Source organism: Archocentrus centrarchus, chromosome 8, assembly GCF_007364275.1.
Source record: "Archocentrus centrarchus isolate MPI-CPG fArcCen1 chromosome 8, fArcCen1, whole genome shotgun sequence".
Lineage (NCBI taxonomy): Eukaryota > Metazoa > Chordata > Actinopteri > Cichliformes > Cichlidae > Archocentrus > Archocentrus centrarchus.
Genome location: NC_044353.1, coordinates 10,576,250 through 10,717,975, shown reverse-complemented (window position 1 = coordinate 10,717,975; position 141,726 = coordinate 10,576,250). Strand labels below are relative to the sequence as shown.

Here is a 141,726-nt window from a genome sequence, read left to right as displayed (position 1 = left end):
TTAGACTGGTCGGGGGAAATGCTCCAGTTTTCATATGGTGGACCAGCAGTTTTGTACTTTTTATAAGGAATGGGTTTATCTGGATCTTGATAAGGGTAAAAACTTATATCACTTGCAACATTTGTTGTGCAGAATCCAATACCAATTTCCACACTGTTTTTGTAATGCACACCATTCACTGCTGAAGATCGATGAAAGGGGACGCTGTGGTCGTCAGGAAGGTGATCTTTGATAGTGTTGGTACAAACAGCTGAACAGAACGGGCAGGTTTCCCAGCAGCAGTTACACAGCTGATCGATGAGGATTTGATCAGGACTCAGTCTGAATTCCTTCATCTTATCCAGAGAAAGCTGCTTCATCTCCTCTTTGATGGATTCAAGGCCTCTCTCAATCTCTTCTTTAAGAAAGTCAAAATTGTTTATGTCCCTGAAGTTTTGACAAGAGATGGTATCAAGAGTCAGTATATCTTTAAGAAAACTGGGAAACTTCTCTGTCCACATGTCTATGTCTCCACTCTGGGCTTTGACTTCATTTGTTGCATCAAATAAAGCTTGATTGATAAGTTGACTGATGTCATCCACTTTTTTCCTGAGTATGTTCTGTGCTTTATCTTGTCGTTCTTTGAATATGTGTTCATTTACTTTCTCCACTATAAAAGCCTCTACTTGCTCCCTTGGATTGTTGATGTACTTGATGAAAGCATCAAAGTCCTCTTTCTCTGCGAGTGACTTCAACAAATATTTCTCTAAGTTCAATCTGTTCCCACAGAATGCTGGGAAAGTGCACCTCATCTCTCCAGCGAGATCTATGGCAGTCTTATTACAGACAGCCTCAGCAGTGGAAGCCTTCAGTTTTCTACAGATCATTTCTCCAAACACAACAGCAGATGAGCTTCCTTTGCAGAAGCTTCTGAAAATGTCATAGTATTGTGTTCTCTTGCTTTCTAAGTAAGTGTGTGCATCATTGTTAATTTTGTATGTCTTGTGAGACTGTACCAGCCAACTGCCTACCCTATCGAATACATACAGCAATAGATCAACTGTGAACTCCTTCTTGAAAACATATTTCCTTTTTGATTCAAACTCTGTTACTGTCTCTTGAATGTTTTTGGACACTTCTTGCAAGTAAGTTGAACTGTAGCCTCTTGTTGCTACAGGTTTGCTCTTAACTGCATCAAGAGACTGTTTTTCAACATTTCGTAAGAGGGATCTGATCAATTCCTGGTTCTCACACTGAAAACGATTTGTAGCAACAGATCCAACTACTTTGTTACTTGTGTCTTGTTCTGTTGTGTCTTGCTGGTTGCTGAGAAATATATAATCCGTGAAATCACCAACCTGTGATATTCTTTTGTATCTGTCACTGCTTTTATGGTCATTTATAAAGGCCCATTCAAAACCGAGGTCATGAAGAATATTTATTTGATCATCTTCCAGCTTAATGTCTTCAATAGGTTTTGTGCCCGCAGTTAATTCTTTAACCCAGTCATTCCAAACACAATCAAACTGTTTTTTAAGTTCATCTTCATCTTTTGCTTTGTCTTTTAACTGATGAGCGAGTTCTTTGCTCTTTTGCAGCAGCTTGTTCTCAAACTCTGGCTTCTTTTCATCCAGCTTTTTACAAGCTTTCTTCTGCTGGATAACTTCATCCAGTTTTCTTTCCACTCCTTTCACCAATTCTTCTTGGAACTCCTTTATTTTGTTTTCAAATCGGTCTTTCCACTCAACCAATATTTCTTTGTCTTTGTCATCCTCAAAGTACTTTGTCATATCCTTTCTAATTTCTTCATATTTTTCACTCAATTCTTTGAAAAGATCGCTGCGCTCAACCTTGTCAAGTTTTCCATTTTCAATTCTGGTATGAAGCTGGTTTTCAATGGTCAGCATGTTGCTCCTCAGGGCCCAGGTCCAGTTCCCATATTGGACCTCAAGTCTTCTGTAAACTGCAATTTCCAGTGTGTTTTTGAAGCTGAAAACAAATTGTTCATTCATCAGGGCTTTCCACAGGTCATGAATTTTACTTTTGAAATGTGAGAGGCTGGTCCCAGTGGATTGTTTAGCCTTAGACAGGATGATGTTCTTCAGCTCTTGGATGCTCTTACTGTAGCCTGGATTTGGAGGAGCCATTGGTGGACTTCCCTCCCATAACTGGGCAAAGTATTTCACATCTTTTTGTACGTCAAAGGCAATGACATCACTGAAGTGCTCAGCATCACATGACTCTTCTTTGGCAGCTAGCTGAGCCATCTGGTCCAGTCTTTCTTGTAGGCGTCTTTTCTCATCCACGTTTTTCTCAGCAGCACCAATATCTGTAACATTCTGGTGAACAAACACACAACTCGGAGAAAGTTTAACTTTCTTCATCCTCATGAAAGCCTGAACAACAATCTGCAGGACATCTTGCATATCAGCTGGATTCTCACCAAAGATGTTGATCAATGTCAAGTTTCCCAGGCCAACAATAAATGTTGCCAGTTCATTGTCGTGATGAAGAGTGGCATCACCTGCTTTTAATCCTTCAGTGTCCACCACTAGAAGATAGTCAGACTGGAAGTCTTTCTTGATTTCTTCTGACACTTTGACCAGCTGCATGAACGCACCTTTGGTGCACCTGCCAGCACTCACTGCAAACCGCAATCCAAACATGGCATTCAGCATTGTTGATTTTCCACTGCTTTGTACGCCCAAAACAGACAACACAAAAACTCTCTGGTCACCTAGTTTCTTGATAACTTCATCTAAAATACCAGAGATCCATGTTAAAGGAACCTGACCTGCATCACCGTCCATCAGCTCCACTGGGTGTCCTGATATCATCAGATCTGCAGCCAGTTCAGGGTATTTAGCCCAGTCAGTCTGTCTGCTCTCTGCTTTTATTGCTCTATGGGCTTCATAGATCTGTCCCATTTCTCTGAAGATGTGCTCCAAGCCAAAGGATGCTGACTGCAGTTTTCTGGATATTTGTTCAAGCTCATTTTGTTTGCTTGTCAGCAGATCAGTTTTGTCACTGCTCTTCAGAGTCAAGACCTCAGTCCACTTTTTATTATAGCTTTGGAGAATTTTTGAAAACTCATATGTGCATAGGGCATCTATTAAGACCTGAGTCCATTTCAAGAAATACTCCTTCTCTTTTGATAGCAGAGACAAGAGGCTTTCTCTGAATGATCTAATTAATTCACTGCATGGAGCTTTGCATTGATCTTGTCGTATTTTCATCAGTTGTTGTTCTTTCTGACTTTTGTCCTTCTCAATGTTTCCTTTAAGGTGATACAGTTCTTTATTTATTCTGCACCACTCATGCCACAGATCACCTTGATAAGGGAGAAATTTATCTTTGATTTTAGAAATTTCCATCCCTTGAAGCATATTAACTGTTTGCACTGCAGCAGATTTCCCTCTTAGGCAAACTGCATCATCTTCATCCACTCTGATTCCAGAGACCTTGGCCATGGATTCAAGCTGGAAGGATGCATGAGGTCCAGATAAAACCTTTCTAATGATTCCTTTAAGTTCTTCAGAAACATCTGACTGGTTTCTGTCTTTCAGACCCATTTTGTATTTTCCATCTTTCACCTGAACTGCACCATGATCACTATCAGCAATGAGAATAATGAGAGGCTTTGGTGAGTTGTAAAGAGCTTGGATGACTGTGGTACTTTTCTGGCCTTTTTCCAGAGTTGGCACAAGAACAACATTCACTGAAGATTTTTCAGTCAGTATCTCATACTGTTTTTCAATCAACAGAGCATCACCATGAAGATTACAGAAGGCAATGCAGTCAGTGAAGGAGTCATTGGGTTCTCCAGCTGGGCAGTACCAGGCAATCTCTGCCACACCATCCATCAGATGGCGAGATTTGGTGCTACCTGGGCAGTTCCTGTGGAAGAAGGTGCTGTGACGGTCGTTGATCAAACTGTTCATGAGCTGAGATTTAGACACTGACAGTGAACCCAGGCGGAAGAATGACACCATGGATGTCTCAGCTTTGCAGATTGGCATACTCTTCATGGTGACAACATTTGAATTATCCTTGATTTGAGTTTTCTTCCATGTTTTTGTTATCTGCCTGAATGTCCACAGAGGACATTCAATATCCATTGTGACTAGGTCAGGAACAAGCAAAGGTAAGGCGTACTGACACTGTGACAGCTTTGTAACCATGTTCTGCTTCAGGAAACTGTCTGAGCAGTGAAATACTGCCATCTGAACATCCATTGGATGCACATGAGACTCTTTTGATTTATCAGAGTCTGCACTGTCACTAAATAGATCATCAAAGTCATCACTGTCAGACACTGGAACAGACTGTGAACAGCTCACACCAGGATTGTCTTGTCTTACAGTAATATATCTGGCTCTGTAGTCTAACATCATTAATTTCTGAAGAAATGTATCTACTAGATCTTTCTCTGATGTGTCATGGCTCTGCTTCATAGGAGGACCTATTTTAAGGAAGTCTGTTGTTGACATCTTCTGTTGATATTTGTCATGAAGATGAAGTCTTCTGAGTAGTGTTTCAGTTTCTGTTTGACATTGTTTCTTTTCGATGCTCTGTTCTGGAATATTCATTGACTGCTGTAAAATAATCGTTATAATAGTTGAAGCACCATTTACGGTATGTAAAATGTATGACACTGAGTACTTATGAAATATGTTGTGAAATAAATTAGGGTTTCTGACCTTATTCGTTGTTGCTGTCATACTCATAATGGAGAAACCTGTAAAACAACAATGATCTAACAGATTAGCAGAGGGACTAATAAAAAAAATGAAAAGTTTACTGGTTAAAATTTGGAGCTACTGACTCATTCGAAGGTTTTTCATCATTTTGTACTATTATGTATTTTACGCTATTTTATTTAAGTGTTAATATGTTTATTAATGCAATACATTAACAAAATGTAATATAATATGGTGTTAATGTGTGTCTGCTTAGATAATTTTCTCATTTTTATAAGAATTTTTTAAATTAAATATTATGTTATTATTTGCATTGTTATGAGGTGTTGTCACAGAGATTATGAAGCACTGGATAAAACTGGAGAAGCTATTGTAGTTTGAATAGATAACACAATGGTTTATTATTCCCATTCACAGTAGGGAAATTTTGTGTATTAAAGCAGCAAAGAGATAGGAGCATAGCAGCATAAAAAGTCACAAATAAAGAGAAAAAAACACAAGCAGTTAAAAAAAACTGAAAGAGACCTATACTGAAATGATACTAAATCACCCATGTTGAGCTGCATGCTATTGGTTTTTCAGAGGACTGTATTCAGGGCCTTTGTGTAGGACATGTACACTGTTGTGTATGCTAAGCACAAGCAAATACCTGCAGAAGAGGACGCAATTGCCTTACCATAAATTAGGCTTCAGTTCTTCTCAGCTCTCACACACTTGCTACATATGTTGTGAGGGACAGACAGGAGAAGGTTGTCTGTGGGTTGCAGGTTGTTGGATGGGGAAGGGCAGAAGGAGTAGACTGGAGAAATCCTAATTGTGAATGCGAGAGGCTGTGAGCTGGAACAACGCTGCATTTCTGTCTAAGTCAGAAGTCTGGATTTCTTAATTTCCACTCTGAAGTTTTTCTGGAATTCTCCTCAACTCAGATTTCCTACTCAGAAAGTTGGAGCATCCCCACCAACCTCAAGTTTGCAATCCAAGATGGTGGCAGTGAATGTAAACAGTATGTCACGGTTGGGTGGTGTGGCGAGCAGGGTGGACCCAAAAGCAGAACTCCAAAACGAGACTGAATGTAGGTGAAGATTTATTTACAAAAAAGATCCAAAAATACACACAAACTAGGTAACTTAATATAACTGAAGAAATGGTCAGATGGCAGACTGGAACAAAATCACACCTCCATGAGGGAGGACGCGACAAGGAACAGAGGGAAACGCAGACAATAAATACACCGGGAATGACGAGGGAGAACAGGAAACAGCTGGGGAGAACAGGTGGACAAACTCATACTAATGAAACACGGGAAGCAAAACGCCACACAACACACAGGGAACGTAAGACTGTCAAAACAAAACAGGAAACACCAAACAAGGTACACGCAGACTTAACACAGGGGGCTGGCACAGAGGAAAACTAAACATGGACCAAGGAACAGGGAAAAATACAGAAAAACAGACACAAGGAAGACAGGAACAAAGGGAACTAGAAAACCACAACTGATAAGGCCAGAACTAAGATGAATAAGGAAGATCAAAAGAAAACTAGAAAATAACAAAACCCAGTGAAAACAGAACTAAACACAAAATGCTGGGCATACGGCCCAGCACCATGACACAGTAGTTAACCCCCCCCCCCCAGTAAGTATGTGAGGGTAACTTAGGTACTACTGATAAGCCATTGTTGTGAGATTCAGCTATTCCACTTTTAACAGCTAATAAAAATTTGCCATTTAAGAGACAATCATACTGGCATATCCTCCATCCCCGAGGCTAATTGCATACATTAAAGAGGCAAAACCATATAATTAATGTATCATTTATAGCGCTATAATCAGGGATTACAGTGGACCGGACTGAGGGCAGATGTCCCTAAGTTGTGCTCTTGGTACTTCGAGCATCTTAGCTAGCGCTAGTGAAGTGAAGCAAAAATAAAGGGGATAACATGTGTCAGGTAATTTTAAATGCAACTTTTCTATCAGCTCAACAAATATCAGCAAGCACACAAAGTGTCTGCAGTTTGTCACACAGTGTGTCTGCTAGCTAAAAGAACAGCTGCTGTATTTCCAGGGAGAGAAAAGAATGATCGATAACTTCACTCAGAGATTAGAAGATTAGATGTCAGTACATCAGAAGGACAGCTGAGTCTGAGCAGTTTGGAGACAAAGTTAGAGAGGCAAGGCTGAGATGGTTTAGACATGTGCAGAGGAAGGATAGTAGATATATTATACAAATGATGCTGAATGTGGAGCTGGTAGGCAGGAAAAGATGAAGACCATAGAGAAGATTCATGGATGTAGTGAATAAGGACATGGGGTTGGTGTGACAGAGGAGAATGACAGGGACAGGGTGAGATGGAGGCAGATGATCAGATGCTGTTTCTGCTGTGGGGATCAATTTGCTATCATGGTTTAAGACCCTATAGAGGGAAGGGTCACTGTAAACAAAAATACACTCCATACTTATATATACGTATATAGTTGCTTGCAGGTTTACATAATTAGTAATTTCCTAATTGTTACTGGGAATCGAATTTAATGGCCTCTGCTGTGTAAAATATTTTTACACCCAAAAGCAATGAAACACAAACATTTTTCTTTTAAAAAAAAAAATCATTGGGCCCCCGGGTGGCTTAGTAGTGAAGCCGGCGACCACATACACACGCCGCGTTGCGGCGCGGGTTCGCATCCCAGCCCGGCGCGGTGCCGATTTGCCTGTGTGTCTTCCCCTGTATCTTTCCCCCATTTCCTGTCTCTCTCCACTGTCACAAAAAGCTGCTGTGGCCAAAAATGAAAAAAAAAAAATCATAATCCACAGTAAACTCACCTTTTTCATTTTGCTGAGAGGCTGAAGAATCACTCTTGTCTGCTGCTTCTTGGTAGGAGTTTTGGTCCAGATGTTCTTGTCCCTCTTTGTCTTCATCATGCATCAGTCTACTGTAGCAGGGGGGACTGTTTTCAGAGACCATGACATCTATTTTTTCTAACAGAGCTACTATCTCGTGTTCATCCCTCATGCTTTTGATACATGTGTGGAATCTTTTTTCAGCAAACCTGCTGTTAGCTTTCAGGTCTGCCAGTGCACTTTCACATTTTTCACCTGGATCATGAGTCACAACTGTCATCACATAAGGAAAAAACCCTTCCCCAAAGGCTTTTTCCAGCCACAGCATTCCTGAACTGTAGTAACGGTTGTGTGGACCATATGGTAACAGTAAGAGAAAGGCATGAATTCCCTGGCTTAATGGGATTTTGTGAACGCTTTGATGATCGAGCATATTAATGACGGTGATGTGCCGACCGCACATATCATACAGTTTGGATGAAAACTGCTCCAGATTGGTTTTCTCATCATGGTCGAGTAAGAGGTTTTTCGGTCCAATCTCAATGGAATTTGTGTCACCAATTAACACAAGTGTGAGCTCAGGCAGCTCTGAAACAAACAGGACAACATCAGAAGGTTAAACTAGTTCAAATTGAATCATCAAAGCTGTGCAGAGTTTGCTGAGATTAAAATAAAATGAATGTAAAAGTCAGTGTTCCTAATTAAAATATTACCTTTGTGATGAGTTGCAGCAGATTCAGACATAGTTTTTGTCTTCTCTCTGCGTGTTGAGCTTCATGAGGATCTTTCACTTGATCACACTAAAAAAAGCAAAACATTTTTTCAACAATAAGTTCTTTGGGATTGAGACTTGTTGAGATTAACGTGTGTTTTTACAGGGGAAAACAAACACTTTAATCTCAAAATAAAATGGAAGATTTATGTACATTTGTCATTTTGATGAATTCTCACTTGAATAAGAAAAAGTTATTAAAGGTGCAGTTAATGAATTTCAGAACATGTGAATGTCACACTGGAGCACCAGCATTTCAAACCACAACTATAAGGCTGTCATGGTGCTGCGTCGTTGATCCAGTGTTTTGAGTTTGATGTTTTAGTTCAGTTTATTATTGTATGTTTTCTACAGTGTTTCCATCGTTCATGTCATTGAGTTTGTTTTCTACTTTATGTCTCCTGTTTGGTTTTCCATCATTCTATTCTCAGGTTTTCTTTGTGTCTCCTTTTTTAAATCTGTAATTATTGTTATTGTTTATAGTTTATTCCCTGAGTTTCAGTTTTTCTGCCCTCCTGCATTCTGGGTGTCTGTTGTTTAGTCTCCATTTCTGTATTAGGTGTGTACTCATTTTGTTACTTCCTGTTTTATTTTGGAAGCTTTAGTGTTTGTATTTTGTTTTGAGTTTTGCTTCCCATCTCATATTCTTGGATTAATTTCAGCCATGTCTCATTACCCCGGTGTTTCACATATTCCTGATTACCTCTTGTGTCAGTTTGCTTTAGTTCCTTGTTGTGTTGTACTGTTGTCTCCCCCTCGCTTAGCTTGTATTTATGGACTTTGTTTTTGGCTGCCACTTGGACTTTCTGCCACACTTGGAGAAAAGATGATTTTTTTGTTAAGTCTGTCTCATGAGTCTGCATTTGGGTCCAGGAATCATTCACAACATGACATAAACATGCTTCCCCTTTCCTTCAGGGTTTTATTTACAGCCAGCCAGCCAAACACACAGACACAATTAAATCTGACAGATTACTGACTGTTACTATACACTGGGCTAATTTTTCATGACCATTTTTCTCATTTCTGTGATGCATTTATGATGTAATATTTATGATCCTGCTAGCTTTGAAGATGTGTGAGCATAAAGAGAGTAATGTTTTTTCAAGTGTCACCATATGTTTCACCATTTTGCCTGTGGATGGTAGTGTTATTACAGTGTAACTCAGACAAGAGTCAAACAAGTTGGTAATCAAATAAACAAGTCCCAACACTTTTTCAAAGGATGGTAGACCTCAGCTAGCTAACAGGGATCTCTGTGGTAAAACACACACCTCTATAAAAATAATCTTAATGTCAGTTTGAAATCCCCCAAATGACAGTGTCATATGGTTTAAGATGATAGAATGAACAGAGTAATGTCTCCATTTGAAACATGCATTTGATGGAATTTAAACCTGAAAGCTTTGCAGCACGAACTCACCTTTCGTTGTGTTTCCTCAGCTGCCTAACCCAAGATCTGAGGCCCTGCTCAGCTCTCAGCTCCAGCAACCCTCTTCCACAGGCCTTTAACAGCTATGATATAATGTGAAGGGTACAGCAGGCTGTAAAACTCTGCATGCACACACTACTGAATGACAAAAGTGAAAGAGAAAGAAAATTCATTTTACCCCAGACTTTTACATATATTATAGTTTGGTAATTTGAACTGCAGGGCCGGTCAGACCTGTCAGACTGCAAACAATTACCCCGTGGGACTTGATGGTTTTGTTCTCAACCGTTTCAAAGTGTGCATAGACAGAACAAAGACTGTCAGTGACAATGACATGAAGACAAGAAAACACATTTATCTAACAGGGAATCATCTGTTAAGGTTGTTGGGAGATCAATTTAATAAAAATAAAAAGTTCATATTCTTCTTCCTAGGGTTAGATTAGGGTTGAGCATATTTGGAAAGTCACCAGATCTCAATTCAACTATTAACTTTGGGATGTGGTGGAATGAAAGATTCATGAAAGTGCTATTCATACATTTTTAGCAACTGTGTGATGCTATCATGTTAATATGTACCAAAACTGGAGAAATGTCTCCATTTTGCTGAATCTTTGCTACACATAACTAAGGAAATCATGAAGGCAAAAAGTCATTGTTTCTTCGTGGCTCTCTGCCCAAGTGACAGATTGAAGGCTCCAAGCCACTCCTCTGTGAAAAAGATCACAAAAGGCATTCTTTGCATCACTTTAGTTGGCAGAGGTGCACACATAATGCACCTTTGCAAAATCATTAAACTACTTTTATGTTTGTGTTGAGTTTTGCTTCATTCACTTTAGTCTATAATTTCACTGCAATTACAGAGTGAAATGTTTACTTAAAAAAAAAAATGCTACAGTGTTATGATAAAAGTCTTTGCTGTTACAATTGTTTTAATGAGAGTGATCCAGAGACCCTTTTCTCCGTGTCTTACCAGCTGGTGGAGGCTTGTTGCTGGTCTGAGTCAAACCGTGCTCTGTTACTGCAGCATGTTTTTACCGGCAAAGTACAGCAGGCATGTTTGTTCAACAGCACAGATTGTTTCAAGTACTTAGTGGTGAAATCTGCTGTTAACATGAAAGCGCTTTTGCCTGAAAATTATGGTCAGCATTTCAGGAACTGGAAATATTTTGATTGTTAGTGCTCTGCAGCTTAAGCAAAGCCTCTGTGAATTGATTATTTTGGATCAGTTTAAGAGCTTTAAGAAACTTGAGTGCGTCTAAACTTATGTAACAAAGAAAGATTGCTGCAGTAGGTGGATGATGATGTTTAACAACACTGACATGATTATTGAGATTCTGGTCCCCAAGGTGGTGAGCATGTGGCTGATTTTCAGGTAAGGTGGACTGGGATGGAGCAACATTTTAAAGGATCGAGAGAAGAGCTGTTTTAGTCAGTGTGAATGCTTTTAGTGTCACTCTTGTAATGATCTGTCATTTCATATGATCTGCATGTTTGTGTTCACTTGCATGTTTAGAAAATCAGTTGTATTTGTTTCTTTATTTGTTATATTCTTATGCAACCAATATTTTTAAATTAGCACCAATAAAACAACCCATATATATATATATAAGAACAAAAAAATTATTTCTTGGATCCTAAGCTAAAACATTTAGTGCCAGACAAGAATACAGGCCAAAACTAAACAATGAAAATAGGCAGGAGTATTAAAAAAAAAAAGAAAAAAACATAAACACACACACACACACACACACACACACATACACCACGAGTCCAGTTTGCACTGTAGACTACATTACAGTGCAAACTGGAACTAAATAAAGTGCAAAAAAGTGCTGGAGACTACAACGAAATTAAAAATATTTTTTATACATTTTTCATACAGAAATGTCATAGTTGCATCCTTCAAAATTATAAATTAAAAAAGTCGGACAAAATCCTTTCAAACCACAGAAAATGTATTTTGAGTGTGTTCATGACTTCATTTATATGAGCTATAGCAAAAATGAAAATAAAATACAGTACCAGTCAAAAGTTTGGACCCACTGTTGTCACAGTTTGTGGCAAACATGAAAACAAGATGATTTATGAAGTTTATGCTGACAATGTGATGATGTATATTTAAATACTGGAAGTACTATGAACAGCTGATCAGATTGCTAAATAAGGCTCCTGTGTCTGGACTCTAATGTTTTTTATATGCAAAATTAATTATTACTCTCTTATTCTGCCAGCATTTAAAAATAGATATGCAAATGGGAACACTTGTACTCCTGTCAGTCATAAAGCGTTAAAACTAAAAATATGTATTGTTATTAATTGGGCAAATAATTCATCCATCCATCCATTCTCTTCCACTTATCCTGTTCAGGGTCGCAGGGGGGGCTGGAGCCTATCCCAGCTGACACTGGGCGAGAGGCAGGGTACACCCTGTACAGGTCGCCAGCCTGTCGCAGGGCCAACACAGAGAGACAGACAACCATTCACACTCACACCTATGGGCAATTTAGAGTGACCATTTAACCTAACCCCAGAAACTGCATGTCATTGGACTGTGGGAGGAAACCCACACAGATACAGGGAGAACATGCAAACTCCACACAGCGAGAGTCCCGGGCCAAGGTGGAATCAAACCCAGACCTTCTAGATATTATTCCAGCTGTGAGGCAGCAGTGCTAACTGCTGCACCACCGTGCTGCCTGGCGAAATAATTGAAACAACTAAATAATCCTTATTCACACGTAATTGCAACAGCTTGAATTCTTGCTGGCAATGACTTCTTAATGTACTTTTTCAACAGTCTCTTATTGAGTACAGTCAGTTTAGTTTTTAGCTACTCCCAGAGACTTGCTTTGGATGAAACTTTTCTGTGACCTGTCTTTCAATCCACTAAATCCTAAATCTGCTCAGTAGGATTTAAGTCTGGACTTTAATTTGACCAATTTCAGCACTCCAGATTCCTTTTTCATGGTCAAATAGTCTCATGCACAACTTTAAGCATTGGCTTGGGCCATTGTCTTCCTGTTCCAGTTCCAGTCAAAAAGGGATTCCATGATGCATCGAGATGTTGTATAAGATGTTGTTTAAAATGTAACAAATCTTACCTCCTTGATGCCTGTGTTGTCCATCTCTTCTTTTACAGGATCAGTAAGAAAAAGCTGAGATAAAAAGATTATGGTTTTAAGTATAAAATAATTAACATCTGAACTAGCACATACCAACACTATAGTATTGTTCAGTCTGTGCTACTGGCAAACTGATATACTTAATCACATTGATTAAAAGCTCATCTCCCTTCATATGAACTTGAGTGACATTCCATTCTTTCTCCATAGGGTTTAATATGTCAGCCCACCCTTTGCAGCTATAACAGCCTTGGCTCTTCTGGGAAGGCTTTCCACAAGTTTTAGGAGTGTTTATAGAGATTTTTGGCAATGCTTGGTGATGTGAGGCTTGGATGCAGCTGCTCTGCCATGGAAACCCATTCCATGAAGCTCTCTACAGACTGTTTTTGAGCTAATCTGAAGTCCACATTAAGTTTGGAAGTCTGTAGTAATTGACGTTGCAGAAAGTTGGCAAAAGTTGAATTTATGTGTAGTTCTTTTCCTTCCCAATCACTTCCACTTTGTTACAATACCATTAATAGTTGACTGTGGACTATTTAGTAGTGAGGAAATTTCACGACTGGACTTGTTGCACAGCTGGCATCCTATCACGGTACCACACTGGAATTCACTGAGCTCCTGAGAGCGACCCATTCTTTCACAAATGTTTGCAGAAGCAGTCTGCATGCCTACTGTGTAGGTGCTTGGTTTATACAGTTGTGGCCATTAAGTGAAAACTGTGAGTGAATACTTTTGAGAGTATAATTTATAAGTAAATACACAAATATCAAACTCATTTTATATAGACCTTGCCCAAAGTACTGTTTGTTATGTTTATGTTTGTTTGTTAAAAATATTACAGCAAAACTACCAGTTTGATTCATACTAAATCTGCACGAAGATTTTTGCCATGATTGGGTGAAGGTCAGACATTAGAGGGCAAGTTTTTCTTTAAATCTTGTGAACATGTTAACGCAAGAACAATGTGAGGCAGAATGTTCAAATTCACACCATAGATGCAGCCACTTAAAATTTTGGATGAATTTGAACCTCGGCGACCCTGACCTCAAGGTTAAAGGTCAAAGGAAAATTATGGGCACGGAAAATAGGACTGCCTCAAGACAGCATGGTGGCGCAGCGTTTAGCACTATTGCTTCACAGCAAGCAGGTCCTAGGCTTGAATGCACCTTGGCCAGGGCCTTTCTGTTTAGAGTTTACATGTTCTCCCCATGCCTGCGTAGGTTTACTTCGGTTCTATGGAATTATATTCGTGTCAAAAGCCACGCGTAAGAAAAAACATAATCTGAGCAAATAATTTAATTTCGCAAGCGCAGGTATTCATTCCTCATGTGTAAATTCAACAGCAGAACTCAGCAGCCAGCAAACATTATTTTCCAAATTGTAAACTAATAAGGTTTAAAACAGCCAACCATGTTAGGCTCCGCCCAAACAGTCAAGCCAGTTGCATTCAGTGAGCAGGATTCAGTGCAGTGAGTTTCCCATGAGAGTATGAAACTGCAGCAGCACGTGTACAGCAGACACTTGCATGCACAATGGCTTCTTTGTGTGTGTGACTGTTGAGTTCTACATGCACGGGTTGTTGAATTTACGTGTAAGGAATGAATACCTGCACTTGTTAATTAAATTATTTGCTCAAATGATGTTTATTCTCACGCGTGACTTGGTATAAATATAATTCCATACAGTTTCCTCCCAGAGTACAAAGACATGCAGTTAGTGTGGTTAGTTTAACTGGTGATTCTAAATTGCCCATAGATGTGAATGTGAGTGAATGTGAGTGTGAATGGCTGTCTGTCTCTCTTTGTTAGCCCTGCTAGAGGGTGGTGGCCTGTACAGGGTGCACCCTGCCATTCACCCTATGGACACTGGGATAGGCTCCACAGATCATCTCAAATGATGAAGCATACCAATTCAACTAGATTTTTTTTTTAAACACAGGTTTTTGCATAATATACTGGTAAAAATGCATGTGTATATTACACCATTGTAGATATTTCTGATCTAGATTAATCAACAATATATCAAAGACCCTTTCCATTGTATAGATCTTCCAACTACTTACCATCAACCAGTATGGTATGGTAATCTTAATTTTGTGCATGTCATACTATGTGAGCAAATAAGCTACATCTCCTTTAATCTATTATTTGCTAAACTAAAAAAATGCATTGTTTATTTGCTCTGAAGTCTTCTTCTAATTTAATTCTAACCACATGTTTCTCAGCAACTTGAGCTGAAGAATGTGGATCTGAGAGCTGGAGATAAAGTGAAGATAAAGGGGCTAATTCTGCATGATGCAGAGAGGTAAGCTAACAAAACACATAACATTTATTTTACAGTATAATAACAATATACATTCAAATTATGATACCTGCGCTTTTACTCCTGCAGTAGGAAAAACAAATCTAGTACAAGTATTTTAAAGCTGTACATTCTTCTAAGCTCTGTAATTTATATTAAAACTATATTTGTATAATCACTGATCAACTCAGATTCCAGATCAATATCAGCTGCGATGAAGATGACCTGGCACTGCCCTTTAATCCTTGTTTCCATGTCAACACTGATGGTGTTGTTCTTGTGTGCAACTTAAAAAGTGGTGGTTGTTGGGGCGATGGGAAATGGGAAATTCACAATCCCCTACAGAGGGGTGCCGATGTTGAGGTGAGAGACTGTGATTAACAGGGATAATGAGTGCTTTGTGAAAATGTTTATGTAAAAAACCTTGACTAAAAAAAAACAGAAAAAAAACCCCTGCAGATATTAAGCCTGGCATAAGGTTTTGGTTGTATTTAATTTTCTATTGAAAAATTAAAATATTTTTACTTATAAGCATTTCTTTTATTGGGTTGAAACTGGCTGGAGACAGATTTGAGGCAGACAGATTTTGAAACAGGACTTCCTGATGAGCAGGAAGTCCTGTTTCAAAGTTTTTTTCAAACTTAAAAAAAAAGTTTCAAAATATCCAGTTTTCTAAAGTGTTTAAATCAGAATATTCTCATTTTGTTGTCTTTGAAAAGTTTAATTCCAAAGTCCAATTAAAATACCAAATCAAAATGTGTTTACTGAGTGTTTCTGTAATCTAGCACAAGAATTCCACAGGATTACCCTCTGTGACCCTAAACATGTATTTGCAGACAGAAGTGAATTGGAAAAAAAAAAAAACAGAAGAGCAGTGATTTGAATAAACATTTCTGTTTATAAACTTTAGCCCCACCGCAGCCTTGAATTAGACAAGCAGTTAAAAAGATGGATGGATCACTGGCTGTGGGGTCAGTCTGATAGATGCTTTCTTTGAGTGCACAATATTAATTTTATTATTGGATGTGTTGTCACCCACTTTAAGCTTTGTATTTCATCTTAATTTTTTCATTTTCTACCACTAATGGTGTAATGAAACAAAATTATCCTTGAAAACTAAGCATTAGATTTGTTACCTCCAATAAACAATCTGAAATTCAGTGTTATGTTAAATGACAAGAGAAAATATTTTCTATAGTGTAGTGGTTTATATGTTTCCATAACAAGCACAAGGTCATTGGTTCAGCTCCAGCTGGAGGAACAAATTCTTTTAGGTTTTGTGTCTGGTTAAAACTGCCAAAATCATACATGTGGAGCTAGCTGCTATGGTGACTTCTTATGATAACGGAGCCACAGAAAGTAGCTTTTAAAACATGAGAAATAAAGACATAAAATATCCCTCATGCATGTTCTTCTTTATGTTTTGTTAATATGCAGATAATAAAACATACAAGTATACAGACAACATTTGATTTGCTGAAACACAAGAATCAGATAATATTTGTTTGATTGAAAAGTAGTTAAACAGGTTAAACTAATGACTTCTACACCTTATCCAGAATATGCTATTTTTGACGACATATACCCCCCCGACCCCCACCCCCGTCAACTCACAAAACAGCTCTTTCTATATGAGCTCAGTTTCATATATTTCACATTATAAATTAATAAAATATATCATCATCCTTACATGCAACAATTTAATCATTTCTAACACTGAAAAGCATCCTTCTTGTCTTTTCCTTAAATGCAAAACATTGTTTCCTAATCATAAACTTTGTTGATGATACCATAATATTAACATTAACATGTTTGCTTTTATTTCTCACTGCATTCTCAAAATGATTATTGTTCCCATGAGCTCTCCTGTGTGAGTGTTCATTAAAGCAGCTTTCTGTTTACCAGTGTATTCACCTATTGATTCTCCACATTCAAATGTTTAAATGAGTAATAAATGTGACTGTTATTTGATTTGCGAATGATTACATGAAAACAGCTGTTGTCATTTTCAGCAGAGTTGAAACTATGTTGGCTCACTCACAGTTTGTACATTTCATCTAGACTTTGAATAGCCTCGTCCTGATCTGCTTTCCAACCTTCAAGAATCTCACGATCCATTGTGAATTTTAACTTATAGTAGTTTTCCAGGTCCTTTTGAAATCGATAAACAAACCATGTCCAATACTTTGACCTATACTTATCAGGTGTAATACTCCAGTCAGCAAACCTTGGCCCAGCTTTTCTGTACTCTTTATAAAAAAAGAGCTCTGTTGAAACTCCATCTGGGTAAAATAGGCCGTCACTTGCAACTTTTGTTGTGCAGAACTCAACACACATTTCCTCAGTGTATTTGTAGTGCCAACCATTGACTGCTTGAGAACGATGAAAGGGACAGCTGTGATCTATCTTGTGCTTATTCACGTGATCTTTGATAGTGTTGGTACAAACAGCTGCACAGAACGGACACTTTTCCCAGCAGCAGTCACACAGCTGATCGATGAGGATTTGATCAGGTCTCAGTCTGAATTCATTCATCTTATCCAGAGAAAGCTGCTTCATCTCCTTTGTAATGGATTCAAGGCCTTTCTCAATCTCTTCTTTAAGAAAGTCAAAATTGTTTATGTCCTTGAAGTTTTGACAGGAGATGGCATCAAGAGTCAGTTTATTATTGAGGAAACTGGAAAACCTCCCTGCCCACATGTCTATGTCTCCACTCTGGCTTTTGACTTCTTCGACTGCATTAAATAAAGCTTGATGGACAACCTCCTTAATTTTGGCCACATTTTTCCAAAGTATATTCATTGCTTTAACTTTGTGTTCTCCAGACATGAAAGCATTCACATTCTCTTTTATAAAAGCCTCTACTTGCTTCCTTGGATTTTGGATGTAGGTGATGAAAGCATCAAAGTCCTCTTTCTCGGCAAGCGACTTCAACAAGTGTTTCTCTAAATTCAGTCTGTTCTCATTGAACACAGGGTAACTGCACTTCATCTCTCCAGCAAGATCAATGGCAGTCTGGTTACAGACAGCCTCAACAGTGGAAACCTTCAGTTTTCCACAGATCATTTCTCCAAACACAACAGCAGACGAGCTTCCTTTGCAGAAGCTTCTGAAAATGTTGAAATATTGTGTTCTCTTGGTTTCCAAGTAAGTGCGTGCATCGTTTTTCACTGCAAACGTTTTATGAGACTGTGAAAGCCAACTGCTTGCCCACTCAAACACATATAGTAACAGATTAACTGTGAACTCCTTCTTGAAAGCATATTTCTTGTATTTTTCAAACTCTGTCACTGTCACCTGAACTTTTTGGGCCACTTCTTGTAAGTAAGCTGAACTGTAGCCTCTTGTTGCTACAGGTTTCTTCCTAATTTCATCAAGAGACTGTTTCTCAACATCATTTATTAGTGATCTGATCAGTTCCTGGTCCTCATACTCCAAAGGTCCCCTAAATTGATTTACTACTTTTTTGCCAGCATCTACAATCAATGTAACCACTTGGTTGACTATGTTCTGCCCTGCTGTGTTTTGCTGCTTGCGGAGGACTACATAGTTAGAGTAATCACCATCCTGACATATCATTTTGTACCTTCCATTGTTTTTGGATTCAATAATAAGACCCCATTCAAAACCAAGGTCATGAAGAATATTTGCCTGATCATCATCCAGATTGATATCTTTGATGGGTTGTGTATCTGCAGTTAAGTCTTTAACCCAGTGACTCCAAACACTGTTGAACTGTGTTTTAAGTTCATCTTCATCTTTTGCTTTGTCTTTTAATTGATGAGCGAGTTCTTTGCTCTTTTGCAGCAGCTTGTTCTCAAACTCTGGCTTCTTCTCATCCAGCTTTTTACAAGTTTTCTTCTGCTGGATAACTTCATCCAGTTTTCTTTCCACTCCTCTCACCAGTTCCTCTTGAAACTCCTTTATTTTGTTTTCAAATCGGCCTTTCCATTGAACTAACATTTCTTTGTCATCCTCAAAGTACTTTGTCATATTTTTTTGTACTTCCTTATATTTTTTGCTTATTCTTTTGAAAAGATCACTATGCCCAACCCTGTCAAGGTTTCCATTTTCAATTCTGGTATGAAGATGATTTTCAATGGTCAGCATGTTGCTCCTCAGGGCCCAGGTCCAGTTCCCATATTGAACCTCAAGTCTTCTGTAAACTGCAATTTCCAGTGTGTTTTTAAAGCTGAAAACAAATTGTTCGTTCATCAGGGCATTCCACAGGTTGTGAATTTTGATTTTGAAATGTGAGAGTTTGATCCCAGCAGACTGTTTAGCCTTAGACAGGATGATGTTCTTCAGCTCTTGGATGCTCTTACTGTAGCCTGGATTTGGAGGAGCCATTGGTGGACTTCCCTCCCATAACTGGGCAAAGTATTTCACATCTTTCTGTACGTCAAAGGCAATGACATCACTGAAGCACTCAGCATCACATGACTCTTCTTTGGCAGCTAGCTGAGCCATCTGGTCCAGCTTTTCTTGCAGGCGTCTTTTCCCGTCCATGTTTTGCTCAGTTGCTGCAATATCTGTAACATTCTGGTGAACAAACACACAACTCGGAGAAAGTTTAACTTTCTTCATCCTCATGAAAGCCTGAACAACAATCTGCAGGACATCTTGCATATCAGCTGGATTCTCACCAAAGATGTTAATCAGTGTCAAGTTTCCCAGGCCAACAACAAATGTTGCCAGTTCGTTGTCGTGATGAAGAGTAGCATTTCCTGCCAGCTCAAGAGCACGTAGTCCTTCAGTGTCCACCACTAGAACATATTCAAACTGGAAGACTTTTCTGAGTTCTTCTGACACTTTGACCAGCTGCATGAACGCACCTTTGGTGCACCTGCCAGCACTCACTGCAAACTGCAATCCAAACATGGCATTCAGCATTGTTGATTTTCCGCTGCTTTGTAGGCCCAAAACAGACAACACAAAAACTCTCTGGTCACCTAGTTTCTTGATAACTTCATCTAAAATACCAGAGATCCATGTTAAAGGAACCTGACCTGCATCACCGTCCATCAGCTCCACTGGGTGTCCTGATATCATCAGATCTGCAGCCAATTCAGGGTATTTAGCCCAGTCAGTAAATCTGCTCTTTGGTTTTACTGCTTTATGGGCTTCATAGATCTGTCCCATTTCTCTGAAGATGTGCTCCAAGCCAAAGGTTGCTGACTGCAGTTTTTTGGATATTTCCTCAAGCTCAGTTTGTTTGCTTGTTAACAGAGCAGATTTGTCATGTTTCTTCTTCAGAGTCAAGACCTCAGTCCACTTTTTATCATAGCTTTGGAGAATTGAAGAGAGATCATCTGTAGATAGGGCATCTATTAAGATCTGAGTCCATTTCAGGAAGTACTCTTTCTCTTTTGGTGGCAAAGACAAGAGCCTTTTAGTGAATGACTTCATCAGCTCACTATTTGAATCTTTGCATTGATCTTGTCGTATTTTCATCAGTTGTTGTTCTTTCTGACTTTTGTCCTTCTCAATGTTTCCTTTAAGGTGATACAGTTCTTTATTTATTTTGCACCACTCAAGCCACAGATCACCTTGGCAAGGGAGAAATTTATCTTTGATCTTTGAAACTCCCATCCATTGAAGCATATTAACTGTTTGCACTGCAGCAGATTTCCCTCTTAGGCAAACTGCATCATCTTCATCCACTCTGATTCCAGAGACCTTGGCCATGGATTCAAGCTGGAAGGATGCATGAGGTCCAGATAAAACCTTTCTAATGATTCCTTTAAGTTCTTCAGAAACATCTGACTGGTTTCTGTCTTTCAGACCCATTTTGTATTTTCCATCTTTCACCTGAACTACACCACGATCACTATCAGCAGTGAGAATAATGAGAGGCTTTGGTGACTTGTAAAGAGCTTGGATGACTGTAGTATTTTTCTGGCCTTTTTCCAGAGTTGGCACAAGAACAATATTGATTGAAGATTTTTCAGTCAGTATCTCACGCTGTTTTTCAATCAACAGAGCATCACCATGAAGATTACAGAAGGCAATGCAGTCAGTGAAGGAGTCATTGGGTTCTCCAGCTGGGCAGTACCAGGCAATCTCTGCCACACCATCCATCAGATGGCGAGATTTGGTGCTACCTTTGCAGTTCCTGTGGAAGAAGGTGCTGTGACGGTCGTTGATCAAACTGTTCATGAGCTGAGATTTAGACACTGACAGTGAACCCAGGCGGAAGAATGACACCATGGATGTCTCAGCTTTGCAGATTGGCATACTCTTCATGGTGACAACATTTGAATTATCCTTGATTTGAGTTTTCTTCCATGTTTTTGTTATCTGCCTGAATGTCCACAGAGGACATTCAATATCCATTGTGACTAGGTCAGGAACAAGCAAAGGTAAGGCGTACTGACACTGTGACAGCTTTGTAACCATGTTCTGCTTCAGGAAACTGTCTGAGCAGTGAAATACTGCCATCTGAACATCCATTGGATGCACATGAGACTCTTTTGATTTATCAGAGTCTGCACTGTCCCTAAATAGATCATCAAAGTCATCACTGTCAGACACTGGAACAGACTGTGAACAGCTCACATCAGGATTGTCTTGTCTCACAGGAATATCTCTGGCTCTGTAGTCTAACATCATCAACCTCTGAAGAAAAGTATAAGCTAGATCTTTCTCTGATGTGTCATGGCTTTGTTTCACAGGAGGACCTATTTTAAGAAAGTCTGCAGTTGACATCTTCTGTTGATAATTGTCATGAAGATGAAGTCTTCTGAGTAGTTTTTCAGCTTCTCTTTGAAATTGCTGACTGTTGCTGTCCTCAGAAATATTCAAAGTCTGTTGTAAAAAAAACAAAAAAAAATTTAATAATTGTAAATCATTGTGACATTGTATTCTTTAGACTATGTGAAATAAGCTTAAGTTTCTGACCTTTTCATTGCTTCCAATCACATCCTCACTGAAGGTACCTGTGCAACGAAATTGATTTGATTATGAGATGGGAAGCCATAGATTAATTCACCACAGAAGTATTACAAAGTGCAAATATACCTACTCATTTAAGATTTTGTTTCATTTTTTCTTCTTAATGTAATAGACCATTAGTTGTGCCTTAGTTCTTCTGAGCAGACTGCATGAATCATGCTCCATGACAGAACTGCTAAACAGAAACTCTGAGAGAGACTAGGAAATAAACTTACTGGACCAGGAAACACAAGGAAATAAGATTTGATCAGTGTAACCAACTCTGGTCTATTTAAAGAAGATGACTGGATGGTATTCATAGTTGATAGTCAGATTGTGATGTTGTGTGATTGGTTTGTATACCATCCCCATCTGTTTTGCACTGAATAAAACTCAAGCAGATCCCAAGGTACAATGGTGAGAAATAAGCATTTGAGTGACTGCTAGCAGTCAAGTCAAGTCACTGCTCAGGTTAAAGAAAGAATAAAACTGCTACAGCCTGCTTATGTGTTATTCTAGGTCTTGCTAATATTTAATGTTTTGTGGGCTACATACGACAGGCCTTCAAGGCATCCATTACTGTCTTAGCTAATCATAGGCCAATCTCCAACCATGCTTTCAACTCAAAAAGTTCTGAAAGAGTAGATGTAAAACAGCTAACTGATTATCTGCAGAGGAATGGTTTACTTGAAGAATTTTACTCAGATTTCAGAATTCATCACAGTGCAGAAACATCATTAGTGAAGGTGATGTTGAGGTGGTTTACAAAACAGAACCAGCTTTACCTCAGATCAGATTTGTACACTGTTGGACCTCTGCCTTACCACAACATGTGTCAAGTACAACAACAGTTTCTACAGACAAAAGCATGGATGTGCCATGGGCTCCCCAGTGTCACCCATTGTAGCCAACTTTTCCTTGGAGGAAGTGGAAATTAAAGCTCTTGGTTCTTTCAAAGGGATGGCACCTAGCCACTGGTCCAGATATGTGGAGGACACCTGGGTCAAAATCAAAACAAAGTAGAAGCCTTCACTCGCCACATCAGCTCAGTGGATAAATACATAAGGTTTAGCAGGGAGGATACCAGGAATAATAGGTTACCGTTCCTGGACTGTGCGGTGCTTATTGAGGAAGATGGAAACCTCAACATTGAAGTTTACCAGAAGCCCACACACACAGACCAGTACCTACTCTCTGACCCCTACCACCCACTGGAGCACAAACTTGGGGTGATCAGGACCCTGCAACACCAGGCAGAAAACATTAACCCTAAGGCAAAAGGGAAACAAAAGGAACACACGCATGTAAAGAAAGCCCCAAGATGCACAGGAAAGAAGGTCAAACACAAACTAGTGAGAATAAGAATGACAAGAGGAACAACATTGTCATCCATGTGGCAGGCTTGTCAGAGAAACTCAAAAGAATTTTCTCCAAGCATGACATCCAGTATACTTCAAACCAAGTCACACCCTAAGGCAAAAACTGGTCCATCCCAAGGACAAAACACCGAAACACAAGATAAGCGTGTATGCTGTCCAGTGCAGTGAAGAGTGACATCAATTCGCGGACCACAAGGGGGCATGGCCGGAAGCGGCCTGGGTCTCTCCACCTTCTGGTTTGAAAACTGAAGAAGCTATATGGATGAGAGGTGAAACGTCTTCAAGAAACTTAAGAAGTTCAGTCATATTTTTTCTAGCTCCAGAGACAAGTATTTTTTTTGTGTGTTTATCACAGCTCTTTGTACCCAAATGAGGATTGTTCCATGACAAATAAATTTGTGCCTTCCACCTGACTGTCTCAGATCAGCTTACTATTTGTATACTCTATTATACTTAATAATTTCATATTTTGAATATTTTACAAGTTGCAGGCTATAGTACAGGAGACAGACACATGATTTTTTTATGCTGAAAATCACAGTAAAGATATTTAAAGACAGTAAATGCTTCTTGTGGCAATCAAGTGGAGAAGAAAGTTTCTCAAAATTCTTGCACTGTGACTACCAAGAGCCTGGATCACAGAGGGTCTCAGGATCAATGGATACTTTGTCACAATTTTTGTTTTAAAGTAAAAAGCTTATAACTATTTTCTTTGGGTACTTTTAATAAAAGTTAGAGGGAACACCCAGTTGCTGAGACAAATGTGTTCAGTGTATCTACTTGCCCATACTCAGAATTAAAGAATGCAATATTTTGACCCACCTGTACTTTGAGGGTCTATAGCGCTGAAAAATGTCATAGTATGAAAGTAACATTTTTAAATGAGAACTGCTCTTTAAGCTGCCAGCTCCATAATGGGAAGTCAATGTGTCATCAGTTTGAGGCCATGTGAGAATGGCACAGGCACACAGATGCATAAGTTTGAAACATTTTGTAACTTTGCCTTTGTAAACCAGTATATAACATTTTTATATAGAGTCCCCCATTTTCAAAGGCTACCAGTAAATCTACCTAAGGTTCTTATGGAAGATCATGAGAGATATCTAGACCAAAAGCATTTGCTGAAAGTTCACAGTATGCTGGAGTTTTGGGGGGGGGCTGTCTGATACACACTAGGGTTTAATCCCGGGATTCCCGGGAAATGCGATCAGAACCATTTCCCGTTTCCCGGGAAACATTAAGATGGGAATACGGGAAAAAGTTGCGCGAAAGAAAAGAAAAGAAAAGAAAAGAAAAGAAAAGAAAAGAAAAGAAAAGAAAGCTTCAGAATGTAAAATTTAAGGAAATATTGAGAGAAGGGTTCGTTTAATGCGAAAAGCATTACTCTTCATTTCAGGCACGTTCAGCCTCGGTTTAAGGCTGGCTTTAGCCTTTATCTCAAGCGTTATAATAGAGGTATTACACAGTTGTACTTTTTTCCTCTTTAATTTGTTGAAATCGTAGGCAATGTGTTTAGCCTAAGATATTTTGTATTATATAATTTTATATTATTATATATTGTTATATTGCATTATATAGCCTATAAAATATGCCTGCCCTGAACAATAAAGAAATATCTGTTTAACTTTGTGTTTCTTTTCCTCGTTTGCAGCCACTTACTAACAATCATGAATTAGGATGCGGGCCTAATGTGTGATGGAAGTATCATGAAATAGATTACTTTAACATATTTCGCTTTTAAAATGGAGTTGAGTAAAATGTATATTTTTTTAGGCTATAAGGATTGGCCAGTTTTTCAAAAGACGATTCACAACGAACCTACTTTAACCTTTAGACACAGCGTTATAAATTTGCTGTTGCCAGAATGGCAATGACCAAGTCGTAGTGCATTAATCAAGGCCCTGTGTTATGTCATATTATAGTGTAGTACGGTAGTTAACTTTTCAATGACTATTACAGTGTTCCACTGGTGGAACGGTGTGCATTGTGGAGATATAGTGCAACAGATGTCGCCACGACAGCGTGGCTGAGCCTTTATCAATGCTGTGTGGAGATGAACCGTATTGTTTTGCACCAGCAATTGTAAAATAGCTTGGTATAATTCCATGTACAATGCAGGAATATTCGAATTATATGTATTAAGGGAGTGTTGAGGAACGATACAACACCGCATAGCTCGAGCACTCGAATGCCGAGATGTAGGTTTTATTGCATTAATCAAGCCAATGTTTCCTCCTACTGGGCATAACAGGACATAGCTGGAAAGCTACCTCTACAATATCAAAATAGGTTAAGCCCGACACAGGCTACAGAAAGCCTAATTAAAATTTAAAAAAAAACAAAAAAAAAAACGTTTTCCCGGGATTCCCGGGAAATGGCTCGTGTTTTCCCGGGATTTGATTCATGTCATTTTCGGGAAAAGTATTAAACCCTAATACACACCTTAATGATCAGCCATATGATCTGAGAGGTCAAGCATAAGAGAAGAGAGCTAACGTCTCTGGTTAGTTGTTGAGAGTACTTATGGGTCAAACCCACATGACCTCATCTTAGAAGAACTTGACCAACAGTTTATTTTAGTGGCTATTCAAGATACTGTAGTGATTCAAACTTAGATTTCTATTATCTCCTTTTAAAACCAGCTGACAGCACCATCAGTTGCAATTTGGAAATCCAGTAGAGTGCACCAGCTTTCTTCTGTCATGTTTATGAGAGGTACAAACCTATTAATATCAACAGCACACAAACCATAGACAGTTGGCTGTAGCTACTGTGATGTCACCCACTGGTTTCAGAAGTATATCTCGGTTGCAGTAAAACCTGTAAGTAATAAGAAGTGCCGGGTCTGACTGCGAGACCACATGCTCACTAGATACTGATTTGTGATTGACAAGTTGTTAGCCAATGAAAGTATTTACAGAGGTCATGATGGAAAGCTCCTCCGTGAATCGCCACCTTATCGTGGTGGAGGGGTTTGTGTGCCCCAGTGATCCCAGGAGCTATGTTGTCCGGGGGCTTGTCCCCCTGGTAGGGTCTCCCATGGCAAACTGGTCCTGGGTGAGGGTCCAGACAAAGAGCGGTTCAGAAGACCCCTATGTTTGCAACAACGAGGGAACAGTTTACCCTGCCCGGGATAGGGTTACCGGGGCCCCACCATGGAGCCATGCCTGGGGCGGGAGCTCGAGGGAGAGCGTCTGGTGGCCGGGCATTAGCCCGTGGTGCTCGGCCGGGCGCAGCCCGAAGAGGTTACATGGGCCCGCCCTCCTGTAGGCCCACCACCCGCAGTAGGTGTTGTAGGGGTCGGGTGCAGTGTGTGTCGGGCGGTGGCCGAGGGCGGAGGCCCTGGCGGACCGATCCCCGGCTATCGAAACTGGCTATTGGGACATGGAATGTCACCTCTCTGGTGGGGAAGGAGCCTGAGCTAGTGCGTGAGGTTGAGAGATACCAGCTAGATATAGTTGGGCTCACCTCAACGCATGGCCTGGGCTCTGGAACCAGTCTCCTGGAGAAGGGCTGGACTCTGTTCCAGTCTGGAGTTGCCCTCGGTGAGAGGCGGCGAGCTGGGGTGGGTATTCTTGTATCCCCCTGGCTTGCTGCCTGTACGTCGGAGTTTACACCGGTGGACAAGAGGGTAGTTTCCCTGTGCCTTCGAGCTGGGGAACGGGTCCTGACTGTTGTTTGCGCTTATGCGCCGAATGACAGTTCAGAGTACCCACCCTTTTTGGAGTCGCTGGGTGGGGTGCTGGAGGGTGCTCCATCTGGGGACTCCATAGTCTTGCTGGGAGACTTCAACGCTCACGTGGGCAATGACAGTGAGACCTGGAGGGGCGTGATGGGAGGAACGGCCTGCCCGATCTGAACCCGAATGGTGTTTTGTTATTGGACTTCTGTGCAAACCACAGTTTGTCCATAACGAACACCATGTTCGAACATAAGGATCTCCATAAGTGCACATGGCACCAGGACACCCTAGGTCGCAGGTCGATGATCAATTTTGTAATCGTATCATCAGATCTGCGGCCGTATGTTCTGGACACTCGGGTGAAGAGAGGAGCTGAGCTGTCAACTGATCACCACCTGGTGGTGAGTTGGATCAGGTGGCGGGGGAAGATGCTGGACAGACCTGGCACACCTAAACGTATTGTGAGGGTGTGCTGGGAACGCCTGGCAGAAGCCCAAGTCCGGGAGATCTTCAACTCCCACCTCCGGCAGAACTTCGACAGCATTCCGAGGGAGGCTGAGGACATTGAGTCCGAATGGACCATGTTCCGCACCTCCATTGTTGAGGCTGCTGCTCAGAGCTGTGGCTGCAAGGTGGTTGGTGCCTGTCATGGTGGTAACCCCCGAACCAGATGGTGGTCACCGGAGGTGAAGGGAGCCATCAAGCTGAAGAAAGAGTCCTATCGGGCTTGGTTAGCCTGTGGGACTTTGGAGGCAGCTGACAGGTATCGGCAGGCCAAGCGGAATGCAGCTCGGGCAGTGGCCGAAGCAAAAACTCGGGTGTGGGAGGAGTTGGTGAGGCTATGGAAAAAGACTTTCGGACGGCATCGAAGCGATTCTGGCAAACCATCAGGCGACTCAGGAGGGGAAAGCAGTGCTCCACTCACACGGTTTATAGTGCAGGTTGGGTGCTGCTGACTTCAACTGAGGCTATAGTCGGACGGTGGAAGGAATACTTCGAGGACCTCCTGAATCCCACTGACACGCCTTCTGTAGTGGAAGCAGAGTCTGGGGACGAGGGAGATGACTTGACCATCACTGGGGGTGAGGTCACTGAGGTAGTTAAACAACTCCTTGGTGGCAGGGCCCCTGGGGTGGACGAGATTCGCCCTGAGTTCCTGAAGGCTCTGGATGTTGTAGGGTTGTAGGGTCTTGGTTGACACGCCTCTGCAACATCGCGTGGAGATCTGGGGCAGTGCCAATGGATTGGCAGACCGGGGTGGTGGTCCCCATCTTTAAGAAGGGAGACCGGAGGGTGTGCTCCAACTTTCGGGGGATCACACTCCTCAGCCTCCCCGGTAAGGTCTATGCCAGGGTGCTGGAAAGGAGGGTCCGTCCGTTAGTCGAACCTCGGATCCAGGAGGAACAATGCGGTTTTCGACCTGGTCGCGGAACGCTAGACCAGCTCTTTATCCTCTCAAGGATATTCGAGTGTGCGTGGGAGTTTGCCCAACCAGTCTACATGTGCTTTGTGGACTTGGAGAAGGCATTCGACAGCGTCCCTCGGGGTGTCCTTTGGGAGGTCCTGCGGGAGTATGGGGTGTCTGGCCCGTTGTTGCGGGCCATTCAGTCTTTGTACAACCGCAGTGAGACCTTGGTCCGTATAGCCGGTAATAAGTCGGATTCGTTTCCTGTGGGTGTTGGACTCCATCAGGGCTGCCCTTTGTCACCAATTCTGTTCATAATTTTTATGGACAGAATTTCTAGGCGTAGCCAGGTGGCGGAAGGCTTCTTCCTCGGTGGCCTCAGAGTCTCATCTCTGCTTTTTGCGGATGATGCGGTTCTGTTGGCTTCATCAGGGGGTGGCCTCCAGCTCGCAGTGGAACGGTTCGCAGCCGAGTGTGAAGCGGCCGGTATGAGAATCAGCACCTCTAAGTCTGAGGCCATGGTCCTCAGCCGGAAAAAGGTGGAGTACTCTCGCCGGCTCAGGAACGAGTTCTTACCCCATGTGGAGGAGTTCAAGTATCTCGGGGTCTTGTTCACGACTGATGGGAGAAGGGAGCGGGAGATCGACAGACGGATCGGGGCTGCCTCTGCAGTAATACGGACGCTGCACCGGTCTGTCGTGGTGAAGAGAGAGCTTAGTGTAAAAGCGAACTCTTGATTTACTGGTCGATCTACGTTCCTACCCTCACCTATGGCCACGAGCTTTGGGTAGTGACCGAAAGAATAAGATCGCGAATACAAGCGGCAGAAATGAGTTTCCTTCGAAAGGTGGCTGGCCTCTCCCTTAGAGATAAGGCGAGGAGTGCGGCCATCCGGGAGGGGCTCAGAGTAGAGCCGCTGCTCCTCCACATCGAAAGGAGCCAGTTGAGGTGGCTTGGGCATCTGATTAGGATGCCTCCTGGCCGCCTCTTAGGTGAGGTGTTCCGGGCATGTCCCACCAGGAAGAGGCCCCGTGGTAGACCCAGGACACGCTGGAGGGATTATATCTCTCGGCTGGCCTGGGAACGCCTTGGGGTCCCTCCGGATGAGCTGGAGGAGGTTGCTGGGGAGAGGGAAGCCTGGGCTTCTTTGCTTAAGCTCCTGCCCCCGCGACCTGGCCCCGGATAAGCGGAAGAGAATGGATGGATGGATGGATGATGGAAAGTTTTCCCAGACATTTATAGGACAGGAAGTCTTTGCAACACCAGCAGTCGCCATTAGAGGCTAAAAAATGGTTTAAGGCACTTGCACAATGGCTTCATTCTTCCAATCTGGAAGGTATGCCCATCTTTTATACTGGTTATGATACAAACTGGCATCAAAAGAGGGCAAAAGCTAGAATGACATCCAAGACCATGTTGCTGCCTCATTACGTTACACAAAGAGATGTATGCTACAAGTTCTACAACGTGGAAAGCAGTTCACAGAAAAAAAAACAAGCCTGTTATTTAATTCTTCACTGAGGTGTAGCACTTGTGTCACAATCAGACAGATGTATGAGCTACTGGACCAGTTCTAGGTTCGCTGGAGCAGTGGAGCAAAGCACAGTGAAGAGACCAGAACCAGGGACCCTTAAATGGAAAGCCGGCACTTTTAATAAAACAAAAAGCATTAAACAGGAACACTTACAATTAATGTCAAATAGATTGCACTTAACTCAGAATACCAATTGAGTATGAGTAGAACCCACTTAACACAACAACAGCATGAAATATAACAGTATTCAATACAATAACTTGGATTCAGTTCAACAGTTTCAGATTAATTCAGTTCAGTTCAATAGTTCGATTCAGATTGATCCAGTTCAGTTCAATAGTTCGATTCAGATTGATCCAGTTCAGTTCAATAGTTCAATTCAGATTGATCCAGTTCAGTTCAATAGTTCAATTCAGATCAGAAAAGGGGAGATCCGGAATCCTGCTGCCATAAAGCAGCAAGCAGAAGCACACAAAATTGTCTCACTATATGAGCAATATCAAACCGTATTCTGTCGATCCGGTTGCTGTCAGTCTTTAAGCTCGAGTCTCATGGGTCAGGCTCGCCATCCAATATCCTGTGTGTGTGTGTGCGGGTCGTCTGCAGCCACCGCACGAAGAAAAGGGAGAGAGAGATCCAGGCCTCGTCCGACACCCAGAAAGCTCTTCCCGACAACTGAAGCACACACTAAAAACCTGGCCTGCATAACAGGCCATGCAGAAAACTTAATTTACTATATAGGAATCATTACAAGAACAGAATACACTCTTTCTGCCTCCTTGTGAGAAGAGAAAGGAAAGGAAAATGGCGGCAGCTTTTTTCCTCTCGCGGCTAACATCGTTTGCAATGAAACGCACACTTAAATCTTAACATAAGCTATACACATATTCACGTTTGGTTATGCACATTAACTCAAAACACAACGTTATCATTAAAGCGATCAGTTTTCCACTTTTACCGATTAACTTCGGGGTCTCGTTTACTCCATTTGCTCGTCTAAAACACACTTTTCTCAAATACAAAAGAAACATCATGAAACTCACCAAAACTTCTCTGGTTATTGTTCTTAGGCTCTCAATAGTCACTGATTTCCCTTTGGATCAGAAAACCTCCGTATTTCCAGGGAAAATATTCTCGATCCACACAGCTACATCACCTCTCTGGTATCGCTAACTGTTTTTTCCTCCAACACTACGCTCACAGGAAGAGGGGGGAAGGGCACGTTAAAGGGGCATACCCACAACTCACTTTTTGTTTGGTGAGCTTAATACTAATGTTTCAACCTTCTTTTACAAGTTATCTGCAACATAAATTATATAATTAAAACTTAATATTTAATGTAATTTAGTGTGACGATTTTCTATTGCATTACTGCAATATTTGTAACCTGGGTTACATCCTCCCCTCCTTTTCCCATGCACGTCCCTGTGCATGACATAATTACACTGTCAACACTCTAGATTGTGTAGGCTCATTCAAAGAGTCTGTAATCACTGCACTTAAACTGTGGAATAATGATTGGACTACTGTGACCAATGGGTTCCCCAGCTCGGGATAAGTCAGTCTCTGTGCAGGTACTCTGCGTCTGGTAGATCTCCTTAAATAGTCATTGTCACAGTCTCCAGTATGATCAGTTTGTCTAGTTTCATCATGGTTTGTGTCTGGAGGAGTGCTAACTCGATCTTCCTCAGATTGGCTGTGTGTTTCAGCATCTTGGCCTGGGAAAGTCCTCTCGTCAGAGTCTGTTCCAAGTGTGTCGTTCTCGACTGGGTTGGTTTCTGGTGGATTTACCTCCAAAGAACTCAGTTTGTGCAAGGTGCTATCCTCTAGGCTCACATTGGGTAGGTTAGTCACAGCAGTTGCTCTTGGAGTGGTGCAATGAGGAACTATGTCTGAGGCCTGTTCAACTACAGGCACATGAGGTGGTTCAGGTGTGCTGCCAACCATAAGTGATGGACCAACCACAGGGGTATGACGGGGGTCTGCAGTTTCCACCATTATATCCCTGTAACCATAGAGGAAAGGGTAGCTATCTCCTGAATCAGATTCTCGCTCCTCTGAGTGATCTGAATTGTCAGTCCTTGAGTACTGACGAGTCTTTGGTCGCCTGGGTTTTTCCTTTACAGGGTTCTCAATTTCAGCTGAGGTAGCAGAAAGGAATCCACAAGGTAATAACAAATCACGGTGGAGAGTTCTTAATGGGCCATCTTTAGTCTCAGGCCTCACAACATAGACTGGAATGTCACCTGACTGTCTCACTACAATATACACATCTGACTCCCACTTGTCAGCCAGCTTGTTCTTGCCTCTGAGCCGAACATTTCTAACCAAAACTCTGTCACCTGCTTCCAAAGTGGATTCGACAACCTGTTTGTCAAATCTTGCTTTATTGCGATCTGCCGTTTTCCTTGCCATTTCTGTTGCTACTCTGTAGCTCTCTTCGAGGTGTGATTTCAGACTGCGAACATATTGTGAGTGTGACACAGACTGATGAGTGACTGGTAGGCCGAAGGCCAAATCAACCGGCAATCTTGGTTGCCGCCCGAACATAAGTTCATAGGGGGTGAAGCCAGTGACCTCATTCTTAGTACAGTTATAAGCATGTACTAAAGGCTTGACATATTCCCGCCAATGGCTCTTTTTCTTGTTATCAAGCGTACCCAACATATTCAACAGGGTCCTGTTGAAACGCTCAACTGGATTCCCCCTTGGATGGTATGGTGTAGTACGTATCTTTTGAATACCAGCCAACTCACAAAGTTCCTTAATCATATGCGACTCGAAGTCTGGGCCTTGATCACTATGGAGTCTTTCTGGAATACCATAATGAACAACAAAGTGCTCCCACAAACACTTGGCAACAGTCTTTGCCTTTTGGTTCGGGGTAGGTATGGCCACTGCATATTTTGTAAAGTGGTCTGTGATGACCAGAATATCTTTGGTGTTACTTGAGTCTGGCTCTAAGGTGAGAAAGTCCATGCATACAAGCTCAAGGGGGCGTGTAGCTATGATGTTCAGAAGTGGGGCAGCCTTTTCTGGTGAAACCTTGCGCCGTATGCAGCGGTCGCAAGTTTTGATTTTGCTCTCTACTTCAATGGCCATCTTAGGCCAGTAAAACCGTTTGCGAACTAGGTCTATGGTTCGCTCTACACCCATGTGTCCCATGTCATCATGCAGACTCTTTAGGACTAAGGATCTCAACTCTTCAGGCAACACTAACTGATATTGTGTTGATGCGCCCTCTTGTCGCTTTCGGTACAGTACACCATCTCTGACTATAAGTCGATTCCACTCTCTCAATAGAAGACCCAGCTCAGGGGCTTCTGTTCTGAGGGATGGTGGAGGTCTCTCCCCCGACTCCATCTGGTTGAGCACTGTTCGGATGCACACGTCATCCTGCTGTTTGCTCCTCAATTCAGATGCTGTAAAGTGAGGGATGACAGGCAAGCCACCAAGCTGCTCTTCATCCTGAAAGCTTTCTGGAATGGCTTTCGGATGGTGAGCGAGTGATAAGACTAAAGAGGTGCTAGGCACTGGCTCTTCAGGCCTATCAGCCGAGAGATGATGGACTAGATGCTTCTCACATATGGCTTTGACTGCACTTTCACTAAGATGTCTCTTTGTGAACTGCTGTATTCTTTCTAGCTCTTTCTTTGACAGCATATCATCAGGTTGGATTTCATGGGGTCGTCTGGACAGCCCATCTGCATCCTGGTTTTGCTTTCCTGCTCTGTACTGCAACTGGAAATCGAACGTTGACAGAGCTGCTAACCATCTGTAGCTTGTAGCATCAAGCTTGGCAGAGGTGAGAATATATGTTAGCGGGTTGCTATCAGTGACAACCAGGAATGGACTGCCATAAAGGTAGTCTTGGAATTTTTCAGTTACTGCCCATTTAAGGGCAAGAAACTCCAACTTGTGGGCAGGGTACCTTGTTTCACATCTAGACAAACCCCGGCTTGCGTAGGCTATAACCCGCTTCTGGCCCTGTTGCTCCTGGTAAAGAGCGGCACCAAGACCTGAAACGCTAGCGTCTGTGTGCAGAACATAAGGCAGTTTAGGGTCAGCAAACCCTAGAACAGGAGCAGTAGTTAACTTCACAATAATGGAGTCAAATGCTTCTTGGCAAGCCAGAGTCCATCTATTCCCAAAAGAGTCTTTAGGATTGTGGTATTTCCCAGCTGCTGCATGGGCACCAGAGTGTTTTCGTGAGGGTGGGTAACCTGCAGTGAGTTCATTGAGGGGTTTCACGACCTTTGAATAGTCCTTGATGAATCTGCGGTAATAACCACAGAAGCCCAAGAATGTTCTCAACTCCTTCAGATTGTTTGGTTTTGGCCAGGTTTTTAAAGCTGCAATCTTTTCAGGATCTGTCTCAATGCCTTCTTCGGAGATAATGTGGCCTAAGTATTTCACTGAGCTCTGGAAAAACTTGCATTTTTCTGGAGACAGTTTCAGGCCATACTCCTTCAGACGGGAGAGAACCCGCAGCAGTCTTTCCTCATGCTCCTCCAATGTTGAGGAGAAGACAATGAGATCATCCAGAAAAACCAATGCTTGTTTCAAGTTCAGCTCCCCCATGCAACGCTCCATGAGCCTCTGGAAAGTGCTTGGGGCATTCGTGATCCCTTGAGGCATCCTATTGAATTCAAAGAATCCTAGGGGGCAGACAAACGCAGTTTTGTGCTTGTCTGATTCTTCCATTTCTATCTGGTAAAAACCAGATTTGAGGTCCAAAACAGAGAACCATTTGGACCCAGTCAATGCTGAAAAAGATTCCTCCAAGTTAGGCAGGGCATAAGAGTCCTTTACCGTTTGGAGATTCAGCTTTCGGTAGTCTATACAGAGTCTGACATCACCATTCTTTTTCTTGACCACCACAATTGGAGAAGAGAAGGGTGATTCAGATTCTCTGATGACTTCTGCATCAAGAAGTTGCTGTAGGTGGTTACGTACAGCCTCTATATCTTGAGGGTGGATTGGCCTTGCTCTGTGTTTAAAAGGTGTCTCATCGCAAAGATTTATGTGATGTTTTATTTTATTGGTGCGGCCAAAATCGAGATCGTGGTGTGAAAACACCTCTGGCATGGAATTCAATTTGTCAGTTATTCTCTCCTTCCACTCACTGGGTATGGGAGAGTTTCCAAAGTCAAAGTTCAACTTTGATTCGTGCTCAGGATTGGCAGAAAGGACTTTGCCTTGGTCAATAGACCGAACACTCTGAATGGCATGTATTTCTGCTATCACAGTCTTTGGTGAAAGAGTAATAGCATGGTCTGACTCATTTTTGAGGACCACTGGTATGCAGCATGGCAGTTTGGATGGCAGGGTTGCTAGCCCGTCGGTGACTAGTAAGCCGCCAGGTAGGGAGGTTGACCTTGGAGATTCGACCATCACCCACTTCCCAACATTTCGGATTCGGCAGCTTATTGACCCCTCCAAAACTGTTGTCTGACCAGCCTCAATGGTTTGAGGGTCCGTGCTACGCAGTTTCACTTCTGCCAGGCTACAGTCAGCCTGATGCCTTTTCCTGGCTTCCAAGGTCTTTAAGACCACTTTGTAGCCATAGGGAAGTAAATGATGGGTTTGGGAAGCAATGTTTGTGTACTGCTCATAAAAGACATCTAAGGCATTGGTGCCGATCAATGGTGATGAAAAACCTGGACGTACATCGGGTACGATCAGGGCTAGGGTTGGCACGTCAATGTCTGCACCCAATAAGCTCTTAGGAAACCGGACTGTTGTTTCAACGTACCCAAGATAAGGCACATTCTGACCATTTGCTCCCTCTACTTCTAGCAAGTCATTTAAGGGATGAATTGGTAATTTGGACAAGTTCTCCTGGTAGAACGATTTAGGGACGGTTGTGACTTGAGAACCTGTATCCAGTAGACAGCTAGATTCTTGATCTCCTATGATCACCTGTGCTGTACATTTTGCGCCAACCAATCCTTTTGGCAAAGTTACCAAATGTCTGTTGCTCTTAGAGCGCACACTAGATGAGCGTCGTCCTTTTTTGGGACATTTTACCTGTGCTTCAGTCTCCATTTGTCCCTCAATGGAAACTGCTTCTAGTTTAAAGTGTCACAATCTGTGATCCCTTTCCTAGTGTCCCATGCTAGTTGTCTTTCCTTCAGTTGCCTCCTTTTTAAAGCCACTAAAGAGGGATTTGGTTCACTTTCACATTGTGGTTTGATATGCCCATCTTCACCACACCTAAAGCAATACCAGGCTTTAGGTCGGTTTCTTGAGTTGTTTGTGACTTGGTCAGGGGCTTGGATCTTATGCAACCTTGAGCTGTCAAGCGGGGGTTTGACTGTTGTTGAGTTGGGAGCTTTTAGCTTGAGAGGTTGTGTCTTTTCAGCTCTTTCACTACTTTTCTGAGTGAACCGTGTGAGCTGAGACTGCAGATCAGCAATCTGCTTCTTTATGTGCTGGATTTCAGGTGTAGAGTGGTCTACTGAAAGTGACGGAGGGTATGTTTCTAGGCTACATGGAGCAACGCCTTGGTAGTGCGAAAGCACTCTTGGCCTTGAAGCACTTAAGTGCTGTTTCATGCGGGATGCTTTGGAAGCACGCTTATCTTCTGCAGTGCGAAGCAGGAGAAGCAGTCCTGCAAAGGTGGGTGGATTTTGCTTCTTTTGCTCCAGCTGTAGTTCAGCTATTAAATGATTGTCCCAACATCCTCTTATAAACTGCTTGAGAAGTTGTCTGTCAAGGTCTCCTGCACCTATACCTCCCCTCCTGAAGGTGGTATTCAACATCACCTGTAATCGCTGGAGGTAGGTTGAGGGCTCCTCACCATGATTTTGCATGGTATTGAGGTACTTTGCAAAGAGATCATCACCATCCTCAACTGTACCATAGGCAGAGTCGAGGATTTCTAAGTACACACTGGGAGGTGATTCGAATGTCAGATGTTTCACTATGTCAATAGCAGGGGACGACAGACTTTCCAAAAGTCGCCGTGCCTTCTGAAGATCTGGTTGTCTGGTATCTTTTAAAAGAAGTTCAACATTAGACCGCCAAGTCTCGTAATCTACTTCATTGCTGGGACGAGGGCACCGCCCAGAAAAAGGCCTGAGTCTTGGGGAGTTGTGCATCATCTGTGTAGCAGCATCTTCTGTCCGCACTATATGCTCCACTATTACCTTCTGTAGTTCAGGCGGACTGACATCAGCAAAGCTTAGAGCAGTTGCCCTTTTCTCGCTAGGCACTGGTGGTGGGGACCAACTCCACCCCGGTGGCTGAATCTGCTGTTCTGGAGCACCACAAGGTTGAGAACTAACTTGCACAGCAGCCACTGGGACATGTGAGTCTGGAGTGTCAGGTAGGTCTGGTTCCATGTGCTCTGCTTGGGTGTCTGTGTTGTCAGAGTCAACAGCTTTACCGATGGAAGTGAGTTCTTCTCTTAAAACAGTGGCAAAATCTTTACCAGTCTGTTTGGCTATGTCTCTTAGCTCTGCAAGGTAAGTCTGTGTAGCTGTCTTACTGACTACTGGTGTGTATACAGCAGGTAGGGCCTCAATAAGATACAGAACGTCTGTCAGTGTCTTAGATAACACCTTGTGTGGCAACAAAGATGATAATGACTGAACAGCTGTGCCATGTACATATTCCACGATGACCTGCTTACCTCGATCTGTACCTGGGGTGTTTACTGGTATTATTCTTTGTATGGAACCATACTGCTTGAGGAAATCAAACAGTTCTTCATCAGCTTCTGTACCAGACAACCCACTGACTATCACTGAATTGGGAATTTTCACATTACTCTGCTGCACGACTTCCATGTTTTACTCACTTTGAAGGTCTCTGATCTCTAGCACTGTACTCGCTGAACCGCTCCTGGCTGGCTCGCCACTTTATATGTAGCACTTGTGTCACAATCAGACAGATGTATGAGCTACTGGACCAGTTCTAGGTTCGCTGGAGCAGTGGAGCAAAGCACAGTGAAGAGACCAGAACCAGGGACCCTTAAATGGAAAGCCGGCACTTTTAATAAAACAAAAAGCATTAAACAGGAACACTTACAATTAATGTCAAATAGATTGCACTTAACTCAGAATACCAATTGAGTATGAGTAGAACCCACTTAACACAACAACAGCATGAAATATAACAGTATTCAATACAATAACTTGGATTCAGTTCAACAGTTTCAGATTAATTCAGTTCAGTTCAATAGTTCGATTCAGATTGATCCAGTTCAGTTCAATAGTTCGATTCAGATTGATCCAGTTCAGTTCAATAGTTCAATTCAGATTGATCCAGTTCAGTTCAATAGTTCAATTCAGATCAGAAAAGGGGAGATCCGGAATCCTGCTGCCATAAAGCAGCAAGCAGAAGCACACAAAATTGTCTCACTATATGAGCAATATCAAACCGTATTCTGTCGATCCGGTTGCTGTCAGTCTTTAAGCTCGAGTCTCATGGGTCAGGCTCGCCATCCAATATCCTGTGTGTGTGTGTGCGGGTCGTCTGCAGCCACCGCACGAAGAAAAGGGAGAGAGAGATCCAGGCCTCGTCCGACACCCAGAAAGCTCTTCCCGACAACTGAAGCACACACTAAAAACCTGGCCTGCATAACAGGCCATGCAGAAAACTTAATTTACTATATAGGAATCATTACAAGAACAGAATACACTCTTTCTGCCTCCTTGTGAGAAGAGAAAGGAAAGGAAAATGGCGGCAGCTTTTTTCCTCTCGCGGCTAACATCGTTTGCAATGAAACGCACACTTAAATCTTAACATAAGCTATACACATATTCACGTTTGGTTATGCACATTAACTCAAAACACAACGTTATCATTAAAGCGATCAGTTTTCCACTTTTACCGATTAACTTCGGGGTCTCGTTTACTCCATTTGCTCGTCTAAAACACACTTTTCTCAAATACAAAAGAAACATCATGAAACTCACCAAAACTTCTCTGGTTATTGTTCTTAGGCTCTCAATAGTCACTGATTTCCCTTTGGATCAGAAAACCTCCGTATTTCCAGGGAAAATATTCTCGATCCACACAGCTACATCACCTCTCTGGTATCGCTAACTGTTTTTTCCTCCAACACTACGCTCACAGGAAGAGGGGGGAAGGGCACGTTAAAGGGGCATACCCACAACTCACTTTTTGTTTGGTGAGCTTAATACTAATGTTTCAACCTTCTTTTACAAGTTATCTGCAACATAAATTATATAATTAAAACTTAATATTTAATGTAATTTAGTGTGACGATTTTCTATTGCATTACTGCAATATTTGTAACCTGGGTTACAGAGGTGTTACCTCTCTCCTCAGTTTCAGCTGTTGCAGGCTTGTGTCCACCCTCTCCTCCTGTGCTGCCATTGTTCTTCTGTGAGTGTTCAGCAACACCAGGCCCATTTAATGGCTTGCCCTATGAAAAACATCATCAAGGTCAGCTTTAGTTCATCTATGATAAGATAAAGCTACCATAGCCTTTATTAGCTACTGAAAATAGATAGTTATAAAAAATAAAGTGCTTATTACTATAATGATGAGTAAAGCATATAAAAAAAAAGTCTTACCTTCACTCTGTCAGTTGTATTCTCCATCTCTTCTAATGCAGTATCATGTAAGAAGAAGAATAGATTGCATCAGGTCACAGTTTTATCAGATAGGAGTCACCCAAGCATCCAACTACATATTCATTATATGCATAAATTTTATTTCTTCATCTTCTTGCCTAAAAGGAAAATAACATTGCACAATTTTTTTGCTAAATGAACATTTTTTTCCCTTTTGGATCACTGGTTCATTGACAAAAACAAGTTTTCAAAAAATAACAAAATACTGTAATCATTAGGTGTAAAACAAAAAAGTCGTCTGTCTTGGACCCAGATTTTTCAGTTTTGGGATTTAAAATTCTTGTTTATTAAGGATTCAGTTAGATTTTTGTTGTTGTTGTTGCTGCCATTTACATTTATCTTCATGTATTTCCTCTTTTACTTTTCTAATCATATTCTCACATATAGTTTTACTTCCTGTCCATTTATCTCAATCGTGTTCAGCTGTGTTTAGTTTCCCTCCTGTTTACGCTTCCCTCATTACCTCGTGTATTTGTGTTCTATCTTCTTGCAGTATATAGCAGAGTTGCACTTACTGTTGTCACCAGTGATCCCTCACTTATCGCGGGTGTTACGTTCCAGGACCACCCGCGATAAGTGAAAATCCGTGAAGTAGGGATGCTATATTTATTTTAATACTTATACATTATTTTAGTAGTTATACACTATTTTAAGTTTTTATAAACCCTCCCCACACACTTATACACCAAATATATACATTACTGTACAACACGTACTATGCATGTGAAGAACGAGTACCGCAAAAACCCGCGAAACAGCGAAAATACCTCAATAAATATTTTACACTAATATTGACTGAAAACCCGCGAAAAGCGAACTGCGACGTATCGAGGGATTACTGTACTCTAATCCGACTACTTTTTCTCGGTAACGAGTAATCTAACGCGTTACTATTTGCATTCCAGTAATCAGATTAAAGTTACTTATCCAAGTCACTGTGCGTTACTATTTTTGCCATTTTCCTCAGTACAAAGATAAATTTTTGCTTTCTTCTTGCGTCTCGGGGAGTGATATCTGGCAGATGCGACAGTTAAGTCCCATTTTCAGCATGAACAGCACAGCTACACAAATATAAACAGTGGAGGGAGGAGAGAGATGCGCGTTTTCTAGCTGAAATACAGGCACTATTGTGAGTTTGTGTCAGGTAAAGATGACAATATCAAGGTCAGTTGTGCACTCTGTGCTGGCGACAAAGTGCTATGTAGCTTCAAAAACACTACGTCAAACATGAGGAAACATCTGGAGTCACGGCGCAGTCAAACTTACAGAGCGAGTCGCAACAGGTGGAGCGAAGCAGAGCTGTGGCTAATGCAGGAGGCCCCCAGCACCCAAACAACAAAAGCTGGACTTCAGTAAAAACCACTAAGTGGGGGAGAGCTGAAAAAGTTGAAAAGCCCTCTAATACACTATGTAGTAGAGGCTGGTATTGTGCCAAAAAGTGATCGTCTGCCAATCAGCAATTTTCGGTAGTTGCCAAAAAATCATTCCCTGTATTTAACTTGTTGACCTATAATCTGTGAAGCATATATCAAACATATCTCTCATGAATGATATCAGGTCATTTTGAGTGAGAAACAGCATTTCTATCACAAGGTAGAAGCTGCACTCAGTTTTTGGCAAAGTGACTTTTATATATTTGTTTTTTTTTAAGGTAAAAACTGTCTGACATTAAAAATGTATTTTTAAACAGAAATCTGGTTCAAAAGGCTGCAGAAATCACAAATATAACATCACAGTTCTATAAAGATATTTGAAGTGGCCAAAAAGCTCTGGATTGATTATAATGTCGGTACAATAACACAGACTTCTAAAGATTGTTGAAAAACAGGTTATTTCTGCATTTTATATATAAGCCCTTCATAAATCATGTTGACTGTACTCTATTTACCAATATAAGCAAAGACATTACACACAAAAACGCACAGAAACATCTGAATCACTTTATTACAGACGATCACTTTTTGGCACAAGACCGGCCGCTGTTGAAAGTAACTAATAAAGTAACTTGTAATCTAACTTAGTTACTTCTAAAATTAAGTAATCAGTTAACTAAGTTACTTTTTAAAGGAGTAATCAGTAGTTGGACTACTTTTTCAAGGTAACTATACCATCACTCGTTGTCACAATGTAGACAAAAACAAAGAGAGATGTTTGTCATGTAATTCTTCACTGAGATGTTACCTCTCTCCTCAGTTTCAGCTGATACAGGCTTGTGTCCACCTTTTCCTCCTGTGCTGTCATCTTTCTTCTGTGAGTGTTCAGCAACACCAGGCCCATTCAGTGACTCACACTATGAAAAACATCATCAGCTTTAGTTCATTTAAGATAAGATAAAGATACCATAGCCTGTAGCAGTCACACAGATGGGAAATTCACATTATCATAGAAGCAGAGTGGATCAAGCAGGAATAAACAGATGCAGCAAAACCTAAGACCAATGCCAAATAACAGACATGTACAGATCCTAGTGTGTACATGTGTGTATTCATGTGAGTGTATCTAGTTAAACTGTTTAGGATCAACAGTATGGTATGAAGTAATGGGGACAAAAGAAAAATACAGCAGTCAAGAACAGTTATTCACAGTGATAAACTTCTTTGAAAAGGACAAAAAAACAAAAAAAGTAAAAAAAAATATGCAGTTCCACTTTTTATCTTTTAAAACCTGAACTTTTCAGGTTTTAAAAAATACAAAAAATAAAAATGGAAGAAAAATACAGACTACAATGTAGAAAAATCCTATATTATATACTGCTGAAAATAATTGAAGGAACATTGAAAATATGTCAGATTTCAACGGGAAAAAAAAATCTTACTGGATATCTATACTGATGTAACGTGAAAGTACATTATATGACACTAATTCTCTCTCAGCTAAAATAAACAGCACAATGGAGACAGAGAATTTTCTCAACAGCTTCTTTGTTTACTCCTCCACACTTGTGTATATTATAACTTCCTTGTTTGAACGTCCTGGGTGACTTATACAACCAATCAGAAGCCAGAAACTTCTAGCCTTATGCAAATGTGGGAAAACCACAGAGGTAGGTTCATCATGGTATTAAAACTGCACTGAAAGGTGCATAAATAAACATCCAAACATGTACGTACCAAAAACATATTAACACCAAATATAAATGCAAATATGTATATAGTTAGCTCTGTAACCACATCCCCATAAATTAAGTGAAATACAAGTTTGCCTCCAAACTTTACACTGATATGACTGGGTAATGTTTTAAGGAATGAAAAGTTGCTACACTGTTAGATGGAAATGAAAACTGAATTCGAAGATACAAACTGAGAAAATGATGGAATATATACACAATACCAGTCAAAAGTTTGGACACACTCACCAATTCATATAAATGTGTGTGTGTGTGTGTGTGTGTGTGTGTGTGTGTGTGTGTGTGTGTGTGTGTGTGTGTGTGTGTGTGTGTGTGTGTGTGTGTGTGTGTGTGTGTGTTGGACGTATGTTAGTAGGTACTGAGTATTACATATTAAGATACAGTGCAAGCAGTATATTTAGAATAAATGGGCACAAAAAATAAAGAAAGCACTCAAGGCCAGTTATTCACAGTGACAATACTTTCTTTAAAGATGCATTTTGGGGTCAACTTGAAGGAAAAGCAGATGTGAAATGTAAAAGTGAGGTCAGAGGTCAAATGTGACAGAATGTATGGATGCAAACTATAATGTGATGCTTAGAATCACCATATACTAGTATCATTTCTTAAATGTTGCTAATACAAAAAAAAAAAGAAACAGAGTTTAAAGATAAAAGACATTTTATGAAAGTTTTACCTTGTTTGACCTTGAAGGTCAATGATCCAAAGTGACCTGATATTTAGAATCCCCACATATCATTCCCTTTATGCCTATATGATGTCTGAATAAACAATGGCAGTAAGAAACCTAGTTTTAAATAGCTCTATATACCGTTACTATCACTTTGACCTTGAGATCCGTCTATTGACCTTGATGGAGAGGTCAGAGGTCAAATATGACATGATATTTTAAGTCTTTATACAGTATTTTCTGTATGTTGACAATACATACTTTTAAGAATCATAGTTTCAAAGTTATAAGGTTTTCTGTCCATTTATGACAATTAATCACTAAGTTGACCTTGAAGACCTTGGTGGGTGTAAGACAAATGTTAATGGATTGTTAACATGATCCCACTCTACAGTCCTATAAAGTTTTATCAGAATTCATTCAAAACTTTTAGCTATCATGTTTACAGACAGAAAAAATGACACACACACAAACACTACCAAAAACATAACCTTCTTGGCAGAGACAATAAATAATTCACATTAAATGGAAACAGAGACCATGTGCCCAATGCAAAGGTTGTGCATTTTGAACATAGTAGAAGAACATAATATAAAACATAGAGGAAAGACAAAAAGTTTGCCAATGACCTTCCTCCTTTTTTTAAAAAATATTTTTAAAAATCTCCTTTTAAGAATAGCTTTGTAAACAAACTTGAATGAAAGCTGTTGCACTGCAAATATGTACGTGAACAGTGCTGACAGCAATATGCATTTGGAAGTTTCAGGGTAATGTATCCAGTAACCCCAGCTGCTTTCCTGTGAACCACCTGGTTTGGGGGAATCACAGCTCTCTTACTTTCACTTTTACTTTCATAAGAGGGGTGTAAGGGTGATTGTTGAAGCGTGTGTGTGTGTGTGTGTGTGTGTGTTGGACGCATGTTAGTAGGTATTGAGTACAGTAATCCCTCGCTACTTCGCGGTTCGCTTTTCATGGACTCGTTGTTTCGCGGGTTTTCCATCAATATTAGTGTAAAAATATTTATTTCGGTATTTTCGCTGTTTCGCGGGTTTTTGCGGTACTCGTTCTTCATATGCGTAGTGCGTGTTGTACAGTAATGTATATATTTGGTGTATAAGTGTGTGGGGAGGGTTTATAAAAACTTAAAATAGTGTATAACTACTAAAATAATGTATAAGTATTAAAATAAATATAGCATCCCTACTTCACGGATTTTCACTTATCGCGGGTGGTCCTGGAACGTAACACCCGCGATAAGTGAGGGATTACTGTATTACATATTAAGATATATACAGATGCCTGTTTGTCCATCTGTGTATTCACATGTGTACATCTGGTTACAGTGCAAGCAGTATAGTTAGGATAAATGGGCACAAAAGAAAAAGACAGCAGTCAAGCCCAATTATTCACAGTGTTAGACTGATTTGAAAAAAAAATACAAAAAAACTTTTATCTTTCAAAACCAGAACTTTTCAGTGAGAATACATTTCAAATGAAAACATAAAGTTTTAAAAAATAAAGTGCTTATTGCTGCACTGATGATCAAGTACATCAAAAAAGAGAATCTTACCTTTTCCCTGTCAGCCATATTCTCCATCACTTCTAATGCAGGATCATGTAAGAAGAACAAAATTGTACTGTCATGGTTTTATGAGGCAATAGTCACCTAAGCGTCCTACATATAATTCATTATATGTGTAAATTTTATTTCTTCATCTGCTTGTCTAAAAGGAAAATGCATATTTTAAAGGACTTATTGTTGTTGTTATTATTATTTTTTTTAACTATAGTATTTTTTTCTTGGTTTATTTTGTAACTTATACTGTATGATGTAATTTCAGATTCAATGTGTATTGTAGAAGGATAAATGGAAAATGAAGTCCTCATAAAATATTTTAAAAAACAAAATATTGTAGCTCATTAGTGTAAAACAAGGTCAAGTTTGTTTTTTTTACCAGTATTAAAATATTAAATATTCATATATATATATATATATATAAGTCTTGCAAAATACTGTAGGTTGTTAGTGCAAAATATCTTAGAAGAAACTGAGATTACCTGTATTTTAAGTATCAGACAATTTAATAGTACCTACACTTATAAAGCTGATGAAATACCTTGCAGATATATGGAATTTCCTTTCTTTTCTTTTCTTTCCTTTTTTTTTTTTTGAACTGTTTTCTTACAAAAAACAAAATTCTACAGATATAATTACTAGGGGTGGGACTTTAACGCATTAATTTCGATTAATTAATTACGGGGAAAATAACCAACTAAAAATTTTAATGTATTTTAATCGCAGTTTACACCGTGGAACGTTTCTCAGTGCACGAGTTCCAGGCATACAGATTATATTGATGCACAATGTGATAAGAATGATGAGGAGCTGTGTCCAAATTAAGGGGCCACATCCTTCACAGCCCACGAAGACCGCAAAGGGAGGAAGTGAGCAGCTAGCCTTCATATCAGAGTCGCCTGCCCTCACCTCTGCGTAGCTCATGTTACCTAGTAACCGTGACAGTGCGAAGCACAGCTGTGTAAAAACAGCTGGTTAAACGGAGAACGAACTTTTGCTCCTTTTTGTGGTTTGATTTTAAATCTTTAATTCAAAATAAGCTGTTAAAACAAGCATACCACATTTCAGCATCAAGGAATACAGCTGAGCTAATGATTAATTTCCAACTATATTAATTGAGACATTAATGTTGAATAAAACTATCTAGTTATGATGCTTAACTTTAATTTCAGGAGTTTATCACAGGAGCACTAATGCCCTTCGTTGGTCTGTGTAGTAGACTGGTGGGAAAATAAACAAAATTTTGAAGTTTAAGGTTATATAGACTGATTCATTCATCAACCAAACTTGAATTCATATTTCTCATGTTAAATATTGAAATGTGATTAAAATGCGATTAATTTCGATTAATTAATTACAAAGCTTATAATTAATTAGATTATTTTTTTTAATCGAGTCCCACCCGTAAAAATTACCAATATTTTCTCAAAAATGATCAAATTAAGGCTTTAACCTATTTTTCCAGTTATTGACATAAAATCTCACCATTTCCGATCCCTTTTTCCTTGTCACATCTGTGGTCCAGGTATTCTCTCTGCTCTTCGTGTCTACTGTGGAGACTGTTTTCAGAGACCATGGCATCTATTTTTTCTAACAGATCTATAATCTCGTTTGCGTCCGTCATGCTTCTGGTACATGTGTGGAACCTTTTTTCAGCAAAACTGCTGTTAGTTTTCAGGTCTGTCAGTGCACTTTCACATTTATCACCTGGCTCATGAGTCACAACTGTCATTACATAAGAGAGAATTCCTTCCCCAAAAGCTTTTTCTAGCTGCTGCACTGCTGAGCTGTACTGGCTGTTATGCTGGCCATATGGTAACAGTAAGAGAAAGACATGATTTCCCTCATTTAATAAGATTTTGTCAGTATTTTGGAGCCCAAGCAGGTTAATGACAGCAATGTGCCGACCACAGAAATCATACAGTTTGGATGAAAACTGTTCCACATTTGTTTGGTCTTCATGGTCAAGTAAGATGTTTTTTGGTACGATCTCGATGGAGTTTGTGTCACCAAGTAACACAAGTGTGAGCTCAGGCAGCTCTGAAACAAACACAAGAACATCACTAGGTTATACTACAGAGTTGGCGATGTCAAAGCTGTATAAAGATAAAAAAGAAAACTGTAGGATAAATTATAAAATCAGTGGCATCATCAATATTCTTAACAAATGTTATTTTTAGAATTTCAGATTACCCTTGGTCTTAGTCACAGATTCGGTTTCAGGTTCCCCCGCCCCTCCAGCTGCTGTGTCATCACTGTTTTCTTCCATCTTATCTTCTGTTCATTTTTACAGTCACAGAAAAATGCCCAAAAATGTAACTTCACATTTCAAAGCTATTTGAAATAATCAAAGCACAACATGTAACAGTCCATGGAAAAAGTATAATGTATGAGAAATGCTAGTTTAGGGGGTGTTTCCTACTTTCTTTATCCTACTTGTGTCATGTCCTGGGCCGGTGGCCCAGTGTTTTATGTTTTCTTGGTATTGTTTCTGTTTCTCGAGTCATGTTTTGTTGTCTTTTGTATTTTTGCCCTCAGTTATTCCTGGTTTCCTTGTGTCTCCTAGTGTTGTGACTAGTCTGCGTCTCTGTCCTGAGTCTGTGTGCCTGTTCCCCGTGTTAAGTCAGCATGTTCCTTGGTTAGTCACTTCCTGTTTATTTTGACAGTCTGGTTTCCCTGTGCTTTGTGTTTAGTTTTGCTTCCTCTGTGTTGTTAGTTTCATTTGCCTCACCTGCTGTGCCCTGCTGTTTCCTCTTCCCCTGATTACCCATTGTGTATTTAAGCCCTCAGTTTCCATGTGTTCTTTGTCACGTTGTCGTCATTATTCTCCCCAGTGTTCCACTTAAGCTGTGTGTGTTTTGTTTTTCGTTTTCTCCCAGGCTTCCAGTTGATTTTTGGCCTTGGTTGAGATTTCGTATTTTGTATTATTCGAGTTTGATAATAAACCAGTTTTTAGTTTAAGTCTGTCTGTGTCAGTCCTGCATTTGGGTCCTCTCCCCCTCACAGCCCCTCATCGTGACAACTTGAATATGAAATGAAATTACAGTATATAGTAATGTGAGTTCATTCTTCAGCAGCTGAGGCTGCCTGAATGGTGCAAAAACACTGCCTTGTTGTCAGTCTGGATATAGACATGCACACAATTCAGCACACAAAAGCACCATCTTGTTCGTCCCTTACCATTTACTCGTAATTTATTACTACCAGTGTTTCCTCTATGAACCTGAGCATAATAGAAAATGGAAAGTTGTAATTTAATTTTTAAAAGTTAGTAAAAAAAAACAAACGTCTTACACAACTACACACCTTTAAACTACAACAGTCACATAAATAATTGCACTGAATTAAACTCTAAATGCAAGTGTGTGTGCATAAATAACAAAACAAAAAACTTCTTACAAAAGTCAGTTCAACCTGCAGAGGAAATGTCCTGGTTACAGGTTTAAGCTGCTGAATGTCTGTGTCATCTACATCGTCTCTTCTATCTGTACCTTTGATACATGCACAAGATAGCCTCACATCACCCTTAATTAGCCTTCAGAGTCACCAGAGAGCAAAATTTGCTCTAAGTGAACTCAAAACACTTTATCATGTTATTTAAACCCACCTTTTGTTGTGTTTTCCTCAGCTCAGCCTGGTCTGTGTAGATGCTGCTGTCTTGTCAGAAATTATCACAGTCTTATATATACTGAGATCAGAGAACGGTCACATGATCCTTACACCCCCACACCCCCACACCCCTGCCACAGAAGTGAAAGTAAGAGAGCATTGTGCTGCATTTGCAGTTGGACTGGTGCTAGTGAGTTTTTGAGCTTTATATCAAAGGTAGCAGGGATCAATATAGATTTAGTCTGATGATGCTGATTAAATCCAGTGCTCTCTCTCACTCTCTCTCTCTCTCACACACACACACACACACACACACACACACACACACACACACGCTCACACACACACACACACACACACACACACACACACACACACACACACACACGCTTCAACAATCACCCTTACACCCGTCTTATGAAAGTAAAAGTGAAAGTAAGAGAGCTGTGATTCCCCCAAACCAGGTGGTTCACAGGAAAGCAGCTGGGGTTACTGGATACATTACCCTGAAACTTCCAAGTGCATATTGCTGTCAGCACTGTTCACATACATATTTGCAGTGCAACAGCTTTCATTCAAGTTTGTTTACAAAGCTATTCTTAAAAGGAGATTTTTAAAAATATTTTTTAAAAAAAGGAGGAAGGTCATTGGCAAACTTTTTGTCTTTCCTCTATGTTTTATATTTTTCTTATACTATGTTCAAAATGCACAACCTTTGCATTGGGCACATGGTCTCTGTTTCCATTTAATGTGAATTATTTATTGTCTCTGCCAAGAAGGTTATGTTTTTGGTAGTGTTTGTGTGTGTGTCATTTTTTCTGTCTGTAAACATGATAGCTAAAAGTTTTGAATGAATTCTGATAAAACTTTATGGGACTGTAGAGTGGGATCATGTTAACAATCCATTAACATTTGTCTTACACCCACCAAGGTCTTCAAGGTCAACTTAGTGATTTATTGGTCAAAAATGGACAGAAAACCTTATAACTTTGAAACTATGATTCTTAAAAGTGTGGTGTGTATTGTCAACATACAGAAAATACTGTATAAAGACTTAAAATATCATGTCATATTTGACCTCTGACCTCTCCATCCAGGTCAATAGACGGATCTGAAGGTCAAAGTGATAGTAACGCTATATAGAGCTATTTAAAACTAGGTTTCTTACTGCCATTGTTTATTCAGACATCATATAGGCATAAAGGGAATGATATATGGGGATTCTAAATATCAGGTCACTTTGGATCATTGACCTTCAAGGTCAAACAAGGTAAAACTTTCATAAAATGTCTTTTATCTTTAAACTCTGTTTCTTTTTTTTTTGTATTAGCAACATTTAAGAAAGGATACTAGTATATGGTGATTCTAAACATCACATTATAGTTTGCATCCATACATTCTGTCACATTTGACCTCTGACCTCACTTTTACATTTCACAGCTGCTTTTCCTTCAAGTTGACCCCAAAATGCATCTTTAAAGAAAGTATTGTCTAAAGAAAGAGAATTAGGTGCCTGGTTACTCAGAACTATACTGTAGTATAATATTATGCAGTAAGCTCAAGTTATTCATGTCTAATTATTTACAATTTAATACCTATTAAGCATTCCCTACTCCTACATCATATTTGTATAATCAAAATAAACATCTGTTATGTTATCAAATTTTTACTGCACTGCAAACTTTTAAAAGAACAAAGAAAACAAGATCAATTTATACACAACACAATACTATTCCCTTAAAAGTAAATACTGCCCACAGGGAGAGCTGCCTCAATGGAGGTTTGCACTCTGGGAGTGCTTCTTGTTTGATGTACTACTTTGTCTGTTATTTGAGGTGAACATGATCTGTGATTAATCTGAATAGTAGAAACAGTTAATTTATCTTCAATATGGACTTTATTACAACACTGGCTCTGGTGACATAGCAGTAATGCCAAGCTAGCTATATAAAACTAGTATACATAAATGCAACAATGTAGACTAAAGATAATACAGTAATTATTGTACAATAATGTTACTATGGAATGGATTTCTTTCTGACCATTATATTAGCACTTGTTTCTGACATGTAAATAGCTGCGGCTCAGGAGGTAGTGCAGGTCATCTACTAATCAGAAGGTTGGTGGTTTGGCTGCTCCAGTCTACTGTATCTTTGGGCATCTCCGATGGAACTGTTGGAGTTTGAATGTGTATGAATGTTAAATAGTAAGTGCTTATCTGTAGAAGGAAGTGCTTGTGTGAATGGGTAAATGTATAAAACGCTTTGAGTGCTCAGCTAGAGTAGAAAAACACTATATAATAACTAGTCCATTTACCATAAACTGAGATCAGAATTATATGACCTGCAGACTGAGTTAATTCTTCATGTGTTGTAACATGCCATTGCTTCCAGTTTATGGCATGGAGATACTGCTTTATAAAAAGAAAAAAATCCATCCCATGGTTGAACCCTGAACATATGCTTTTTTCCTTCTCATGCTGCAGATGTTGATAAAACTGGTTGCTGTGCTCAGCATCCAGCTAAAGAGGACTGAAAATGAATGGAATCACTCTTTTAAGTGCCAGGTCATTTCTGATGCAACTCTTCAAACAGCTCAACAAATATCACCAAAATGATTTTGTGGTGGTGGGACCACAGTGTGTCTGCTAGCTATATGTACAATTGCTGTATTTTCCGGGGGGAAAAAAAGTTAATATGTGACATGAACAGAGATGGAGAAGGAGGTAAGAAAGAGATGAAAGCAGATTAAAATGAAAGTATTTTCAAAGGCAAGAACTGCTCAGCAAGTGGCATTCAATAAACTGGAAATTGTTACTTAAAATATCTTCAATTATTTATTTATTTTTTTAATCAAATGGTTATGGTTACTGGGCACATTAGCCAGAAACTTCCAAACACGCACAGCTATCAGAACTGATCACATACTCATTTAAAATGTCTGTTTCAAGAGTGACCTGAAGAAGAAGGCAGCAGATATTATTATAAACGAATGTAAGCACACAAATTTAGCATTACAGCCGAGTGAACACAATAACACGATCATGTGTAATAAAAGACTAAGGTCAAATTCAAGCCATATGTATAAATATATATATATATATATATATATATATATATATATATATATATATATATATATATATATATATATATATATATATATATATATATATATATATATATATATATATATATATATATATATATTCAAATTGCTTCACATTGGGCATATTGATAACGATCACTAGATTACATTAATAATGACGAAATCTCAAAAACGAGCGGATTTTCAGGCAGCTTCTGTTGCTTCAGTACACATACAGTCAGTCAGGATTTTATGATTTCTTCAGTATCAAAGTAATTCACTGATATTTACCACTGCACCCAATGGCACAAAACAAACAGAAGTATACTGATAACTTATTCGGTGATCTTTGTTTCCTAAAGTAAACACAATCATACTTTATATACTGACCCAGAGTTACTAAAACAGAGATCTGAGAAAATCCATATTAACGTATTTCTTCAGGATTTTCCTGTTCGTGTTATTCACACACCCTTTAACTGCCTGCACAAACGACCTATGAGATTGTTTTTCAAAGGAGGGCAGTCTGCTTTGTGCGTGCCCTCCCCCCAGAGGTAACTGGGTGACAGTTGAGGTTGTTGTTGTGTAACAGATCCAGACTTGCTCGGCTTCTGCAGTCACCACATAATGTAAGTAAGCTGATAAACCGTCTAAAACTGTACAGTAAACTGTATGATAATGATATTTTAGATTTTTTAACGGTTGGTTGTTGTGACTGTGGTGGATTCCCGTGTTGTGTGTTAAGATGTGTGCTTTGACTCAACAAGAAGGGACAAACTGAAACTGGTTTTGCTACATTTCGCATTAGCTTTTCACACATTTCAGTGAATTTATAGTCTTTCTGAGCACTGTGTTATTTACTTTATCATATGGATATGAGTGCAGTCTGTCCCATTTCATGTTGCAGTGGTGCATGAATAGTTTAGTATAAAATGAAATAATTTATACTGTTTAGCATGGAGTCCTTTTGACGGTGGTATTTTGTGTTTCTGTCAACAAAACACAGAAAACACAAATGATTTAAATTGACTGAAATCAAATAGCTTAAATGAGAAGTAAATGAACTCCACTGTGTTTCTGATTATTCAGCAGTAACTCAGCAAAGATGGCAGAGCTGATGGAAAATGAGGTGTTTATGGCTTTCACCACTTATGCGGCTATTGTTATTCTGAAGATGCTACTGATGGGCCCAATGACTTCATACTACCGCATCACCACCGGGGTGAGTTGAATAGCAGCATGTCTACATCAGTTAAAATGTTTCTCTTGCTTTTATGTCCTGGTCATATAAAGTTGCAGCTTTGAAATGTGAAATACTCACTCTAGTTTAAGGAAATAAAGAACTGTATTACCAAAGAATAAAGAAATTCACAACTGCTCCCAAACCATCATCGCTTCTTAATGTTGACCTTTTCAACCTGATATATTTAGCAATAAGTTCTGATAAATGCAGTGTATTCTTTTTTTTGTAGTCTTTCTCTAATGAGGAGGATGTGGTTTTAAAGCATTCAGAGGACAAGAAGAAGCTGCTGAAAATTCACCCAAATGTGGAACGAGTTCGAAGGTGAGATAATCCGCCCCTGACATGCAGACACAACAGAATCCTAGTATGTATTTAGAAAAATGGCTGATCTTAAGAATTTAAGAAGCTTGTTGTTTTTTGGACAGACACTGCAAAAAAAAATACATAAATGTATATCAAATGTGTGTATTAGTGTTGCCTAATAACACAAATACTGGGGCCATCATGTTTGCAAAAGCTTTAAATGTTTTGTGTTGTAGGTGTCACCAGAACGACCTGGAGAACATCATTCCCTTCGTGGTTGTCGGTCTACTTTACGCTCTGACTGGACCTGAGCTTTCAGTCGCTCTTCTTCATTATCGCCTTTTTGCTGGCGCTCGGATCTTCCACACCATTGCCTACGTTGGTGCTCTGCCTCAGCCGAGCAGGGCTCTGGCCTGGATAGTGGGCATGCTGGTCACCTTCTCAATGGCTTACAGAGTGCTCAGCACAGTTCTTCTCCTATAGAAACCACAGAGCTTGATACTCTGAGCACAAGCTCACTTTCTTAATGACATGTGAACATGTTTACATTTCTCTTGCTGCAGCTGTGAGCTTGACTAATAAACCTTCTTTGTATGACCTTTTGTTCATTGGAAATGACCAGCTTTGTGTCTGGGTTCTCTTGAGGTACTGAAGTTGCAGCAAAACAGAAATGCAACTTTGTAAGTGTGCAACACTTTCTGTGAAGCATTTCAAACAAAAAATAAAAAACAACAGATAACAAAAAATTGTTGTCTGGTGATTCATGTGTTTTAAAATAACAGCATGGCTTTCTAATTCTTGGAATATAAATCAGTAGTGTGTTGCACTGGTGAGGTGAAAGCTTGTCCCACAGATTACAAAACAGGTTAAAATCCCAACATTTGTGCCAAACTGACCTTTAGACTGGCTTTGCTGGTTAAGGCAAAAACGACTTGATTCATATTCTGCTGCATTAACCCCTTAACTGGCAGCAAATAAAATCACCTGAAACAACTACATAACACCCTCTGGTTATTATTGGCTCTGAACAACCCATTTCATAACCTATTAATCGGCTGCGTCTGGTCCGCGGGCCGAATGAAGTGCATTTATATGGCAGGCTAGACCCGCCCATTTTGACTGACACCTCATTCGGCCAATCATGTTAAGAAATGGGTTTCCCAGAGCCAATAATACTCAGAGGGCGTCACGTAGCTTTGTCAGGTGATTTGGTGCAGCCAGTTACATGATTGGCCGAATGACGTGTCAATAAAAATGGGAGGGTCTAACCTGCCATATAAAAGGGACTACAAACGGCCCGTCACCGGGCCCTTGCCAGTTAAGGGGCTACGCTATGAACTGAATGCCTTCCACTCTTTTGCATTTGCCATTTGATTTAACTTCAAATGAAGCAGGAGTAAATATACCGGACACAATTTAGTTTATATTATTCAACGTAATATCAAAATACTTTAGCGTTGAATACAAGTGACTAATGTCTCAGACAAGTTTCTCAACATAAAGAACACTAAAAGGTATGACCCAGTCAGAGAGGGTTAAGGGAAGTGTTCAACGGTCTCTTCCAGACTGAGTTGGTGGTCTGCCGGGACATGTTTTATTTTCCTCCCCTCGAGGAGTGGGTTCTCTGAGACTAAGACAGGCTAAAGCAGGTTTCCAGGTGAGATGACCTCTGACATCATGGCTGGCTAACTGTTTACTGATAAACGAGGGTTCATGAACTGTCTTTGCTGGGTTTTGCTACCTGTACTTAGGATAGTAAAAGACAGCATTGACCATGATCTCCACACTGGCGGCAAATGTGTGACTAGAAACAGGTATGTCAGCCACATCCAGCACAGTAAGGGATCATGCCCCTCAGAGAAGCAGGGAAACCTATGACACACACGCACACACATGCACACACACACAATTGTATCAGAAAAAGGAAAGTAAAAAAAAGATAAAGGCGAGAGAAAATATTTCAGTTAAATTTTATTTATATATAATGCTGATTCATAACAAAGGTGGTAAGAACAAAATAGGCTTGAATTTAAAAAAAGTCCAACAGTAATTTTGTATGTGCACTTGTTTTTTGTGCTCATATTAGTAAATGAGGGTCATTCACTCCACCGGATAATGCTGTACGCTTTGAATCATGAGCTCTCCATTCTGTATTTCCCTGAAAACTGTAGTTTCATTCATGAAGGCACCTCTTGACTTTAGATAGTGATTCAATTCAAATTTCCATTCAATTTTATTTATATAGCACCAATTCACAACAAGTCATCTCAAGACACTTATACACCTGCCTCCTCGAGAGTATTCTTTTGCGAACTCTCTCTGATAGGCTTACTTTAGTTAATAATTGTTAAATAATGGCCTCACTTGCATTAACATCTCTTTAGATCTCACGCGAGTTTTTAATCCTGTTTCTAGCCCATACAAGTGTCTTTATACATTTTTATTCAACCTTTAATTTTTCATAATTTAGCATAGTCTAATATGCTGTCACATGTTACATGTTACTTCCATGTGGTTATACAATAAATTATTTTTTGTTTTGTTTTGGTTTTTTTTGGGGGGGGAGGAGGGTACCCTTAACAATACAGACATGAATATGAACAACTTGTCTTTATTCAGGAGCTTGTACTGTAAACTTGACATTACATTTTTACATGTTTTTGTTTTTTCCCCTTCTTTTATTCGTCTATTTTCCTGTTGTACAGATACTGGAATTTGTGTATAATCACTGGTCATTTATTTTAAGATATGTACTTGTTGTATTATATTTCTATTTGATGTCGTTGTCCACATTTGATTTAGACTTAAACATTATTAATAAATACAACAATATAGTGAGTGAAGAGTTCAAAGTTGGACTTGTCCATCCAGAGTACCTTCTTCCAGTCATATGCAGTCCAGTGTGGCATAAATCTTTCAGTGGCTGGTGATCTAAAAAAAAATATTAACACTGAATAAGCAGTACTTTCAAAAACAAACAAGAAGACCAAATATCAACTCTTTCAAACTCCAGACAGCAAGAGGGTGGGGCCAAAGTGGAATTGAACCCAAGCCTTTTAGGTGTCATTCTAGCTGTGAAGCAGTACTGCTAACTGCTACGCCACTGTGTTGCTGCTCATTACACCTGTCTGTTAAAACAGGTATCAAGTAGATTTTTAGTGGGTGCAAAACCTGATGATGTTAAGTTGTTTGAACTCAAACACATAATTGCAATAAGATAGACCATCAAAAAGTACAGTCTATTTAGCATTAATAAGTAATGTTGCAAAATGACAGATATTTAAGTAATATAAACTCAGTTTATTTCAGTAGGAGCTGATGATTGGACTTAAAAACACAATTACAATAAAAAAGGAGATGAAACAGATCAGCTTACTCAGCATTGATAAGTAATGTTCACATACTAGGCAATTTAAAGTAATATGAACTCAATATTTTTAAGTCAAATCAAAATCTGGGTTTACAGTGTATATAGACTTCAGGTCAGTATTAAAATTGAACACCTGTTAGGAAAACAAAAAAAACTTCATGTCATTTTTTTTTTACAATAAATATACTAATGTAATAATATGGAAATATAATGCAGTTACTTGGTTCCTTTAAATCCCAGCTTGAATTTGATACCTCAGCCCCGTGAACCTAAACCTCTTTATTGCTGTAAATAATCACGATTATGTAGTGTTAGTAATCTGTATACTGACAACCAAGAAACAAACAGGTTAATATCACAACATCAGTGCAATCCAAAAAGAGATCTGGGGTCAAGACAGAGACTGAACCTCATTCTCTCAGAAACTGAATCCAGACCTGAGTGTTGTTCAGTTACCTTCGGGGGTTCTCATCAGGTGATTTTCTCAGAAAAAAAAAGGAACGAAAACAGAACACCTCTCAGATTCAGATCAGACAGGGCGTTCCTCTCAATCACGACCCTCTAGTTATTGGTGCATTTTTTCATTTCATGCAATAACTTGCTAACTTTTTAACTTGTTTTGATAACTTGTTTCAGAGAGAAACACGTGTGTAAAAGCTTTATTGTTTCATTTGCTCCCTCACCGGCTCTCTTGGTATTTGATTTGCTGCCTGCTGTTGATACAATATGGATCATCAACCTGCTCAAAATATGGCCATCAACCTGCAGAGTCAGGTTGATGGCGTCGTCCACAGACCTGTTGGCTCTGTAGGACCCCCTGCAGTTTGCCTACAGAGCCAACAGGTCTGTGGACGACGCCATCAACCTGACTCTGCACTTCATCCTACAGCATCTGGACTCCCAGGGAACCTACGCCAGGATCCTGTTTGTGGACTTCAGCTCTGCCTTCAACACCCTCATCCCTGATCTCCTCCAAGACAAGCTGTCCCAGATGAACGTGCCAGATCCCATCTGCAGGTGGATCATTGACTTCCTGATGAACAGGAAGCAGCACGTGAGGCTGGGGAAGAATGTCTCGGACTCCCGGACCATCAGCACTGGCACTCCTCAGGGCTGTGTCCTCTCTCCTCTGCTCTTCTCCCTGTATACCAACTGCTGCACCTCTGACCACCAGTCTGTCAAGCTTATTAAGTTTGCAGACGACATGACTCTCATCGGACTCATCTCAGATGGGGACGAGTCGGCCTACAGGATGGAGGTCAAACGTCTGGTGTCCTGGTGCAGCCACAATAACCTGGTACTGAACGCCCAGAAGACAGTGGAGATTATAGTGGACTTTAGGAAGCACACAGCCCCTCTACCCTCCATCATCCTGACTGACACCCCCATCACCACAGTGGACTCTTTTCGCTTCCTGGGAACTACCATCACCCAGGACCTCAAGTGGGAGCCCACCATCACCTCTGTTGTCAAAAAGGCCCAGCAGAGGATGTACTTCCTGCGGCAGTTGAAGAAATTCAACTTGCCAGCAAGGACCATGGTGCAGTTCTATACTGCCATCATTGAGTCCATCCTCACCTCCTCCATCACTGTGTGGTACGCTGGAGCCACCACTAGGGACAAACAGAGACTACAGCGCGTTGTGCACTCTGCTGAGAAGGTGATTGGCTGTAACCTCCCATCTCTCCAGGACCTGTACACCTCCAGGACACTGGGGCGTGCAGGTCGGATCACAGCCGACCACTCTCACCCTGGGCACAGACTTTTTGACCCTCTCCCCTCAGGCAGGAGGCTACGGTCCATACGGACCAGAACCTCCCGCCATAAGAACAGTTTCTTCCCCTCTGCTGTTGGACTCATGAACAATTACCCTAAGACTGTTACCACCACCCTCCACAAACGCTGATGACCCTATGTCTATGCACCTGTCTGATTGCACTGATGTACATATTAGTGGAATATAGTCTACATTCTTTTATCTTTTAATTAGTCTCTGCACTGTATATTTTGTAATTTTGTAATATTGTGCTATAGTTATAGCTCTAATATCTCTGTATATTTGCAATTTGTATACTTGTATATTGTCTTATAGTTTTTATACTTATTTGTTTTTTTCTGTAAGCACGAAGTACCGCAGCAATTTCCTAATGCTGTGAACCTGTTCACCCATATGGCAATAAAAACCTGATTCTGATTCTGATTCTGATCATTATTGAAATTTATTGGCTGTGTTTGTGTTTGTAATTTTGTTCTGTTTTTCAGGGTGAATGGATACAGCAGGGTAAGCTGAAAACAGTGTAAGTGAAGCAGGTATTATTCCCCAAGCCAAAAGTCTGAATATAGCTACACTTTTCCAAGGGATATAATTTTTCCTAGATTCCCTACATTTATGGCCACTTCATTAGGTACACCATTTCAACTGGGTGTTGAAAGCAAATGCACACACATTCACACACATATATGTGCGCACAAAGTGCTTTGTTGAAAGATTTGCAGAATAGCATCTTTGAATGACCAACATCCTGAAGATTACAGAGTGGCTGTGGCTCAGGAGGTAGAGAGGGTCATCTACTAATTGGAAGGTTGGATGCTAAAGTATCTTTGGCCAAGATATTGAACCCACCTGTCCAAGCTGCTCCAGACTGTGTTCATCAGAGTGTGTGTGTTTTTTCTGAATTTCTGCCACAGATAAATAGGGCAAAAGAGGAGCAGCATTGTGGTCTTTTCTTTTCAGTCATTATTTCCTGTCTCCTGTTTCACCTGAAAAAACAAAAACCTGTGCAGGTCCAAAGAGAAGAAGCAACCTCCACAATGACTGGCCCAGCTGGTTGACCATTGCAACACTGTGCCACCTCATAATGAGACTCACAACAGCAGGATTCAAAGAGAGCTTGAATTTTCTGGGATTTTCAATCAACAAAAATGACCCCTGAATTCAGAGACGATGCTTAAAACCCCTGAAAAACTAAAAAAAAAAAAAAAAAAAAAAAAAAAAAAAAGAAATTCTGGGGGAAACAGTGGGACAAATATGCAGCAAATCACATGAGAGGCTTCTCATAGCTGGCTCTTCCACTTCTTGGAATAAAAGGGGCTTTGACAACAGCAGAGGGAGCACTCGCAGTAGGACACAATGTGCAATGAAGGAAGCTCTGCTGCATGCAGATGACTGACAAACCAGACTGATAATAATCACTAGCAGTTTCTGACATGCTAAAACTTGCCAACAGTGCCTGCTGTTGTCTTCCACTCTCAAGCTGACAGGGACACACACCTGTCTGTACAGGCTATTAAAACATTTTGAGAGGAGTGGAACAAAATAAATGTTTTCTGAGTCTTCAGTAAATATCTCCTATTAAGAATTCTGACTCTCAGTGATGTCCCAATATTTTTTTATTATGAACCGTATGAAATCAGGACTTCTTCTCCTCTGTAGTGTGTAAGAAAATAAGGCTTGGTTATTTTACTGGTTGTTGTGAAATGCAGATTTGCAAAATATGTTGATCTAAGCATGAAAACTCTTATATTCACAGGCAAAGTGCACACACCAGATCAACTATAACAGCAGTTACGCTGCATGTTTGGTAGCAGAGGATGATAAATTGCTCTCACTCAAAAGTGTTTGTTCCCTCAGGCTGCATCCTGAGTTTTGTTATTTTTAATGGATTCATCTTAAATTTACTTTTGCACAGACATTTTCTTGTGTGGTTCAGCATAAATAAAAACAATCATGAATATATATATTTTTAATGACTGAAGTTGCTGGACATGCAGATCCATTACAATGCACCAAGGGAGGCTGCAGTACCCTCAGCAGCACAACTTCCAACTGTCTCCTCTGTCCTCTGGCCTCCTGCTGTGGCCCAGAAACCAATCTCAGTGTGACATGTTGAGGGTATCTCAATTCCTAAAATTCATTGTAAAGACAGAGGAGATTTGTGGACAAGTTATAATTGAGGAAGCACAGGTGTTTCCTTCCTTCCTTTACTTCTTCTTTGAGCTGCTCCCTTTTGGGATCACCACTGTGGCTCATCTGCCTCCATCTCACCCTGTCCCAGCATCCTCCTCTGTCACACCAACCCTCTGCATGTCCTCTTTCACTAGACATGGTCTTCTTCTATTCCTCCTGCCTGGCAGCTCCATCTTCAGCATCCTTTGTCCAACATATCCACTCTCCCTCCTCTGCCCATGTCCAAACCATCTCAGCCTCACCTCTCTAACTTTGTCTCCAAACTGCTCAACCTGAGCTGTGCCTCTGATGTACTCATTTCTGCCCAATCTGGTCACTCTGGTCACTGGTCACATACATCACAGCAGGTCTCACTGACATCTTGTAAACCTTCCCTTTCACTCTTGTTGCTCTCCTTCTGTCACAAATCACCTCTGACACTCATCTCCACCCACTCCACCCTGCTTGCACTCTCTTCTTCACTTCTCTGGTGTACTGCCTGTTGGTTTGGATGGTTCACCCCACGTATTTAAAGTCATCTACCTTCAGTACCTCTACTCCTAACATGTTCACCTTTCCAACTGTATCCCTCTCATTCACATGTATTTCCTTTGTAAAAGTGTTTTTACCTTCAGTGTATAAAAGAGGAATGGCACACAGCTGGAATACACAAGTCACAGTGGGAGGAGGAGTTTTTAACACTTGTGCATCTTTGACTGTAGCTCCTCCGGTAAGCCTCTTCTGTACTTCAGGTGCATTTTAGGAATTGAGGCATTCTTCAGGTTGCATCAATCCAGGACAGAGGGACACAAGGAGACACAAATTAGTGAAATGAGAAAAGGCCCAGGATGTGCAAACTGAGAGATGAGAATGGGGTCGGTCTCTCCTCTTTTTCTTGGGTCACTCTCACTTTAAAAAAAAAAAAATGGTTTATAAATTTATTATAATGGTTTCATTTCTCTTTGATTCTCAGAGGTTTCAATTGTTTTAACTGAAGTGTGACGTGCACCACTTCACTATGTTTAAATGTATTATATAAACTGACTTTGGCCACCGTCGGGGTGTGGTCTGTAGACTGAGCTGCAGTGATTACCAGCATTTTATCAACATCAGACACATTTTGTGTAGGACAGTAAAATGTTAAGATAAGAAAATCCAGAGGAAACATCCAATGAAACCACAGCTGTGTTTATAGACTATTAAAGGGAGAGTGGGATTACATCATTAATGAAGAACATAAACAGACATTTCATCACAACATGGGTCTGTTTTAAATCTGTCTTTTATTACACCGGCCCACACTGTATACAAAATCAAGTCTAATACTGATATATGTTTAATGAGCATTATAATTGTTACAGGAGGTCAGCATATAGACTTTTGATTAGTATTAGAATTCAACACCTGTAAAAAAAAAAAAAAGTCCTTTATGATAATTCATTTACAGTGAATGTAGTAATGTATTAATAAGGAAATACTATGCAGTTACTTTGGTCCTTTAAATCCCCGCTTCCCTTTGATACCTTGGCCCTGTGAAGGTAAACCTCTGTATTGCTGTAAATAATTTGTTGCAGAAAATCACGATTACATAGTGTTAGTTGTCTGTATATTGAAAAGCAACACATAAATAAACAGTTTAATATCACAACAGCAATGTAGTCCAGAAAGAGAGGGAGGTCCGGCATCAAGGCTGAACTCAACCTCATCCTTTCAGAAGCTGAATCCAGACCTGAGCCTTGTAGTTGATCAGTTACCTTCATGTATGCAGTGTGTACGCGAGAAGATGGAGCATGTTTCTGCTGAGGAACAGAACGTCACACATGAACCCAAGTCACTGTAAGGTTTAAGCTTTAACATCTAGACTTTGATCTCTTCCTCTTCTTCACTTAAGGAGCATATAGTTTCATGGCTTTGGGAAATAGACTGATTTGCACTGCTACTGCTCCTCCTTACTCCCTTTGTGAAGGACCCTCCACCGTAATGGCGAGACAGCACATCAGCAGCCTTCTGGAACCTTTCTGCCTCCATGACAGGCTCCGATCTATGAGGAGACCTAGCGGATGCATCAGGTGTCCTTACAGACTGATTTTCCTCCTGTTCTGTCAAGTCAGAAGTACAAGACCATCCCCTTTTGTTCATGTCCTGCCTGAATGAACCACTGCAGACGGAAAGGTCGGGTGAGGTCACCGGTGGGGTCTGCACAGGCGTCTCTGTCAGTGAGCTGTTGTTATCTCCTTCCTCTTCCTGCTCTTCCTCCCCTGCCTCTCGGCTGTGTTTTGATATGTGAAGGCGGTTGGGGTCATCAATCAAGCTCAACACCTCAGCCATGAGAGAAGGTCCAAGGTCCACAGTGAAGGAAGTGAGTGAGTCAGAGCGTGCACGTGTGAGGCCGTCGCTGTCCAGCACAGAGCCTTTCTGCACGTCTCCACCTTGGAATTGTCTGTCGAGGCGAGAGAGGCGAGGCAGAGTGACGAATCCGGACTGCAGACCTGCAAACAGAGAGAAAAAGAAACCACACTGAGGACAATGAAATGAAATGAATTAATCAAATTACTAAATCAGACATTTATATCGGCAGGTGAAACTCAGCTGATACCCAAGTAGCAAATCTCATGTAAGGTGCACTATTTAAGTTGCTTCAGCATGCCTCCAGTTTCTGCAAGCCACTTTGTAACACACCTCCCCTCCAACTCCTCCCTGAAAGCCATATTAGACTTAATGAAGCTCATATCTGTTGTCACTGATGCCTGCTCTGCTCTGTATGGAGGCCTCCAGCTTTCCATGTATGCACATGTGAGGTGACAGATCCCACAACAAGTATAAATCACTATAGATGGAATTAACAGTTTGACTGTTGTGGTCTTAAATTAGTTGACATAATATTATCACATTGAATGAGCTAATGCAGGGCATGTGGGTTCACAGAGATTGGTTTCTACACTATATTAACTGTTTCAAAACAATATTTGCAGTTTCAAACTCACTATATCTAAAAACAAATATTCCTTCTACCACCTTCACTTGTGTTTGCAGCACAATTTTGTAGCTTTGACTGTTTCCAGATATCACAACCACTAAAGTAATAATACTTGTATATTTAAACTTCTAAGTACGAGCTGGGGCTCCTGTCCAGCAGTTCAGTTCCTTCACCAGAAGGTGGCAGTATGTAACAACCCACCTCAAGTTTCAGGAGCCACAGTGCTGTGTCACCATCACTTACTGTTAAGTGTCAGTCAGCAGAAAATAGAAAATGCAGGTGTGTGTGAAGCCACGAAAAAGGAGGTGGAAATCAGGGAGATCAAGAGTGATAAATGTTTTATAATGGGAGTGCAGCAAAGATAATTAAGTGCTGGTGATGATTGGTGGATGTAATAATAAATTACATGTGTTAAAAAAAATAAATTACATGTGTAAAAAAAAAAAAAAAAAGCATCAGTGCAAAATGACAGAAGATGGTAAATTCAAACCTGATAAGAAAAATCTCATGTCTTAGCTCATCCACTCTCTTTCTGCTGGCTTTACATCATCCACTTTATGCACATTCCTTATGCGGTGGGTAATTAAAGGAAACGGGGATTTCCAGTCTCCACTCTGCAGACTGCTGCCTGATAAGTCAGCAGATATAATAACTGGCGTGTTTATGCTGTTCATTGAGGCACACGCACGCAGAGATAACAGGAAAGGCCCGTGAGCCTCTTTCTTTCTGTGAAACCAGCTGTATGTGTGTGTGTGTGTGTGTGTGTGTGTGTGTGTGTGTGTGTGTGTGTGTGTGGGTGTGTGATTGTGTTTATGGGCCTAATTGTGTATATGTGTTGCCTTGGTGATTCCAAATGACTCAAAAGAAGCCAGCGTGTTTACTGGTTGTCCGGGAGGAATGTGGGAATGATGTTGAAAGGAGGACAACCTCAACCTCTCTGTTTGTGTGCCCTCACTGATATTTATAGTCCAAGTCTGCTGGAGAGTAAGTGGAGACTATAAGAAAATGTATCATAGCAACAGGTTGAATTTTTTTTTTCTTGGTGGGGGTTCATAATTCATCTTGACTATTACAGCACAGCTCTGATACTGGCTCATTGCCTGGTTATCTTTGGGGCAGTATGCTTAAATTTTCATATAAATACCTTTTGTAGGAACTTTAGATTTACAGTTTAAAAAAAGAAGTTTCACACCAAACACAAATGGTCCATGATGTTAATGTGGCATTACAAAATTTCACAAATCTGGGCTTTTCTGCAAAAGGACTAGAAGATCGTGTCTCTCTTCTGCCGATACTAATTATTCTCATATCTACAATAGAAAACGTTATCCAAGGAGAGGAGAGGAGAGACCATGAGTGCCACATTCATCAAGAATTTGATCGTGAGTGTCAGACCAATAAAAAAAACCCATGCACAGAAATCATGTGCACATCAAAATGTTGCCTTTCTCTTAGTTTAAAGTTAAAGTAAATACTGAAGACATTCGATTTAAACAAACCCAGAGAGATGATGCTGAGATGTCTCAGGAAAAATAAGTACAACTTCAGCCTGTAGCAGTTTTTCTCCATTCAGTCAGTCAGCTCTCATTATGTGTGCACTACAGTTTTCAGCAGCTCTTTAAACACTCAAAACTTACACTGGTTATTTTAGTATTTTGTTCCCAAAGAATGCTAACATTTCTAAATCTTGTCGAGATCTAGAATTGCATTTTTTGTTCTTTTCCTTTCCTGTGTAACGATGCTGGCATCACCTCAACAAGAACTGCACTGCATCTTATGTTTGGCATGTATCACATAGAGTCAGCAATACGGGCTCTGTTGGATAATAAAACATAAATAAAACTCAAATAAAGCTCAAAAACGTCTCTGAGATAAAGGAGGAGCTGAAAGCTAAAGTAAATCAATATGGAAACAGTTCCAGATGGGTTTTTTTTGTTTGTTTGTTTTTGAGGAGCAGTATTAAAAACCAGCTCCTGTCACAACCTCACAGGTTTATCTGAGCATCAGTGGAACATGAACTAATAATTTGTAAATGGAGAGTCTTTCTATCATCTTTTATTGTGAGCTTTGACCTTTTCCAGGTAACTGTGCTGTCTTGTATACTGGTTTTCTAGATGTACACAGGATTAATGCCACAGTCTGTGCTGGAAGTGGTTTAATCTGTACAGCTGCTCCTCATGTGACACCGTTTAAGATAATACCCAACTGCCTATCTAATAAACCATTATATGTGAGTATGATCACCACCTCTACATTTTCTCTGCTCACTTTTAATGATGATAATCTCATCACTAAGGTTCTTTCCATAAATCCCGTCCAATGCTGGAAGTGATTATCTGTATTATCTCACCATATGTGCAGAAAGAATCATCTGTTGAACTGATGGAGCTGGGGAACAGCACCCTCTGCAGGCACCCATTGGGAGAGTCTATGTTCAGCTGGGGCAAAGAGATGGCATTCTTGATGATAGGTGAGACATCTGGCGGTGGGGACGACAAATCCCGGGAACCCCCTCGCTGCCGCGGCCCAGACGTTTTGCGTACATGCCGAAAGGTGCGTGTGAAGAATCCCCTTGTTTTGGAGCTGCTTGCTGAGTCTGGGCTTCCTGGCTCCCTGATGCCCCCATAGTTGCTGAGGAAGGAAGTGTCGCCAAATACATCCCCACCACGACCGACATGCATAGTATGCCGGAAGTCTCCCAGTGGTGGGCTGATCATGTCCACAGAGAGGTCACTCTTGAAACGACGTTTCCCTTGAGAGCCAGACACAAGGCCTTTAATCCCTGGCAGCTTTCCAAGACTCATGGTGGCAAAGAAAAGTTGAGCAATTTCCCTTGAAAATGAAATGAAATTGCCTGGACTCTGATTGCACGTCAGTCAAGTCTGAATTCCAGGCTGGGGTCCACTGTAAAACCACAGAGAGAAGGCAAATTAAAAAGCCTGGACAGCGAGAGGAGAAAACAGAAAAATGTGGTCGTTCAGTCAGCAGAGAATGTGTGTATAATCAATTCTCAATACTGTCACAGCCAGCTATTCATCAACTGCCTGCCCACGGTTTCCCTTTTATATCTGCACTTTAAGATGCCAGAATGAATGTGGAGCCAGTTACATCCCTGTCTACTTCTCCTTCTCTTCCTCTCCTCACATTCACAGCTGCTTTTGTCCAAAATGGCCAAACTTACTTCAACAGCAGATTTCAGTGATGACGAAATAACAGACAAATATCACACCGCACTTCCTCCCGTTACCTCAGCCTATTTGGTTGGCGAGTGTGGGCCTGACTGAATACTTATTCAGATCTCTTTCAGCAAATTATATATATATATATATATATATATATATATATATATATATATATATATATATATATATATATATATATATATATATATATATATATATTTTTTTTTTTTTTTTTTTTTTTTTTTTAAATAAATAAATCCCTCCACAGCTGAAGGGGAACTCAGATATCAAACAACTGTTTGAAAACAGTAAAACAGACTGTATTTTAGACTGCGTTCACTTAATTTTATGCTTTCTCTACACTTGGAGAACCACCTTAATGTCTCAAGTTAAATTGTGCTTGCACACACTAAGAGAATCATGTCACCAGGAAGCTTTATCAAGCATAAGCAGTGTGCTTAATTTCCATTTTATGAAGCTTTTATACAGAAATGCTACAAACTGAGGATGTTAACGAATGAGATATTACTACATGCATTCCCTTCACTTGATATACTTTCCCTTCTCACTATTATTTACATTAGCCTGCAAGGATTAACACATGAGTGTGTGTCTGAGGTGTTACTCAGGTCTGTGTGGTTTCTAACCTCACTTTAGCACCTCATGAACACTGCTCGCACTCAAGGCGAGCAGTGATGAAATGCACATATTCCAAATCATTTAATAGAAGCATACAGTCCCCACTGTTTACTGATCAGAAATCCTCATCTTTTTAGGTTTTAGGTTCCGAAGCTTTCTAAAATGTGACACTGCTGTGTTAACAATATTCCTTACTGGCAGTAATTGTTTGTTCTGAGAGGCTCATAAGTGTCTTATCCAGTGCGTTGTTCACCACTTGTCTTCCTTAGTGTCCACGCAAACCAAAAACAGAGGGTCCACTGAAAAGATTTATCCATGTGTGGCACCGCAATGTCCGCGGGACGTCCTGTCCCCAGCCTTCTTTGTCCTCTGTTCCCTGGTCCTTCTGCACCAAAGAGGCAAAATCTTTGAGAAGCAATGAAAGCAATCAGGGCAAAAGGAGAAGAGGGACGATGCGCTCTTGGAAAGAGCAATAAAGTAAAGCAGTGTAATCCAGTAACTGTTTTGTCTGCATCGTTCTGGAAGAACGATAAAGCTCCTTCAGGATTGTCCGTGCATGGGATTAGCTGCTAATCCCTTCTGTCTTCCCTCCCTCTTCGACTCCCTCACTAGTCTTCTTCAATCCACTTAGGACTTCAGTGTTTGCCAGGTAGGTTTTCATTCAGTTCACATGGGGCAAGCTACAGATTAGGGAGAGAAAAGGAGAGAGATGTGAGTTACTCACTAGACCAAACTCTAAACAAGGAGTATTCAGGCTGACATAAATGCATCAGACATCTAAAACTTTAGATTGCTGGGATTATTTGCTGATCAGTCTGGGACTGAACTTGACAAATAAAACCTGACATTGCTGGGAGCTTAGAGGAGTTGTCTGTGTACTTAGACTCACCTCCTCAGCCTTTCCACACTTGTGTAGTTTAGAATTGGGTTTATTTTAGTGCTGAAGCAGTGAATCAACAGTTGGGTAACAGGAAATTGTCAGCTCTTTTGATAAATGACTGTTCATTGAAGTTATCGCAAACGTCAGACATTTGCTGGTCCCACCTTTCCTAATTTCCAGCTTTTGATTTGATCATCATCGTGTGATCCCGAAGGAGAATCTGTCTCCACAATACAAGCTTGCAGTAGCTTTGCCTTCCACATTTGAACAACTTCTCTAGAGATATAAACTCTCCAAAACCTTGGAAAGGCCCTGAGGTTCTGTTTTTCCTGGACACACTCAGAGCACCTTCTTCCTGCCTGTTGAACGAATGAATCCAAGGCAAAGGGAGCACTAGTAATCTCCAAACACGAGACCTTTCAACAACACAGGCAGTGATGGATTAACAGCACAGGCTGCAGGAGTTACTAGCCGAGGGTGATATAAGAACTTAAGCAAGATGATGGTGCTGCAGTTACTGGGCACAGGTCTGAGCAATGATTACCTCCTATTATTTTTTTATTATTCACAGTTTTTCAGCATTTTTTGCTATTTATTGACCTGAAGAAGAGAAGTCAAATCAGAGGAAAAGTTAGATATGATAAAGATGTACTGACAGAAGGAGTCTTAACCCAACATCCATTCATATAGAAGAGGAGGGAAAGTGGGGGGATTTTAGCTGTTGCATGACCACTTCTGATCTCTCAGCTCAGCTTAGCTTTAGGGAGTGATTAGAGCTTGTGGGGCACAAGAAGGTGAGAGACAGATAAACATTAACTTCAGAGACAAACATGCAGAATAAATGCCAAAACTCGGTTTGGACACAATTGGATTGAAAACTGTGTTGTGCAGTTGGGAATTTTAGATTAATTCCCTAACTTATGAAAATAAAATCTGTGAATAGCTTTGTTTTTATCCCTCTTTCCAATTTACTTAATATTAGTATTGCATTTTCTTGTTTGATGCACTAGTGGAGCGTGACTCGTGTTTCTGGAGCTAAAATTTACAGATCTCCCATAAACACATCACATCCAGGCAATCGTGACCTTAGTGTTTTGAAAAGAGGACCGTTACCAGGATTCACTCACTACAGTAAAAGCCTGTGTCTGTGTGACTGTGCAGAGCAGGCAGATTGGTTTGCAGCTTTCTCAAGAACTGCTGATCCAAAAAAAAATATGTCCAGCTTTCTTTGTGAGAAGCAGAGCGATGAAATTTTACAAAAGGCAGAGCTTTATGGCCTGTCCTCACTTATTACACCTATTGAAAATAATGTTTAAAAATTAGGGTTTGGTTTTAGGGTTAAATTTAGAATTAGGTCAGAGTTTAGGTTAAGGGTTTGATACTTTTTTGAGATGAGTAAATTTAGGGGTAAGGGCTTGGAAAGGAAGGAATGGGCATTAATTTTCTTGAGGGCCCACATGAGAAACTGGGACTGCTGCAGCAATAAGGTTACAAAGAAATAAAATTCACATTAAGCAGAACTGAGTTTATTTTTTAGCTTATTGTGCAGCAGTTTCTCATTTGGAAAAAATGAATTGCCCACTCTGCTCTACAGGAAAGCCTCGTGTCAGGGAACAACTTTTAGGCAACATATGAGAAGCGCTGATCTAAATGACCTCAAACTCTGCGCTGCACTTACTCAAGTTGCCAGTAATACACCTGCTAAGTGTGAAAAGGACTGTTTGAATGTCTGTCGAGACTAACGAAGAGCAAACACATGGACAAAGCTTCCTTGAATTATTACAGCTAACTATGATAATCAGTCACAGCTTCTCATGGTGAAGCTATTTTGTTTCTCCTGCTCTTCTAGCTGCCAACTTCTTCCAGCTCCATAACAGACTTTTATATGATATTCTTCCCCCCTTGTGATTTTGCGAGCAGTAAATTCAGCTCAGCTCTCGTTGTAAAATAAAGTGTAATTCCAGCACATAAACTCAGTTTGGAAATCCATTCCTACAATTGCCTTGTTAGAAACACACAGAAAGACATTTAGATCTGCTAAACATGCTAATTATCCCTAAATTGTACCTGCAGGCGTCCGTAAACAAGCCTTTTTCACATGAGCGGCCTGACTGATTGCAGACACAGAGGCAAAGATGCAGGTCTGAAAATTGTAATGGGAACAGCGTGCAGTGGGGAGAGCAGACCGGACGCCATCAATTATGGGCATCAAATAAAGGATCCAGGGACGCTGATGAGAAACACATTTTTACCTCCTGCCTTTAAGTGTTTTCCCCTAAACTTCTATTTTAGGCTTTCACTTCAATTAATCTCAGTGTCCTTTGTCTCTGTTTTTCCCTCTGTCCCACAAAAAACACACACACACACACACACACTGTCAAACATGCTTCCTGTCTCTGTCAATCTCCCAGCTGCAAGCAGAATTACTGTGTTAGTCAAACATCTGGTACCACAGAGCCACAAACTGCAAAACAGGGCTCTGGAGACATTTGAAGGGCTGGCAGAGAAACATCATTGTATATAGACTTATATGCAGACACTGGGCTGTGTCACAGTAGGTCAGCGCTGAGGTCGCTTCCTCCCCTGGACCGGAGGGCCGTCGTCCTCTTAAAGCACAGCACCAGAAAACTGTGGTTGAGGTCAGAACACCCTGACCATTACGCACAGCTCAAAAATACAGCATGCGCTCAGTTTACTAGGATCGACTGCTGCAACGTGGCAATGCACTTCATGGCCTGCCAGCTCCTTATGTTGATGGTGTCTGCGCTGCTGTGGTGGCTATCAGTGATGACTGAGAGGTGTGACATCTTTCTAACATGCTGATGTCGGATGATATCAGACTGCATGCGACACATGTGAGCACTGACTTGTATATGACCTTCCTGTTCTCTCCCTCCCCCGTGTACCTTGATCTTCTACTGAGTCAACAAAACTCACACAGGAACACCCATCATAACGTCACATTAGAGCTCTTCAGCAGGTTCAGTAACTTATTTTTCAGTGCACAAATAATGTAAAGAAACCACTGCAAAAAAAAACTGCAGGGGAAACCAACGCATTAGCCACTTTGAACATGTTTAACACCCGCCATCTATGTTTGGGACCTTTGTCAACAAAACTCTGAGGAAACGAGGCCCAGCAGCAGTTGCATGCACCACACGTCTCACTCTGTTTGAAAGGTTCACCTGACAAACTTCCACCAAGCAAACACAGTGTGGAGGTGCAGTAAATGAAATATTATACTGGCTGTTTAAAGGAACAACTAAGCACATGGTTAGTTTAGTTTAGTGTTGTGGTTCACTCACCACCCTCAAGAAAAGCCAGAGGAGAGGGATTGCTACAGGCCCAAGCCCCTAAAAGGGCTCCAGTTGTTTAGATGGTTGAAGGGCAGTCATTTAACAATGACGCCAACTCCCTGACAGGCTGCCAGACCAGTGATCTGAGACCTGGCACAAAGCTAGGACAGTTGTTCTGTGGTTCGGCTGGAGGAGAACAAGCGAACAATTGATTTAAAATGTTTAAACCAAACAAAATCTCACTGCATTACATCGAAACAAGCTGCAAATCATGCTGGGATTGCAGCGTGTAATGCAGGGTTTACAGTCACTTCTGTTTTAATTTGAATGAAAACACAAACCCAGTTTAAGGGAAGTAATGCTGTTAAAGAGGACGCACACAAAAAAGTAACTTTTGCAAGTGCAAGGAAACAGAAGTGGATCATAATGTGAGCTGAATAGAAAATTTTATTGAACAATGATGCTGCATTTTCATTGATACACCTGCAATATGAGCACAGCTGTTTCTTTTCTTTTCTTTTCTTTGGCCTCGTTTGGAGCACTGTGTGAAGCTTGCATGTCACTTTTTGTTGGGTGGGGGGGGGGGTGTTTGTTGCTTCTCAGAATGCAGAGACATGCATGACATGAGCAAAGGTGTGCAACAGGTTATTACAATAAAACAAGTGCCGCAGCTCCTTGCTCTCCTCTCATAGTGCACGCATACACACACTATATTCATTATATTTAGACTGTAACAGCGCCCTGGGTGTAACTTTTGATGTTCATTTCACATGGCTCATTAGCAGTTCTCGGTAGATTTAATACCACAACGCTATTAATAAACCCCGCGATTAATACGCTTACCTTAAAAAAAAACGCAGAGAGCGGTTCCTTCACAACGTCAAGTTTACCAAGTATGTTCTTTGCCATCCTCCTCGGTTTGCGGGCTGCACCGTAAGTTTCCGCTCGGACATCAGAGCACTGCAGCAGTGCAACGGCTCTGTGCTGCTGCTGCTGCTGCTGCTGCTGCTGCTGCTGACAAGTGAACTGGATGAAGAGGAGAGAGAGAGAGACCGCGAGAAGGATGTGGGTGGAGGAGGAGGTGATGGTGGGAGGACCTCGGAAGTGTGAAGAACTACATTATGCGTGCATGTTATAGGTAAAGAAATGCAAAGGTAAAACCCGACCCAGACGGATCAGCATAAACGCTTAAGATGAATAAAAAGAGGAAAGCATGTGAACAATAGGGCAGCAGATCCATTCATTAGAAAAGTGAAAGCAGCAGCAGAAGTTAACGCGCTCATCTGAGGTCATCAAAAGAGGCAAGTGTGACCCTCATGGAGGGCTGAAGGCTTCAATGACAAACTACTGTGACCGTTCCCACACTGTCCTGCCATTGTGAGGTTATGCTTCTAAATATGAGCACATAGCCTCAGATATGAGGTTTTTTTTTGTTTTGGTTTGGTTTTTTTTGGAGGAGGGGGGTTGCATTTATTTCCTGTCTGAGCTCACCTTGATCCTCTCTTTGGGCAGGAAGCAGTGACTCTTCATCAAAAACAGGACCTGAGATATGCAGCAAAAACACACAAACACATGCACACCCTGATCTTTACTCAGATTTCCTAAGGTCTGCATGGTGTCATCTAACCTTTATTCTCTCTGTGGTTCTGTGGCTTGCTGACAAAAAACAAACAAAAAAAAACCACAAAAACGTCATGGCCAAGCTTATTTGATGCAAGAATGCATGCAACAATTATGCACATGTTTAGTGTTTGTTTGGGGGGGGGGGGGGGGGGGGGTATTTTTGACCCTTTGATGGGCACAGTATGAACACAGAAAAAGATGCATTCTCATGGTATTTGGGGGAAGTTATGTTCTAAAAGACCACAACAGACATTTACTGAGCGCCTGGGTGATGTGCGTGCAGGTGTGAGTACATCTTCACATATATAAATCAATCTTTACTTTAAATCTGTTAAACCTCACTTCAGCTGATATTTTTAAAGCTAAGGTGCTTCTTATTCTCAGAATTTCAGCTATTTTAAACTGAGTTGCAGACATTAAATTATGTCCGTAGGTCCACTAATGCCTACTTATCACTTGCACCAGCTGTCATATTCCCAGAAGTGGAAAAAAAAAAAAAAAATGAAAATAAAAGTCTAGAGATTTAACTGGATGAACAGAAGCCCAGATGTCTGAGCTGCTCAGCTTATGATGTATATGTGACAAAGAGAAATCAGTTTAATACCCACAAAATATTATCACAGATGGTAAAGTGGAGCAAGTGAAAACAGAAAAGACTGTGACTGAGAGATGAGATGAAAGAGGAAAGGAAGCACTGTGGACGGAGAAAAAGAGAGTGGGAGAGAAGACTGACAACTCAGATGAAGTGGGTAAAGGGGAGTTGCTTGAAGAAAAGCAGATGTGGTGAAGGGAGATGGCACTGAGAACAGACAGGAGACAGGAGGATTTCAGCATTAAACTGGGGGGGAGAGCAGCGCCCACTGACAAGTATCAGAGTCTGTCTGATGAGCAGAGAAAAAATAACAGAAGACAGAGGGAGTGAGCAAAAACAGGAAGTCAGACACCATAAACTACTGTGCTGCAAATATTGTCTCTGCTCAGGAGTGTATGAAATAACATTTTAATTCTTATTGCACAAGCAATGAGCTCAACAAATGAGCTCAAGCATGGATTAAAGAGGACAAACAGACCAAGAATGCAAAGCTTGTGGGAAAAAGAGGAGGAAAGAGAAGGAGGTAAAGAGGAAGGAACGGTACTCAAACAGGATGAGAAGTCTCAGACAGACAAAGGCTTTCTGCACAGGAAATGACCTTCTTGCAAACTAGAAAGGATGCCAAGAAGTTAAAACACCTTTCAGAAGCTGAAACTCTGTTAACAGCTCACTATCTCTGTCAGTCTGGTATAATGAGTCCTACCAGGAAAAACACAATTAAACAAATCAGGTATGAATGAATATAAAAGTGATTTTACTGCACTTGGCTCCTGCTTTGGAGACCAGATCCAGGTTAGCTTCCCGATCTCCAGAAACCCAGATGTGCATTTATAGTCCATGAAGTCAAACTCATCAAATCTAGTAGTGGTGGAAAGAGGAAGGTTGAAAGGGACATGAAAGAAGCTGATCCCTGTGTCTCTGCTTCAACTACACTCCTGTTTTGGGTGGATTCTGACTGCCAGGAAACTGAATGCTGGCCCAGAGACAATAGAGTATTGTAAAGTAAATCCTCAGTGCTTTCTAGGCTGCAATAAAACAACAGACAAGAACACAAAGACACATGCAGCAACACTTTGTTTTTAGATATGCAGGTTAAATTTAGGAGAGGGGTGTTTTTTTAAGACAGCAACTTCTCAGGCAAACCACAATATCTGTTTGTTCCATAAGTATAATTACACTGAGAGAAATCCTCAGGAAAATTTTAAACAGAAAGTTTCTCAACTTTTACATCAGAGTTTTGTTAAACTCTTCCTCCAATGTAATCTACCTCTTAGTTATTGATCCGCTTTAATCCACCACAGAAGCTCTGAGAAGCAAGGATGTCTCTTTTTTTTTTTTTTTGTTGATGATGATGATGATGATCTTGGGCTTTTTCCAGGTTCTTTTTACAGTGTGAGGAACTACAAGAAGTAACAAAGTATGCAAATGAAGGAGGTTGTGGAGGTGGAGGAGGTTAAGTGTGTGTGTGTGTGTGTGTGTGTGTGTGTGTGTGTGTGTGTGTGTGTGTGTGTGTGTGTGTGTGTGTGTGTGTGTGTGTGTGTGTGTGTACATATATACATTACCAGTCTGTTTCACCAGAACAGGCTGAAGTGAACGCATCCATCTCTGTTATATTCTACCACAAAGCTTTTGTCATGGCTGAAGGGAAGGTGAGGACTCAAATAGGCAGGCTTGTTTCAGTGATTTATTTACAGTACTTGAATCAACAAGGGTGCTGATGGGAAAAGGGGTGGCTGGCTGGGCTCTCCTCTTCTGCTCATCCACTCTCAGGTATGCACTTCAAGGTTCCAGGTACTAGGCAGAGAGGAAACAGAATGTCAACAGACGTCCACAGGGAAATAACAAGACACTTGACTCTTATGGCTACTGACTGGGAGCAAAGCAACAATCCGGCATCAAAGGTAGGTCTTCCTCCACTTAAATAGGCCAGCAGCTGAAGGCTGGTGGAGGACAGCCTCTAAAACACAGGTAAGGTTAACCACATGACAAGAATGAGGGAGGCCGGCGGGGTCCATGACAGCCTTGTGCCTGAAAGGCTCTCTAACACTGGGTTAAGAGTCTAACTGCAGCTGAAAAGTGATGATACTAAAGACAAAAATATGGAAATAATGAGAATTAATTTGTAGGTCTTGACATTTGACTTGAGTCAAAGTTGAACCCCAGTGTCCAGGGTGACATTCCTGTGTTTGACCCGTACATCTACCCCAACCTCCCACATTCTGGGATGTTGCTCTTTATTTCTTCATGAAGGCCATGGAGTTGTGCAACTCATAGTTTTGTGGTTGAGTTTTACAAACAAACACTTTGAAAAATAAGATCCAGAAAAAAGAAGGAAAAAATCAGTTTTTCCCACAAATTCCTGGCAAAACATTTCCCCCTACCAGCATTTAATGATTTTAAAAAGGAATAGAAAGACTATTCTGGATAAGACCTTTCTCTATCTTGATTTGCATCTTAAAGGAAAGAAAGAAATTAGATCAGACTTCAAAAAAAAAAAAAAATGATCACCATAATATATTTTGTCATTCACATCTCAGGACATCTGAACTGAGCTGAACATATATATGTGCCCAGTAATGATGGTGATTTCAAATGTGAGGAGCTTTTTTTCCGTTTTTTTCTTTTTTTATTGCTGCACTTTTATTGTATGCTTTCATTGATTGATCTGGAGCAGTGAGATCTGTAAAGACATCTCAATGCATCATATTACATAGATGCAGAAAAGACACTTCTTTACATAAAGATGTGCAAGTGTCCAAAACCTAATTTACTGCTAACAATAGTGTAAAGAGCTGTATGTGTGTTAAATAAAAGGATAAGGTAATAATTTCTAATAAAGCTGTTTAACACATTAATCTGATGGAATCTGGTGTCACTCAGCTCCTGCTGAGTGACACTCAGTACAGATGTTTAAACTAACCTGATGTTTTGCATCTTTAGGCAGTGGTCCCTGAATTTCATTAAGGATTTCTGAAGCATTAATATATTTCTTTTAGTGGTAATATTTTCTCTAACAGACTGTAATGATTGCAACTTTTTTCAAAAGCCAGGAGAAATCATTACTGAAATGCAAAAACTCAGCAAGAGTTAATCTCTTGTCCCTTTGTGCCTTCCTGTGGAGACAGATGATAATGTCTTGATGATAAAGCTCTGGTGATCAGGGAAACCAGCCATTGTTCTCCCAGAAACAGTCGCTCCTGTTTAGAGTGTGAACCGAGATGCTCAGCTGGATATGGAAATAAAACAGACGTCAGATTTTGTCAGAGGCTTATGAAAAAAAAAATCTAGATGGCTTCTTGAAATCTTACTGAATAACTCCATCCAACTAAGTGCTCTCTCCACCTCTCTTCCTTCATTGTTGTCATTTCCAATAAGGTTAGCTCTCCTGCTGGTGTGTTTAATTGATGCCAGTTAAAACAGGAATCCCTAAAACCAGTGGAACATGACCCAGCAGCATGTGTGGCACATGGCAACCATTTGACCCCTGACAGAAAACAGCGACACCCGGATGCCATCTCCACCTTTGTCCATTTCAGCTTTATATAAAGTTGAGAAGCAGGGGCTACCACAGACCATAACACAGGGCATGTTGACATGTGAGTTTAAATATACATACTTAAATACTCAGAAAAACACACGAAATCCAAATAGAAAAAAAAAAAATCTGTATTTTGTAGATTGTGCTTTATTACTATATAACCCTGATCCTGTTTTAAGGCAACTTTTAGCATGCGGTTCTAGCAACAGATGCATTTTTGACACTGTGTATCTGAAAATTGATGTGTAGCGGTTAGTAAAGTTGTCTGTGTCTGCATTTCAAATGTGCGGTGAAGCTCAGATTTAGACAGCCATGTTACACCCTGTAATTCAACTCAAACCTCACTGCTCTGGAAGGAGAGTGACAGGAAGAGGAGCAGGCCGGGGCGCCAGTTTTCACTGGCACCACGAAGATATTTGTGTGTGTGCGAATATTTGACTGTGTTGGTTTATCTAAATGTGAAAACAGACTCTAAACAGCGTAATGAGTCAATCAAGGATGATTGATGTCCTGCTCTGTGTGTTTTAGTTTGCGGGAAAGTTTCATTTAGTGGTTAATGTTACTTTAAACTACTAAACTACTTTTTTGTTCTACTACAGTGTATTTAGAGGTTATATTTGTCTTTCACACAGTGCTAGATGTAAACCAAAGGCAATTCCTCTTCCTTCACTCTAGCAGCTACAAAAGGGCCTGACCAAGACCAAATGGTGATATATAGTGTATGGTTTGTATCAAGAAGGGCATGCTGCATTGATTATGCAGAAATTAAAATCTTTACTATTTTATTACAATACTGGTTAAAGAGCCGCCCCTCATTTCTTTAGGTTTTGCTTGGAAAATAGGACATAGGTGCAGCAGTTATTTGAAAAATGTGCATCTACATAGAAAAAAACAGTAAATCAGGCAAAAACAGAGTTTTTGCAATTCTAATGAGCTTGTTACTCAATATTGTGACCACTTTTATTCTTCAGCACAGTCTGAACTCTCTGAGGCAGCTTTCTTGTCATTTCTTTAAGTAGTCTTCAGGAATAGTTCTCCAGGCTTCTTGAAGGACATTCAAAACTCTTCTCTGGATGTTTCTGCCTTTTGTTATATTCTCTGTCAAAGATGATCCCACACTGCTTCAAACATGCTGCGGTCCGGGTTCTGCGGAGTGACTGTTTCATTGTATGTTTTTCTATCCAGGTATGTTTTTTACTGCATTGACAGTGTGTTTGGGATCATTGTCATGCTGAAAAATGAAGTGTGACAATGATCGGCTGCCAATCAGACACTTTCCTAATGGTACTGTATGGTGGATCAGATTCTGATGGTACTTTTCTGGGTTCATAATTTCATCAGTTTTGACAAGATCTCCAACACCACCGGCTGAAATGCAGCTCCAAACCATGACAGAACCTCCACCGTGTTTTACAGTTGTCTGCAGACACTCACTGCTGTACCTCTCTCCTAACCTTTTCCATATATACTGATGATGATTTGAACCAAAAAATTGAAAATTTGGCTTGAATGAGTGGCATCCTCACAGCCACCCTTCCACTGAGATCATTTCTGATGAAGCTTCAGTGAACAGTAGATGGATCATCTGAAGGGCTAGATGCATCTCTCAGGTCCTGTGTCAGCTTTTTGCTGGATTTTTTTCCCCATTTCTTAAGGTCATGACTTTCAGATACTGTCCATCTGTTGTAGATAGTTTCTTTGGCCTGACACATCTTCTACAAATGATGTTTTTTGCAACAGGCTGCTAGTAACAAAGTGCCTAAATATACAATTTAAAATTGGTTCTTTGCTAAATTGTCTGTTTGCATAGACACAACACTGGTTCATCCTGTGAATTAGGTGTCTTTGTTATGCTTGGATTATTCATAGGTCAGTCATTCCTGTAAAAATGGGCAGGCACGAGGATTGGACTGAAAGTGAGTGAAAAGCAGCAGATGTGTAAAGAAAACCTTTGAAAGAGCTTCATAAAGCCTGGAGAACTACTGCTCAAGATCACTTTAAAAAAAAAAAAAGTACAAGAAGGTCTGGAAGCAAAATATAAAGAAATCAGGGCTGACTCAAGACTTTTGCACAGTGTTGCATGTTAAAAAAAAAGATATATCAGAAAAGTGGGTCATGGAACTTAAGGCAATTAAAAACGCCCCCGTAAGAAGAAGTTTATCAGATCTCATCCCACTCATTGTTTTCCCAACCATCTTGTTTGCTTTGCTAAGAATTCCTCTCTTCGCTCTGATGTTCTGGTTATTATTGATGTTGATTCCATGTTAAACAGGAAATTGCATATAACTCTGTGATATTTACAAGATCTCATTAAGCCACACTGGAGTTCCCACATGAGAGGACAAATAAGTATATTTCTTGGCCAAGACAATCTAATTGGCTTTCTTACAAACATATCTTCCACTTCGCAAGTGGCGAATGTTAACTACATGTGTTTTATCAATAACCTAATATTAATTTCTCACTTATAAACTTTGTCTTAAAGTATCATCAGCCTGATCAGTATGGAAAGCTGCTGTCACAATTTTTGGCCTCCAAAGGAAGCATAAATCACATGTCATCAGATTTAAATCTGTCTCAGTTACTCATGCCCCCACGGCTCTCTTTCTCTCCCTCTGTTTTCTAAAAAAAAGCCAGAAAAGATGCATTCTTTGTGGACACAAAGGCTTGATTCTGTGCAGCCGCCAGGCTTGAGTCATCGGTGGGGCCGCAGAGGGTCAGCTGCTGGGTGAAGAGCCAGGCCTGTTGTCTTCTGAGCGGGAGCAGAGTAGAACAACACAGAGTAAGCCAACAGAAATGCATTTTTTTACTTTACATATATTTTTTTCATTCTGCTCTGGACTCTTGCATGTTTACCACACAGATGGTTGAGCAGTGATGGGTACCAGTCACATCCAACTCTTGCTGCTTTAGCTGAGGTTGTCAGATCAATACAGCATCATCATGGGTGTGATAGTCAACTGCTTTGTGACTCTATCTGAAATGCTGATCAAAAATCCTGCATTTTAATTTTGCAAAAAATGTTGAAACTACAGCACACTCAAACACTTTTTGTCATAAAAAAATAAAGCTAAAGAGCTGAAAATTGAAATGTACAGTGAACTGAGGAATTCTGCACAGCCTATTTCTGTCTGACTGAGCTGCCACAATATAACACATTCCAGCATGAAGGAACTGTGGGGTCCAGTGCCGTCGTCAATGGCTCCTCTGTGCCGCTGTCACCTCAGAAACAACAGGAATGCTCATTCACTGCATCCCTCCCTCACACCACAGACCAAGGCCTGAACAGACTGTTAGAGGATGGATTGGGCTGTCTGGAGAAGAAAGCTGACGGCAGACAGTAAAGACAAAAAGAATGAGAAAAAGGAACAGAGAAAAGAAAAGAGTGGGCAACGGGGAACACCAAAAAGGGGGCAGAAAGAGAAAGAGGGGCAGAGGCAAGATGAGACTTTCTGAGCCTTGAGTGCAGACAGAGAGAACTGAAAGTCAAAGAAAGATGATAAAGCAGAAGATAGAAGCAGGGGGAGGAAATTTAGCTGTACTTTAGTTCCTCACCTAGTTTCCTGTAGTGAATGGATGCATGAATGCATATTTTGGTGCCGCGTTTACACCCTCTATCTGCATTAACCCACACTGTCTCTCAGCAGCACCACAGAGACCCCAAACTGGAGCCCTGTTTATTCAGGGGTAGGCCCAGAGACCACGGACAACCTGACATTTTCTGTCCACATGCCAAGAAATAGACACATTATTCTATAAGCACCCTGCATTTCCTCTCTGAATTATAATGTAACTCAAGGACACATTTCACCTCACAACCCCTTCCCTGAAATATCCCACTTTCAAGAGTTAGAGGAAGAGGATGATCTCCAAAATTATGTATCCAAAATATATGGCTATATAGCCATATATTTTGGTTATATTATACACCTTTAGTTTAAATGTGATGCAAACACAGCTGTCAAAAAGTCTTTTACTGTTGGTGTACTTCCTTATATATGACCTGTAATTATCACCTACTTACACACTGAATTTCCACATTTGCACTTGCCACAGCGTGTTTTGCCTTTACGTCACTTCATGGAAGGATGAGCAAGGTCTCCCACTTATTTAAGTCCTGATCAAATAGATTATATTCTATCAATTTGAAGACACAGCCTAATAATAAGTCTACAAGTCTGAAAAAGTTTGGTGAAACTGTGTTTTGGACCAACTGATCTGTTACGTTTCCCTTATCAGTGCTGATGACTAACCCTGTGAGCTCCGGGGCAGGGCGTCCTCCAGTAAAAACGGTCTCCCCTGTAGTTTTAAAAGGTGGCAGGTTATTTTTTACTCTTGTCGCACCTGGAGGATGAGTCACAGTGTTAATGAGTCATGCTATTTTTAAGACAATTCTGCGTCAACTCGCAATTTAACGTAGTAGTGAGAACTGAAAGGAGATTTTCTATTTTTCCAGCTCACATCTGTGAATATCTTACCAACGTGAATAATGTGAAATGCCGAGCTTGTGCTCAGCGGCTGTACGTGTGGACGACCATCAGTTGAAAGCGCCATCTAGTGCCTCGGGACTCTACTACGCTGACATCATACAGTACGTCCAATACCGGTAAAGTCCTGATAAGGATATCCGCCGTGATTTGGAGATAAGTGGGACTTTTCCTCGTTCCTCCTGCCTAACAATTGGATGTTGTGGTTGACCGAGGGTGGAGAAACTGGAGCAGAGTGCGCGAAGGTGTGCGAGCGGGACTTGTGCGCTCTGTATCTGTACCTGGTCCTGAGTAGGATGTAGAAGACTTGATCGCACTGTGCTTTTCTAGGACTCAAAAATCGCAAAAATCATGAGTGGTAAGTCAACATTAACATCTTTTAGCCTCTGTTTAGTTTCATTGTTATTAAGGTTCAAGTTCGTTTACAGTGTGTTACTAGGAAGGGATCACCAGACTTTCCTAGCAATCAGTAAACAAATAAATAGGCGATAATAGGCAGCAGGAACGCGCTGCGTGAGCCTGTCCCCACAGTGATAAAGTCCCGCTTCTGTAAACAAGTATAAAAACTGCAACAGTAGTAGTAGTGACAGTCTGTTGACGTTTAAATTATTATTTTTCTGTTATTTTTGTTTTTATTTTGAATTTTTTAAAAAATGTCTCGTTTCTTGCTACAAAATAGTTTAAGCCCATGGTGATTTATGAATACAAACAGCATATTTCTCAATCACTTCAAATATAAACTAGTGTATTTGTGCTGCTTTTAAAGATAAAATACATTTCACTACATGAAAGACTTGAGTCACCCTGCATTTCTTTAGATTTTGCTAGGAAAATAGGACATAGGTGCAGCCATTTATTGAAACATGCAAACATGGAAATATAGTATGTAAGGCAAAAAAAGAGTTTGAAGAATTCTAATGAGCTTGTTAGTCAATATTTGGTGTGACCACCTTTATTCTTCAGCACAACCTGATTTCATGGTGTTTTTCTGCATTCATAATTCCATCACATTTGACAAGATCTCCAGCACCACCAGCTGAAATGCAAACCATGCTCCAAACCATGACAGAGCCTCCACCATGTTTTACAGATGCTGCAGACACTCACCTCTCTCCTGACTATTTCATAAGGACATAATTTTCAGATGCTGTTCATCTGCTCTAGATCATTTTTTAGACCTGACACTTCTTCTTTTGTCCTCCACTTGTCCAGTTTCCTCAGAACATTTAAGGACACACCATGCCAGATTTATGCCAGATATATGGCATTAAATGTCTCCTTGGGAATCATCTTGTTTTATGTCTGTCAAACTGTGTCATCTTTGCTGATTTTCATAGATTCAACTAAAGAAATGGTCACAAATTATTTGTTTTTTCACCAGGTTCCTGGTAAAAAAAAAATTGCATGAAAATACAAATTAAAACTGGCTCTTTGCCAGGTTGTCTGTTATATGCAGACACAACACTGGTTCGTTCCCCAGAGATAGGTGACTTTTCTGTGCTTGAAAGATTCATAGATCAAGTGGTTTAACAAACAAAAAATAATATTCTCCTGAAAATGGTCGGGTACAACGATTGGACTAAAAAATGAGTGAAAAAGCAGCAGTTCAGAAAGCTGGAGAACTGTTGCTCAAAACCACTTTTTAAAAATGACAAGAAGGTGTGGAAGCAAAATATAAAGACATGAGGGGTGGCTCAAGACGTTTGCACAGCACTGTAGGAAAAGAAAAAAAAAACCTACACATGGTTTTATTATATTTCCAAAAAAAACAATAAATGGAATTTACTGAAAGTTATGAAGATAAACCCTATGATAAACAGTTAAAGTGTACAGTATGTATTTATCTTATCAGTGGCTAACAGGTGTAATTCTGCATCATTATTTTTTATTTATTATAAACTTAACGTTCACAGGTGTTTGGGTATCAGTGCTGATTAACTTTTCCCTGCATTTATGGGATAGCCAGTATTTGTTTCCCTTGAGTGTAAGGAGTTGCGTGGTAATCCCATGAAAACAAAGCCTCTATAGACTGTTTATGAGCAATGACAGAGATTCCAGATCATCCAAGCCTGCCTCGACCTGCCTGTTACCTCAGACTGCTCTGATCAGCTGCACAGAGCGGTAGGCACTCACGTTATCACTCAGGTTCAATATGGGCAAAAATTCATGTTTGTAATTGATTTGTCTGCAGGCTTTCCTGGAAATATGAAACACACTATATTTTTCACACACACACAAAAAAATGAGATATGTGATTCTGCCTGAGATCCACACAGCTTTCGAGATCTTGTATTATATCACAGTGTATAGTTCACTGATAGCTGAATCACCTCCCCTCATGTGATCTCTTCTATAATAGGGGATAAACTCTTTTACAGTAAGTGTCTGTGTGACTATTTTTATTCACTTTCTCCCCTTGTCTCCTGAAGTGAATGGGCTGAGAAAGCTTTTTTGTCTGTGGTCCCCTGGCATGTTTTCTAATGTGCACTATGAGTCACACCTGTGTTTGCATTCCCGTCCCCTGAGACAATGAGTCCTCCCCACTACTTTATGACCCCCTTAACAGAAGCTCCTTTGCTCTGCAATTCAACTAATCCTAAAAAAATGTGTAAAAAGAAACGACTGCTGTGGTTATAGTGAAGTTCTGGTTCATTTATTCAGATCAGTTTATTTTTCTCTCTTTGGTCCTTTTTTGAGACTTAATTCCAGAGCAGACCCGTCAGGCTCGTTTTTTGTAGGGAGTGAACTCTCATAAGTAATCCCTGAAAAAAGAAGGAGTCTCATCTCATTTCCTCACTGTTCAGCAGATAAATCCAATAATCCTTCCAGGATTTATAGCCTTTCAGTGTTAGGCACAGTGACTCACCATCTCACTAATATTCTTTATGGCATGCAATTATTTTAAAATTGCTCAAAAAAAAGGTTTTATTGTGTGAAAAACAGATAGTTATTGTTGCGAAAGCACATAAATGGCATGCTGTGTGACCCAGTTTGATGTTTGAAGGAATACAGATAAGAGAGGTCAGACAGACACAAATCCCAAAGGAATCCTCCGTGGGAAAATATTTAGTCTAGGAGTGGACATAGAGTATTTCTGGAAATCTAGCTCATAAAGTTGAAGCGAGACAGCAGCAAGGACATGGCCCTCTGTAACAAGCACGTCTTTAGTAAATGGAGAAAACATGCACTTTCCTGTTCTTTTATTCTTTTCTTTTTAAAGGGCATTATTTTATCTTTCCAGACCAGGCTCTTTCCTGAACTGAAAAGTTGTTTGGTCGTGTGCAGGTGTCACAGTTTGGGCGGAGGGGGATGAGATAGCTCAGGAGGAGGCACGAGCTTCTCCCCCATGGTCAGAGGAGCGCTGCGAGGAGCTGTGGGAACGCGTGGAGGGAGTACGACACAAGCTCACGCGCATCCTCAACCCGGCAAAGCTCACCCCGTATCTGCGCCAGTGCAAGGTCATCGATGAGCAGGATGAGGATGAAGTGCTCAACTCCACACAGTACCCGCTGCGCATCAGCAAGGCTGGTGAGAGGACAAGAGTCTGAAAATCAAATCAGTAATCAGCTTCACATTATTAAGCTGGAGTGTGACAGCGAGTCCATATGGACAGTTGATGCCATTGCCATAGAAATAATGCATGGGACTGATTACATATTTTAAAGGGCTAATATCTGCAGTATCATAATTTTGAGTAGAGCAGCATCTGGTGGCAAAGCCGTGCCTAATTCTGAGGTTATTGTTCAGACATCAGCTGATTCTGTAGATCAGTTTACGGTGTTCTGCTTACATCCAGCAATCATTTGAACCTGAAGTTCTTCTTTGACAAATGAGTTACCATCACAGCACAGGAGTTCAGGAATGCTGTAGCTTCAACAGAGCATTCAGACAAGCAAAACCATTGGTGCACATCCGCTGCAGTCAGTGAAAACTTATGTGTCACAGTTTACACTTCCTATAGTTTTCTTTCTTAATCTCCATGTGCAGACTTGTGCTGCCACAGCTGAGAGTACAATGGTCTGCAATGGTCTGCTATGATTCATGGGAGTGTAACATAACAAAATCAACACAAAAGTAATCCTGTAATCTTCTGTGTATATTTTTAAAAAGATTATTGTCATTTGACCTGTTACACCTTGAGGAAATCATTGCCCCCAATGCAGATCATAAATAAACACTCATAAATTTGCTTAGAAATAATAGAAAAAGACTTTTGAGTTCACAGCCTGCCTGAGAATCATCATGTTTTTAGGCTTTCTTTAGAGTCGGTGACAGTTGTACCTCTGTGTCTATGTTACAACACAGTTTCAGTGGGGCCGGAGCACTAACATCGAAGCAAATAGATGACGACTTATTTAAAATTTAAAAAATTGAATTAAAATGTAATGAACGGTGCAGTTGGTGCAGCTGTCTGGATGATGGAAACTGAGCTACAACACTGAAAGACTACAACATGTGAGTTCTTTTGTAAAACTTTCAAAGAATAAACATTAGCAGCAAATGAAAAGTGAGAAACAGGAAAACGACAAATGCTGCAGTGAGACAAAAAAAAAGCAGGAACTCTTGGGAGAGTACGATGACAGTTATAGGGGTAAGCAGAGGCAGGCAGAGGGAAGAATGATGATAAAGATGAAAGGTAAGTTGTAAAGAAAGACTGAAGGCGAGCACCTGGTCCAAGACTGGGGGAATTTTGTTGTTTCGGTCTTTCATCATTGTCATGTTTGAAATGCTAACAGTATGTAACTACAGGGGTAATGACACTCACATCAAAGCAGTAGCATTCTTGTGGTGAGACGGTTTCATCTGTGAGTTTAAAGTGCTGCTACACCCCAACGTGAGCTTTCGTCACTGTGCTCCTTTTTCAGCATTGTCACTGTTTAATGTTGTGCATCGGAAAGTCAATTATTCCGCACTGTTGCAGTTTTTCTCACTTTATTTCTTTTTCCTATTTGTCATAAAGGTCGTTTGCTGGACATCCTGCGTGGGCAGGGCCAGCGAGGTCTTCAGGCCTTCATGGAATCACTGGAGTTTTACCATCCAGAGCAGTACACACAGCTGACCGGGCAACAGCCCACACACCGATGCTCCCTCATACTAGGCAAGCAGAGATTTATTTATTTTTATTTTATGCTTTTTGGATAGAAAGGAAGATGGCAGAGTGGTGGGCATTAACCTCCTAAGACCCTGCATCCTAATATGGAGACATTACATCTACAGTGACAGACGTAACTTGCCTCCTGCCCTACAACAGCTGAGATAAGCTTCAGCACCCCTGCAACCCTGAACTAGATAAGAAAGTTGATGATTACATTCATTTTCACATAATTCAGCTCCAAAGTGCAAAAACTAGCCGAACCCCACTTAGGACGAGTGAGTTATTCTTTACTGACAACCAAATCAAAGCTAAGACATTTTAACTTCAAAGGGGTTTGTATTAGAATCTGAACATGGCCAGCAAGCACATCTGAGTTACTTTCATTGCTAACCACCAGAAGTGGTTAACAAGTAACTAGAAGATTAGTGCTTCCTTTGGAAGTGAGCATATGATTCTTTGAGAAATGTTGCCCAAGAGCAGGGAAAATAATGTGGAGCACAATGAAAGGCTTTTCCACATTTGGCACTAATGATCTCTTGCGTGCTGTTTACTTACGAGCACAGCACATAAACATATACTTGTCTTTTCTCCTCACACATTAAAACGAGTTTCTCTGACTCCCAAGTGAGTTTACAGTCTCTATTGATTAACAATACTCTCCTTCCATGATAATGACCTCCATGTGTGTCTCTCCCCAGATGAGGAAGGTCCAGAGGGTTTAACTCAGTTTCTGCTGCTGGAGGTGCGCAAACTGAGGGAGCAGCTTCGAAACAGCCGCTTGTGCGAGCGGCGCCTGTCTCAGCGCTGCCGGATGGCGGAGGAGGAGCGCAGCCGTGCTGAGCGTAAAGCTCAGGACTTGCGTCATGACAAACTACAGCTGGAAAGGTTTGGATGACTTTTCTGGTTTCCAGTTTGATTGTTTAAGGCTTTTCTGTCAGAGAACGATGTATGACAATTTAAAGACATGGGGTCAAGTTTTATATTAATAATTGTCCTCCACAAAGGCTGTAAGAAGTACAGGAGCCTTTTAAGTCACGTATCTGTCTTCAAACTGTTTTGTTCCTGGTCTGTTCCCGCTGACAAAAACATAAATAATAAACATCTGATGATCTGGCACCCATGTTCCTCATGTAGCTTCAGTCTTCTTTTTCAGCTGCTCCCTTTAGGGGTCACCCCAGAAGATCATCTGCTTCCATCTCACTCTATCCCAGCATCTTCTTCTGTCACACCAACCCTCTACATGTCCTCCTTCCATGAATCTTGCCAGGCAGCTCCATCTTCAACATCCTTTGTCCAATATATCCACCATTCCTCCTCTGCACATGCCCTAACCATCTCAGCCTTGCCTCTCTAACTTTGTCTCCAAACTACTCAACCTGACCTGTCCCTCTGATGTACTGGTACTCATTTTTAATCCTGTCCATCCTGGTCAATCCCAGTGAAAATATTAACAACTTTAGTTCTTCAGAGTTATTTAAAACTGATAAACTATAAATAATCTTTGCGTTGTTTCTAGTGTGTTCTCCATCTCTGTTTGTACAAAAATGAGTCAGTAAGAAAGAGTAAAAATGGTTTGTGATCTGTAGGCTACGCCAAGACTGGGAATCGGCCAGTCGCGAGCTGGGAAAGCTGAAAGACAGACACCTGGAGCAAGCCGTGAAATACTCCAGGGCCTTGGAGGATCAAGGCAAAGCCTCAGCCAGAGAGAGAGAACTACTGAATCAGGTAGATTGGTTGGGAGCAGCACGGATAAAAGAAAAAATACATTTTTTATTGCAATCGTGTTAGATTTCTTGTCTTTGCAGCCTTTGTTTTCAGTGTTAAGCTGCTGTTGTGGATGGTACAAGTGAGCCAGAAATCACTTTTTAAACTGAGGGTCTGTTTGCTTTGATACAGTTTGCTGTCATGCATGTAACAGAAATACAGGCTATTCTCGTAAGCTGATTCAAGATGTTTGAAGGCATGAAAAGGCAGCGAATAAGAGTGCCCGAGGCAGCGAAACTGCTTTAGTGGTATGCAATCTACCCTGCTCAAGCCAGCAGGGTAGATTTTATCAGCCACCCCTTGATTTAGTTTGTGTGTTGTTACAGCATGTGAACTGAACCACTGAGGAATGAACCACTTAGTTGTAAATATAAGAAAATATTAACATGAGCAACTCAATCTGTTATGGTCATTTCACATTTCATATTTTTTATTAGAATAGCTCAAAATAATCAGTATTACACTGGGCTCTTCTTTCTATTTTAAGTTCCAAATGTAAAAATCAAGAGGCATTCATCCATACCATAGTTCTTCCCTTCGTCTTCTAAAGAGTCAGAATGGACCCAGATCCCTTCTGAAGCTACTGAAAGGTTTTCATAGAATCTTGAAAGAAGGAACTTCTCACATTCTCCTCAGTGCTGCAGTTTTTACATTTGAATGTTCCACCTTAAAGCTTTAAGCTCATTTCCATGTTATTGCTATTGGCCTCTAGTAGAGTAGCTTTGCATGATTTGCAGTTAAAAATAATTCTGATCTCATCGTGGGACTTCCTGCAGGCCCCTGGATTTATCTGCTGTCTGAAACATTTAAGCTTCTCTCCCTTTAAGGCCACACACCATTTCAGCCAGTGTTCTTCAGTTTGCTGTCCCTCCTAAGCAGCCGGTTTGTTTACAGTGGGTGGGCCTTCAGTGCTCACAGATCTGTGTGCCTTAGTTGACCATATTTGGATGTCTGCTCTGACCAGCATCATACAGAGCTAAAAGCAGAAAGGACTGTTTTGAGAAACAAGTGTTTACAGAGATTCTGTTAAGTCAGGTCCTTTTTTTATTTTGTAATTCTTGGTCTGGCTGCACTGTTGTCTGTTTTACTTCCTCTCTGTTAGTTTTCTCTCCTTCGTGACTGTATGCCTCGCCCAAATTAGGCTCACTGGAGTTGTTCTTCACACCTGTTTTCATTTAGCCAATCACTGTACCCATCATCTTGTATAGTCATGCATTGTATTGATTTAAGTATTGTTTATGGATTTCCTTGTGCATCACCTTTTGGACTGGTTGTGGATTTGCATGAGGATAATAGGTCTCCTTCAAGGGTAATATTCTTATACTTAAAGATACTGATGTTAATAATCTTGCAAGCAAAAGATCCCCGGTTCAATCCCAGGAGGAGACACAAACCCCATTGCACCATAACATGTGGAGCTACCTGCTGTGACAACCCATTGTGAAGAAGGGAGCAGCTGACAGTAGCTACTGATATTAATATTTCACTGCTTATTTCCATTGCATTATGCCTATTAATATAGAAATTTAAAAAAAATTGCAAAAGAGTCCCACACTAACAGATCATTGTTGGTTACAGTAAAAAAAAAAAAAATACCTGATCTCTTTTTTTAATTATTTTTTTCTTGTCCTTCATTCAGGTAGAACAGCTTAAGTCCAGGCTGCTGGAAGCAGAGAAACAAACAGCTGACGCCCCTGAGAATACCAAAATGAACCATCTTCTCTCTAGTGGAGTAAACGGCCCTCCACCTGCTTTACCAGAAAAGCCGCTGCTTGAGAAAACTGAGAGTGCAGGAACTCAGATGAGGAACTCAGTGCCACCCACTGGAGTCATTGTATGTTTTTGATTACATGGCATTTATCATCTGAAATCATCTTTTTACATCTGTTATCTATTTTCTTTGTTGTTGTTTTTTTTGTTTCATCTTTGTACTTTTTGTTTTGGTTCATTTTAGGCTCTAATGGATATCCTGCAGCAGGACCGCAGGGAGGCTGCAGAGCAGAGACATGAGTTCTGCGATATCATCGACAGACTACAGAGTGAGCTCCAAAACACCGAAGAGCAAAGAGACAAGGTGAGAGGTTGTCACCTATCATCTTAATCTGTACATTAAAGGATTCTCACTGTCATCCAAACCATCTTCTGCTTCAGGACAGTTTTTTGTAAACATGGCTTTTCTGGCTGTAACAGTAGACTGTGATTGCAGTTGGAGTCTCAGTGTGAGCAGCTACAGCTGAAGGTGAGGACTCTCCAGCTGGACTGGGAGACTGAGCAGAAGAGGAGTATGTCCTACTTCAACCAAATCATGGAACTGGAAAAGGAGAGAGATCAGGTCAGACACAAACACAGCCTTTAACCACATTAGCTGCTCTGACTGATTTTCACACAATGCCAAACTGTTTTTTTCCCCTGTCATTACCAGGCTCTGCGCAGCCGAGACAGCCTGCAGTTGGAGTACACTGACTGTCTGCTGGATAAGAACCGTCTGCGTAAAAGCATCGCAGAGCTGCAGGCCAATCTGGAGCAGCAGCAGAGAGAGCTGGAGAAAGAGAGGGAGAGATGCCGTGAAAAAATGGAGCAGAGCAGCTCGTGTCTGCACTGTGTGAGTAAACGCTAAGTTAGGAGTGTAGCGCTCGCCTTCCCCTGCCTCCACAGAACAGTTGATACAAGTGCTGTTCTCTGTGTCTGCTCCCCAGTCCCACCTATCTCTGTGCAGTGAGGAACAGTGCTTCGGCCCCTGCTGTTCCCCCGGCCTGGATCTGAGCCCGCAGCCTAAAAGAACCAATCTGTTGCCAAGAAAGGTCAGTGCTTGGTTTAGTCCCAATGGCTGCCATATTTGTTATTATAATCAAATTTAGAATAATGGCAGAATCCCAACTGCCTAGAGTAAATTAGGATCAGCAGGAATTATTCAGGTTTTACTGTCAGTAAGACAGATACCTGCTGTGTAATTTCCGCTTCATTTGGTATCGTAGGAAATCACACAAGAGACAAACTTGTTTTCTCATCTTGTTATTACCATGCAAAGAATGTAGCATTCAGACTGCAAAGTCAATTATAAGCTTGACAAGACAGGGATCCTATTATGAGTAGAAAGTGTTGTAATACATTCTTATGGAACTCTTTGCAAGTTAGTACCTGTGCAATACCTCTCACCAGCCGCAAGCTCGTCCTCTATTGAGCCATGTTTTCTGTGTCACAGGTGCCCTCTAGAGGCCAAACCAATGAAAACTCAGAGGGTAAGTTATGTGCACTGGCAGCTGGAAGATGCTTATCTATTTTTGCGCAATACTTTTGCTTTCATACTTTTTGTTTCCACAAAGTAGGAAGGATTTTATAACCCCTCACAAATAAGTGTTACAAGCTAAAGTAAATGCAAATACTTTTTTTATCTGCTGATTCATAGATTCTGGTTCAAACTCTGAGGAGAATTTCTTACTGTCGGTGAGTGTCATTGCTCTGCTCTTTAACAAACACGGGAAATAATGGGAAAATAAAATGGAAAAAAGAGCTGCATCTTTATATTTACGTCTTTACTTGCAGACAGAAACTAATGAAAAGGAAATAAACCGTCTCTCCACGTTTCCCTTTCCTCCCTGCATGAACTCCATCAACCGACGATTTAACACAGAGTGAGTTTATCAGACTGCACATATTTTTGAGCTTGTCATTTTACACCTTAATTCTTGTTCTGCTCCACAAAGGTTTGACCTGGACTCGTGGGGCAGTGATGAGAATGATAACATTGCAGGTGTGACTGTGCACTTTTTTTTTTTTTTGCAAATAAAATGAGAAAGTTAGAATAATTAACTTCTATTGGTGGTTAGTTATGTATAAAGTAATAAGAAAATTGTACATTAGAAGGCTCTTTGGTGTTTTTCAGGTGAGCAGGGCGAACCTTCTTTGTGGGATTCGTGGAGCTCCTTACAGTCTCATTTCTTCCCCCCCGACCTCGTCAACCTGCCCACAGTCTCTGCAAAGCAACCCTGTCCCAGAGCGCCCAGGTACAAACTTACAGCTTTGATACCTGTCAGTGAAAACCAGTCAAGGCTCTATTCAAACGCTGACCCATGCCATTTCCTCCTGTTTAATAACACAGTTAATAAACGTTACCAAATTCCCAAAACACCATGAAGCACTTTTCCTTTAGTGTCTGTTAATTTAGTACATTAATTAACTTCAGCTGTAGATAATACACCAGTAAGTTTAGACATTTTGACCCCAAAATGTATTTCTAGCAGTTATTAAATAACTAATGTGACATGAAAAGGTAAACTTGGATTTTTAACATTTTATAAATGCACATTTTTCTCATACACCATGAACTTAAGAGCACAGAAGTAAGTGAATCTTCAAATTATAAAAAGTGTACAGAGTGTCACAGATTTTATTTCCTTTCATCCTCATCTGTGGCTCCTGGTCTTCTGCCATCTCTCAGGAACCTTCCCTGCTCCCCATCTCCGAGTCCCCCAACCTCACCAAAGCATAGGAGAGCAAGTCTAGCTGATGATATCACCATCGTCGGAGGAAACCGAACAGGGATATTTGTCAGCCATGTGAGAGCAGGTTCCCCAGCTGAGCAATATGGGCTGAAGGAAGGAAGTGAGCTGCTGGAGGTGGGTGTCTGTGTTTGGTGATTAAATCATATATGAGGACTCTTAATGTGTGCATGTGCAAATATATGCCCCGTGATGATAATGTGCGCTTACGTTTACATGAAAAGGTGCACATAAGAACACAAGGCTGTAAAATGACACGCAGGTTTTGTCTTGCTGTTTAGCTGGAGCGAGTCCTGTTTGGTGGGGGAAGTGTGCTGCTGAGTCAGTGCACTGCTGAGGTGACCCACTTTTCCCTGCAGTGGTGGACCGAGCCATCAACGCTCAAATTCCAGAGCAACCCAGAAGGTGAGTCTGTTATCTCGGAGGTTTAAAAAAATGGTCTGTTCTTGAAATTTCCCCTCGTGGCACAGAAAGGTGATGCTAAGGTGCCCCCTCTTGTGCTTCTTGCCCTCAGGATACTCAGACCTGTGCTCCCAGCTTTCATCTGCAACTTTTGCAGGCGCCGACTCGTTCTATGTGCGTGTTAACCTCAACATGGAGCCCCATGGTGACCCGCCTTCTTTGGGTGTTTCCTGTGATGACATTATACATGTCACAGATACACGGTACAATGGGAAATACCAGTGGAGCTGCTCTCTAGTTGACCCCAAAACAGCCAAAGCCTTGCAGTCAGGATCCATGCCTAACTATAACAGGTATGCCAATCAGACTTTGATATGACCCAAAAATTCACCATGAGGCCAGTGACATTTAGTTCAATTACATATAAGAGAAGGCAGAACTTTTTCCCAGCAAATGTCTACAAAACTGGCAACTAGATGGATAAATAGCACAACATTTGGGAGGAAATATACATGAATTTGGTTATGTAGTGAATTGTTCCTTTGTAAATAACCTACATTATACCAATTTCTCTCTCAGGGCACAGCAGTTATTACTTGTAAGGTTACGAAAAATAGCCCTGGAGCAAAAGGACTCCAAGAAGAAGATGGTAAGTCTATGTGTGATCAGCATGCATAATGACTGTGTTTGCATGTGCCTCGTATTACATTTTTTTCAGCCCTTTTCTCATTGGAAGATGTATATTTTTCTTTGTGTAGTTTTCAAAGAAATCATCAGGCCGTGTGCGATTGGTCAAAGCGGTGGACCCAAGCTGCCGTGGGATTGGTCCCACACAGCAGGTCCTTTACACACTCAGCAAACGTAAGTTGAAGCCGTGTCCTCCTTAAATGCAAGAATATATTTGTGTCATAAATGATAATGTGCTTGTATTTGCATGTTTGCCTGTCCCCTCAGGTCATGAGGACCACTTAATCCCATACAGTTTAGTGCAGCCTGTGCAGGTTCAGACCAAGCGGCCGGTCATCTTCTCACCATCGCTTCTCTCCCGTGGTCTGATAGAGAGGCTCCTGCAACCAGCAGAGTCTGGTTTGAAGTTTAACACCTGCCAACCAGGTATGTGCACAACAGACAGACTTATCCACTCACAGTGCCCCAAACAATGCAGAAAAGTTGGTGCTTATTTGTTTGACCATACATCACATTTTTTCAGAGCCCATTCAGGCTTCAGAGAGACAAGACAAGAGGATATTCTTGTTGGATTCTTGCAGCCCAGAGCAGGCCCTGGGCATAAGGCTGCAGTCAATAGAGGATGTCATCAACCAGGTAAGGTCCTCGTTGTTTTCTAGGGGTGTGGTTTCCAAAAAATAATCTTACAGATTTTGCTTTGCCAGACAAAAAAAAAATTATTTCTCAAGGAAAAAGTAAGAATGGTATTTGTATAAAGATTCAATAACAAATCAAAGTTATTACCTACAGTCATGTGGGAGAAAAACGTTTCCACTGGACTGTGTGCAGTCCTGTGATAAACTAAGCACACCCTTTCTGCTTCCATTGAATTAAGTAGCAGCTGCTAATCAAATGCACCTGATTAACCGAGGGGGGCTACATCTCAGACTCTACAGGCTTCAGTTCAATTTCATGACAGTGCAACCAGAAAAAGGCTGAACAAGTATGGTTTGTTTGGAAGGGTTGCAGGAGAGCATGACAGCACAGTTTGCAAAGTTGCATGTGAGCAAACCACAAGACTTCTGCTGCAATGTCCTTTGGACAGACGAGACCAAAGTGGAGATGTTTGGCCATAATGCACAGCACCATATCAGTAAAAACGAAACACAGCATATCAGCACAAACACCTCGTACCAACTGTCAGCACGGTGGTGGAGGGCTGATGATTAAGGCTTCCTCCACAACAACGTGAGAAACTGATAAAGTCATACAGGAAATGATTACTTCAAGTTATTGCTGCTAAAGGTGGTTCTACAAGCCACTGGATCATAGTGTGCTTTGTTTTTCCACAGGTCTTCATATCATTTATTGATTCTATAAAAAAATATGGCACAGATAATAACAGTGAATATGTGTCATTGCAGTTTATAATCATGTTCGTCTCTGTCTCAGGATAAACACTGTCTGCTTGAGCTGGGCTTGTCCAGCGTTGAGGGCTTGCTGAGACTGGGGATTTACCCCATCGTCATCCATATTCGCCCCAAGAACAAAAAACACAAGAAGCTGAGGTAAGTGCACACTCAGTCGCTGCCATTGTACTTGATCCAGACTTTATATGCATTTCATACCACTCCACTTTGTGGAGTAATGAGCATTTAACTTCATTAGAGCGATTATTTCTTACCCTAAAATACATACTTATTGATTCCATCACTTGAAACAGGAAGTTTTTTCCACGATGTGGGGAGGACAACGTAATGGAAGAGCTGTGCCAGGCAGAGGAGCTGCAGCTGGAGACGCTCCCCATTCTTTACTACACCCTGGAGCCCAACGCTTGGAGATGCACCGATGAGCTGCTGGCTGCTTTACGCACCACCATCCACAGCCAGCAGAGGGCGATGGCCTGGGTTGAACTGGATAGACTGCAGTAGAAGAGAGATAAGCAGCGTGTGTCTGCCAGTATCTACCAAGAATTTCAAAGGAGCCTAGATTAGGCTGGTGTACATACAATTAAACATACATTTTGTAATTCTTATAATTATAGATATCCATAATAGCCAAGCTGGACTGGCATTATATTAAATTGCAACTGATTTGAGCCACACAAGGAAGGTGCCTGTCAGTACTGATGTACTTTTAGGAATCTTTATCAACAGGAATCATTCAGTGTTGCTTTTTAACCACACTTAAAGTTTTATTATATATCTAAACTTTCAAAACTATATTCAAGCACACAAAGAGCCTAGTTTTTTGTATGTAGGCCACAGGTTATTTAATTATGTTATGCATGAAAAGCTGAAGCTGTGAGAATATAAAGTGTGACAAAGATCAAAGGTTAGGGGGGACCAAAGCATTTTTGGATGCAATGTTATCTATATTTTGCATTTACATTATACAGTCTAGGCCAGTGTTTGTTTGGACAGTTGGCCTCTTTTCTTCAGCTTATTTCATTTTAAGTGAAATAATGAATGCTGCATTAAGGTGTCAAGCTCATATTGAGTGGCTTTATATCAATGTCAAAGAAGATTCATTATTTGATTTCAAATTGAATGCACTGCAAATTGGACAGAATGTAAAGCAAAGGGCCTGAAAACAAAACAGGTTTAACTGTCCAAATACCTTCTGGTCTGGACTCTAAACAGTTATACATATCATACTTAAAAAGTTAAACTGTGACTTTGTGTATGTGAACACTTTTTTTTTTTCCTCAACAAAAACTGTGCAGTTTTGGATCATTTTAAGTGGACTTTTGGTGACTGAAGGTCAGCAAGTACTGCGTTTGTCTATGCTGCAGTGTACTTTTTAACTTCTTGTTACAACCAGTTTAAAAATAAATGACCTCTGTTTGAGTTGTGTTTAAAGTGATTTGCTTTTTCATTAATTATTGAGATGCATGCAAAAGTCTGAAACTAACTAACTGTTTTTTCTAGTTTGGCCATAGGTGTGAATGTGAGCATGAATGGTTGCCTGTCTGTGTGTGTACAGTACCCTGCCTCTCACCCTATGATAGCTGGGATTTAGGCTCTAGCTCTCCGTCTGCAACCCTAAATTGAATAAGTGGAAGAAAATGGACGGATGGAGTGTAAGATTTCCAAGTGCTGTTCACAAGTGTAAGAAAATTCAACACAAACTTCAAAAAGTGTTTTTGGGTACCCATAAAAGGCCTTTCAAATCTTTGTAAATTAAGCTACAATATCCTATTACAATCTCCCTAACAAGTAATTAATAAATAAATACAGTTGAGCACAGTTATTATTTTATCTAATTTGATTAAATTTCAAAAGATGAAAAACGGGGGGGAGGAGGAGCTTGTTGTAAGGGGCTTACCCCGCGCATCTGTGTTGTGTTGTTGTTTTGTTTTTTTCCTTTCCAGCTCATTTGTTTACTTATTCATGCATGACGTCATGTTTCCAGCGTTAAGACGCCCTCTGGCGGACGGTGTCGGTGCGAGCAGTGCTCCTCCTCCCCTCTGTGATCAACAAGCAGCCTGGTGATATAATATGCTGGCTAAAGCCTCCACACAGAAGCAAAATGGCCGATAGTAAACTAACCGATCATAGAGCGTCTGACAGTAATCAAGAGGTTATGCATGTTTTGTTTACAGATTGAGAGCTACAGTCGCGCAAAAAAGGATACTCGCCTTTCTTCAGTTTTTCTACGATTAACATTTCGCCTTTCGGTGATGTCATTTCTTATTCAATTTAGCCTTGAAAGCCTCGAAGAACTAGCTCGCTAGGCTAGCTACCTTGCTAGCCTGCTAGCGGTAGGTCTGCAAGAATTTTTGCACAGAAGCACTTTATGTCCTGTGTGATTCCCGAGGTGAGTACTAAACACGGGTGTTACGCACTTATTTAGCTTTACGAAGCACACGGGCCGAGTAGTAACGTGAAGTGTTTATTTCCTCACACAGCGAGCATTTTGGATTTTCTCAGTTTTTAGAATAGCCTCGCTTGTTACGTGTTGAAAAGCTGAGGAAACGTCACAAGTCCGTCGTATTATTTTGGCCCTGTCGAGCCCTTACTACGAGCTCGTTTTCAGCGTATTCACTTGTCTGTAAATGGTGGGTTTTGTGCCCACTGTGGGGCTACGCGTTATGAGAATAAACCGTGTAAGTGAAGGGGGCAGCGTTTGAAAATAAGGGGCCTGGCGTCCATGATCTCTGCAGTTAACTTCGTGCAGGTTACGATCGCGCGGAGCTACGGAGCCACCTTCCTCTGTGACAGCTCCCCGCCGTGAGCCCCGGCTCCCAGGTCAAAGCCGCAGGAGCCCACCAGCCAAGCTGCTTTGAAATCCACCACCATTAGCCAGTTACTCTCCTGGTGCCCCTTTGTAGCTGCACAGCTGTTCCTTACCGGACTGTTAATTACATGAAATCCAGGTTGTTTGCTCCCAGTGGTACGCACATATCCGCCTCGCAAGGCTCTCTTATACTTCTGATCGTTACACGTTGTGCAGTGAAGGGTCACGGCTTTAACTTGTCCGGTTATAGCATGCATTAGCGTCTTGTGTCATGGTGCTAATTATCTACAGCTTGGCTCACAGAATCACTCGGCCTAGGCGCATTTACAGCTCTCTGGAAACAGATCCTTTTATGTTTCCCTTTTTTTTCTCATCTGTTTTGCTGTTGCGCGTTTGCATATTGCATTTGTTTCCTTCTGGCATTGTGGGATGCAGGTGTGAGGTCGTAAAACGAGCCCTTTATAACAGTGGACAGATCACTCATTAAAGCTAGTATCCTTTGGATGATGCTGCCATTGCACTTCCTACTGAAATGCCAGAAATTTACCTGACCTTTTCCAGAAATGCTGTAGAGTATAAAGTCATATGTTTGTTTGGCTGCGGCTCCTGTTTGTCCATTGGTTGGAATTGCAGTCGCTTGCTGGTTAATGAATTATGCAGTGAGAAACAAGACTACCAAGGGCTGTTGTCAAGCTGTCTGCTTCTGGTTAACATTACAGTTCTTACAACACTCGCTGTGTAGGAGTGTACTTGGCGGTGATCTTGTGATAGGATATTATAAATTTCAGGCCAAAATCTATATGTGTGAAACCATGGTATGCGTTTTTTTTTTTTAAATCAGTAAACTAAATTCATTGAGGCTTTAGTTGCATAAATAATTTAACAGGTACATTTCTCTTTCCAGACAGGAGAATCAAGAAGGGGAACAGTAGTTCATGGAAGACAAGAAAAAGAAGAAAGAAGATAAAAAGAAAAGGGAAACCTCTCAGAAGGTAAACTGTCTTCTTACTCTTTGTCTAGTTTGCAGACAATCTGTTTGCTATTCTTTCTTCAGTATCTCTGCCACTTGTCCAGGATTAGTTGTGTTGAATGGGAGTTGAGATAGATTCTTTTTTTTATGTTGCATTATTTGCCAGAATTTTTTAGCCCTCATAACTACTTAAGTACATATGAAATTTTCAGAGCTGAAAACACTTTAACATGCTCTAATGTGACAAGCTATCTATATGACTCTTGAAATATTACCCAAAGTGCACTTAAAAAAACAAAGTTGTCTCCACTGGAAGCAGGTCAAATGCAGATCAAATGCTTGTTTCTGTTCCTCTACGTCATAGACATTAAACTGGTGAAGGTTTGATACTGAAGCTGTGATATATCCCATTATACTGATGCTTAAAGCCGAGTATAGAAAATGTCGAGGAGAACAAAAATTAGATTTTGCCTTTAGATTGTGACATTGAAGCGGCTGTAAAATTGATTTGGTGGCTGTTTATTTGATTGCGTACACATGGCTAGCTTCTGTACTTAGGAAGCTGAGAGAGCTCAAAAAGGCTGTAAAAAAAAAACATAAAATAAAAAGCACCAGCCTTATTTACTTCAAGGATCTTTAACTCATAAAACGAGTAATGTGGTATAATTTCCCATGGCTTCAATAAATAAACTTAAGATACTGTACAAAAAAAAAAAAAAAAAGAAAGGCTTCTGAGGGTGTCAAATAGGAGCTTAAGATTTGGTTTATTTTATACGAAATGACCCCTTGTGGATCTGTGTATGTAGTCACCTGAAAGCAAACTTATTTTTCTGTTTTGTTTTGGGTTTTTGTTTTGTTTTTTATTCAAAATCTCCTCTGCTTTACATCTCTCTCTCGCTCTCTCTCTCCCTCGCCCCCCCCCCCCCTCTCCTCTCAGGTGCCAGAACAAAAAATCAAAGGTATGATTATGTTTTTTGTCATGGCTAAACTCTTCTTTCCTCTGTCACTGAATATTCCACATATCAGTTACATGACTTCTGTTTCTTGTTCTTTAATATGCTTTAAAGAACTTATAAGGTATACAAGGTAATAACCTAGGGAATTATTGCATAGGGTTATGCTCATACATACTTGTATGTAGACCAATAGTAATGTTAATAAACTTCTCATGAACTGAATAACATTCCTACAGTATCTTAATATTTTATATCATACTCATCACTCTCATCTGTGTGTGGTTCAGTGCCAGAATCAGCCAAGCCCTCCTGTTCCCAGCCACCTGCCACCCCAGGCTCAGTGTCCCCCAGCCCTGGCCCTGTTGCCCCCTCATCCCCCAGTCCTGGTGCAGCTGGGGGTTCTGCCCAAGTTCCTCCTGGTGGTGGGAACAATGCAAAGCAGCGGACTGCTGTGGCCAACGGACAGCCCTCCACCTCACCCTCTGGAAGTCAGACTTCCCAGCAGCAGCGATACATGTCTCGAGAGGTTCCACCAAGATTTCGCTGCCAGCAGGACCACAAAGTGCTACTGAAGAGGGGCCAGCCACCGCTGTCCTCCATGCTGCTGGGTGGAGGCGGAGGAGAAGGGGGCTCAGGGGGGGTTGGAGGAGGTAGCGGCTGGGCAGCCGCCCCACCTCTTACCCCACAGGGAGCAGATAACCCCAATGCAAACACAGCTGGAGGCACAGGTGGGCTAATGTTTCAGAACATACAATCATGATCAAGTTTAATGGGTAGTCCAGTAACACAGTAGTAGTCAGCAGTAATCTTGTCTTACATTAGCAAAGAAACTTGCTTTTAAGGTGGATTTTACAGATAAGGCAAGGAATTTCAAACAGAATGCAATCAGTGGCCATTATAATTTAAAAAATATTAATTGTGGTTGTAAAATGACAGTGATCTCTATGCTGACTGGTAATGTAGTGGGACAACCAGTTGAGAAATTCTTAAAGTCATGTGTTAATTGTTGCTAATACTTAAATAAATGGTTGCAATTTTGTCCGTAGATTCCAACCTGGGTTCATCCTCCCCTTCACCCCCAAACTCCTCCTCATCCTCATTATGTGTCGCTGCTCCGTCGTCTTCTACTACTACTACTTCAACTTATGCAAATTCCACATGGGGGGCCGGCTCTGGCAGCCAGTCCTCTTCTCAGGGCTGCGGGAAGGTGTTTGTGGATGGGACTGACCTGGAGGACTGGCCTACCATCATAGGCGGGGCCAAATTGAGTTCTGATGGGGCTGGAGGAGGGGTGCAGGACTGCCCCGGAAACAGCAACAGTAGTGCCTCATGGAGCGAGATAAGCATCCAGCAGAAGGGAGGAGCAGGGAACATGGACAATCCTTCCCCCCCTCGTTCTTCTCCTCTGTCCTCCTCTTCCTCACTTAACGAATGTGTTCAGTCAAGTGGTGGTGGCGTATGGGTCTCTCCCACCTCGTCTCAGGTGGAGGCAGGGCTAGGATCAGCAGCATTTTACAATTCCAAAGTCTCCCATCTTCTTCCTAGCCCTCAGGAGAGCCCTGTGGGTGGCAGCAGCAGTGTCCCTGGTGCCAATTTCAACCCTGACATGAACCCCTCCGCTTGGCCTGCCCTGGTGCATAGTGGGACATCAACTTCAGCTGGGGACGGCCCTCCACTACACTCATCTGTTACTTCATCTTCCTCATGTTCTGCCAGCACCACCCTCATAACCACTCACACTTTTTCATCTGTGAATCAAACTGATCTTTATCAGCAGCACACTGAAACAGCTGTGGGAGCCAGGAGTGGAGAACAGCAACAGCAGCAGCAGCACTTGGGAAACCCAGGACAGGAGCTGGGTTCAGGCGGGGCGGCACGAGAAGCAGGACCAAATCAAGAAGGTGGCAGTGAGGGAGATTGTGGGGCTTCTAGTGAAGGAGAAGGGAGTGGTAATCTTTCCAGCTCTACGTCTTCCTCCTCTGCCACCTCTTCTTGGAGATCCATACCCCCAGTGTCCACTGACCTCAGTGCAGGGGCCTCACAGGCAGATGGGTGGGGTGGAGGAGGGAGTGGAGCTCAGGGGCAGGAAGGGAATGTTTGGGGCTCTGGTACCCCAGGTAACAAGACAGGGTGGGGCAGGGGAAATGGTGGTGGTTCAACTACCCCGGTGGTATCTCAGGGACCGTGGGAAGGAAGCAGTTCAGATGCAGAGTGGGGTGGAACTGCAGGAATTGCAAGTTCAAGTAATTTAGCAATAGCCAGTGGAAGAGGAGTAGAGGGGAGCAGCATCAGCAGTAGTGCAGGCAGCCTAGGTATTGTTGGCAGCAGTTTGGAGGACTCTTCCTCACCAAAGTTTGCAACTATGACAAAAGCTTGGGACAATCAGAAAGGGATGGATAGTGGGGATGGGGCAGTTGTGGAAAGGGGTGGAGGCACTGGAGGTGAAGGACCATCCTCTAGTGGAGGAGGATCCATAGCTGGAAGTGGAGGAGGCGGGAGTGGTAGCGAACAGAAACAGGAATGTTCCTCGTCTGGGCACCACCCCTCCCATCAGACCTCCAATGCTGAAGTGGCCTTACTTAGCTTGCTCAATCGATCTGACCTGGACCCAAGGGTTCTGTCCAACACGGGCTGGGGGCAGACCCAGATTCGACAGAATGTGGCCTGGGACCTGGACACCACATCAGGAGTAGGGAATAGAAATGAAAGAAACACTTCATCTTCCTCTGCATTTTCATCAGCAACTATGAACACTACCACTAGTCGCAGTCCTAGGTACCCATCTAACACTGGTTCAGTAACTAATGATACATCTGGTGGCAACCACACAACCAGCCTGAACTCTACAGTAAGGGATGGCTGGGATGGTGGTGCTAAACAGTCCACCTGTGTTCCGCATATGCCAAGTAGCACTATAAGGAAGCTGGGATCATCAGATGAAGAGAGAGAGGGCAACCAGGGGAAGGCAGCTGGAGGCTGGGGTGATCTCCCACCTGAAAACCAGGGCAAAGGATGGGGAACTGAAGAACAACAATGGGGAGATCAAAGAGGAGGTAACTGGAGAGACATAGGAGAACAGGGTAGTGGATGGACAGATAGTCCAGAGGATAAAGGAAAAGGGGGATGGAAGGGGACTGGAAGAGGGGAGGCAAGTGGTTGGGGGGCAGGAGACTGGGGACAGAGAGACTCTACACCTGGAGGTGGGTGGGGAGATGGGCGAAGCAGAGGTGGAAGCAACTCTGATGAGGGGTCTTCCTGGGGTAATTCGGATGAAGGAGGATCTCAGCGAGGAGGATGGGGAGATGTGGGTGGAGTGAAATCCCACCCGGACTGGGGGAGTGCCAAGCCCCACACAGCAGCAGCAGCACAGATACCAAACAGCCAAGTGACACCAATGAAAGCCCCAAATCAACAGCAGCACCAATCACAGGCCCAGCAACCACCAGGCGGTCCCATGCAAGGAGGGTGGAACAGCCGGCCAAATGTTGGAGGTGGAGGTCCACCTTCCAAGAATCAGAACCAAAGTTCGGGCTGGACCTCTGGCCCGATTCCCCAAATCTCTGGAGGTAGTGGTGGTGGTGACACCTTGGAGCCCAGTGGCTGGGAAGAACCCTCGCCTCAGTCTATCAGCCGCAAAATGGAAATTGATGATGGCACATCAGCCTGGGGAGACCCAAACCGCTACAAGAGCAAGAATGTGAACTTATGGGACAAGAACAGTGCGGTTCCAGGCCAGAGCCACGCTCAGCAGGCCCCACCACCGTCCATACAGCAACAACCACCTAGAAGGCAGCAGGGGATGCAGCCCAGCAGCACATCTGGCAATGGTGCCGTGGGTAAGAAAACATTTTATTACACAGTGTCAGCCTTGTTAGCAACCTTACTGACTTTTGTCATTAAAACTATAAACTTTTAAGCTTCTTTTATGTAGTTTTCTAAAGCATAATGTCTAATTTTATCAAGGTGCAGGCATGTGGGGAGGAGGTGCACAAGCTGTGGATAATGGTACAGCGGCTTGGGGCCAGGCATCAGATGCAGCATCAGGTTGGGGTGATCCAGATGAACCTGGCAAAGCTTCTGGCTGGGTGAATCCTTCACCCAACCCTGGTAAACCTGGTAAGAATTAAAAAAAAAAAAAAAGTGCAATATTTTATTTTTGTGTTGTTGATGATGCCTCAGAATCACAAGACAGACATTTAACAATGTTGCACTTCTCTTAGAAAAAATGGGCTTCAGAAATTTTAACCCCACAAGTTACAAATAGAGCATTTCCAGAGAAACGGCTGACCTTATCATAACCGTCTGTTTTGTTTTTGCTGCAGGTGTCAAGTCAATTGAAAGCTGGATTGGAAAGGGAGACTCTATTTCAGCTTCCCGTCACCCCAGCTGGGATGAGGAAGAAGACGGTGGTGGAGGAGCCTGGAACAGCACGGGCTCCCAGGGAAGCAGCTCCTCCTTCAACTCTGGAGGCTGGGGTCAGACACACGGAGGAAAAAGAGGAAACATCAAGGTGAGGGGGGAAAAGATTCAAGGACACACAAAGTATATGTTACCAAGTTCATTGTATCACAACAAAACAGTTTGATCTTTGTTTAGAACTTTTCTTAATATGACTCTAATTTTAACTTAATCATTTTTTTTCACCAAGAGTAATGTTTGAATTTTTTTTTTTTTTTAAGACTGGAGGAGGAGGGGACAGTTGGATGAACCCAGTGTCACGCCAGTTTTCAAATATGGGCATTCTGGTAAGATGTTAATATAATAATTTTTAATAATATCTTTTATGTCTTTAGTGCCATTTCTGTTGTATGATTCTTTTCTTTTTCTTATTTTTTTCTCCAATAAAAGTTGTTTAACCTACATCATTATGGTTGGTTGTTACATTATCAGTGAGGATGCTGTCACTGTACTTTTAAAGAGTGAGGTTATGTTACATTTTTTTTCTGTCTCTCAGGATGATCCAGGTGTCGACAAAAAGATGGAAGGAGACAAGAGAGGAATAACTGACTATAACGGAGAGATGCGGAGGGGAGGAAGAGGTGGAGGAGGTTACCGCATGCCTAGTTCCAAAGATATAGGTCCTGTTGACATGGGGCCCTATGGTGAAAAGGTTTGTTTACAGTGTTAACTAGTGTATTATTTTATTAACCTCACATTTTTCATAGTTAGCTGCCAGTTTGAATAATTTGAACTTTAATACTGACAATATCGACTGTGTGGGTGTTTATTTTTAAGTGTTAGAAAATAATTAATGACCACTTTCGGAAGCACACAGGTTTTTAGACACGAAGTCCCGTTTCTTACCAGTGCTGTGAAGATTTAATCAGCTGTGACAGCTAAAACAGTGGAGCTGAAATTGAAGAGAAATGCTCCTTTCCTTTAAATGTGGGATGAAATAAACTTTATGCTTCATCTGTTCTTGCTGTGCTCAGGGGCCCCACAAAATGTTATATGCACTTTGAGAGCCCTGGCTTTAGTTGTACATTATTTCCATTATGCTCCAGATGGGTGGCCATGGAGTGTTTGTTAGCGGCAGCGGAGGGATGCCTCAGCCTCGAGGGATGCACCAGCCTGGCATGCATCCGATGAACCCCTCCCAGGGGTTACGTGCTCAAGTGCCTCATCAGTTCCTGTCTGCTCAGGTTTGTTTCCTTCTGTGATCTTATTAATTATGATGAACTTGTTTTTACAAGTCACGGAGACACATAGTGAATTTTCAGTTCATCTCAGTGTATATCTTATAATTTGCAAAAGAGGAGGTCATTGAGCATTAAACAGCAAATGCAGCCTCACACTTCTGGGGATCTTTCACAAGTTTTTGAGAGACGTTTATAATTATTATATATACATAATAACATGAAAGATTATGTTTGCCAATGTCGTGAATGTAATTGTCTTTATCTCTTATTAATTGCAGTCTATACATAACCATAAATGATAGCATTACTATTGGTTAGTAGACATGAGTAGTTATAATTTCACTTTTTTTGACAGGTAATTAAACTATAGCTACCATTTGTCAACAATAGTTATTATAAAGCCACATAATCTGCCTCATCTACCTGTGTGGTAAATGTGACACCAATTTCATATTGGTGTCACATTTACTACGCAAAAAATACATTTCCTAATTTGGTTTAGCTTCTGCAAATAGTGCTCCAAGTGTCTTTCAGCCTCCATGTACTTATGAATTCTTGTGGCATGCAGGTGCCGGGTCCTATGCTGAAGCAGATGCCCTCTCCTGGTGGCAGTGTGGGTGGTGTAGTTGGAGGAGTAGGAGGTGTTGGTGGCGTTGGAAGTGTCGGAGGGGTTGGTGGAGGCGTGTTCCCTCCCCAGATTTCCCCGCAGCAGCTAGCAGTGCTCAGCAACATTTACCCCCCCATGCAGCAGTTCCATCTGGTAAGTGCCTAAATGTTGTGTCATCGACTGACTGATTGCTATAAAACATTTTCAAATCGTTGTTCTACATTTGAAAACTTACAAAGTAGCAAATCTAGACTAAATACATCACAATACGGTGTAACTGATTAAAATGAAACGCATGCCGTGTGTATTTGTTCTTGTCAGTCTCTGATCATTTCTGTCCACCGACACACAGGCTTGTCAGCTCCTGCTGCAACAGCAGCAGCAGCAGCAGCAACAGCAGCTCCTGCAGAACCAGAGGAAGTTCCCTCAGCCTCAGCCTCTCAGGCAGCAGCCAGACCCACAGCAGGTGAGCGTGCACGTTTTGAATCTCGATGCTGTACCACACCAATAGTACCTCGACCATTTTCCCCTGCAGCAATGACGCTGTCTTGCTTACACTACAGAAAGTACTCAGTAGGAAGTGGTCAGAATTGCTCAGAAGGTTGGTTGGGCCAATTAACTAAGGCGTCGATGAGAAACCACCACTTTATTTTTAACCTTTGGTTTGACAAATGTGACTATAGTGTTCCCTTCAGTCATGTAGACTAGAACTTGTGAAACTATATAACATACATGTAATTTGTGACCATTCAATTTTATGTTTTTGAATTCTATGTTCTCAGCTGGCAAAGATTATGGCTATTCTGCAGCAGCAGAGGCAGCATCAGCAGGGTGGAGTTGGAGGAGGAGCAGCAGCAGGAGGGAGCTCCAAACTGTCTCCCTCTCACCTGGGAGGAGGCCTATCCAAACAGGCCATGGTAGACTCCGTTCCACATCCTGGAATTGGGGGCCCCTTATCAGACCTTCATGCCAAAACACAAGGGATGTACTCTGGTGAGTCCAGCTGCCTAAGTGCTTGTGGTAAGATGTAATGCAGTGCTCACCAGCTTTCCGTAAGGCTGCATCAAACTGATAAATATCAGAATGTTACACGCTCGTGAATGGTGACACCTTTTTCCTCTTACCAGGGCTTAATCCTGGAAGTAACCTTTCAGGACTGGAGCTCGGTTCCATGATGGGAGGGATGAAGGATATAGGAGGACAGCAGTCCCGCTTCAAATGGATGATGGAGGGACACTCTCCGGCTCCCTCTCCCCCTGACTCAACCATACACAAGAATGGTAGGTAAACAGATGGTCTGTTCCCATCTGCAACTGTTGTGTTAATCACCTTCTTTCACAGTATATCTGAATGAACCACTGTGAATCAAAACGTTGCGAAACATATTCATGTCAGTCTGTTTGACCTCCTTTCTCTCGTGTCCCATTTTAAAGGCCCTTTACCCAGTGCTGTAAAGGTTAGAGGAGGGTCTCCTTATTCCCAGTATGAAATGCTGGGCAGTGATGGTTTGGGGATTCCCCCTCAGGGCTCTGCAGACAGCTGGCACCGGACCCCCGGTAGTAAAATGGGGAACAAACCTGCCACATCAAGCTGGCCTCCAGGTGAGTGTGTCTTTGTCTGCTACTTGCTGCAAAATAAATTAAGATAGGAAGAAGAACAGACTGTACAGAAACAAATGTTTTTCATTTTAATAACTAAAGTAAAGAAAGAACGATCTAGATTAATTTGCTTCCAATGTTGGGGCCACCCAGTACATGCAATACTTAGTTTTTAGATTTAGAGCCAGCATAGTTAACAAACCTTGCAGGAAAAATTACTGAGTTAGGCTATTTTGCACAGGATATCCATTAATCGGTAGGTTTTTTTGTTTTTGTTTGTTTTGTGTGTGATGACAGAATTTCAGCCTGGTGTGCCCTGGAAGGGAATACAGAACAGTGGAGACCCAGAGTCTGATCCCTATATGACCCCTGGTAGTGTTCTTGGCTCCCCAGGATCCCCGAGCCTCAATGACTCTGACCACCAGTTACTGCGAGACAACATAGGTACGTATTGTTTTAGACCTGGTATTAAGATTTGCGATCCATATCCATCCCAAATAAAGCTGAGAATAGATTACAGGGACTTGCTGTCCTAATGGCATTAGTCACTTTTAAGAGAACAAGAACATGACTTTGAAATTTTGCCATCTAATCTGTTATATGGCTTAAGGTGCAGTTGTTAATAAAGTGCATTACAATCTAATAAGTTCCTCTTTGAAGGCTGCAGCTCATCCCTACGAGGATTAAAGCTAAGCGGAAAATCTTTTCACCACTTACTGTTATCACTGTCAAATGGGGATCATATTTCGTTTGTCTAATTTTTTATTAAGAGCAGTTACTCAGCTCTTACAAAGACTTCTACCAAAAAAAACCCCTGGAAATATTTTTATTCTGGCTTATTCTCTTATTACCCACACAAGAACCAGATAAAGCCATTTTAAGCATATTGCTACTTTTTCTAGATCAATATAAGCTGCTTTTCATTAGTGGGTGCACCCCCATTGTTAAAACACATGCAGAAATTGGCTGAGGTAACAGATTTGCTGCAGACAGGGTTTTTTTTCTTAAATAATTAGTTTTTGAAAAATATCTGGCTCTGCACTGAAGTAACTGAAAGTCTTAGGTTGGATATTTTCTGCCAGGCTCCATAGTCCAACTGAATTATGGTTGTCTTGTCTTGTTTATCACAGGATGTGTTGCATCGAGATAATCTTGTAATGTTTTGTAGGGCCAAATCCTTCTCTCAACACCTCGCTGCCTTCACCTGGTGCCTGGCCCTACAGTGCCTCAGACAGCCCCCTCAGCAATGCACACAGCACAGGTGGGTTTTTAATATATTCTTTAACTGCTTTTACATTTTGACTTATGCTACTTAATATTGGCCTTATGATTTCTTTATTTCTGTCATGTGATAGCACTGTATTTTACATAAGATTTTTCTACAAAGATGCCAATGACAATAACTGAACTGTGTGTTTTTCTTGTTTTCCCCACTTTCATCCACTCCTCATTTCTTTCTTAGGAAAGTACACCGAGTACAAGACCAGCTGGCCTCCAGAGCCCATTGGACAGAACAAGTTGTGGAAGACCAGTCGCAACAGCTCACAGCTGCCACGCCCCCCTCCTGGCCTCACAAATCAGAAGCAGGCCTCACCCTCACCATGGGGTACTGGTGGACCTCGGTTGGCCCGGAGCTGGGGCGGGGGTGGGATTAATCAAGAGTCAAGATTTGGGCCAGGTACCTTTTTTTTACAGGGAACTGATTTTATAGTTTATAACTTAACTACCGTATTTTTCGGACTATAAGCCGCTACTTTTTTCCCACGTTTTGAACCATGCGGCTTATAGCCCGGTGCGGCGTTTCTGTGGATTTTTCTTTAACCACCAGGGGGCTCTTTAGCAGGATATGAATCATGGGACGTCAAAGTTGGAAATCAAAGAAGAAAGCGCCAACAAGTGCTAGCAGCAGGCACAAAAGAGATTTTTTTCAAACTCCCTCATCATGGAAACCACAAAAAGAACTTCCTATGATGCCGCTTTTAAGTTGAGGGCTATCGACCTGGCACTACAGGAGGGAAATAGAGCCGCTGCACGTAAGCTCGGCGTGAACGAATCAATGGTGAATTGACTTGTTATAACTCAAATTTGGGGTTGTCTGTCCCCCTCTGCTGAGTGCCGAGTAATTGTGGAAAACCAAGAGCGGCGGAGATACCAGCGGCTTATAGCCCGGTGCGGCTTATATATGTACGTTTCCAGTTTTTTCCAAAAAATTTGTAGGTGCGGCTTATAGTATGGTGCGCTCTATAGTCCGGAAAATACGGTATATATTGTATAGAGGACAGGGATGTGTGCGACTAGTCAACTAATTAAAAATTCTGTGTCATTGCACATCTCCATGCAACGAAATTCTGTTTGACACCTCTCCCTTTTTTCACAGCAGCATATCAATGAGAACAAGATCTAAATTTCACAAGCTAATAGTCGCTGTTGTCACTAGTGGTACTAGACGTAGTAGTCAGTCAGCCAAATTAAGATTTTAATTGATACCCAGTGCCGTAAATGTTTCTTCTAAATGTTACGCAGCAATCTGCCACCAGATAGAGCTGCAGTCCTAACATTGTTATAGGAAAAAGGCCATAACTCTGTTAATCTTGGCCTAATTTTATTCAGTGTAATATTGTTAATTATTTTTGAAGTTTTACAGTCTGAAGTGCACCTCCCCAAGAAACATTCATTTCTGGCTACTTCCCCCAAGTTTGTACAAAGAAGCAAAAAATAGAGGGAAAAATGTGTTTGCACCTTAAACTGACCACAGCAAAGAGTAGGACCCAGGAGGGGGAAAAGTCCCAGCATTTTGTGTTTCTGTTGGCCGGCACCGCATGTAAAAACACTGGTACTCGACCTGTAGGAGCATAAACGCCGGCAACAACTTCGGCCACTTATAGGTTACGTCGTAGCTCTACAGAGACCCAGCGCTGAAGTCTGAATCAGGCGTAAGCTGAAGAGGTAGGTCCGCAACCTGCCCCTGGATACGCGGACGAAAATGGATGGATGCTTGCCTTGTTTTACTATCATTTTTAGATTTTAACTTTTATTGAGATGCGTGTCATGAAGTGTAAAACAATGAGCATCATTCACAGTGCGCAGAGGAACATCCTTAACAGAGGATGATCATAACATTGTTATGATACCTAGTGTCAAATATGTCATGTGTGTAACTAAAGAAATCTTGTCTTTGTCTCCTTATTTCTTGTTTAGTCTCAGCTTGGAGTGATGGTGCAGCCTCCAGAGGCAGCTGTTGGTTGCTGCTGAGCAACCTGACTCCTCAGGTAAGGAGTGAGGTGAAATAAAACACAGGGACAGGTTAAGGGAGAAGGAAAACCTGAGAAATGACTAAACAGACAATTACTAGTGTCTTTATAAACTGAGCTGGTGCAGAAGGGTGAGGTAAATGGTAACAGGACTATATTGTGTGTTTTATGTTTTTGTTGAGTATTCAGTCAGGCACACGTTAACTACCACTAGTGAATAATCACAAAATTAAGATCCCTTATTTTGCTAAGAAGCGCAGGTTTGAGAGTACTTTGGAAGAGCTTTTCCTGCAAAACATAAGAGAATAAAAAACGGTCTGTGAGTACAATTACCCATGAGCCTCTAAAGTGGGGAAGACACGTAGCTCCATACACACTGGAAACAGCTTCTCACATGAGTGCAGCTGCTAAAGCATCCCAGAGCGCCTTGTCAAGACACTCAACAGTCTTGTTTTGTTCCCACCTCTGCTCACATGAGACAGTCCAGTTATTAGTAAAAAATCCAAAATTTATTTCTCAGATTTATTCATTTGACACAACAGTGACTTGGAAATTAAAAGTACAATATTAAATTGGTAAGGGGTTTTTATATGTGTTTATATAATATCAACTATTGCCATTACATTCATGACCCGTTTATTCTTCTTCTGACTTTGAAATAAATGTTAGATGTTTAGATTTAACTCATTGTCATTGTGCACACAAGGCACACAACGAAATGATCGTTCCAGATAACTCATCCAAAGACCGGTGTTAATGTTAGGCAATGTGGGTTAAGGACACAACGCAGCACAGGGGCTCGAACCTGCAACCTTTTGGCTGCAAGGCGAGTGCTTACCCACTGCGCCACTGCCACAAATCATCAGCAGTCAAAGAGCTGCCACTGCTCAGACCAGGACAAATTTCTCTTCCATCAGCAGCCAAACTTTTATCTTCTTCTGCTTATCCTTTTCAGGGTCACAGGGGGGCTGGGTGGGAGCTAGCTTTTGTAGGACTATAACCAGGGTACACCCTGATCAGGTCACCAACCTGTTGCAGGGCTAACACAGAGACAGACAACCACACTCACACCTATGGGCAATTTAGAACCACCAGTTAACCCCACTAACTGCTTGTCTTTGGACTGTGGGAGGAAAGTTGTAGAAAACCCACAGAAACATGGGGAGAACATACCAACTCCACACAGAAAGGTCTTGGCCAGATGGTGGATTCGATCCCAGGACCTTCTTCTTGTGAGACAGCAGCGCTAACCACCGTGCTGCCCTTTATCATCCTGTTTTTGTGTGTACTACTGGCACAATAAAGTGGGGTTACTGTAATTTGAGGGGAAATGTAGATTTTGTTTGTTTTGCAAGTACATGAACTTCAAAAATGAATCAGATTGCTAGGTAAAACAAAAAGCTAGACAGCATTATACTCAGTGCAACTGCTTTTCAGTTGCTTTCTTGTTTACAAGGGGCTATCACAGCGAGTAGCCCCATGTGTCTATTTTTTTTTTAAACACCAGAAGCCCTACCTGACACAACCCCAAAGGTGTTTGGGTCTGCTCCTGGGATCGAACCAGGGATTTAGCCTTGTTAGGCAGTTGTCTAAACCACTACACTACTGTACCACCATACTCAGTGCCAGTTATTTTTCACATGCACCATGAAAATGTATAGTAGTTGTGCAAAATTAACCATTTGTGTAGTATGAAATAGTAATCTAGGTTGATGTGTGCTATAATAAAATTATTAATGCAGTTTAAGGTACTGTGACTTTAAAAAGAAAACACCTCAGTTTTAAAAATTGATTTTCTTAAGTACTTCATGTGTCAGGCATTACAGGGTTAAACCCCTTTGCCACAACATAAAAACTGAGGCCATATTAACGGCTACATTTACAGATTGGTCAGGGTTTAGGAGCTTTAAAATGCTGTGCTCATTCATTTGCATTCCCCTTCAGTCTGTCCTATGCAAATTGCACAGAACCATCCGTGACCCAGCTGTAATTTGATTGCCAAGTTGGATGAGCCATTTAATCAATTAGAGTTTGTATAAATGACACTTGCAGGACTTTCTCTGTGAAAATCATAAAAATGAAAGTGTTTTCTAGATGTTGACCAAGTTTGTTTTGGTTCCCAAAGTTGGTTTTTCATTAGTCCATTTGGCCTCACTTGTGTCTCCCATGCAAATGTAACTTTATTACAGATCAATAAAGCCACAGCTTGCCACTTAGGTTATTTATTAATACACAGTTTTTCATAACAATTGTTGTGTAGCCACCTGGATTACCTGACCTTTCTCTGGCCCAGTAAGTGATCACTCAAGATTGTGGATAATTACTGTATGAAAGTTACATCACACATGCACGTGTTTCACCGTCTTTCTGAAGACACTGATTGATATTATGCATCTCCTTTCGCCTTCCTTTTGAACCTTCACTATTGCAACAAAATGCCGATCCCTAATCTAATTCTAATCAAAACGTAAAACCAAGTCGCGGTCCTCAAATTGCCCTTAACGCTAGAAAGACCAGCGTTATTTTTGGGTTTCTCAGAACTCAAAAATCTCTTCACAGTAATGAATTTCTTACCAAAATTGGTTCTCTTAAATGTGGCAAAACCTAAACACACACACACACACACACACACACACACACACACAGAGTCTGATCCCAATATGGTACCTATACAATTATTCCTTGTTTCCTGTAGATTGATGGCTCCACGCTGAGGACCATCTGTATGCAGCACGGACCCCTGCTGACCTTCCACCTCGGCCTGACCCAGGGCAGCGCTCTCATTCGTTACAGCACCCGGCAGGAAGCAGCCAAGGCCCAGAGTGCACTGCACATGTAGGTTTACTTATACCCTCACTGCTCCACATAAACCAAACAATAAACCTGCACCTTCTGACCTGAAGAACCTTGTCTTATAACTTTTTTTTTTATTTTATTTTTTAAATACAGGTGTGTCCTGGGCAACACCACAATCCTGGCGGAGTTTGTGAGTGAAGAGGAGGTTGCTCGCTATGTTGCACATTCCCAGGCCGGAGGTGCAGAGGGGGCTAGCTCAGGAGGAGCAGCGGTCAGTGGGGCGCAGGGTTCATCTGGAACAGGCACAACTGTGGCCAGCAGTGGAGGAAATTCCCCGGGGAGTGAGCGGGCAGCAGTAGGTGTAACTTCAGGTGGAAACGGAAATGGTAGCGGAGGAGGAGAGAGTGGAGCAGCGGTTCTAGCTGGAGTTAGGTCCTCTGGCTCTGGCTGGCAGAGTCTCGATGGTACAGGCAGTTCTTCAGAGACCTCCTCAGCCCAAGGACCTGGGCTGGGGATATTTTCCCAGTGGAGCACCAATGGGGCAGGGGAGGGAGGAGGCGTTGGGGGAGTAGAGTCAGGGAGGTCTGGGCTTTGGGGAGGTATGACTGCAGGATACCCCAGCAGCAGCCTGTGGGGGGCACCGCAGATGGAGGAAAGGCACCAAATGGACAGCCCTGCTGGATTGTTACCCGGTGACCTGCTGGGGGGAGGAGCTGATTCCATCTGAGGAGCCCCCATCCATTTGTACGTGTAGGTTTGGACACACTGATACAGCATACACTGGGATACATATGTACTTAATATGGCACACACACACACACACACACATTACATGGTATGCATATAAATGTACTACACACATACACACGTGTGCATACGTATACGTAGTATGCATATTTATGTGCACACACAAAGCAGAAATGTGAGACATGCTTACACATTCTTGTGGCCAGACTTAAGCTATTATATAAACAAATGCAGGGACTGTTAGATGTGTATACAGCCTTTTTCCACAGATGAAGATTTCAACTGCTTAGACTTGAATCCTGAAAAAGAATGAAAAGTCAGTTGGTCTGAAAGACTTGACTGGATTGCAATGTGCTTAGTAAATAGGGGACTTTTCAGCAGATTTACATACACATGCACACACCAAATACAGAGAAGCCTTCAGACAGATAGGCACTGTAAACAGCATTACCTTCATCGTAAAAGAGAACTTAAAAACTACTACATGAGGTTTAAAGTGCAGTTTGTATTCACATCCCCTTAAAGATGGAGATCGAATCCAAACACATGCAAACAGCTCTGATTGACAGCAGAACTGTATCTTACTGTGTATGTTAAGTTTGTTTTGTTTTGTTTCTGTTTGTATGGTTTTAAATTTTAAACAGTGAAAATACTGAAAAATGTCATTGTTCTGTTTTCAAAATGCTGACCTCCTACTGTTGTATCTCACGCACTCTTTCTCTGTTATTCTCTCTTGAACATGTTGCAGTGATAAATGTTAAATTGCAGGCAGTTTGCGGCTATGATGCATTTCTCCATGTGTTGATACTGTGTGCGTGTAGTGTCATACACACTGAGTGTAAGTGAGACTGAGACCAAGTAAGTGGATTAAACCACCGCAGTTGTCGTGCGCCTGTGTGTGTGTGTGTGTGTGTGATTGTGAGGATAATGTGTGTGCATGTTAATGCCTGTCATAATGTGGGCAAGGCTGCTTACTTATACAGAAGGTCTATACAAAAATGTTTTGAGTGCATTCAGTATACTGCTGACTGTGTGTTTAAGAAATATTCGCACTAATGCTTTTCTCTCTCATTTGAAGTTGGGTTTTTTTTGTTTTTTTTTTTTAAAAAAAAAGCAGACTTGTCTTTTTTATTGTCCGACCTGCAATAATAAAAAAGAACATTTTAATGACACAAAGAGCTGAAGGCATACACGTCAAAGGAAAAAGGACATGCCAAATCTTATCAAACTGTGTGGAGCGGGAGGGATGGGTGGGTTGGGTTGTTTACAGATGCAGAGTAAGCGTTACCGTACGTTTTTAATGTTCTGTTGTTGTGTATTCGTTTTAAATTAAGACAGGCTTTAACACTCCTGTTCAGTGTTTTTGTTTTGAGATTTTACAAATGAAAAAAAAAAATTTATTTAAACAAATGAGAACAAGATTAATAAAAATGAAAGTATTGGCTTCTAAACTTGTCCTTGTGGTCATTTGCATGTGTGAGTTCAGGTGCCTGTCTGAGTAATCCACACTTAGGCTCAGCAGGTGATCACAAAGAAGTGACTAAAGGGAAAAAAGAGAGGTGTATGGGCTGTCAATGGACAGGACCACATGTCAGTCACCCTCTCATTACCATTGACAAACCAATCCTATTTAACACTTGCGTCAGTCTAAGGTAAGCCAGTGCTTGCTGAATGAAATTATTTACCCCCACACAGATAATCTTTATGGGTTCATGCTGTGTTGTATCTGTGTAAGGTTGTCCACAAAGCCTTTATTATACACCTCAAGTGTCCTTATATGCAAGGTAAGCTCAGTAAATACAAATTGTTGGACTCCATTAACACCCTTTGGCTTCAAATTTTGACACACAAGAAGGAAGGTAGGCACCTGAATGATGGCAAAGTGAAAAATTGTGCCATTACATAATTTATCCAGTCATTAATTTAAAAAACAAAGAACTTGCATACATATTACTTCTTGTTGTTTACTACATAATTATATCATTATTACTGTTAGGATATGCATAAACCTGACAATAAAAACGAGAATAAGGATAATTCATCAATGGTAAATTTGCAGGATGAAGGAGTCGTTTATGTGTGACGTTTTCCTTTAACGGCAGTGCCCTGACATCCAGGGAATGACATCATTGCGTTATGAACACGCACGTTGTTAAGTAACGAGAGGGGGAGACAGACTGGAGCGGAGAACGGCCGCCGTACTGCTGGAGCTTCTCAGGGACTATTAACAGGGAGTGCAACCGACGACTGAGCTAAGAGCTGGGGGTATGAGAGCCGCCAGAATCCGCTTCCATCCTCCACTACCCGGACTCCTGTCCGACTGACAACCATCGGATCAGAACCTCCACCAACCCAGCTCTCGGACGAACCTAATATCGGGTGAGTGTTGGGTCGGGGAACCGAAGAAACCAAGGGGGAAAAGGGGCCTGATTCGGCCGAATCAGACTCTCCTATTCACGGCTTCCAAAGAGAGGGGGGAGGGGGCGAGTAGTAGGGCTCTACACAGGCTTGTCCAGTAACATACATGGGTGCGGTTGTAAGTATAATATAAAATGTGACGAAGTGTAAAATAAAAGGTGTCTAGCTTTCTTTAATTTTTACAGTATTTACGGGGCTGTGTGTATCACGGCTCCGTTAACGTATTTCTCCTAGCTTACTCTTAGCCGCAGCACTAAACTAGTGTTAATAACGCTGGTATTTTTTTTTTAACTAAGGTTACTTAAAACGTCTCCAGATTACATAAAATACACATTTTGTACTTAATAAATGTTAGCAGAGTTTGTTTTTTTTAAATGTAACTAAAACTGTCGCAGATTTGTTGCTCTTGTCTTAATTACAACTGTCTTGCTTCTTATCAAACTGCAGACAGGAAAGAAATGTAGCCTTACCGTTTTTGAAAATGAGCATAATTTTTTTTTGCGTGTTTATACGATTTTAATGCACGTATTCAGTGTGGAGTCTGTAACACACGAGTTGTTTGTGTAGTGACAGCTGTCTGAGTGTGAGAGGCATAACGTTAGCTCTGTTCTTTTCCGTGTGATTGTGAAATCTTTTGGCTTTGGCTCTCTGTTACTCGTTTTGTTTTGTTTGTTTATTTTTTTAAGAGGGATATTCATTTCCAAGTAAGGCATGCTTTACATACGTCCATCTAACATGTCCAGAAATTCACAATAATGTAACTTGAGATTTAGAGCATTTTAGTGGTGTGTGGGTTTTTTTTTTAACTACAGTATGCAACATCATTAGGACATCCTGTCGCAACAGTCACCACTAAGACTCTCCTCAACCAGCAGATGTGTACTGTACCATCTTAACCAATCCACTCTCCTGTAGACGATTACTACCTAATAGCACATGGTGTTTTTCCAGTGCAGTGTGACAGGCTAATTCCACTTGCTTCGCATCACACAAGCCACCTTTGAAACCTCAAATAATGGGCTCTTCACATTGCTGCAATAATTGTATTTGCTGACTAAAGTCTATCTTAAATAGCTCTTGAGAAAATATGTAAATAATATGAGTACAATCATAAATGTTTAACACAGTGTGCCACTGTTCCTGCACTGAGTAATCTATGGCACTTTCAGTGTAGCCTTGTGTTAGTGTTCTTCCTTAAAGTGGGGCCCTGGCTGCAGTGCATGAGACATGAACCCTAACTCTTTAATAACCCAGATACATCTGCCTCTGTCACATCTACTAGCAGGCTGTCCTCATCAGGTAGAGATGTAGGACCTTCATCTTTTTGGTCCAGTTGCTATTTTCTCCTAAGAAAAATGCAATGCAAGCTGAACAAGTCTAAATCCTTGAGGAAGGTTCACATGATCTATGATGATGCACAGTTGTTTTAGAGTAAAGCTTGTGTCTGTATTCCCACTGTATACAATCAACAAAGCTAATATGTAGGATCATTTAAGTTGTGATTTTAAAAAGGAGTTTGAGTTTGAGATGCAGCACCGGGGGTGGTAAAAAAAAGATGCAGCGTATTCCGTTGGTGGATTTACGAATTTGATAAACATGTTTGAAAGCTCGATCTTAGTAGAAATGTCACTTGAAAACTACAGCATTTAAAAACAAGCGCTGCCGTAATGGAGATTTTTTTGGTGCAGTTGCACTGAAAAAGTGGTGACAATAGAAATGTCTGTGTCAATATAGTCTCTGCAGTACTTTCTTAAGTTCATTGCACAGAATCATTTGAGGGCCTTGACATAGATAAAGTCAGTCAGTGCTCAGTGGCTGCGCTTGCCTTCACTCAATTGGCAGTGCCAGTGCAGAACAGCAGAGAGCTTAGTCTCGCTTTTGCAATGGCTGCACAATGTGGCGTGGTAGAGCGAGCACTAAATAAGTGATGATCCTGCTCCAGCATCACGTGCAAATCAGCTCAACACACACACAAAAAAAAAAAGCTGTTTCATTTCCTCATGTGTGCCAAGTCCATTGATTCAGGTTTGCTTCTCTTCCAAGTGGAAACTGGCATTTGTGCATAACCCTTTTTTTTTTTTTTTTTTTTTCCCCCTGTTTTTCTTTCTCCTCCCTTCCATGTTTTTGCTGATCTCACTGCAGCCGCCTCTCTCTCACCCCTAGCTGCCCTACAAATCTGATCTTGTGTTTCTGGGCACCAGACAGCTGTTTGCTGATCAACTGGCCATGTTTAGGCTGCATTCTCGCTCAAAAACACGTGAATATTTCAGTGGTGTGGGATTGATATGCATCATGTAAGCAGCTGACTGACCCTCGAGGATAACTTCCCTTTTTCTACCCTTTGGGAAAGTTTAGGAAATGGTCATGGTACTAGTTGACACGGTGAAAGAGGAGCGATGATACTTAGACGCTTGGCCTAATGTTGTATGTTCTTTGCTTTATTTTAATATCTGTGTTGTCTCTTGGAAACAGTGACAAGTTGGAACCATGGAGCTGAGAGTTGGGAATAAGTACCGGCTCGGGCGAAAGATAGGGAGTGGCTCTTTTGGAGACATTTACCTTGGTAAGTTGGAGCATCCACATTTTTTCCTTTAGTTTTTGAATGCCGTACTTTTGCTTTATGCCCATTAAGGTTCTTTCCACATTAGCACATGGAGAGCCTCTCTTTTCAAACTGTGCCATTAATTTTCCCCTTTATCCAGGTACTGAACTCGGTTTTTCCTTCATGCTCATTCGTCTTTGGCCTGTTACATGCAAAGATGCCATTGTTCTTACAGCTGTGGTTATTTCTCCTCAGGTGCCAACATTGCCACTGGTGAGGAGGTAGCCATCAAGCTGGAATGTGTGAAGACCAAACACCCACAGCTGCACATTGAAAGCAAGTTCTACAAGATGATGCAAGGAGGGGGTAAGAAATTACAGCTTTGACACACTTTTCAACACATTCCTTGTTGAATTTATTGGCCAGGACAGCATAGGAGATGCAAAACCTATGAAACCTGCTAAATATGTAAAGTGAGGATGACAGAAATATCTAAACAGCAGTTTTTTTTTGGTGTGTGTGCACCAGTCTTAAGGGACTTTGTGCTGATTGTGTGTGTCTTTTACTAGTGGGTATTCCATCGATAAAGTGGTGTGGTGCAGAGGGAGACTACAATGTGATGGTAATGGAGCTGCTTGGCCCTAGCCTGGAGGACCTCTTCAACTTTTGCTCCCGCAAATTCAGCCTAAAGACTGTCCTGCTTTTAGCTGACCAGATGGTATGCTCCAAACCCTACTGTAAAAGTCAGGGATACTTGTGATTTCCTCTACTCTTTTGCAGCTAGTGTGTTCTCTCATATTGGCCTTTCTATAGACTTTGCTGGCCTAAATATTTATTTTCACTGGTGGCTCACTCAGCACAACTCCTCTCACCTTTACTTCCAGGTGAAGCCATGTGTCAGTCCATATAGAGGACTGGGGTTATCACCTTCTCATATCCCATCCCTATAAATCCTCTTGCCCCCTTTGCCTTCCTTTGTTTCTCAAGCCATTGATGTATTGAGAGCACTAAGGTAGGGCAGCCCCCTTTAGTCAACTAAATATTAGATGAGATGAGACCCTTACTCTACCAAGCCTGCATTGCTGGTTGTGGGGGGATTTGAAAATAAATGAATAAATAAGCTCAAACTCAACGGCACTCGGTCTGTCATGGCAATCATTTACACCATTAGCTTCAGTTAATGGTTAGTAATTACATATGCTGGGCAGGAAATCAAAAGTGTAAAGGACAGCCCTAAGAAGGTGACATGCAGTCTCTTGCTGCTTGTTATGACAAATTCAGAAATAGGGATTCACTGATTGGGAGATTCAGCAATTTTGGATTCCAGTACCATTTTTTTATTATTATTATTGTTGTTTTGGTATTTGTTGGGATTTATTCAAAAATACATTTTCATTGTGATAGTACCTGTTTAAGTCTTTCAGCTCGTCATCCTCCTACCTTTGAACATTTTGGCAGCGTTAAACTGAACTTGGAAAACTACACAGGAAGTGCTGAACTGATGGCATGCAAAATATGATATAAGATGACCTGACACATTACATTGTAACCTTCATGTTTACCTGGAGATTTTTTTGTTTGTTTTTTTGTGCTGCTAACTTAAGGTTCATTACTCTGTGCTGTCCAGATAAGTCGTATTGAGTACATCCACTCCAAGAACTTCATCCATCGAGATGTAAAGCCTGACAACTTCCTGATGGGGCTTGGCAAGAAGGGCAACTTGGTGTACATCATTGACTTTGGCCTGGCCAAGAAGTACCGTGATGCCCGCACACACCAGCACATTCCTTACAGGGAGAACAAGAACCTCACCGGCACAGCACGCTACGCCTCCATCAACACACATCTTGGAATTGGTAAGACGGACTTGGAGGATACACACCAGCCTCATTGGCTTGCATTTTCATGAAGGTTTTTGTGTGTTGGATATCAAATACTGGTGTTACGTTTACAGAGACAGCAATTATTTAGTTGGACATAAGCTGCAGCATTTCTCTTACAGCTCTGCATTATGGTTGGTGTTTTTAATCTTTATTAACTGACATGGCAGAGATATCCCATAAACAGAAGGAAATACAGCAACATATCATATGCTATTTCAAGTGCGGGGCTTTTCTAATGCCCAGATTTTCTAGTGTTTGATATCCTGCAAAATACTGTAATCATTTCCCTTTCACTAAACTGTAATGTGGGTGAGTCAGAACACATTGATGGCCTCCAAAAATATTTAATGGTATTTTTAAATCTGAAGTTCTTCCTTGTGGTTAATTTGTTCCATGTAGAAATGTATCAAGTTTAGCTCCAGTAAAAAGTCCCTTTTATTCAGTTGTTTGTCTTTGGATGTGCCTCTTCTCTGTATCGTCCTTCTGTTTATGACCACTGTAACTGATAGACACAGGCTGTAAAGAAAAGGAGGATGGAGAGAGGCAAAAGGACAAGATGTCTTGGGTTGGAGGGGGGGGGGGCTTCTCCTAGCTTTGGAATGTCATTGTAATGCTCTTTAAGACATTTTACAGGACATTTTTATTATGGCTAACAATTTCTCTCCCCTAGCTGGAAGGACAGCTAGAAGGTCTGGGTTCGAATCCATCGTGGCTCGGGCCTCTGTGTGGAGTTTGCATGTTCTCCCTGTGTCTGCATAGGTTTCCTCCGGGTACTCTAGTTTCCTCCCACAGTCCAAAGACATGCAGTTACTGGGGTTGGGTTAATTAGTCACTCTAAATTGCCCACAGGTGTGACTGTGAGTGTGAATGGTTGTCTGTTTCTGTGTTGGCCCTGTGACAGGCTGGCGACCTGTACAGTGTACTGTGCCAGCTGGGATAGGCTCCAGCCCCCCCACGACTCTGAACAGGATAGGGAATGGATGGATTTCTCTCCCTCTCTCTCTCTCTTACTTTATACTTGTACTTTATGTTGACAGAGCAGTCCAGACGTGATGACCTGGAGTCTCTCGGCTATGTCCTCATGTACTTCAACCTGGGCTCGCTCCCTTGGCAGGGCCTCAAGGCTGCCACCAAGAGACAGAAGTATGAGCGAATCAGCGAGAAGAAAATGTCCACACCCATTGAAGTTCTTTGCAAAGGATACCCATGTAAGTGATCACAGGGTACCTCTGTGTATTGGGGCAGCCCCACAACTCTGAAATTATTTTCAGGTGCTGTATTGCATTTTCTCAGTATGAAACTAAATGCTTAAAATTATTTAATAACACAAGGTTTACAACTACAGTCATTTTCAATTGTGCTTTCTTTTTATTATTCTCTTACAGCTGAGTTCTCCACATACCTGAACTTTTGCCGCTCACTTCGTTTTGATGACAAACCAGACTACTCCTACCTTCGACAGCTCTTCAGGAATCTGTTCCACCGACAGGGCTTCTCTTACGATTATGTCTTTGACTGGAACATGCTCAAATTTGTAAGTTTACAGCCACCATTTCTAAAGTTTTGATGTTTATTTTCATCACATTATAACAGCTAATTTAAACCCGTCAGTAGTGAAGCTTGAATGTGACTTATCTCATCTAAAAGGGTGCCAGTCGGACGGCCGAGGATGGGGATCGGGAGAGGAGGACGGGGGATGAGAGGGATGAGCGGATCGGAGGAGCCCCCCGGGGGTCTGCATCGCGAGGCCTCCCTCCAGGACCAAACCCTGGAGCTCCCAACAGAGTCAGGAACGGTCCAGAGCAAGCCATCTCTAACCCTGCCTCTCGGGTCCAGCAGTCTGGTGAGTTTTCAGCTAACTGCTGCATTTTAAAAAATAAAAAAAAAAATAAAAGAAGCAGCAGCCAGACCCTGGAGTTTTTTTTTTTCCTTGAATATTTGTATCTAATTTGGACATTTTTATTTATCATTTCAGGGAACACGTCACCACGTGCAATTTCTCGTGCAGAACGAGAGAGGAAGGTGAGCATGCGGCTCCACCGTGGGGCTCCTGCCAATGTATCGTCCTCTGACCTCACAGCCCGTCACGACCAATCAAGAATTTCTACGTCACAGGTGAGAAAATGCCCCTGGGATTGGTCAGGTAACCCACAATGAAAATGCTGGTTTAAACAATATTAATCAAACAGGATCTGTTATGCCTCTTTTCTACCTCTACATTTTTATTCTTGGACTCTAGTACAGTACCTTTGCTTGATTCTTCCACTGCGTGCAACATTGTTGTCCATCCAGCATATGTAACAAGCCATTTTAGCTCCTCTCCCTTTAACCTTTCGTCTTTTAGGCTTCTCTCTGTTCCTGCTAGCTCTGGCATCAAACATCTAAGAGTCAATAACTGTCTGAAAGGGTGTTTAGAGCAGTCTGATACCTGAGCTTCTGGCTCACAGGGATCTAAGCAATGCAACAAGAACATCTCAGTATTGTCTTTTATCACAATATTATTTGAACTGCATCTAATGGGGTCAGGACCTGAATCGGCATGCTAGAATTTTGGCCCTCTTTACATTTTGTGTGAGTTTCACTGCTAACTCTTCATCTTGAATCTGTACTGTGTCCTCTGCAGGTCAGCGTGCCATTTGAGCACATGGGAAAATAGAATTTTCCAGCTCTGCATGCAAGTAAAACTGACAGGTGAGGTCACTTTTATTTTTAATTTGTTTTTTGGAATCACTTGCGTAATTATAATATGTACCGCTTATCAATAAGTTACATCTCTAATGATAATCCATCTCTTGTTTCAGGGCTGCAAGGTAAATTTGCCGCTACAATTTATTTTCCTTTATTCTTACTTTGTTTTAGTAAAAGATGATTGCTAATGGACATGTGGGTCTTTGGAAAAGGACAGCAATTCTTTCAGGATCCAGGAAAATACACAAAGCATTTGTTTTTTTTTGTTTTGTTTTTTTTTTTCCCCCATGGACCATCTTACTGAACCTTCATCGCTACCACAATATAAATGACAAAGCTGCACCTTGACAGTTGCTCATACCTGCCCTCCTCTTCCTCAAAGCATTCCCTCAGCACTCTGAAAAATGTGAAGAACTGTTGGCATCAAAGGAGCACAAAGGTATCAGTGACATGCATGTGTTTAATTAAAGGTTGATATAGGCTTAAGTTTAAAAAATAAAATGTATTTCTCAATTTTTAAAAGCAAAAATATTTGATTTTGATGAAAACATTGGCATTCCTCCCTGTTCTTAAAGGGGGCCTATTAACTTGTTTCCTGCTCCATATTTGAAATCTGGGACTCTACTAGTAGTCGTAACTTTGCATTATTCACAGTTCAGAATAATCTGTACTTACCTTACACTGGGCCTTGCAGTCTCTCACTTCATCCCGTCTGAAACAAGCTGTTTCAGCTCCCTTCTCAGCCAACTTTCTTCTGCTTCAACAGACCTGTTCTCCCAAACAGAAGGTCTGATGAGATGACCATACTGGGGTGTCCCCTCTCTGTGGCGAGTAGCGAAAACTGTTTGAAACTGAGCGTTTAGAGCCATCTGAAGCCTAAACTTTTAGTTCAAATGGAATACTTGTACAGACACCGACCTCATTATTTGACATTTTGGCCAAGTTTAATATGAACATCCACCAATTTAATACCATATATATGACAGAAAGTGAGGCAAGGCATAATAGGTCCCCTTGATTTTTTTATTTTTTTTTTTTTTAAAGAACCGCTTAAATATAAATAAATGGAGACATGTAGGTGAGAGGATAGAAGGCAAAAAGAAGGGTAACTTTGAAAAAGGAATAGTAAGTGATGTTTTAGCTGCTGTAATGTTTCTGGTGAAGTAGCAACTGGTGATTGCTTGTCCTTCATCCCTTTTGTGATGACTTGCTGCCCCTCATAATGTAGCCATAGAAGTCTTCACCACATATTTGCCTGTTTTGACTTGTTTTTGTTCATTTTATTGTTAGTGGAAATGGTAAAGCATGATGGTAGATGCAAAGACACACTCTGAAGTCTTGAGGGAAGGTCCTCAGGAAATTCTCAGCAAACTGATATATTCGACCAGAGACCACAGCTGCCCATTTTGGCAGACAAAAAGTGGCTACAATTTTTATGATAGTTCTTAATGTTACCTTTTTTATTCTTTTGTTATTGAGGTAATAAGGGAGTGGGCAGGCTCTTTCAACATTTGGGATCACATTTTAAGGGTGGGAATGGGGGCATCCAATAATGTTTTTCTGTTTGTTTACTCCAATGTAAATATTTTTTATTTCAATGTAAAGCCAAATGTGGTAATTTTGTTTTAAAGTGTAAAGTAGAAAAATGAATACTAACAACAGAAATGGGGGCTGCATTCAGAGTTTGGGTATTTAAAATACTAAATTGTGGGATGGATTACTGTTGCTGTGCCAGCTGGGTCATCCAACATTTTTGTGTGTGTGTGTGTGTGTGTGTGTGTGTGTGTGTGTGTGTGTGTGAGAGAGAGAGGGGAAGTGTGATAGTGAATCCCTGCAAAGAATAATAAATTAACTTTTGTCTTAGTTTGTATGGAGTTTTTTCAGTCACTGTATTTATGTTAAACTGTCCTGTAACTTATTGGAAGTAAATTTTTTTTCCCCGTTTAAAGCCTGTCCACCTCCATCATCATATAATACTTAGGGCTTTCAATATTACTTCTGCAAAAATGATATGCTAATAGTTTGATGTCACCTTTTGGATTTGAACCTCCAGCAACCTTGACGATGTCATTAAGAAGAAAGTGTAACTGATGCAATTTGCAGGGATTTGTATATAGCAGTGTACTGAGTGTAATTACCTTTGTACAGGCCACCATGACCCAGTGGCATTGTAACTGTTGGGTTGGGGATGGCATGGAGGAGGATGAGGATATGGGGATTTCACTTATGTATTGTGTACTGATATCATGTACAGTTCTTAAACACTCTTTATTTACAGTATTTGTGTATATTTTACGAAGTAATAAAAATGAATAACGTTGCTCACAATTTCTTCTGACTTTTTCTTGATCATCTTGTAACCCGCTGCTGGGTGTGCGTATAAAGTTACACGTTCAATGAGAATCACAAAGGCGTGACTACGCATGCGCTAAGCGGAGTCGCTGCTGATGTGGGCGAAATAACGGTGTCAGTAGTCCATTAGCATTGAATTGGAAATGACATCATAATACCAATTGTTTTCTCACACACCTCAACGTTGTGGTTGATGTTTAGCTTTCTAAAACCGTGTTATATTTCTTTGTTTTTTCTTTACGGACAGAAGTAAGTGCTAAGTTTGCGTTAGGAAGGCTTGCTAACACTGGGTAGCAGCTGCGGTCGGCTTCGTTAAAGCTCGGCTGCCGACTCTTCCCACAGAAGAGGAGGCGAGTTTCCGGGGTTCAAAGAACGATGCAGTGATTACATACGTGGCTGGCTCTCGTTTGAATGGTATTGCTTGGCCCTATAACTTTTTGTACTCAAAGGCTCGACATCGGCGATGAGCTAAATTGATGCCTGGATTCAACCCAGCGCAGATCAAACAACTGCAGAGGAGGTAAGCACAGCGCTAGGACGGAGTCACTAGCACCGAACAGCGGCTATAATTTTTCACCTTATTGTGTCTTTTCTAACACCCAGAATGGCTCTTGTCCAAACCAGCAGTTGTGTGGTAAATGCTATCCCAACTGAATTTCCGCTTATTTTTTCATACATGTATAGCACAGCTGTGTATACTGATGTGAAGGTTGAAAGCGGGGAAGCTTGCTTTCTCCTTTGTGTATTTTCTTCCAGCAACACTTGACACTATAAAAATTACTTGTAATCATTGCTGAGGAGTCCTGTTGTGTTCGCTTCATCTGGCTGAACACAGCCTCAGTGACCTGATGTGTTACAGTATGTTTGAAACAGGTCTCCTGGCCTGAAAATCGTGTCTTGTCACAAAGAGTGCCGAGTCGATTGAGGTCAAAGTATAATGCATGTTTTGAAATCTACCCACGGGTGCAGTCAGCAGGATTGATGAGCTGCCTTTCTGCCCTGTCTGTGGCCCACTGGGAACCAACGAGCTGTTATTGTGAGTTCAAGCTGCTGGTGATGATCATCTTCATATGCACAGCAGTGCGCACAGACCTACCATAGATGATATGTAGCTTATTTGTCTGATTTTTAATTTAATACGACTTGTTTTAAATGATTTGCAATAATAGCTGTAAATAAATAATTTTCCTGATTATTTTATCAGGGATGGTAGCATAGCAAAACATCTCTCAGCTTCTATAATAGCTTACCTTACCATTATCATTTGTAACATCAAAATTCAGCAGTTAAATCCACATTATGCTGATCACACTGAAATGTGGAGTGTTCTGCTGCTTCTTTAATTACACATATAATATTAATAAAAGACATATGCTTGCTATATCTTTGTGGACGTCTCAAAAACAGACTAGGTATGCAGATTGAATTTTCTATATGGTCCTTCTAAATTTATGTGGGTTCTTTTGTTTGTTTGTTTTTTGCCTAAAACATTCTTGTGTGTGTGTGTGTGTGACATGCTGACTTGTTCCCAGTTACTGCAACGCCACAAGCTGATTGAGGCTTAGGCAAAGTGGCATGAGTCATCCATGACCACACTGTGCATCAGCCTATATTTAGCTGGTGTTCAGGAGGCTTTGAAAGTCATTGTGAAATTAGTTTTCACTGCGAACTATTAGATTATTGCCTTCCTGGAAATCCGCGCCAAGACATTGACGTAGGTGGAGAGATGATGGTTGCAGGGAGATGTAATTTGATGATGGGGGGGTGAGGGGGTGGAAACACAGCATCTGTCTGGATGTGTGTGATGTTGTGAGCTCCGGTTTGGCCTGTCGCCTGTCTAGTTTTCACTTGTCCTCATCGGGCCTGTGTAATTATGAGATAAACACCACTTCTACATCTCATAATTACATAATTATGAGCTGCAGAAGTGGTGTGTCGGGCGACTGTGTGGAGGATGTGTGTTCACCCCATGCCTGCTGATTCTAAATTGGTCATAGGTGTGAATGTGAGCATGAATATCTCTCTCTGTAATGCCCTGTGATGGACCTGTTCAGGATATACAGCTGGGATACACTCCTGCCACTGAGGTTTAGCCTTGTGGAATAGAAACTTAAGAACATCTTTATCCATTTTTTCTAATATGCATTTGTATGAGGTTATACTCTGATTTCAGAGGCATCATTGTGTTCAGTCTGCATTTTTGGACCAATCTGTGCAAAGGTGTTTCACTACTCGCAAGAGATATGTTTGTATAAAGTGCTATTTCTAGCTACACTACACATCTTTCTGCCCAGAGCAGAGCACAGAGAACAAGAAGGGGAGAAACTGGGTCAGCAGATCTCACAGATCTCATTCTCTTTGCTGTCACAGTCTGATTTAATGATCTTTATCCCTCTCCTCCCTCCGCTCCATGTCTTGGTGTGTGTGTGTGTGTGTGTGTGTACACGTGTGTGTGTGTGTGTGTGTGGCCCTTTTTCCCCAGCGCCTCCTCACCCACCTACCTTGTGCTTCCTCTCTTCACTCCTTCCGTTTGATCCGGCTTCATCTGTCCGCCAGCCACGCAGTCTCGTTTGTACTTTTTTGTGCACTGTCCTACTTTGCTCTGTTCTTTATCTTTTCCTGTTTTCTTGTTCCAGCTTTGGCGAATGTTGGCATGAGATTTAGGTCGTAGTCTGTGCAAGCCTGCTGGGATGCACTTACACATTAAGAGTGTTTTATTCAGGCTTTACAAGCTGGAACGTGACATTGTGTTGATTTTTGCATGCTGCTACAAAATGTTTAGAGTAAATTAAGTGTATCACACAAAGCGTATTTGATGATTGATGAAGTGTCCTCCATACCCTTTATTCATTCAGATGAGTCTGCTTTGGTGGCGAGTCAAACGGCTGTCAGAGAAGTTGGAGAATGACTCTCCTAGCGGCCTCCCTTTGGGGTCCCCAGCCACTGTGGCCCCACAAGGATCCAATTCATCTTGGGTGCCTGAAACCCCTGTGGTCACACCAGAAGAGCCAATTTTCCTTATGACTTCCACGGCCCAAACTATATCAGGGTTTTTTGTTTGGACGGCTCTTCTGATCACATGTCACCAGGTAAGTAGAGTCTGATATTTGGAGGTTGTAGATGGTTAAATGACAGCAGGTTCAAATGAACTAACAGCTACCAGTGAGAGGGTAAACTCTGATCTAAGAGGTCAAGTTAGAATAACAAATGCAAGGGTTTAAGAGTTCTTTCTAGAGTCATGTGCAATTTGGGCACCCTGTGGTTTCACTGGAACAAATAACCAGGTTATGCTTTTTGTGTAACCTGTGTTGTGCCCAGTCTAAATATGGCCTGTGTATCACTAGGCAAAACTCAAATATCCTGTTTGCCAACCTGTTGTTGGTTTAGTTCAGCGTTTAAATGAGTGGTTGCTTCTCTTCTCTTTGCCTTTGCCCACAGCACTTGCCCAAAACATTAAGCCAGTGTATTGACACAAAACCTAAATTTGAATCATGGTCATAATTCTTTTAAACTTAATTAAATGTAGATTTACTTAAATTGTTTTTTTTTTGCACCCTTTAATCTATGAGTCTTTATATGGATGTTCACACACCAAAAACATGTTGCATTATATGAGGAAAGAGCTTCTTCCAAATATTAAGGAATTTCCTGCCTACACATTTGCTAAAAAATGATGTGAAACAAAAACAGTTTGTAATTGAACTAATATAATAAGTAATATGGTACACTGTGTTTGTGGGGAAGTTTACTGCAAGAATAAGTACTTGTTCACATCAAAGATCTGCTTCCTGAGGGCTTCTACACACTGCAAGAGTTCCTTAATTTTGAAGGTACATTGCAAGCCAAACTGTGCCACGTGGATCTAAAAAACATGTTTGCTAATCAAGTTTATGCATGTAGTCTGTGTATTGATAAGTCTGACTGAACTGTGGGCTGACATGCACAGGTAAACTTACACCGCCATTTGTTTCCATGACCAGTCCCGTTAGCTGCAGTATGCGTCATACAAAAAAAGCTCCTGTTGCCGCTGCTCAAATAGATTTTCTTCCCTATTGGAATCCCATTGATTGGTAAGCTGTAGCACATAGCAGCAATATTGTGAAATGGCCATCCTAAATTTCTGACACTGTAAGAAATTAGTCTTAGTCTTACTACCTTTGGTCACCAAGACCGTTGCAACAGCCACCTTTAAATCTCTCTGTGTGCAATGTAGGAGCACTGATTAGGAGCCAGGCAATTAATCTGCATTTGTGGGGGATTTGTTTTATTTTGGGCTGACAGTAGTATAATTACAAGGAATACAGGGGAACAGAGATGGGAAAACAATATACAGTAAATTTCCTTGGCAGGCTGTGAACTTGGAATATTGCAGTTCATGGTAACCCTGAGTCCAATCCCACAAGGATGCCAAGTTTGATTGACTGAATTTGATTAGGCCCTCTTACATTTACCCAGCATGGGACAATTTATGATGGACATATGGCAAGACCTCAGTGAGCTCATCTTGAAGTGCTGCTTGTGTGCCCAAGATTTTCTCCTGTAATTTTGCAGAAGTATTCAAAACCTGTGGAGAATGCTTTTTGTGAGTGCTGCAGAGAACTGTAACACACTGCATAAGAGCAGTTTACCTTGTCTGGTCTTTGTTCATTGGCCTTCATGTTAGAGTGAAGCTTTCAGGTAACATCCCTTTTATGTAAGGGGGATCTATTGTACCTCAAAGCATAGATGAATGATTTTTCGTCCATTGTTTGTTGATGCTCTTCATATACATGGTTAAAGAATAGCCTTCTGTCACTCTGGAAACAGGTGCTCCCGGCTTGACTATAACACCATCAAAGAGCAGGAGATGTGTGTGCACAAAGTAGGGTCACCTAGCAACAATGCCTGTAAGTGCACTGTCTGGCCTGGTATGTTGTCATCCACTGTTTGTTATTTTACCAGAGGTGTGTGTCTGTTTACAGGCCAGGAAAGGTGATCGGTGTGGACATTGTGTAAGTGGAAGCAGACAGAGGTGCTGGTGACAGCAGCCCACCCTGTTCTTCCTGCCGTCTGCTTCTCTGAATAGGAGCGATAAAAGCTCAGTATCAGTTACCCACATCAAGCACACACTCAAAACACACACTCTGTAGACTCACACTACTCCAGTATCCAACTCTGGCAAACTGGCTACACACATACAGGTTTTATGAGGTAGCAGTTACTTTCAGGGAACCTGATTACTAGCACACTTTAAACTGTGGTTTGAAGTTCTTTTTTTTTTTTTTTTTTTAGTCACAAATACCAGCTGGACAATTAACCAGATTTTTATTCCAGTTCCAGCACAGATCCAGCACACACCCCTTTGCAAGACAGTGGCAATGTTTTGTCAAACCCAAAAACACTCCCAGATTGTGGCATGTTTTATATTATTTTATTGTACTTTACTTTATTTTAAGTCCAGGAAATTCCACTATTAAAAAAAAACAATTTTAAATACAGTATGTTTCCATTTCAAAAATTAGAAATATTAGGTGCTACATTATAGTTGGTGGAACTTGATAAATGCATTTTTCTTCTTTGATACATAGGAGATCAACAAAATGTTTTAATAACTATCTTTTTTTAACTACACTCACCCATTCATATGAATAGAAAAGTGTGTCCAGACTTTTGACTGGTACTGTATATGCTCTCATGAGGATGTCTACACTCACTTGCCACTTTTTTAGGTAAACCTTGCTAGTAGTGACTTGGTCCCCCTTTTGCCTTCAGAGCTGCCTTGATTATTCATGGCAGAGATTCAACAAGATGCTGGAAACAATCCTCAGAGATTTTGGTCCATGCTGACATGATAGCATCTCACAGTCACTGCAGATTTTTTTGGCTGCACATCCATGATATGAATCTCCTGTTCCACCACATCCTAAAGGTGTTCTGTCAGACTGAGATCTGGTGACTGTGGAGGCCGCTTGAGTACAGCAAACTCACTGTCATGTTCGCTACTGCAATGTATTTTCAAGTTTTGTTTTTTTAATTTTGTCTTTAGGTTATGCAGAATTTCTAGCACAAGCAGGTCCATTGCAAAGCCTGTTGCTTGTTAGATAATGGTGTCTTTTGTGGGAGCATTTTACACAGTATGGTCTTAGATTCTTGAATAAATCCCTTTATATGTTTAGATGGGCTCATGTTGGTCAACTCTCTTTTTTCTTTCTTTTTTTCTTTAGATCTACATGCACCTACGTTACTACAGCTCTCCAAACGAACAGCGGCACATAGTTAGGATCCTCTTCATAGTTCCCATCTATGCCTTTGACTCCTGGCTCAGCCTGCTGTTCTTCACCAATGAGGAGTATTATGTTTACTTCGACACAGTACGAGACTGCTATGAAGGTGAGTGGACAAAGGAACACAGTCCAGTGAGGTGATAGACTGGCCTATTATGCTGCAGGATTGTACAATCCCACATGTGGCATCACACTATAATCAGCATCCACCACAATGATGAGAGTGAGTGTTTTATGTGTTTTGACTCAGTAGAAATAAGGGTGTAAGAATTTATGTGCTGTGATGTCTCAGTGGCAGATGGCCTTTATAGTGTCTTCATTTACAAAGGTTGCCATCTTTGTTCTCATGTCTCCATGGCCTGTTGGGATTGCAGGGGAGGGGAGACCTGTGTCCTAGCAACTGAGGGGGAAAAAAAGCAAATTCTTGAGAAGGCACATGATGTAGCTGACCAGTGTTCAAAGTGGGCCTGTTGTGCTTTTTGTGCGTTTTCTTATTTTCTGTAATATTGTGTGTGGGTGTGTGTGTGTGTGTGTTTTTTTTTTTTTTTTTTTTTTTTTTTTTTGTCCCTCCACTGGCAACAAAAAGCCGCTGTGGCCAAAAATGAAAAGAAAAAATAAAATACATGGGTGAGCATAACGATTTGAGAGAGTTTGACAAGGGCCAAATTGTGATAACTAGACAACTGGGTCAGAGCATCTCCCAAACTGCAGCTCTTGTGGGGTGTTCCCAGTCTGCAGTGGCCAGTATCTATCAAAAGTAGTCCAAGGAAGGAACAGTGGTGAACCAGTGACAGGGTCATGGGTGGCCAAGACTCATTGATGCACATGGGGAGTAAAGGCTGGCCCGTGTGGTCCGATCTAACAGATGAGTTACTGTAGCACAAACTGCTGAAAAAGTTCATGCTTGTTCTGATAGAAAGGTGTCAGAATACACAGTCCATCGCAGTTAGTTGTGTAGGGGGCTGCAAAGCTGCAGACCAGTCAGGGTGCCTATGCTGACCTGTCACCTGCCAAAAGTACCAACAATGGGCATGTGAGTATCAGAACTGGATCACAGTAATGGAAGAAGGCGGCCTGGTGTGATGAATCATGTTTTCTTTTACATCATGGGGATCAACAGGTGCGTATGTGTTGCTTACCTGGGGAACAGCTGGCACCAGGATGCACTGTGGGAAGAAGGCAAGCCAGCAGATGCAGTGTGATGCTTTGGGCAATGCTCTGCTCGGAATCCTTGGGTCCTGCCATCCATGTGGATGTTACTTTGACACGTACCACCTATCTAAGCACTGCTGGAGACCATGTACACCCTTTCATGGAAACAGTATTCCCTGATGGCTGTGGCCTCTTTCAGCAGGATAATGCTCCCTGCCAAAAAGCAAAAATGGTTAAGGAATGGTTTGACAAGCACAACAAGTTTGAGGTGTTGACTTGGCCTCCAAATTCCCCAGATCTCAATCCAATCGAGCGTCTGTGGGATGTGCTGTAAATGCTTAACAGCATTCACAGTAATTATTGTGAAGTGTGAATCATGCATAGCTGTTCCAGTCCAAGAATAAAAAATATAGAGTTGGAAATGAGCAGAATCGGTCCACTTTGCTGTATCTGTTGTGTCAGGGCGTTCATCACGAGCTGGTTGGGTTTCCTCTCTTCTCTGTTTAAATCTTTGTTATTAAGATATGGCTGGGTGTCAAACTGTTCGTATGTTAATAATTTTGAAGACCAGAAGTGGTGATGGGTATTTGTCACTATTTTCCAGAACAGAAGAAAAGATTGAAAAACAAAGCTGAATAAGGTTATTAGGGCAGCCTGTCGTTAGCGTTGTGTTCCATTTGAAAATGTCTTGTGGTAAATGTTACTTGGTGGTATATTTTTCAGAACATCTTTGATTTACAAAGGGTGCTTTGTCACCACAGTAAGGGATCAAAATTAATAACTAAAATATTTTTGCACTGTTGCTTTTATTATTAATATTTTGCTCTCAAAATGCAAGTTAGCATTTTTTTATTTTCATGATAAAAGCACGTTTATGCATTTCAGAGTGAAAACATACTGTATCTGTAATTATGCAGCACTGGAAAAACCCGGGACCCAATTGCCGTCCATTTGCTGCGATCACAGGCTTACTTTAAAGCTCAGCAGCTTTCAGCTGTAAAGAGAATTCAGGCAGCGGGGAGCCTGTGTCTGTGGGTTATCCTTAAATTAGCCAGTGAACACCTGGGGCAGCAGGAAAACTCAGGAACACCAATTATTGTGCAGTCCAGTCAGGTTTTTTATATTGCATGTTACTCCTCAGTAATTGACCCCTACACAGAATATGATCCAACTGCCCTGTATTTGTTGAGGTTGTCTAAAGCTAGTTTGATTTTTGACGAATAGTGGATATTCAAAACAGGAGCAGATACATCAGTGCCTGAGATAAGAATTACATTATAAGTTGCCTTTTTTCAAATCTTTTAATAGCAGATAATGATGAATTACACTATATAACATGGGTCTAAAGATATGACTGTGCATTTTTATTTCAGGCAAACTTTTACTCTCACAGCTGTTACGGATTTTTTTCCCTGTGTAGACGAGTTACTGTGTCTGCGTGCACAGTCAAAGGCCCATTCTGAGCCTGTCCTCTGTGTTTCCTTGTTGTTCATAAGATTACTGATAGGTTTCACTTCCTGCCTAGAAATGGCAGTCACAGCAGTTCTTAAACATTGTCAGCAAAATATGTTACTATGAGAATTACACCAAGTTATTACGGCATAGTAATACCTCTACTGATATGATAAATATACACTGTGCTGACCACACTGTATATCTTCCATATCGATGTATTTTTGAGCTTATTTCCTTAGGTTTTGGCATTATAAATGCTGCAAGGTTATCAAGCTTCTCCTCCAAGAATGGCTTATCCGTCATTTGCAGTTCCTTGGTAGGATGATGCAGATTCTCATTTTCGCTTTGTGATGCAACTTAAGTCCAGTTACAAAATAAAAAAGATATATTTTTAAATCTAGGAGTAGTTTTCCAGACAGTCACTCTGAAAAACCGTAAACTTTTTCTCTATGCGTCACCCTCTCCAGCCTTTGTCATCTACAACTTCCTGAGTCTGTGTTATGAGTATCTGGGAGGAGAGAGTGCCATAATGGCTGAAATCAGAGGGAAACCTATCGAGTAAGTTGGATTTACTTTCATTGTCGTGGACTTTCTTGTATAGCTTCATGTTAAGATGTCCTGTATACTTTTTTTTTTTTTTTTTAACTTCACTTTTCATCACTTTAGGTCAAGCTGTATGTATGGGACCTGCTGTCTGTGGGGTAAAACCTACTCCATTGGTTTCCTCAGGTTTTGCAAGCAGGTACCAGTGCCTTCCTTTGGATTTTTTTTTTTTTCAGGTTGTACTGACTGTGTTTGAGTGTTGTGCTGTCCAATATGAAAGTCATATTGGCAGTAATATGTGTTCTCAGTATTTACTACAAGCTTAGCATGCTCATATTCATACCCAAGTCTTAAAAATCTACTTGCACAAGTTTAAATGACTGTTGGTATCCCACACCACTAACGGTCATGTCTCTCACCCTTGCACAGGCAACACTCCAGTTCTGTGTGGTTAAACCCCTGATGGCGGTGATCACTGTCATCCTTCAGGCCTTTGGGAAATACAGAGATGGAGACTTCAAGTATGTTTCCATAGCACCGTCAGTCACAGCATCAGCATCCTCCTGAGCAGTGACTCGTCTTCTGTAGAAACTTTCTGAATTTCAGAGGATTATTATCTCTACGGAGTTTTAACATGTTACTTGCTCTAGACTTCTAACAGCACTGCAAGTTCCCAATAACTGGCATGCTGATTGAAATTCAGTTTTCCCAAATAAAAATGAATTTTCCAGTGTTTAGCTTTTAGTTGAAATGACTGTTTATCTGTCTGATGCTTAGCTTTAAATGCTTGCAGTTTCTCTTTCTCATTACACACACTGTGCTGTGAGTAATAACTAAAGGCCATTTACATGATCTTTTTTTCTGTCTCTCTCCTCCAGTGTGGCTAGTGGCTACTTATATGTCACAATTATCTACAACATCTCTGTAAGTCTGTCTCTCTACGCTCTCTTCCTCTTCTACTTTGCCACACGTGAACTGCTCGTCCCGTACAATCCCGTGCTCAAGTTCTTCATGGTCAAGTCAGTCATCTTTCTCTCCTTCTGGCAGGGTAAGTATGCTTGTATTCACCTTGGAACTGTCATGTTATAAGCAACTGAAAAACTGGCAAAAGTGAGCAACACAAACTCGGAGTTGAAGAATTGTTTGTTGGCACAAGGAAGGCTGCCCATTCTGCTCATTATACCGTAGATGCTTTCAGCAGTCCCAATTTCAGTGAGGGGTGATCCCTTCAATTCCTGGGTCCCTAGTCTAGGCTGTATGTAAAAGGTGGATGTAGGTACTGGTTGACTTCCAGCATGGCGATTGACTCACTTTTGGAGCAAGCTTAAAGTGGCCATTAGGGGAACAACAGGTTATTGGCCAAGCTGATTGGTTGGTTAGTTGACAGTGTTTCCACTGATCTGGGTGAAGTAGACCATAACTAATGAGTCTTAGAGTCAATATTTTTACATTAAAATGCCCCCCCCCAAAAAAAATGTTACACTGAACACTGCTTTGGCACTTATGATTCCAGCATTGGAGGTTGCTGATCAGTCCCATGTCATGATTTGCCATGCACAAAATCAAATGTGACTGAAGTCTTACTGAGTAACACCTCTCTGTTTTATGATTTCTGCTTTCTTATCTGTCTTTGCACATTTCAGGGATGTTGCTGGCCATCCTGGAGAAATGTGGAGCTATCCCTCAGATCAACTCTGCTGATTTCTCTGTAGGCGAGGGAACAGTTGCTGCAGGCTACCAAAACTTCATCATCTGCATTGAAATGTTCTTTGCTGCTATTGCTTTACGCCATGCTTTCACTTACAAGGTCTACATGGACAAAAGGCTGGACTCATATGGTAAGCGATGTGTTTATGTGTGTGTGTTGATGTTTTGATGTAGTAAGGGTATCGTGACTGAAAAAGAGTGTGAAATGTATAAACAGCAACTAACAGAGTAATATAATAATCTTAGTTATGTGATTAACAGAGGGTTCTTGTGTGTAGTCTTTCAGAGCTAATCTGACCTCACTCTTTGTGTTCCTTCCTTTTTTTATTCCTGTCTTTAATACTCAAAATTTCATTTTGAGTTGTTCTCTTTTCTTCTGCCCTCTTTTCTTTTCCTTTATTTTCATCTTGACCTTCTTGTGTTTCTTATCTATCTCTCTCTCTCCTTTTTCTTCCTTCTTCACTCTGCGGCACTCAAGGCTCATTTCCTATCTATGGACAGTACGGTACGTCTGATGTTAGCTGTCTGTCTTGTCTGTCTGTGACTCAGTTCTTTATGTTAAAATGCATTTGTTGTCTTTTTTCCCTGTTTGATTGTGGTTAAAAGACCATTATTTTGCCATTGCTCGTGGTATGTGCTTCAGTTCAGTGTTTCATTTGTGGCATTTTTATTAGATATTTATTTTTGCATCACATTTGGGGGAAAAAAAATGCATATTTCACTGCCTTTTTTTGTTTTCTTACATTTATTGTGCAGTCAGTTCATCATTTTGCCCCACCCCCCACCCCTCCACTTTGTTCAGTAAGTTTTCCAACCCTGTGGTCATCCCTTTCCATGATATCAAACATGCCAGATCCAGAGAAAAGTGTTGGTGATAAGATCTGAAGCACAGTAAATCAGTAATGAAGAAAGATGTCTTTCTCTGTGCTATGATTGAAAAAAGTGGCTTTCATATGTTAAAATATGCATCTCTTCTTTGCATCATTACTTAGATTTGTTTGGACAGTCCACCTGGCAGTTGGATAGAAGCATAGTTCCAGTCCTTTTTTGCTCATATTTCCATTCAGTCTCCTTATTAATATTTCCAACTTTCCCATCCCGCCTGCAGGTCACTGTGCCTCAATGAAGAGCATCTCCAGCAGCCTGAAGGAAACGATGAATCCAGGAGACATGGTCCAGGACGCCATCCATAATTTCTCCCCAGCTTATCAGCAGTACACCCAGCAGTCCACATTAGAGCGAAGTGGGGGGCCACCCCTTTCCCGCAGCCACAGTAACCTCAGCACCCGCGGGGACACTGAAAAGACCCTTCTGCTCAGCTCTGATGATGAGTTCTGAGATTCAAACACACACACTCGGAGGCTAACTTTTACTCTTGTAGCCCTTATAAAGTTTTTAGCAGTTATGAAAGACAAATCAGATCTTTTGTTTCGACCTCAACATGAAAGTTCAGGTTCTGGTTCTGGTTATTTCACATTTGGATAACAGTGAAAGATCAGATTTTCGTCATGGTTATCAGACTGCCAAAACTGAGGTGGGGCAGAGTCATTTCTAAGGAAAAAGGAAGTGAGTGCTACAGCAGGGAAATAAGGAGCGTGAAAAGAATGTAGATGTTACAAATAAAGTGAGGGAGGAGTGAGCTTGGGAGCATTTGTTACTGGCCAGGCTGTTATTTGTACTGATGTCTTAGTTGTGATTGTAGGCTATTACTTACAGAAATGCAATTTTGTAGGCACGGTACAGATAACCGTGCCTGCATATACCATCTTAATCCTGCACTGTAGACACTATGGCATTAAAATGTGATATATAAGCTGGAGAAAATAAGTGCCATCTTCTACTGAAACACATGGCCTCTTTATATTCACCATTTACGCTGATTCTCATTCGATATTCCTCCCTCGCTCTCTCTCTGTCTCTGTCTCTCTCTCTCTCTCTCTCTCTCTAACTTAAATATTGCCAAATAACGAGACACTGTCTTAAAGTTTAGGATTGATTTTTAGTAAAGCAAAACAAAGGAGCCTTTGAAGTGCGGGGGTTCATTTTAATATATGACTTCAATGACAAATATTTTATCTAATGCTTGTTTGACGTTGAAGGTTTGTCGGACAGTTGTTTTTCTAGAACTATTATGAGTTTACTGTTCATGTCATCACTATGTAATGCACTGGCACTCCATCTGTTGGCCTGACTCGTGTTATTTTATTGTTTGTGGAGAAGCAAGGTAACAGCTGTAGGAGAGATTTTAGCGTGGGCAGGGGGACTGACGGAAGGACGGCACCCACACAGATTACAGATTACTGAAGAAGCAACACTTCCCCGCAGATTCGGCCCAGCTGTGATGTGCTGTGGATTGTAATCTCATAATTAACAGCATTACGTGCTGCACAGATCAGCCCTGCCTCTGCTGGTGTCATTTGTAATGGCTGCTGCAGATAGAGAATGCATAGATATGTTGGTGAAAACAAGGCTTTAAATCAGATTGAAATCACATTCTGAATAATATTGTACACATGCATTTGCACTTGAATGCGTGAGCATTTTAAAATTGGTGAACACGCTAAAGCAGAAAGCAGTTAGGTGTGAGGAAAAAAGTCTCAAGTGACTAAAAACCTAGAGGCTTGCCAGATAGCCTCTGGATGGCATTGTGTTTCTCTTTTCCCAAAAGATGGCTGGAGCTGTTTGAGTTAAGTGTTCATATCTTATCCTGTTATGTTGAATATGCGTTCACACAGTGGCTGGTATATAACTTGCTTGTGGTTTGTAGTTCTAAATGTTTAATTGCAGAGCACAGCAGTATAAAGGCTGAGATGCTCCTTTTGTTTATGTTGACTATATCAATTTAACAGACTCGGGTTAGTGACTGCGGGTTAACACATAGTACATTACAGCACAGGCCTTGTGAGAAAAGGAGTCAAGACAGCCAAAGTGATGTGTAGCTCATCATTTTCTAATGAGGAAATCATAATCAGTAAAGAGAACAATGAAAGTATTTGGTTTCTATCTGTAACCCGTATCCCTGCCAGCCACCTTCTGCCCCAATGACCGCATCACTTGTGTATCTTTCTACTAAACCTGCAGTGCTTCATTTAAAGACAGGTTGAGTGCATTTGTTCTGAGCATTTCATACTCAAGCATTTTATTCAAAACACTATCAGATCATAGTTTTGCAAAGCTGAATATATCTGAAACCAGGAAAGACTTTATCCAGATGGAAAGAATGCTGTAAATAGAGTCAAATTAAGTGCTGCAAAACCTTTTATGACGATGGCTGCAATGGCATTGCTTGGTATACTGCTCTGTTTGAATATTTTTGTGTTTTGATAGTTTAATTTCATATATACTCCTGTTTGTTTTTTTTTAAATGCTTTTTAATTTGTATATTGGTAATATCACATGTTTTGATGGTATATTGATTTCTGTTGTTGTTTCAGAGGAAATAAAAGATAAATGGGGGAAAAAAAGACATTTCTGGTCATTTTTGCAGGGTTGTAGATGCCATCGCCATGATTACAAAAATATATAAAATAATGTAAGACTTTAATCTTGCGTTAATTTCACTTTTAGAAATGGTGATCCAAAAATATTTGGAACCTTGCAAAGAGTAGTGAAAGTCAAGTGCTGAAGTAGTGTTTTAGATTTACAATTAATGCTAGATTG

General features: G+C 41.2%; 8 protein-coding genes across 14 annotated transcripts in view; 5 read left to right on the top strand and 3 right to left on the bottom strand.

Moving 5' to 3' along the window:
- LOC115784293 (interferon-induced very large GTPase 1-like) overlaps nt 1-8,263 on the bottom strand; it is an 8,583-nt gene extending 320 nt beyond the window's left edge. The window contains exons 1-4 of the mRNA XM_030735459.1: nt 8,233-8,263; nt 7,502-8,107; nt 4,680-4,717; nt 1-4,574 (exon numbers count right to left, since the gene is read on the bottom strand). The exon at nt 1-4,574 is cut by the window's left edge and continues 320 nt beyond it. Coding sequence (XP_030591319.1) covers nt 1-4,574; nt 4,680-4,717; nt 7,502-8,107; nt 8,233-8,263 — 5,249 coding nt within the window. The remainder of the gene's footprint in view (nt 4,575-4,679; nt 4,718-7,501; nt 8,108-8,232) is intronic.
- An 8,539-nt stretch (nt 8,264-16,802) lies between these two features.
- On the bottom strand, nt 16,803-47,338 carry LOC115784292 (interferon-induced very large GTPase 1-like). The gene is made up of 6 exons (XM_030735458.1): nt 47,256-47,338; nt 46,548-47,102; nt 45,972-45,991; nt 41,860-41,979; nt 22,049-22,072; nt 16,803-21,955 (listed from the first exon to the last, which is right to left on the bottom strand). The coding sequence occupies exons 1-6, from the start codon at nt 47,329-47,331 to the stop codon at nt 17,186-17,188; spliced, it is 5,565 nt and encodes a 1,854-aa protein (XP_030591318.1). The 5' UTR covers nt 47,332-47,338; the 3' UTR covers nt 16,803-17,185.
- Nucleotides 47,339-52,265: 4,927 nt separating this feature from the next.
- Nucleotides 52,266-54,300, top strand: mgst1.2 (microsomal glutathione S-transferase 1.2). Of its 2 annotated transcripts, none has more exons than XM_030736184.1 (4): nt 52,266-52,387; nt 52,848-52,980; nt 53,231-53,322; nt 53,541-54,300. In XM_030736184.1, the coding sequence occupies exons 2-4, from the start codon at nt 52,864-52,866 to the stop codon at nt 53,785-53,787; spliced, it is 456 nt and encodes a 151-aa protein (XP_030592044.1). In that variant the 5' UTR covers nt 52,266-52,387; nt 52,848-52,863; the 3' UTR covers nt 53,788-54,300. The 2 variants fall into 2 exon arrangements, with proteins under 2 accessions (XP_030592044.1, XP_030592042.1); XM_030736182.1 differs by having other exon boundaries at nt 52,304-52,387; nt 52,851-52,980; nt 53,541-53,787.
- A 7,543-nt stretch (nt 54,301-61,843) lies between these two features.
- cdc42ep1b (CDC42 effector protein (Rho GTPase binding) 1b) lies at nt 61,844-72,661 on the bottom strand. The gene is made up of 4 exons (XM_030734907.1): nt 72,438-72,661; nt 67,614-68,098; nt 65,948-66,501; nt 61,844-63,109 (listed from the first exon to the last, which is right to left on the bottom strand). The coding sequence occupies exons 3-4, from the start codon at nt 66,399-66,401 to the stop codon at nt 62,478-62,480; spliced, it is 1,086 nt and encodes a 361-aa protein (XP_030590767.1). The 5' UTR covers nt 66,402-66,501; nt 67,614-68,098; nt 72,438-72,661; the 3' UTR covers nt 61,844-62,477.
- Nucleotides 72,662-81,725: 9,064 nt separating this feature from the next.
- Nucleotides 81,726-97,109, top strand: LOC115783892 (caspase recruitment domain-containing protein 11). Its single transcript, XM_030734865.1, has 24 exons — nt 81,726-82,192; nt 85,120-85,362; nt 86,795-86,932; nt 87,628-87,814; nt 88,516-88,654; nt 90,333-90,527; nt 90,648-90,767; nt 90,900-91,025; nt 91,116-91,295; nt 91,390-91,494; nt 91,896-91,932; nt 92,100-92,137; nt 92,237-92,325; nt 92,398-92,444; nt 92,577-92,697; nt 93,132-93,309; nt 93,474-93,597; nt 93,707-93,947; nt 94,174-94,243; nt 94,353-94,455; nt 94,549-94,707; nt 94,805-94,917; nt 95,713-95,828; nt 95,984-97,109. The coding sequence occupies exons 1-24, from the start codon at nt 82,186-82,188 to the stop codon at nt 96,189-96,191; spliced, it is 3,084 nt and encodes a 1,027-aa protein (XP_030590725.1). The 5' UTR covers nt 81,726-82,185; the 3' UTR covers nt 96,192-97,109.
- Nucleotides 97,110-97,743: 634 nt separating this feature from the next.
- LOC115784064 (trinucleotide repeat-containing gene 6B protein-like) lies at nt 97,744-116,326 on the top strand. 3 transcript variants are annotated; one of them, XM_030735131.1, is made up of 22 exons: nt 97,802-97,842; nt 97,966-98,079; nt 99,404-99,491; nt 100,407-100,428; nt 100,713-101,153; nt 101,472-104,261; nt 104,389-104,541; nt 104,748-104,935; nt 105,105-105,170; nt 105,380-105,535; nt 105,930-106,067; nt 106,633-106,824; nt 107,024-107,137; nt 107,454-107,664; nt 107,799-107,951; nt 108,105-108,272; nt 108,567-108,713; nt 109,438-109,530; nt 109,732-109,947; nt 111,468-111,538; nt 114,216-114,355; nt 114,470-116,326. In XM_030735131.1, exons 3-22 carry the CDS (start codon nt 99,435-99,437, stop codon nt 115,041-115,043), a joined length of 6,090 nt encoding a protein of 2,029 aa, XP_030590991.1. In that variant the 5' UTR covers nt 97,802-97,842; nt 97,966-98,079; nt 99,404-99,434; the 3' UTR covers nt 115,044-116,326. The 3 variants fall into 3 exon arrangements, with proteins under 3 accessions (XP_030590992.1, XP_030590990.1, XP_030590991.1); XM_030735132.1 differs by having other exon boundaries at nt 97,744-98,079; nt 104,395-104,541; XM_030735130.1 differs by having other exon boundaries at nt 97,745-98,079.
- An 885-nt stretch (nt 116,327-117,211) lies between these two features.
- On the top strand, nt 117,212-126,917 carry LOC115784059 (casein kinase I). 2 transcript variants are annotated; one of them, XM_030735122.1, is made up of 11 exons: nt 117,212-117,442; nt 119,954-120,044; nt 120,279-120,389; nt 120,593-120,741; nt 121,651-121,879; nt 122,944-123,114; nt 123,292-123,440; nt 123,554-123,749; nt 123,882-124,021; nt 124,530-124,597; nt 124,766-126,917. In XM_030735122.1, exons 2-10 carry the CDS (start codon nt 119,969-119,971, stop codon nt 124,560-124,562), a joined length of 1,254 nt encoding a protein of 417 aa, XP_030590982.1. In that variant the 5' UTR covers nt 117,212-117,442; nt 119,954-119,968; the 3' UTR covers nt 124,563-124,597; nt 124,766-126,917. The 2 variants fall into 2 exon arrangements, with proteins under 2 accessions (XP_030590982.1, XP_030590981.1); XM_030735121.1 differs by having other exon boundaries at nt 124,708-126,917.
- Nucleotides 126,918-127,039: 122 nt separating this feature from the next.
- On the top strand, nt 127,040-141,516 carry LOC115784912 (transmembrane protein 184B). Of its 3 annotated transcripts, none has more exons than XM_030736317.1 (10): nt 127,040-127,466; nt 129,802-130,035; nt 133,150-133,315; nt 136,284-136,374; nt 136,483-136,558; nt 136,789-136,880; nt 137,238-137,407; nt 138,003-138,197; nt 138,545-138,571; nt 139,175-141,516. In XM_030736317.1, exons 2-10 carry the CDS (start codon nt 129,802-129,804, stop codon nt 139,402-139,404), a joined length of 1,281 nt encoding a protein of 426 aa, XP_030592177.1. In that variant the 5' UTR covers nt 127,040-127,466; the 3' UTR covers nt 139,405-141,516. The 3 variants fall into 3 exon arrangements, with proteins under 3 accessions (XP_030592177.1, XP_030592179.1, XP_030592178.1); XM_030736318.1 differs by lacking the exon at nt 127,040-127,466 and adding an exon at nt 129,437-129,514 and having other exon boundaries at nt 139,175-139,404; XM_030736319.1 differs by lacking the exon at nt 138,545-138,571.
- The last annotated feature ends 210 nt before the right edge of the window (nt 141,517-141,726 follow it).

What these genes read in the sequence shown, in the direction of transcription:
- LOC115784059 (XM_030735122.1), top strand. Translation starts at nt 119,969, where the DNA reads ATGGAGCTGAGAGTTGGGAATAAGTACCGGCTCGGGCGAAAGATAGGG. An exon ending in CAACACACATCTTGGAATTG is followed by an intron (nt 121,880 to 122,943) that starts GTAAGACGGACT and finishes TTATGTTGACAG; the next exon opens with AGCAGTCCAGACGTGATGAC. An exon ending in CAAGAATTTCTACGTCACAG is followed by an intron (nt 124,022 to 124,529) that starts GTGAGAAAATGC and finishes TGTCCTCTGCAG; the next exon opens with GTCAGCGTGCCATTTGAGCA.
- LOC115783892 (XM_030734865.1), top strand. An exon ending in AGGACTCCAAGAAGAAGATG is followed by an intron (nt 94,244 to 94,352) that starts GTAAGTCTATGT and finishes TTCTTTGTGTAG; the next exon opens with TTTTCAAAGAAATCATCAGG. An exon ending in AAAAAACACAAGAAGCTGAG is followed by an intron (nt 95,829 to 95,983) that starts GTAAGTGCACAC and finishes CACTTGAAACAG; the next exon opens with GAAGTTTTTTCCACGATGTG.
- LOC115784064 (XM_030735130.1), top strand. Translation starts at nt 99,435, where the DNA reads ATGGAAGACAAGAAAAAGAAGAAAGAAGATAAAAAGAAAAGGGAAACC. An exon ending in AAACACAGCTGGAGGCACAG is followed by an intron (nt 101,154 to 101,471) that starts GTGGGCTAATGT and finishes TTTTGTCCGTAG; the next exon opens with ATTCCAACCTGGGTTCATCC. An exon ending in ATCAGTTCCTGTCTGCTCAG is followed by an intron (nt 106,068 to 106,632) that starts GTTTGTTTCCTT and finishes TGTGGCATGCAG; the next exon opens with GTGCCGGGTCCTATGCTGAA.
- mgst1.2 (XM_030736184.1), top strand. Translation starts at nt 52,864, where the DNA reads ATGGCAGAGCTGATGGAAAATGAGGTGTTTATGGCTTTCACCACTTAT. An exon ending in ACTACCGCATCACCACCGGG is followed by an intron (nt 52,981 to 53,230) that starts GTGAGTTGAATA and finishes TTTTTTTTGTAG; the next exon opens with TCTTTCTCTAATGAGGAGGA. An exon ending in AATGTGGAACGAGTTCGAAG is followed by an intron (nt 53,323 to 53,540) that starts GTGAGATAATCC and finishes TTTGTGTTGTAG; the next exon opens with GTGTCACCAGAACGACCTGG.
- LOC115784292 (XM_030735458.1), bottom strand. Translation starts at nt 47,331, where the DNA reads ATGGAAGAAAACAGTGATGACACAGCAGCTGGAGGGGCGGGGGAACCT. An exon ending in ATCTGTGACTAAGACCAAGG is followed by an intron (nt 47,103 to 47,255) that starts GTAATCTGAAAT and finishes TGTTTGTTTCAG; the next exon opens with AGCTGCCTGAGCTCACACTT. An exon ending in GTAACATGAGCTACGCAGAG is followed by an intron (nt 41,980 to 45,971) that starts GTGAGGGCAGGC and finishes TGTTTTTCATAG; the next exon opens with TGTGAGTCACTGAATGGGCC.
- cdc42ep1b (XM_030734907.1), bottom strand. Translation starts at nt 66,401, where the DNA reads ATGAGTCTTGGAAAGCTGCCAGGGATTAAAGGCCTTGTGTCTGGCTCT. An exon ending in TGATTCTTTCTGCACATATG is followed by an intron (nt 63,110 to 65,947) that starts GTGAGATAATAC and finishes CTCTGTTTGCAG; the next exon opens with GTCTGCAGTCCGGATTCGTC.
- LOC115784912 (XM_030736317.1), top strand. Translation starts at nt 129,802, where the DNA reads ATGAGTCTGCTTTGGTGGCGAGTCAAACGGCTGTCAGAGAAGTTGGAG. An exon ending in TACAGAGATGGAGACTTCAA is followed by an intron (nt 136,881 to 137,237) that starts GTATGTTTCCAT and finishes TCTCTCCTCCAG; the next exon opens with TGTGGCTAGTGGCTACTTAT. An exon ending in TCCTATCTATGGACAGTACG is followed by an intron (nt 138,572 to 139,174) that starts GTACGTCTGATG and finishes TCCCGCCTGCAG; the next exon opens with GTCACTGTGCCTCAATGAAG.